A 142,402-nucleotide genomic window follows, 5' to 3' on the forward strand; every position below is an offset into this window, starting at 1 on the left:
TCATTTTGTTCTGCTTTAATACGTTTTATTTTTATCTTCCTTTTAACCGCCTGCAAATGTGATACAACTCATAAAACTGTTGTTGCATTTGTATGCAAGAGATCAGCACAATGTACCACAGGGTCAGACATTTCAACAATAAATAAAGAAACCTTGTTTCAGTTATAATAAAAGCAGTTATTCTGACAGGAGGAGTCTCAGTCTCAGTCTTCAACAGCAACACAACATACTTTGTCTTGTCTTCCTTCTCCCACCCCAACCGGTCGCAGCAGATGGCCTCGCCCCGAGTCTGGTTCTGCTGGAGGTTTCTTCCTGTTAAAAGGGAGTTTTTCCTTCCCACTGTCGCCAAAGTGCTTGCTCATAAGGGGTGATATGATTGTTGTGTTTTTCTCTGTATATATTCTTGAAGCACCTTTGAGGCGACTATTTGTTGTGATTTGGTGCTGTATAAATAAATTGAATTGAATTTCAGTGTTGATTGTTTACATTTTTTCTCATGTTTCCACACAAACGGACACTGGAGAGCAGGAATATTCAGCTCATGCTTTGAGATGTTTGAGAATGTTAGAAATAAACAAGTGTTGTTAAGAAAGAAACATTTCCATGAAACTAATGTTTTTTGATGAAAGAGTTTTCATAGTTGACAGTTTAGTTTTTACAATGGGTTTTAGTGTTTTTGCAATTCAGAAAACTGTAAAATAGTTTTGGATCAAGTGTTTGGTTTTGAAAGACAAGTCGAAGGTTTTGTGTGTGTTTATCACACTTGTGGCCAATGATGTGAGGGTACATATAAGCCAGAGCACTGGTTTGTGAGGCACTACAATGGATAGAAATCCAAGAAGAGGAGTACGTGTGAGAGGAGGCTGAGCAGGTCAAGGTGGTTGAGGTGGTCAGAGAGGAGAAAGAACAGTAAAATCAGATGAAATCAGAGCTACTGTGATTGACCATGTTCTTGTCCATGGTATGACAATGAAGGAGGCTGGACTAAGGGTACAACCAAACATCAGTAGATTCACCGTGTCCACCATAATCCGAAGATTTGGAGAAGAGAACAGGTAGTTACCTTTTTTGACATCATATTATGTAAATGTTGAAAACAATTACACATTTACAATGACTGTACTATATACTGTACCACAGTAAACATGTTTTAGTACATCACTATGCCAGTGTACTGAGGTACTGTAATAGAGGGTTAGTCTGACTGTTTGTAGGCCTATTCCATGTATGTATTTTTGTAAGTGCATTTTCTCTTTTGTAGAATTGAAAGACTGCCACATGGGGGTGGTAGGACATCTATGTTCTCCCCACACAATTACAGTTTTTTCTGATTGCTTAAGCACATTTTTTGTAACTATTGGCTATTTTTGCAAAACTCTACACACAAATAAGAAAACCTGTCACCCAATTATCAAAACATTGTAGTTCTCTTGCAAAAGCGAACACAGCTATATTAACTCTTCACACCTTCGTAAAAATGGTGTTTTCGTATCAAACAGTACACACAAGCCATCATCTACTAAGCACACAATACGCCAACTGCAAACTGATGGTATGAATACAAAACACATCTGGCTTTTGCTTTCTCTGTGTACAGATGTCAATTTGAGGTCACACTTTTGTCATAGTGTCATGTAAACATACAAGGATCCAAACTTCAAGTATTGGTGTTTATTCACACTCATCAAAACCAAGACGAAGTCAGAACACAAAATAGGAATTTCACAAAAAAAAGGGGAAAAAAAGACAATCAGCCTACATCATGTCGTCTTTCTGGGTCTGGCCACAAAATTTCGTCCACATCGCATGCGATATCCTCCAGTCCAAGGCACCGGCGAAAATATCTCCTTGAATGCCGTATCCAGGCCTAACATGATGCCTGGTCAATATCTCCACATGCCTCCTCCATTGCCTCCAGGGCTACCTGTTGATGAGGGTGACGGTCGTACACTTTCCAGCGCCAGGCAGAGAAGAACTCCTCAATGGGATTTAAGAATGGAGAGTATGGAGGGAGGTTGAGTGCCATGAAGGATGGGTGGTCTGTAAACCAGTTGCGGACCAAAGCAGCCCTATGGAAACTAACATTGTCCCATATGATGACATATTGGGTCTGCTCTGGTCTCTGAACAGTGAGCATGTCATGCAAGGTGTCCAGGAATGCAATAATGTGTGCAGTGTTGTATGGGCCTATGGTTGCATGATGGTGAACAACACCATTTTGGCTTATAGCTGCACACATGGTTATGTTACCACCACGTTGTCCTGGGACATTGATGATGGCACAGTGTCCAATAATGTTCCTGCCACATCTCCTGGTTTTACTGAGGTTAAAACCGGCCTCATCTACAAAAAGTAGCTCATGTCCCATTGCATCTGCTTCTAGTTCCATCACTCTCTGGACAAGACAAAACAAATGCAACACATCAGGCCCATGCACAGCACTACAGTATGCACTTCCAAATTCAGAACCAATGACACTAGCTTACCTGCACACAGTCATATCGCAGTTGCTTTACACGTTCTGTGTTTCTCTCGAAAGGAACTCTGTAAATTTGTTTCATTCTTATTCTGTGGCGCGTAAGTACACAACTTGGTGCAGAAATGCTTGCACTGTGTATATTTTGAAAGATGGTGTCATTATCAATTATGCGCTGCTGTATTTCGCGCATTCTTATTGCATTATTGGCAATCACCATGTTCACTATATGGGTCTCTTGCTCTGGAGTGAACATTCTGCCTCTGCCCCCAACATCTGGACGTCTAGCAATTCTGTAAAGTAACAATTTCAGTATTTTTGCATGTATGGTACTGTTGTGTTTCTCTGGCAGTGCTACAAAGTACTTACCGATTCTCATTTCGAAATGTCCTAATGATGCTTGCCACAGTGTAGTGGCTCAGTTTAGGCTGAACCCGTTGGCCAGCTTCCCTCAGGGTCATCCCATGGTTGATGACATGGTCCACTATTGTAGCTCTGATGTCATCAGTTATTCTGTTTCTTACTCTTCTTACCCTCTTTCCCCTCCTCGTCCTCTTCTTGCTCCTCCTTGTCCTCTTCCTCTTAACTTCCTCTAACCCTCTTGCTTCTTCACCTCCACGTCCTCTTCCTCCAACTTCTTCACCTCCATGTCCTCTCCCTCGGCCTCCTCTGATTCTCACTCTTCTAAAAATCTGATATTTTTGTTTACAAGGTTACAAGAACAAAATATTTATCACCACAAATTGAGGCCATATAAATGCTTTCATACAACATATTTTGCAACACAGAAATAACTGAAGAAAAAAACAGTCCCTCTGGTTGATTAGTGGTGTGGTTTTTTTTTTTTTTTGCTCTTTACTTCTTACTAGTTCAGTCTGAATGCATGTTGTGTTTTTTTTCTCAGCGCAGAAAGGGAAGTGAATTACCCATAGTTTAAAAAAAAGTCAGATTCTGAGGAAGTGAGGCAGTTTATAAGCCCTCCTCATTTTTCAGTGTTGTCTATTGTCAGTGATGCTGACAAAGCTGTAAAATGTCTGAATGTCTGCAGAACTTTGCTCTGGTGTGAACTTTACCAAAGGAGACAGAAAGGTAAATGGAGACTGTAATCTTTTCTGTTTGTGTGTCTATGAGAGAAAAGTTTTGTAAGAAAAATCTTATAAAATTCTTTTATTCTGTTTGCTGCATTTTAGTTTAATGTGAATATAGTGAAGTTATAAACACACATTTTACCAGCAGCCATGAGTATTCAAACCACACCAGTCTGCAATCTAGTTTTGTGTTTTTGTTGCAGACGCTGTTACTCTGAAGTTAAGACCTTAAGTGTGATTTGCCACAGTAGAGCTGCCTGGTAGGTAAAGAGCAGAAATAAACATGAGTATGACCTATGAGTCCAGTCAGCGTCCATTATGAGAATGCTATTATGTCTCTCACTGTTGTTGTTGTGTTTGTTAATTGCTGAGAGAAACAAACTGAAGACAAGATTTGCCTTTTTACTGAAGAGTCAAAGTGAGGAAGTGGCTCTGAAGTCCGTCATCTCCTTATTTGTATGTGTGTGTTTGTGCATTGTCTTTGTGTATCTACTTCATACTCCGCAGGCGTATTGCTGACGAGGAAGTGCAGTGTCTATTTTTAGCTTTCTTGTGAAGTTCTCAGTTAAATTTTACTAACTTTTAGCTGAGTTAGTGGTCTTTGAGCCATTAGGAAAAATCCAAGCAAAGCTTAAACAAAAGCAAAGCATAAAGAAAAACTTATTCATGGCTTCATCCTTTCTAGACCGGATTACTGCAATTCTGCACATCTTTTAACAGGTGCTAGAATATATGAACAAATCACTCCAGCTGTAGCAAATTTTTGAGATTTGATGAGATTTTAAGATTCTTGGTATGGCACTCAGTTATTTAAGCAAACTCCTCAACACGTATAACTCCAAATGAGCACTGAGATCGTCTCGCCAGATGCTCTTAGTACAACTGAGATTGAATCATAGAGGAGGTTGGGCCTTCGCAGTTGCAGCGCCTAGACTCTGGAATAACTTGCCAGATGATATTCGTACTTCAGAGTCTTTCAGTCTTTCAAATCGTGTCTTAAAACTCACTTTTTTACGTTGGCTTTTAATTCAAGTTCACTTTGAGTACCATCAGACTTTTTTTGTTACGTTTGTTTTGTTTTTATGTTGCACGTTGTCATTGCCTCATCTCAATTATCTGTATTTGTTTTTCTATTGCTTTCTCATGTTCTTAACTAATTGTGAAGAACTTTGGTCAATGCTGTTGCATTTAAATGTGCTATAGAAATAAAATTGATTTGATTTGATATTTTAGTATCAATGAACACTGAATGAGATAAAAAGTAGCAGAAAAAACATCCCCAACTGTTTAGCTGAGCTAGAAAGCCTGTGCCAGGCTATAAACATTTAAACAACACTCAAATACCTTAATGCTTAATGTTTCAGTAGGTAGCTGCTCATAGATATATACACATCTATGTATATTAACATTAAAATTGTTTGTGTGTGTAGCACTTGGCACCTTTTGTGATGGTAAAAAATTATGAGTTGGTTCATTACATTTTGAGTTAAATATACTTTCTATCCAACAAATTTAAAAAGCAAAGGAACTTTACACACGTTTTTTTAGGGTTAGTAATAATACTTTATCATATTAAATAATAATAATAATAATAATAATAATAATAATAATAATAATAATAATAATAATAATAATAATAATAATAATAATAATACTTAAGTAATGTTCTTGGCAAAGTATTTGATAAAGTTAAAAAAAATTACCACAGCTTTGTTCAAACAGATTTACAACCATGTAAGAAGTTTCTCCATTTTTTGGATTACCAGGTAACTAAAAGTAAATATGCACAGTGCCCTAAACCAACAAAGTTATTTACTAACACATTGTAGTAAATAATTGCACAACAAAGAATCCCTGTGTGCCCTGATTCCCCTTCTGTATCTCTGCTCCCGTGATACTTGTGCTCACTGCCTTCTCGTTCCCGCACTCCTGCTGGAAAATCCACAGAGGCAGCTGTTAGCACACACCTAATTATCAACAGACTAACACTCACTGATTATGCTGAAAACACTAACGGGTGGTCACACAACAACCCAGCGTCGAGGAGAACTCAGCCACACTGCTATGTACCTCTGTCGACAATCCTGGTCAGCTGCAGGTGTGTGTGATCATCCTCCTCAGGTGTGGCCAACCTCCCAACGGGACACACCCACCAGGCCTGACGGTGCCTGAAAACCAGACCTCTGGAACGTGCACACACAAATACCTATACACACAAACCTGAAAACCAGGGACACAAGCCACAAACCAGCAAATATATAAACAAGTCCAAACTGCTCATCGACCCTGGGTCACTCAGACCGAGGTCCTTGACAATTTGTATTCCAGACATTCAGACCTGTAGATACTGTACCCTGATATGGATGACTAGGAAGTATTTCAAGATTTATTAATAAATAAAATTAATTGAATAAAATACGTTTTAGAAAATTCATTTCCAAGTTTTCTTTTTTAGTTTATTATACATTTATTATACTTAATGACTTTAGATTGTGATAATTATAGATAATTATAATCTGCTAAACACATCTGCAATTCTAGACCTCGACCACAGAGCAGAGGTGTCAGAAAAAAAAGTCTTATTATCTAGTTATTTTAAGTTCCAGATGATCAGCATACCATTTCTGTTTATCCAGTTTATTAATCAGCATTTGAACAAATGAGGGTCAAAGAAACATTTAAAAAACAGTCTCAAGGGTCTCAAAAATAAAGCTGTAAATAAAAATCTGTAAAACTTGTCATGACTGACCCCCTAAATCAGGGGTGTCAAACTCAAATACACAGTGGGCCAAAATTCAAAACTGAAACAAAGTCGCGGGCTAACGTGAATATTTATTGAAATATATTTATTCCTCCAAATATAAGAATGAATCTTTTCTTATGGACTCAAACACGTTTTGCTGAAAAACTGAATATGGAACAAGCAAAGCTTAATACTAAACAATATATATATTAGCTGTATAATACCAGTAGGCCAGCTCTAATAGTAATTTGGTATGGCTTCACGGGCCAAATGTAATTAGGCTGCAGGCCAAATTTGGCCCGCGGGCCAGAGTTTGACACCTATGCCCTAAATGGTTGTTTTGACAGTATTCACATTTCTTTAGTGTTTTTGATCAACATTTTAATATAAGTTGGGGGATTTCTGGTACAGCATCAAATTTATTAGAAAATACAACTAATTAAGCCATTAATAAATTAAATAGAGTATTTTTAGAAATTAAAAATTTCCTAAACTTAAAAAACTCCAGTCGCTTCTACCACGACCTGTGTGACTCAGAACCTACACAGATATTTCCAGTGAGGTCATTTCCTCAACTGTTTCTGTTCAGACATTTCTGGAGAGAAGAATGAGAAACATCATGAATGAAGATGACAAGTTGTGGATCAGACTGACAGACTCAGCAGTAGAGGGAAGATATTTGTGGTTGGATGGTTCAGGACTGTGTAAAAGGCTTGATTGTTGAGAAACCTTTAGGTTGTGCCACATTTGTGAAACAACTATTTTAACAACGCCCTAAAATATCACCTCATCTCATGGGCAGTTCCTCATTTTGTTCTGTTTTAATACATTTTATTTTTATCTTCCTTTTAACCGCCTGCAAATGTGATACAACTCATAAAACTGTTGTTGCATTTGTATGCAAGAGATCAGCACAATGTACCACAGGGACAGATATTTCAACAATAAATAAAGAAACCTTCCTTCAGTTATAAAAACAGCAGTTATTCTGACAGGTGGAGCCAGACTGTAGATGAAGCCTCCTCCCTCCTCTTTAGGAACAGGCCAACAGGGATTTTTAAGCTGTAAAAGAGAAGCCACGGTGAGTAAGGAAGCAATTACAGTTTTTTCTGAATGCTTAAACTCTAACTGTGATTCCTGTAGCACAATTCCTAAAACTATTCAGACTTATAGCAAAACCACTCACTGAGTTTGCAAAACCAAAAGCACAAAAACTGCTTTGCACTCAGTTTGCAATTTCGTAACACACACTTTGCAAAACTGTAGGCACAATTCACTGCACAACACTCAATTTCCAAATTTCCAACACACTCCTAGCAAAAGTATACACATGTATGGCTATCATTAACACTAATTTGCCAACTGTCTGGCACACTTTCACATGTCAAAACTTTTTTAGATAATTCGTTCACTTTGCAATCAGCCTAAGCACTATAATACAGGTAAGCTGTGTGTGCGGAGTACAATGGAGGGAGCAGAAAGAGTGAGAAGTAGAGGAGGCCGAGGAAGAGGACGTGGAGGTGAAGAAGTAGGATGAAGAGGACGACAAGGACAAGGAGGAGCAAGAGGAAGATGAGGAGGGGGCAGAGGAAGCATGTTCACTGCAGACCACGTAACCCATATAGTCATTATGGCGATTGCAAATAATCCTATACTTGGAAATAAACACTTGTGTTTGTTTTGATGTGTTTGAATAAACACCAGTACTTGAAGTTTGGATCCCTCTATGCTTATGGATCTATGACAGAAGTATGAGCTCAAACTGACATAGCCTACCTTGTGCACAGGGAAGGCAAACGCCAGATGTGTTTTGTATTCATACCATCAGTGTGCAGTTGGCGCATTGTGTGCTTAGTAGATGATGGCTTGTGTGTACTGTTTGATACGGAAACACCATTTTTACGAAGGTGTGAAGAGTTAATCTAGCTGTGTTTGCTTTTGCAAGAGAACTACAATGCTTTGATTATTGGGTGACAGGTTTTCTTATTTGTGTGAAGAGTTTTGCAAAATTAGCCAATAGTTGCAAAAAAAGGGCTTAAGCAATCAGAAAAAACTGTAAATTGAGCATCAATGCTTAGCTACATCTAGTTTCTGTTAAATGTATAAAGAACTGAATCTATGATAAATAATAAAGGAAACATAATTTCAACATTTTGTTGTGTTTTGTGATTCAGAAACTGTTGGATTACGTCTGAAGTCAGGATCTTGAAGTTTCAGCATGATGAGTCGTCCGCAGAGCTTCATAGAAGGTAAGAACATTAATGTGGTGGTAAAACAACAGGAAGGTGACGGAGCTTCAGTCACATCTGAGTGATCATCATCAGACTTTTGATTAAAGTTATGATGTTTGTGCTGGAACAGAACAACATTATATGTATATGACTTAAAAATATGTAGAGCCCACATTCATTATTTAATCATATCAATTATTTTTCTTTATTTATTGCATAAATCAGAAATGTAACAGTCAAAAGTAATTGATGAAGAAAGAATGTTTAAAAGCAAAATGAAGATGTGAAGAGCAAAAACAAAAACAGGAACTGACCAAAAGGATGTGTGACATGTTAACATGTTTTAACTCAAGTGTTTCCTGTTCAAAGCATCTTAATCATCTTTAATGTTCTTGTATTGACACTCAGCTACAGTTCAGTGTACTTTAATAGTACTAAAATATTGTAGCATGACAAACTGTTTAAACTGTTGTAACTGATAAATACACACTTTTCTGAACTCTAACGTTGTGTCTCCTCTAAATGTTCATCAGGTGAAGCTCCTGACTCTTGGCATGAAAAATCAAACAGAGGGTCAAAGGTCACCACAGAGAGAGTGGCACTGGTGGTTCTCTGTATCCTGCTGGCAGCTGCTCTCATCATTATTTATCGTCTCTGTGAGTTTGTGTGTTTTCCTTCGTCTTACTTAACTTAAAAAAAATCAATAATCTGATGAGAAAAATATTTACAGTGAAGGTGTAAAACACTGCAGATTGGCACACTGGCTCCGTTTTAATCATGTTGCAGCAAATTAAAGATGTGTCCAACTTTTCAGTGTTTTTCTTGTTTTCTGAAAAATCTGTCTGTTTCTCTCATTTTTAAATCAGCAGTAACTAAAGAAACACTGAAAACACAAAGCTACAAAAATCCTTTCAGTGTAAACAAACCTCACTGACTGACTGGTTTATTTGTTCTTTTTTAATCAGCATTTGACAAAATTAGAACGAACAACGAGCTCGAAAACCTGAAACATCACAAAATGAAGTGTGAAAGTAATCTGACAGGTAAGCATATACAGCTGATTGTTTCTAACCTTCAGTCTAAATCAAACTCATGACACACAGCTGAGTCTGTCTTTTTTATTCCATGTGAATGATTATTTGTTTTTAATTCAAACTTTAGATAAAAATAGATGATGAATGACTGATGATTGTTTTATTCTTTATTCTAACAGAGACTCTCTCTAAGATAAAACCATGCAGCACGGTGCAGCCGACCTGTCCAGCACCTAAAGTAATAGGTAAGTTATGGATTTTGTCTCTGAGACACAAACTTCAAGCTAAGCTCACACAAACATGAACAGTGATTTCTTCCACCTGACTGAAGTCGTTGCTGTAATCTCTTCAAAGATGATCCTTGTTATAAATGTGAAGAAGGCTGGGAGCAACATGGAGGAAAGTGCTATTACTTCTCCATCAGTAAATCATCCTGGGAACAGAGCAGAGATGAATGTAGAGCTAAAGGAGGAGACCTGGTTAAGATAGACAGCAGAGAGGAGCAGGTATGAAACACTGCTGCAGGTTCATGTTCTCACATGTTATATCACATCTTTATGTTTCACCTTCTCAGCACAGAAAAGTCTAACAAAGTCATTTTCATCTTCTTTTCCTGATCAGAGGCTCCTGGAGAGAAGACTGAGAGATGTAATGACTGAGGCTGAGGACAAGTTCTGGATCGGACTGACAGACTCAGCAGTAGAGGGCAGATGGTTGTGGGTGGACAGATCACCACTGCATCAACGGTTTGTTTGTTGTGAAAATATATTTTTTTCATTTCCAGAATTAAAGTTATCAGTTTTTACTAAACCAATTATTTTTGTTCTTCAACTCTTAGTTTGACATTTTGGATCAAAGGTGAGCCAGACAATTGGAAAGGTGAACATCCTGATGGAGAGGACTGTGTGAGGATGGGACAAAAAGGCAGAGCTGATAATCTGAAGTGTTGGTTTGATGCATTTTGCTCAACACCTCACAGAAGTATTTGTGAGAAAGAAGAAGTAAAAGGACAGTTTAAAAAAGTATGTGACTGAAATTCACATATGAAACACCAGGATGAAGTGATGCAATTATTAAAATAATGGCACAAACAGAAACAAAATGAACACAGTAAAATAAAAATGAGTAATATTTTGCATCTGATACTTTTTAGTTTTGAAGCGATTAACACGAACAAGAAATGTGGGAGCACCTGTGAAATTCATTAATTTTTATAATAAAATAATAAATTATCCTGTTTTGTAAACTTAAAGCCATCTAGAAAGTTAAAAAGTATTTTGGATACTGAATCAATGAGTACATCATATAACAGAAGAACCTATGAATTATTTATTATCACTTTTACAGGAAAAAGAAAGGAACGAAGAAAGAAAGACATGTGAAGTGTTACAATGGAATAAGTAATTCACGTCAGTGTTATTAAAAATAGGAATGCAACATTTAACATCGATTCATCCAGTACAAGAAAAGGAGGCTGTGGTTCTCAGAGTTTTCAGTGTGAGAAGCTGTTTGTAAATGTGGTAAATGATACACATTTCTTAACTCTCACATCTGTGACTCCTGAAAAACCTCTGACAGTGTGGTACTGCTGTTGTTTTTTTTTTTCAAATGTGTGTTTGAATGACAAGAAATTAAACGAGCAACAGAACATTTGCTGTTGTTGTAAAATCCTGTCGGCTTCTTGTGTTAACCCACTTTTTTTTGCGGGGGGAGGGGGGCATCCAGGATCTGAAGCAAAACCGGCGACAAATTATAAATCATTAGATATCATTACATATTATTAATAGATATTAATCAATTGATCAATTGTTAAAGAAGGATCTTAATTTTAAGATTTCAAGTGTATTTTTAATTTTAAGTGGAGTGCGATCCTAAGTTACACCACAAGAGGGCGCTTCCAGGTCTGGCACAAAGTTCTGCCCATAGTATCCTAGACATTCAGACCTGTAGATACTGTACCTTTATACAGATGACTGGGAGATCATGCACATTAAAATAAAGCATTTTAAGATTTAATAATGAATAAAGATAAATGAATAAAATATGTTTCAGTAAATTCATTTCCAAATCACTTTAGTTTATTATACATTTATTATACTTATTTAGTTTCAAATTACTTTGATTGTCTTTTATTGATTTATACATTAATAAATTAATTATTACTAATAAATTATTTGATAATTCAAATAGTGGCAAAAACCCCACTGTCTAATCTGCTAAACACATCTGTAATTCTAAACCTCGACCATAGAGAAGAGAGGACAGAAAAAATGTCTCATTATTTATTTATTTTAAGTTCCAGCTGATCATCGTATCACTTTTTTCCAATGCTGTTCTAAGATCTTTTTGTTTTATTATGTTGTAATTAACAAAATCTTTGTTTATTAAATTTATTAATCAGCATTTGAACACATGAGACACAAAGAAACATTAAAACAATTGGAAGGTCTCAAAAATAAAGCTGTAAACAAAAAACTGTAAACTTGTACAGTATTCACATTTCTTTAGTGTTTTTGATCAACATTATAATATAAGTTGGGGAATTTCTGTTACAGCACCAAATTTATTAGAAAATACAACTTATTAAGTCATTGATAAATTAAATAGAGCATTTTTACATAATTTGAAAGAGTTTTGTTATTTTAATTTTGTTAAGTTTCTGTAACAAGAATCTTACTGAACTTCTAATAAAGCAGAGATTAATGTAGAGCTAAATGTTGAGCCGAACATGAACCAGCATGAGGGTTCATGTTCTTATGCATTAAATCACATTGTTATGTTTCATCATCTCAGCACAGAAAAATCCAACAAGGAGCTCGGGAAGAAAGAGACTGGAGTTTAAAAAATGTCCTAAATTTAACCTAAACTAAGCTTGCTTCTACCACGACCTGTGTGACTCAGAACCTACACAGATATTTCCAGTGAGGTCATTTCCTCAACTGTTTCTGTTCAGACATTTCTGGAGAGAAGAATGAGAAACATCATGAATGAAGATGACAAGTTGTGGATCAGACTGACAGACTCAGCAGTAGAGGGCAAAAAAATTCTTTGTACACATAGAAATCTTTTTTACACACACACACACACACACACACACACACACACACACACACACACACACACACACACACACACACGCACACAAATCTTTTTCACACATACAAATCCTGATTTACAAGTACAAAATATTTATGACCACATTTTGAGCCCATAGTTAGTGAGTCCTGAGTGATTCGCTACGATTGAGCACAGCAAGGGAGGGGGTGAGTAACTCAAATGTGCTGTTAGCATGTTAGCTGAGCGATGCTACTGTGAACTGAGGAGCTATTGTCTTGATGTGAGCTTCTACTCAGGGTTTTTTCTTCCAGTTCAGAGCAGAAATGCTTTTGTTAAGAATCTGTCTGTTGTTCCCCCCCCACAATTTTAATTATAAGCTAGATATAGTTCTACTAATGGAATTAGTTTGCTAACAGCAACAGGGATGAGTCAGTGAGTCAGTCAGTAAAGTGATTCTCAAGTATTCGAACATCACTAGTCAGGGCCTACCGGGGGCATTCTGTGAGATGTTACAGTGAGGGTAACATGCAGACTGGCTCAGCCGCTTGTTTTGTTTACATATATAGATGTTTGTTTTGTTTTGAATTAAGTCAGTTGTTTATTTTCTATGTAAATAATCTTTTGTGCACCTGCATTTGTTTGGGAGAAGTTTAGGAGAGGACCCCGCCACACCCAATCACTTCCCCATAATTTGAACAGTGAACCACAAGATGTTATACAATTATTGTTTCTAAAAGCTTAAGCGAAGGGGCAAGGAAACATTCTTCTGTTTGTCAAAGAATGAGTAAACTATTAATTTTTACAGAATACATGTTTCTTCGGTTGCCTTCAGCTGAAGAACCTCTCGCCATAACAACAATTTCGTCCCGCTGCTGTTGGACTCATGAACAATAACCATAAGTACTGTTCCCACAACAAACACATGACTCTGTGTGTGCATACATTTATATATCAATCTGCTTAGCACTTTTAATTTAAATTTTTATGTTTATGTAAGTGTTTGTCTTACAATATGTTTCGCAAGTACCGCAGCAGCCTGCTCAACATTTGGCAATAAAACCCCTTTCTGATTCTGATTATAATGCAGAGGCACATCCTCTGTGGCAATAACCCCACAAGACACAAGTGCCTACATAAGGGGTAAATCCAAAACAATACATGGCGTGCATACATCCATTCTGCACAGTCACCTTGACCAAAATGAACTATGTCGTAGTGAAGTTATTGTCCTACTGTCAGAGAATGACAGTTATCAAACAGTCAGGTGAATAAACAACACTGAGACACTTGGAAACTGTTAACGTGCTGCACGGGTGAGGGCCCAGGGAGAGACTCACACACACCGAGCTGCAGTGGTACGTCTTTATGAAGAGCATAGCAGTGTCCTTTAATTTTGCATACATGTGTGTGTGTGTGTTAACCTCTCACAGGGTGAGCTCCCTGTTCCCAGAGACAGAGCAAGTAGTACATTTCGTACTTTTCCCAATAAGAGTAACATATGAACATATACCTTAATGCAACATAAAGCTCATAAAAGCGTTTCCACCCTGACACCTACTGATTTTGCCTTCCCTCAGTGTCGGTTGTCTCTGAGAGCATACTGACAATGAGGTGTATGGTGATTGGTATGTCTGGTAATTGCCATTGGCGCCCACATAAGTCATGAGTGACCTGTATGAACCCCATATACTTCCAGTTGATGGTGATGGTGTACTGCATCTGGTGCAGCCCCCTGTTGAGCCAGACCGACATGCAGTCGTGAGTACTCGTAATACTCCACAGACTACATGTGTCAACAGTAGAACAGCAATGTTGTTAAATGTCTCCACCACAGGCATATGATGACGAAACAGTGACAGCTGCTACAGAGGAGGCCGCAACAGAGCCACACTATGAGGTATACAGCGTACAGTGGAAAATATAACAACTGACTACAATGTGGTACTATGATGACACCATGGACTTACTATGTCCCCGGCAGAGTGATGCTGGAAATGAAGAGGAAGAGGGTCCAGCCACTCCTACAACAAACCTTTCCACAGTAGGATGTTCAGCACTGATTTACAACCAACCTAAGTAGGCATGTACTATGGATGCCAATGCTATGTCCTTTGTTGCAATAGCTCCCTGTAAAGCAGCTGTATAAGACATATCTGGCCAGGAAGATACAGAAGTGCGACATGGAAATGGTGCACCTCCAGCTGCAGATCCAAAAGTCGAAGCTGGAGATTGTACTGCTGGAACAACAGTTAAGGGTGGGTGGAGTGATCATAGATGGACGAATCATGTCAGTGTTTGTACAACATACTAATATACGCATTTATACTTTGTGTACAGGACATACAGGGTGACCAATAAAGCCAGTTGACCACAGTATCTGTGTATTTGTCATGTAACATGTTGGGGTGATGGGTCACAGGAAATGGTTGTGGCATATGGTGTCTCTGACTGCTCTTCCATCCTGTACGTTCGTGGGTGGGTCAGGATGTTCATCGTGTGGATCACTGCTGATGTCTGGTTCAGCTGGACAGTGTTCACCTCTAATCGTGGCAATGTTGTGTAGGATCACACATGCCACAATGATGTCACATGCCCTTTCTGGGGTGACCCTGAGTCTACGAAGGCACTGGAACCGGGCCTTGAGCATTCCGATGGTCATTTCAACTCTGGCCCGTGTCCTGCAATGGGCCAGATTATAACGCTGCTGTGGGCCCGGTTCAGGGTCAGGGTAAGGGGTGAGCAAATAGGGTAGACATGGGTACCCCCTATCACCAAGCAGGTGGCCAGTGAACTCTCCTAGGACAGAAGAATACATGTCAGTGCAAACGTCCCTGTGGCAATTGGTCTCTGTATATTTCACAGTTACTTCGACTCACCATGTCCAAATTTGGTGCTCAGTGTACATTCCCGGAAGATTCGTGAGTCATGTACAGAGCCTGGCCACTTGGCTTCCACATTTGTGATGATGTTGGCAGCATCACATATGATCTACACAGTGCAGAGAACACATATTGGCATCCATTACCATGATGCCATCACTTGTTGGTGTGAAATGCTACAGGGAATTATGTACCTGTACATTGATGCTGTGGAAGGACTTCCTGTTCACATAGTCTCCTTCATTTGCTGAGGGTGCAATGATTGGGATGTGGGTGCCATCTATACAGCCAATCACGCCTGGGAACCCTGGAAATTTATGTACCATTTGAGTGGTAGTTCACGTATCACCACATCATGCATTGAGTTTTGTTCATCCTGATACCTGCAATTTTGTGGAATCCCTCTTTGATAAATCTTGTGGGTCTGTGACCGGGGAACACCACAAACGAGTGCAGGAGACGTTTCAGTGCTACTGTAACATTCCTGACTGCCCGACAGACGGTAGCCTTGGAAACGTGCTCAGCGTCACCAATATTGTACAGAAAGCTCCCGTTTGCAAAGAAACGGAGTGCGGTACAAAGAATATGTAATGGACTGAGCGCATGTCCGCGATGTGTCACATGCGCATTATATGGCCTGAGGATGTTATCCAAATAACTTATTGATTGTGCTGAGAAACGGTAACGTTCGCACAGGAAATCATCAGGTAATGATAAAATGTCCAAACGCGCTCTGATCACTCTCTCCTGGCGGAGAGCTCTGTGGAGAATTTGGGCTTCACGATCTACTGGCTCTTCAAGGAAGGGGCACGCCATGTCTGACACTTCCTACTGTCAGGTTTCCGACAAAGAGGCGGGGACAGTCAGGGTTAGTTGTAGTAAACCTGCTAGGGGGCAGGTTAGCTTCACGGAGTGTGTCGTCATAGTGACTCACTCAGGCTTCAGCTGAACTCGCTTTGTGAAACCGAAAACCCAGAGTTTTCGTTAACTCAGGGTATACTTACTCAGAGTTTGCACTAAACCGGCTTCCTGAAATAGGGCCCAGGACTCTGTGCTGGAACAACAAAGAACTATGAAACGTATACACGGAAGCAACATGGACATGACCAGCATAGAGTCCTGTAACATGCCGTAACATGGAGGGAGTTGAACAGACGACGCGGCGACGAACAAAGGAAGACTGAGGACTTAAATACACACATGAGGTGATCAGGGGAAGTGGAGACACATGAGAACACAGCTGACTAGAAGGAAACATAATGACAATACAGGGGAGAGTAACACTAACTACAATGAACAAAGAACAGCAGACTCTTTCAAAATAAAACAGGAAACACAGAGACATGGAGATAGAACATGAACTTAACCTAACCAGAGACATGAAACATGACAGGTAGACACACGGACCAAGGAGAGATGACAAAAGGGACTAAGAAACCAAGGACTAAACTGCAAACTAGAAAACAACTAGATGCGTTAAACTACACATGTGGATACAAAAATGTGCATTAGAACTTAAACCCTGGGCCTCATGGCCCAGTACTGTGACATTCTTGGACTAATTCTGAAGTCTGTGTATGACGAGTTGTCCACAGAAAGTAAGAACATTAATGTGATGGTAAATCAACAGGACGCTTCAGTCAGAGCTGAGTGGTCATCAAACAACCACCAGTTACTTATAGAAAAAACATTAATTATTAATTAATAAATAATTAATTGCTAATTTTAGAACATAATGTGTTTATGTTGAAATAAAACAAATTCCCATGGATATAACCAAAGCGTCATGGTGGTGTAGTGGTGAACACTGTCACCTCACTTTCCTGGTGTCTCTATGTGGCTTTCGTGTTTTTTCTTTGTGGCTATATGGGATTTGTTCTGCAATTTTGATTAACTGGTATTTCTAAATTGGTCCTAGTTGTAGATGCTAATTAGATACTGAATGGAGACCTAGATGAATATGTGAAAAAAAGTTGGATTTGGCTTGTAGTGTAAAGGACTTTGAGTGGTTACTGAGACAAGCTTTGTAAATTTCATTCCATTCTAAACAACTTAAAGAAAGTGGAAAATTTAATAATCAAGACAGAGACAAAAAATAATGTTTTTTAAAAAAGGCATCCAAAGTCCAGTATGGATAATAAGCATAAGGTAGGGCTGTGAGAGCTTTATTAATGTCTCCCTTGTCCGTGGCATAAAGATCATTTGTTACTTTTAATGACTACCTTTAATTAACTACTAATCTTTAAGAGTCTGACTCGATTCTCACATTAGAATCGATTCTCACATTAAAATATCGATATTTTAGTAATTTAGAGTAAATTTGTAGTTTATCATTAACAGGAACACAGTGGAAAGAAACTATAACATTCGGATTGTCTACATTCAAAGGAACAACTTTCTCTTCCGCCTTTCATAGTCATGTGCGAAATACGGCTGTATAAATGTCTCGCAGCCCCTTGGTGTGTGCACTCACAACAATGGCTGAGCGTAATTTTAGTCATGTGCAGACTTATTTTACCTCCACAAACAGCTGAGACGTGGTTTGCAATACATGTGGCAAAAAAGTGCTCCAAAGTAACCCTGACTCCCAAATTTGATTTCCCCTAACCCCTCCCTCATCCTAATTCTAATCTTAACCTGGGGGCCATAATACAAAACCCTCATCCTAATATTTACAGTTAATTACAATTGGACATGGACATTATTTACATCATAAAAATTGATTAAAAAAATTTTATTTGATAAAAAATGATGTTTAGAATAAAAAAAACGTGGAATCACGTAAAACATTAAAAACAGTGTTATTTCATGACATCATTTCACAAGAAACAAATACAGTTAAAAAGATTAAATATTAAAAACAGTGTATTGTAAAATGTTTAGAGTTCATATTTAAGGGTAATGGTAAAAAGGATTCACATGCAGAAGGTTAATACACGTTTTACAAAAGGAGAATTGGAAATGGATTGACAAAACATAAAAAACACACACAGTCAGTATAAAGGGAGGTGGAGTCAGCCAGGAGCTCATTCGGATTTGGAGCGTTGAAGAGTGAACATCTCTTACCAGCCACAGAACTGTGCATTACAGCCACATTTTTGTCAGCAGTTTCTTTGTGTGCCAAGCGCCTGAAGAAGAACCTTGAAGGGTCGAATCGTTGCGTGTACGGCACACCATTTTCTTGATCTTAATAATTAATTAAATAAAACTTTTTAAAAAATTTTTCTTTCTTTTTATTTTCTATATTTATTTCTCGCCTCATAAAAGCTCATATAAGAGTTATAATTACTTAGATAAAGGCGAACCCAAATCACAAAAACTACAACAATATACAAAACATAAAACACAACACAAACGCAAAAATTAACCAAAGACTGAGGACCCAATGGCGTCAGCAGGCTTTCCGGTAATCGTGACAACCAGCAGGGTGGGTTTCCTTCGGGAATAACAAACCCAACAGGGAACAAAAAAAAAACTACACAAAAAAATTTATAAAACCCCCCCCCCAAAAAACAAAAACACGGCTCATCGGAAGAAAATGAGCAGAATAGAACACAGTAGGAAGAACCTTTCCCAAAACTTTTTCCGGGGTCAAACAGGGCAACCCGTTTGGGGGATGGACTCCGCCTCTCCTGTCTCTGTCTGGACAAAGGCTCAGTCATCCATTCCTACCCCTAACCCCACTTTTTCCACTTCTCTAGTTTTTTCCCTGCATATACAATGACCCTACTCTGGTTCCTTCATCCACTCTCTTTCTCATTTCCTCCAGTTTCTGGACCTTCTCTGTGTTTTGTTCCTCCTTCATCTTCTCAATCAGGAAGTCCAAGTGGAAAAAAGTGGATGCTGAACCAGCTTTCAGAGCGATCTGCTCCAGTGTGACAAGTCGTTGGTAGCACTCACCAAGTAACTGTGACTTCTCTGCTGCCAGTTGGCTTATTTCCTCTTGAAGGTGTTCCAGAAGGCTCATCTGCTTTTGACTTTCAGACTTATTTTTTTCATACTTCTTTTTCATGTCTTCTGATGTCTTCCAGACTTTCCTTATTTTCTGCACATATCTCCAATTTCCTTTCACATGATGTGATACAGAACACTTGCAAGAAGTGCAGTAGCCTCCGCTCATGACATCACATTGTGCAGGAGACCAGGCCATTTCACAATACAAGTGACAGTTCTCCTGACAGTTTGTACAGGAGACAGTACCATTATAAAACACCCAACCCCACCACCCAGCTTTTTTATATTCTTTCTCTTTGTAAATCTCCAGAACTTCGACAGAGAAATTTTCATTGTTTTGCATCTCTTCTTTATGTTTCTCTGACACTTCTTGTCTCTGTCTGGCTTCGGTTTGCTTGAGTTCAACTTCATTTATTTTCTCTCTCAAGGTTTGTATGCTGACTTTCAGTCTGTTGCGTTCACGTAACACTTCAGTTGTTACCACCAACTTTTCAGGTGCAGTTTTTTCTAGAAAAGCTGCGAGCTCATCCATTCCTCTCTCTGTTGTTCTCCATGCTGTCTCCAAACAAGATTCATTTTTTTCTGTTCTCTCTTTTCTCTGTTGGTTATTAAACAGGAAGTGAACAGGCTCATTATTTCCATTTCTTGGACATTCAATTTTTGCAGTTTCGAGAGCTTCGAGAGCATTTTCAGGTGTTACTCCATCTGAGTGTGTGATGAGAGCAACAATGCTTTTCTCCAGATCTTTTCCAAACAAAGACACCACTGAATCAAAGATGTACATCTGTCGGTCACTCAGTCGATTCTCACTTGCCTTCATCACCAGACCCACTGCATGAATTTTGTTAACTCCATCCTCTGATTGAAACAAGTCTAATAGTCTTTCACTGATGCTATCATCCATTTCAGTACCTCTGGTGTCTCCATATCCAGGAGTATCAATGATGGTCAGAGAGTAGGTCAGAGAGTAGGGCAGAGATTTATCTTCAAAACCAAAGATGTCATACACGATCACATCTGATGTCTGACTTTCTGTCTGACTTCTCTTCTCCTCATCTATAATCTGAAACCAGACTCCATCCTCAAACTGTACCCCCATGGTGAAGTTGACTAGAGCGTTGATCAAAGTAGATTTTCCTGCTCCCGTTTCACCCACAAGTAAGATGGTTTTATTTGGCTTGTTTTGGTTTTTTTCTCCAACAGTAATTCTTGTCAGACTCCCAAACTTCTCTTTCTTTGGTCTCAGTTGGTAGACAGCAGGAGGTCCTTTAGATTTCAGATCACTGTTGGAGATGATATCTGAGTACTTGGAAGGAGTTCCATAAAACCTAAAAAGAAAAAGTTAATATTTGCACTGTAATTATTTGGAATTATGTTCCCACAATTGCTTGTTTTTGAGCAATCGATTTTGTTTTAGAAGTTACAAGAATTGTGTTTAATTCTGTGGTGACAGTTTTTAAAAAAAAAAGAAAAAAGAATACGCAATAGTTTTCTTACTTTTTAAAAAAAATGTGAAAACTTGTGTTACCCACCATGATATGAACCAGCCTAAAGAAGACTCTCCATTGGCAGTACCATCATCTGCATTGGTGACAGGGACCCACGAAATGAAGCGACCCCTGAGCCACATCAAACCCAACAAAGTCACTGGACCGGATAGAGTTTGTGGACGAGTTCTTAGACGCTGCATAGGGCTTCGGTAGGCAGTGTTCAGCAGCCTGGTAATCATTCTTCTGGAATGGCCAGTTGATCCCAGCTGTCTCCAGTCTGCAAAAAATAAGAAAGTTATTGTCACGGCTCGTGGGGCAAGCAGTGTGGAATTTAATGAAGGACCCAAAATGCAGGCAGCTTTCAGATGCAAGGGAGTTTTATTGGGGAGGTGAAATAAACAGACACGCAGTGGGCATGAAACAGAACCTGAGGATCCCTAAACTGGAGACAACTAAATACAACAGACTTGAAAGGGAGCTGCAGGGAGACTTGGGGAACCCACACAGGAGGACGCAGGGAAATGCAGACAAACCAGCAATGAGCAGATGATACACACTGGTCGTGTCCAAATTCATGGGCTGCATCCTCCTGAGGCCGCATTTGTAGACCGATTACGTCACAGTGACGCGCCGAAGGCTGTCCAAATTCGTAGACTCCTCCGAACGCAGCCGACAAATGCGTCCTCCTTTTCCCCGAATTTGAAGGATGGGTCGGGTGTGTCCTTCGTGGCCTACCATATCCCAGAATTCAGGGGCGGAGCGTGGGGGTGGCTTACTGGGCTTAAGCCCGGGTTGTTTTGTCAGAAGCCCGGGGTATTTTGGAGTGCAATTTTTTCATAGTTAGATGCCTGGCTGACAACTGTATAAAACAAAAAGTACACACAATATTCGAAGCACATAGTGCACACTGTGGGAATTTACGACTGTGCGTGAATCCCCCCCTGATATTGGTATGATCCAAGCTCAGGCACTAAGCGACTGAGCGAGGGGGCGGGGCAGCTGCTGCCCGTCAGTGCGCTGTTGGAGAGACGGAGCCAGCCATACTAAGGAGAGCTTAAGTTTGACCAGGTACCAAAGCAAATCATTCGTACCGTACAAATAATGTAAATATGACGGTGCATCACGAAAGATTGATATCAAACTGATCACTTGACCAATATTACGTTACTTGCTCTTCAAGTGAATCAACAAATGGCGAAATGAAAAGCCGAACAAATGCTATTTTTTTTTAGAGATTCTTAGCTTACGTGTGTTTATTTCATATTTTCAGTTCTTACCCTCCCCGACTAAATCGGTTTCAGTTATGTACTGAAATATAAGAATGGACATTAGAGGGTTCTTTCAAAGAAAAACTCAGGTAAATGTTATTTTATATATTATGCTTTGTATGTTGTTCAGTATATTTGTATGCAAAACAAGAGGAATTTCAGTACACAGCAGGATATTCACATTTGTAACCAGATATTTACACTTTAGGGAGAAAACATAAAACATTTTTACTGCACAACATCAATTTAGAGTAAACTTTTGTTTTAGATAAATATTGAAATATCTTTTGAATTAGTTAAATGTCACAATAAAGAGAGACAGAGCTTTCTGTTTTTTATCACTTTCATCAAATTTAGGAGTACATGTACACTAAGTTTATTGTTAATTAATAAGAAAACTCCAGACGATTCCATTCTGAGCTGAAGAAGCTTCTGATAGGTTAGTAGAGTCCATGTGAGTAAACAGGTGGCACAGCTGTGGATGCATATAAGGCAAAACACAGAGCCTGTTTCTGTGACATGGGAAAATCAAGAGATGTCAACCAAAACACCAGGAAAAGAACTGTGGAGCTCCATAAGTGTGGCTCAATTTTGAATACAATTTGGTGCCATTTGCAATTAAGAAATACAGACGATTTCTCTCTTTACTCTTAAAGTTAACAAATATGTTTTTTATATTTATCAATCTAAAAAAATAAACATTTAGTCTGATTTGATGTTACAATTAAAAAGTGTTTGTGTTTTTATCTGAAGAGTTTGTAAATATCTGTATATTTGATGATTGTCAGCACAAAGAGGGAGAGAGGAACAGAGAGGGAGATGGAGAATGAGGACAGAACAGAGATGAACAAGAGCAGGTGAGACACACATGTTAGTCAAATGGTTGTTTACCAAAAGTATCACCGTATCATAGGTCCTCATGTATCTCATACCTAGTGTTTCTTTTTAGGTTTGTTATTTTTCAAATTCTATATTTATTAAGTTATGAAGGCTTGTTTGCACAACAAGGCTAAATAATTATATAAACCTTTCTCAATCTAAATATTGTACTTTGGTAAAATTAAAAAATAAATGTAGTGCAGGTCTATGATGATTTTTAGTGCTACTATCATCTAGTTCTGATTCTGGTTCTGTCTTGGTTAAGTCCCAAGTAGTGCTGATTTTGAACTGTTGTAGTCCTGTTTTAATTCTGGATCAGTTCTTGGTCTGGTTGAATTGGGGTTTAGTCCTCGTGTCTTGATACAGCCCTGATTTTGTTCTGCCTTGCTGCTTAATTAAAAAACTAGTTTAAGGTGTTCTGCACATGTGATATATATTTTTCCCTATATGAAGTCATTCTTTTTTGAACAAAACTCAAAACAGAGCCAATTAATCTTTCAGTCATTTCTACCCCCCCCCAAGGGAAAAAAAATCCCACATGCATACTATCCTTTTGGGCTAAGCCCCGGGTGTTTCAAATGTCTGGCTCCGCCTCTGCCAGAATTCAGCCAAACTCCAGTTTCCAACAATGGCGGCCGCTATTAAGTTTTAAAATTACTCATGCAGCCCATGAATTTGGACACGACCACTATAAATACGCAGGCAGTCACAAGAGGGAACGAGGAACAGGTGGCAACATAGCTGGGACTGATTGGGGAAGACGAGACAAGGAAGCGAAACAGAATACACTCACATGAGACATGGACCTTCACAATAAAACCGGAAATGTATGGAGACATGGTACAGACAGTAAACAGAGGGAACACAAAAACCAAACTAAAAAAAACAACTCTGTTACTGACACTGGACCGTGACAGTTATCACCTTCACTGCCCTATTTATTAGCAGTTAAAGTACCTTAACTTTACCTCCAAATAATAATATTAATAATAATCCAAATAATTCTGTTTAAGTAAAACAAGAGAAGGCAAAACTCGGTTTGTGTATGCTTTTGAAGGGAGCACACTTCTTCATAATATAACTTTTTTCTGTAATTGTTGAATAAATCAAAGGTACAAATTAATTAAACATTTATTTGGAATTACTTATAATTGCACCCTAAATTGAACAGAAACACATGGCAGATGATGTAAAGCTATGATGTGTTGCCAACTGTATTATAAAATGTTATCACATCTTATATTTGACCAGTACTATGTTTAACTTTGTTTTACCCTTAATTAGGTATCGCCAAGCTTGCACCAAATAAATTCTCATTGTGTAGTGGAAACAGATGTCTTGTATCTTCTTAAGTGTCAGCAAACTTTGGTCTGTGGAACTGAAATGTAAGAAAAGCATTTAACCATAAGTAACAGATATGATAAGTGACAAATATGACAAACTTGCATTTTAAAAATAGTAACATAAACACACACTTGCAGTTTGTGATTGTAAGGGTATTCACTGATGTACAGTTATTCAAAATTGCAATACTGTGCAAAAATCTAGAGCCACCTCTCAATCATTTCTATCTTTTTAATTCCCTATATTCCAGACTTTGTCATCATTTTTCAAAGGTGGCCTCAAGTAATGAGGTGGCCTCACAATTTCTGCAGTTATTTTCAAGCACAACATGGCTGGTTTTTCACTTGCTTTTAACTTTAACCATTTTGACTTTGTTAGCTTCTTTTAAATGTCTGCATTCAGACTGCAGTGGTGTGACAAAGAACCAAAGTAAGGACTTATTTTAAACATTTGATAAATGATAATAACTTTTTTATATAAAGGGTAAAATCTAATTTCAGTTTTTAAAGTAAATAAAACGTAATTAGTGAAATATTTAATTTGGTGATTTATTTAGACTTGTTCTTATCCCTTTGCTACTAGAGTAGTCCGAGCGCTTTACACAATACACCTCATTCAACCATTGATACGAGTACTTTTTCCTATGCTTCAGTGAATTCTGTCTAACATTTACACCCTGGTGAAATGCAGGCCGAGCCAGCAGCAAAAGAAGCAGCAAACTATGCTTCACATTTGATCAATTTCGTCATGAATTCCCTCTGACTTTTGCTGTTTTGCTTCCACCACGATAAAAATCACACTTCATGCAAAGCTCTCTCTCTCTGTGTGTACTTCAAGAACAGTTTCCTGTCTCAAATCTGTTTTCTGCATTATTCATTGGCTTATTGCCCACCAGTCTACCGTTGTTTACAGCGCTGTCGGCCGCTGTCTTTTTCTTTTCTTTTTCTTTTTTTCATTTAAATGACCTCGGACAAGAAAGCCTAATTTCTGCTGTTCAATACTGAAGAAATTTAAACTTTTTAAAATTATGCAAAAGTACAGAATATTGCAGAGTATTTTTAAGGTTATCTGCTATAAAAAGCCAGACCAGAAAAATCTCCTTCATGTTTTTCTGTGTTTTATTCTCAGTTACTTTGACACAAAGGCATCTGCTGTGATGTTCACAATTCTGATGAAGTCTCACATGTATCAGTACTGATAAATGATCAGAATTATAATATTTCTGACTGTCTGAGGCTAAATTGAATCCAATCAGGACTTTGAGAACCGGAATCGAATGGATTATAGAAATCAGTGATGATACCCAGCCCTAGTGAGCAGCCTAGGCCTGAGAGAAGTGGATGTAGCTGTGGGTAACAAGAAAAGATGAAAAGAACTACTGATAACTTTTTTGTTAAGTTAAGGCCTGATCCCTCTGAAATTCATAGGTAGTGCTCTGACATGGTGCCACCAATCTTTGAATGCTAAAAAAGCACAGTGTATCCAGAAAACATTATATTCTGCAATAAATGCACTGCCCAAGTGTCCCCTCTCCCCACTGCCTTTCAGCAGCATGCAACAGCAAACAGATCGTCAGAAGCCAAGATGATGATTAAGTTTAACATTTTCTACAATATTGACAAAGCACTTTAAGAACAAGATTGTTAGTTAATAATTTAGAAATTAATATTGTCTGTATGGACTGCAATCCCCCCCCCCCAAAAAAGTACACATGTAAAACTGCGGTGTTAAGCGATGCGGTTGAAAAATTTGAGTGCGCCTAACTTTTGTGCCGGTGCGCCTAACTTTACCTAAGTCTAGCTTGCGTGTTCCCGTCATTTGATGTTATCTTACCTCCCGTGATTCTTTCAGGAACTTCTCTGATTCTGAAAAGGTGGAAAAAACAAGGAGCATTGAAAGTTAAAATCTCTTATACTACATCAGAGGAGGGACTAATGCTCTACAGTCACATGATTTCATTGAAACTAACCACAAGAACTCCTCCCTCCTGTCAGTATGTAAATTTTCCAGTTTTTCTTGTTCCACTTCTCCAACTGATTAAATGAACTCCACACAAATAAAGACTCCCACTAAGTTACACTCTATTAGTGTAACTCTGCTGGTTGTCTTCATTTTTTAATTGTTATTCATTCGTTTTTTGTTTTTTTTTGCTTGTCCGCTTCAGCTGTTTAATAATGTAGGAGTGTCACAAAGAACCAAAGTAAGGACTTACTTTAAACATTTAATAAATTATAATTTTTTTTATAAAAAGGGTAAAATCTAATTTCAGTTTTTAAAGTTAATAAAACGTAATTAGTGAAATATTTAATTTGGTGATTTATTTAGACTTGTTCTTAAATAACCCTTTGCTACTAGAGTAGTCCGAGCGCTTTACACAATACACCTCATTCAACCATTGATACGAGTACTTTTTCCTATGCTTCAGTGAATTCTGTCTAACATTTACACACTGGTGAAATGCAGGGTGGAGAATAACTTGGGCCAGCCAGGGAATGAACCACTAACCACCTAATTAGTAAATAACCTGCTATCCCCTGAGTTATAGCCATCCCCAGTAAGTAGCAATCAACTTCATCAAGTCATTCATTTATAGCTAAGTCTAGCTTGCGTGTTCCAGTCATTTGATGTTATCTTACCTCCCGTGATTATTTCAGGAATTTCTCTGATTCTGAAAAGGTGGAAAAAACAAGGAGCATTGAAAGTTAAGATCTCTTATGCTACATCAGAGGAGGGACTAATGCTCTACAGTCAAATGATTTCATTGAAACTCTAACCACAAGAACTCCTCCCTCCTGTCAGTATGTAAATTTTCCAGTTTTTCTTGTTCCACTCCTCCAACTGAACAAATGAACTCCACACAAATAAAGACTCCCACTAAGATACAGTCTAAAAGTGTAACACTCTATTAGTGTAACTCTAATCGTTGTCGTTATGTTTTAATGATTTTTTTTAAATTTGCCTGTTCTGTCCAGCTGTGCAGTAATCAGTGAAAACTGTGCCACTGAAAATGCCATTTACGTGTGGACGAAAAAGCTGCGTTTTCAAAAACGGTGTGGACGTAGCTTAAAAGAGTTAGTAGTTTAGTCAAAGGAGCTTGCAAAGAAAAGCATCTGGACTTCTTTAAGTTGCTTGAAGACGTTTCACCTCTCATCCGAGAAGCTTCTTCAGTTCTAAGGTCAAATGGTGGAGAGTCCCAGATTTAAACCTAGTGGGAGTATCCCCCCACAGAGGGACAAAAGGACCCCTGATGATCCTCTAATCGCCTGAGCCAAGGTGTGAAACTGGGTGTGGGTCCCAATCAGCCAGGGTTTCGGATGAGCTTGTTGTGAAACCTGGCCCCACCTTATCATGCGAATTCCTGAGGTCAGACGGCCCAGGATGTGAGTGGGCGTTAAGTCGTCTGGGGAGGGAACTCAAAACTGGATTATAGATGGCAGAGAGTTGGTGTCGTAAACCACCGCCTGTTCAAAGATGGTCGCTCACAGTGGACATAGATGCTTCTTTCACTCCTCTTTCAAGTAAATAAAACATAATTAGTGAAATATTTAATTTGGTGATTTATTTAGACTTGTTCTTATCCCTTTGCTACTAGAGTAGTCCGAGCGCTTTACACAATACACCTCATTCAACCATTGATACGAGTACTTTTTCCTATGCTTCAGTGAATTCTGTCTAACATTTACACCCTGGTGAAATGCAGGCCGAGCCAGCAGCAAAAGAAGCAGCAAACTATGCTTCACATTTGATCAATTTCGTCATGAATTCCCTCTGACTTTTGCTGTTTTGCTTCCACCACGATAAAAATCACACTTCATGCAAAGCTCTCTCTCTCTGTGTGTACTTCAAGAACAGTTTCCTGTCTCAAATCTGTTTTCTGCATTATTCATTGGCTTATTGCCCACCAGTCTACCGTTGTTTACAGCGCTGTCGGCCGCTGTCTTTTTCTTTTCTTTTTCTTTTTTTCATTTAAATGACCTCGGACAAGAAAGCCTAATTTCTGCTGTTCAATACTGAAGAAATTTAAACTTTTTAAAATTATGCAAAAGTACAGAATATTGCAGAGTATTTTTAAGGTTATCTGCTATAAAAAGCCAGACCAGAAAAATCTCCTTCATGTTTTTCTGTGTTTTATTCTCAGTTACTTTGACACAAAGGCATCTGCTGTGATGTTCACAATTCTGATGAAGTCTCACATGTATCAGTACTGATAAATGATCAGAATTATAATATTTCTGACTGTCTGAGGCTAAATTGAATCCAATCAGGACTTTGAGAACCGGAATCGAATGGATTATAGAAATCAGTGATGATACCCAGCCCTAGTGAGCAGCCTAGGCCTGAGAGAAGTGGATGTAGCTGTGGGTAACAAGAAAAGATGAAAAGAACTACTGATAACTTTTTTGTTAAGTTAAGGCCTGATCCCTCTGAAATTCATAGGTAGTGCTCTGACATGGTGCCACCAATCTTTGAATGCTAAAAAAGCACAGTGTATCCAGAAAACATTATATTCTGCAATAAATGCACTGCCCAAGTGTCCCCTCTCCCCACTGCCTTTCAGCAGCATGCAACAGCAAACAGATCGTCAGAAGCCAAGATGATGATTAAGTTTAACATTTTCTACAATATTGACAAAGCACTTTAAGAACAAGATTGTTAGTTAATAATTTAGAAATTAATATTGTCTGTATGGACTGCAATCCCCCCCCCCCAAAAAAGTACACATGTAAAACTGCGGTGTTAAGCGATGCGGTTGAAAAATTTGAGTGCGCCTAACTTTACCTAAGTCTAGCTTGCGTGTTCCCGTCATTTGATGTTATCTTACCTCCCGTGATTCTTTCAGGAACTTCTCTGATTCTGAAAAGGTGGAAAAAACAAGGAGCATTGAAAGTTAAAATCTCTTATACTACATCAGAGGAGGGACTAATGCTCTACAGTCACATGATTTCATTGAAACTAACCACAAGAACTCCTCCCTCCTGTCAGTATGTAAATTTTCCAGTTTTTCTTGTTCCACTTCTCCAACTGATTAAATGAACTCCACACAAATAAAGACTCCCACTAAGTTACACTCTATTAGTGTAACTCTGCTGGTTGTCTTCATTTTTTAATTGTTATTCATTCGTTTTTTGTTTTTTTTTGCTTGTCCGCTTCAGCTGTTTAATAATGTAGGAGTGTCACAAAGAACCAAAGTAAGGACTTACTTTAAACATTTAATAAATTATAATTTTTTTTATAAAAAGGGTAAAATCTAATTTCAGTTTTTAAAGTTAATAAAACATAATTAGTGAAATATTTAATTTGGTGATTTATTTAGACTTGTTCTTAAATAACCCTTTGCTACTAGAGTAGTCCAAGCGCTTTACACAATACACCTCATTCAACCATTGATACGAGTACTTTTTCCTATGCTTCAGTGAATTCTGTCTAACATTTACACACTGGTGAAATGCAGGGTGGAGAATAACTTGGGCCAGCCAGGGAATGAACCACTAACCACCTAATTAGTAAATAACCTGCTATCCCCTGAGTTATAGCCATCCCCAGTAAGTAGCAATCAACTTCATCAAGTCATTCATTTATAGCTAAGTCTAGCTTGCGTGTTCCAGTCATTTGATGTTATCTTACCTCCCGTAATTATTTCAGGAATTTCTCTGATTCTGAAAAGGTGGAAAAAACAAGGAGCATTGAAAGTTAAGATCTCTTATGCTACATCAGAGGAGGGACTAATGCTCTACAGTCAAATGATTTCATTGAAACTAACCACAAGAACTCCTCCCTCCTGTCAGTATGTAAATTTTCCAGTTTTTCTTGTTCCACTCCTCCAACTGAACAAATGAACTCCACACAAATAAAGACTCCCACTAAGATACAGTCTAAAAGTGTAACACTCTATTAGTGTAACTCTAATCGTTGTCGTTATGTTTTAATGATTTTTTTTTTTAATTTGCCTGTTCTGTCCAGCTGTGCAGTAATCAGTGAAAACTGTGCCACTGAAAATGCCATTTACGTGTGGACGAAAAAGCTGCGTTTTCAAAAATGGTGTGGACGTAGCTTAAAAGAGTTAGTAGTTTAGTCAAAGGAGCTTGCAAAGAAAAGCATCTGGACTTCTTTAAGTTGCTTGAAGACGTTTCACCTCTCATCCGAGAAGCTTCTTCAGTTCTAAGGTCAAATGGTGGAGAGTCCCAGATTTAAACCTAGTGGGAGTATCCCCCCACAGAGGGACAAAAGGACCCCTGATGATCCTCTAATCGCCTGAGCCAAGGTGTGAAACTGGGTGTGGGTCCCAATCAGCCAGGGTTTCGGATGAGCTTGTTGTGAAACCTGGCCCCACCTTATCATGCGAATTCCTGAGGTCAGACGGCCCAGGATGTGAGTGGGCGTTAAGGCGTCTGGGGAGGGAACTCAAAACTGGATTATAGATGGCAGAGAGTTGGTGTCGTAAACCACCGCCTGTTCAAAGATGGTCGCTCACAGTGGACATAGATGCTTCTTTCACTCCTCTTTCAAACCATCTGTCCTCTCTGTCCAAAATGTGAACATTGGCATCCTCGAAAGAGTGTCCTTTATCCTTAAGATGCAGATGGACTGCTGAGTCTTGTCCCGTGGAGGTGGCTCTTCTATGTTGTGCCATGCGCTTGTGAAGTGGCTGTTTGGTCTCTCCAATGTAGAGGTCTGGGCATTCCTCGCTGCACTGTACAGCATACACCACATTGTTAAGTCTGTGTTTTGGGGTTTAGTAGTTTGTTTTCTTACTACCTGTCATTTATTGCAGACTACTTGTATTTGCTTAATTGTTTACTAAATGTGTGAGATGTGAAATAAATCACAATGGAGCAAAATATGGGTGTGTGTGGTTGGAGGATGTGTTAGTGCGTGCGTGTGTGTGTGTGTGTGTGTGGGGGGGGGGGGGGGCGCAAACATTTTTCCTGTAAAAACAAAGGGGGGCCTAGCAAAAAAGTTTGGGAACCACTGCTCTAAACCATCAACGTGTCTTTTAGACCCCATTCCTACAAACCTGCTCAAAGAAGTCCTGCCATTAATTAATGCTTCAACCTTAAATATGATCAACTTATCTCTAATAATCAGCTATGTAACACAGGCCTTCAAGATGGCTCTAGTTAAACCGTTACATAAAAAGCCATCCCCAGACCCAGCTGTCTTAGCTAATTATAGGCAGATCTCAAACCTTAGAACCATAGAACCAAGTCCGCCAGAGCTTATATTATATTTTTATATGCTGTAGTGCCATTTTTGGGTGTATTTCAAGTTGATATACATCAATACAACCATTATAGCCAAAGTTTTAATAATTACATAAATTGCAATAAATACAATAAACTACAAAAAAATTTAAAATTGTTTTTTTTTTTTTTTAACATATATTTCTAGTTAGAAAATTTTAAGAGGCTTATCCCTCAGAACTGTTAGATTTATGTTAGTATTTTTGCTGAGGTACAGCTGAGTGTTACTTTCGATTTTATTGCTAGCAATATTTTTTTTTTTTTTTTTGGGTGAGCAACTTCTCACTTAACGAGCAACTTCTCGCAAAACAACAGGCAACTTCCTGTGTCTCTCTGCTTTTAATTTACTTTATTCGGGGACTAAGGAAGATTCATCAGTGTATCCCATTTATCTGGGCCACTAAGGAAAACTTCGTCAGCATATCCCGTTTCTTTATGGGTCACTGAGAACGGTATAATACAGTCCCATATAAATATAAAAGACACGTATTTACCTTCGTCAGCGAATCCCACTTCTGACACCAAATTGAAAGAAATCTCCGTCCCGGGTCATCCGTGGATCGGGTTTCCTCCGAGGCGTGGGCACCTATCAGCAGAGTTTTGTTTAAGATTCAAAATTGTTCTCAAGTAACACTCAGGTATGCCGTTCAGCGGGTTAGTTACGACGTCGGGAGTAGCTTGAGAGAACAAAGCGACACAGAGACTGTTCAGGTTGCTTTCCCAAACCAACTCAAAGGTTTATTCATCATACAACAATATATAGAGGAAAAAGGTTCGTGTGTCAGCAGATTCTCAGTTCAAACCGGTACAGACCAAATAAGGAAATGTCTTCCTGCCTTGTGAGCAAAGAAGTATCCTTTGTGTAGTTTATCAGTTCAGCTACAATTTATGATCATCCCAGCAAAATACACTCCTAGACATAGAATACAGAGTTCTTTCATTAGTGAATTCTGAAACGAACCACCTGGCCTTTAACAAGCCCTTTCCTAAGAGATAAGGAAGGGAGGATGGGAGTAAGGAAGTGATCTCTGTGGTATTTTCGACCTTGAGGTACCAGCCTGTGATTCTTACACATTAATTCATTAGTCACAAAGAAAGAGAAAAACAACTAGTAAATGGGCCTTATTGAGTAACAGTTTTCCTGTATAATATCACTACAAAACAATATCCTGTAAATGCTAACCGTAGTGCTAAAATTCACAACAGTTCCACTCTTTTATTATATTTAAAATAATAACTAAAAAAAAATCACAAATGCAATAACATAATATAAAGACAAATCATAAATGTGACTGGTCTCTTCTTGAATAATCGAGTAATTCCCAATCTAATGCTCAATACATACATCAGGATCATCATTCATGACATCTGGCACATAATCTGGGTCAATTTGTGCCAATTGCAAATACATTGAAGTAGCTGTACTACTAGCTATACGGGTTATCATTGAGCGTACACAGGGTATCACACAACAGACAATAATCATCAAAAACAAAATGATACATGCTACAATGGTTACAAAAGCTACAATTAGTTCCTTCCATTTTCCAAACGTATCCTGCAGCCACTTGTCTAGCCACTGACCGTGACCTGCATTGGCTCTTAGTTCTATCTGCAATGCTTCAAGTCTATTCATAGCTTGTGTGAATGAACCGTTAGGGGCGGTATTATTGGGAATGAAAGTACAGCAAACATCTCCAAACATCGCGCAAACACCTCCTTTCTCAGCTAACAGCATGTCTAAGGCCATCCTATTTTGCATGGTCATTAAAGAGGTAGCAGACATCTGTTCTCCTAGGGCCTTAAGGGCCGTATTGGTCAGATTGGTATGTCTTTGCTGATGGTAATAAACATAATTGATCCAGGCTACATTTTTGTTTATCTGTATCCACGGTAGTATTGAGGCAAACCCTGCGGATATTTCTCCTTGTGCCTGTAATTCCTTTGGTATCCCGCGTGGAACTCCTATAGCATCTATGTAAACGTTATGTGAGTAAGCGGAGCGTTTTGTACGTCTGCTGGATACAGGCAGGTCCGAGGTTTGTTGTATTAGTAGTTCTTGAGCTAAAGTTACTAGACCACAGGTACCAGTCCAATTAACAGGTAAAGCTAATCTAAGGGTATTATTGCACATCCAATAAGCATGTGGGATTGGTCTGGTCAGGCGCGAAGCTGTATAGCCTTTTAATATGCCTCCCCAGTACGAGTCGTTCAGTGTGTTGGGGGCATACAAGATTTTTACTGAATACTTACTAACATATGCCTGTATATAAGAAAACATATCTCTATCTTCTGTCCTGTCAATACTCGCTGATAACCATGTTTCGGTACAGCGTGCTCCTGGAAAGTCAGAAAAAAATGTATAGTTTTGTGCGTCATAAGTTATGTTCTTAAGCTTTGGTCGGTGTATGCATGTCATCGAGATATTTGGGTGATGGCGCATCTGTTTTCGGGGCGAAAGAGGTTCAGTCCAGTCTTTGGGGCGCTTCATGCAAGGGTAGGAAGTGTTGTCAATCATGCTGACATCTGTACCAGAGACTTGTCCTGCGTATATGAGTAAACAATCTAAAGGACTTAGTTCTGCTCGCGCTTCCATCATGATTGCTGTTAAGGGCCCCTTTTTATCATTATTGAATAGCATCTTTGTCAGGGGAAAACCTGAGATTGGGTATCCCACTATAACCTGTTCTGGATTACCCTTTGAACAGACATAACAATTACTGTTTCCTAGATCACGAGCAGCTGTTCTAGCATTTTCATACCAGGAGTTAACTCCTGCTCTAGAGGGCGCATAAAATGGTTTATTAGTGGCGTCTATGTTGCCATTTACTGATTTTAGGGAACGTGTTTATAACAATTATGAGTTTTTATTGAAGGTACAAGCATCAGCAACCCCCCAACTGTAGCTTCCTGTCTCTTTTTATGACAGCAGACCCCCAGTGTCAATAAATTAATTTCCCTCTAAACAATTACACACTCTCAGGCCTACAGCTAAGCCAAACTGAAACACAGACAAATCCTTCCTTATTCCTGTGATCTAAACAAATTTAACACATCATATTATAATAACTATTTTCTTGTACTCACATATCTTACAATATGAAGCGCCTTGGGGCAACTGATTGGTGGTCTATAAATAAAACTGAATTGATTTGATTTATTTTGTTGTTTTATTATTAAATTATTTTTTTCACAGCAAAATCATAACAAAGAAACTTATAAAATACATACCTTATTTAATTCCCATTATTATTACATAGAATAACAAACCCAACAGGGAACAAAAAAAACTACACAAAAAAAATTACAACCCCCCGCCAAAAAAACAAAAACACGGCTCATCGGCAGAAAATGAGCAGAATAGAACACAGTAGGAAGAACCTTTCACAAAACTTTTTCCGGGGTCAAACAGGGCAACCCGTTTGGGGGTTGGACTCCGCCTCTCCTGTCTCTGTCTGGACAAAGGCTCAGTCATCCATTCCTACCCCTAACCCCACTTTTCCACTTCTCTAGTTTTTTTCCCTGCATATACAATGACCCTACTCTGGTTCCTTCATCCACTCTCTTTCTCATTTCCTCCAGTTTCTGGACCTTCTCTGTGTTTTGTTCCTCCTTCATCTTCTCAATCAGGAAGTCCAAGTGGACAAAAGTGGATGCTGAATCAGCTTTCAGAGCGATCTCCTCCAGTGTGACAAGTCGTTGGTAGCACTCACCAAGTAACTGTGACTTCTCTGCTGCCAGTTGACTTATTTCCTCTTGAAGGTGTTCCAGAAGGCTCATCTGCTTTTGACTTTCAGACTTATTTTTTTCATACTTCTTTTTCATGTCTTCTGATGTCTGCCAGACTTTCCTTATTTTCTGCACATATCTCCAATTTCCTTTCACATGATGTGATACAGGACACTTGCAAGAAGTGCAGTAGCCTCCGCTCATGACATCACATTGTGCAGGAGACCAGGCCATTTCACAATACAAGTGACAGTTCTCCTGACAGTTTGTACAGGAGACAGTACCATTATAAAACACCCCACCCCACCACCCAGCTTTTTTATATTCTTTCTCTTTGTAAATCTCCGGAACTTCGACAGAGAAATTTTCATTGTTTTGCATCTCTTCTTTATGTTTCTCTAACACTTCTTTTATCTGTCTGGCTTTGGTTTGCTTGAGTTCAACTTCATTTATTTTCTCTCTCAAGGTTTGTATGCTGACTTTCAGTCTTTTGCGTTCACGTAACACTTCAGTTGTTACCACCAACTTTTCAGGTGCAGTTTTTTCTAGAAAAGCTGCGAGCTCATCCATTCCTCTCTCTGTTATTCTCCATGCTGTCTCCAAACAAGATTCATTTTTTTCTGTTCTCTCTTCGCTCTGTTTGTTATTAAACAGGAAGTGAACAGGCTCATTATTTCCATTTCTTGGACATTCAATTTTTGCAATTTCGAGAGCTTTGAGAGCATTTTCAGGTGTTACTCCATCTGAGTGTGTGATGAGAGCAACAATGCTTTTCTCCAGATCTTTTCCAAACAAAGACACCACTGAATCAAAGATGTACATCTGTCGGTCACTCAGTCGATTCTCACTTGCCTTCATCACCAGACCCACTGCATGAATTTTGTTAACTCCATCCTCTGATTGAAACAAGTCTAATAGTCTTTCACTGATGCTATCATCCATTTCAGTACCTCTGGTGTCTCCATATCCAGGAGTATCAATGATGGTCAGAGAGTAGGTCAGAGAGTAGGGCAGAGTTTTATCTTCAAAACCAAAGATGTCATACACGATCACATCTGATGTCTGACTTTCTGTCTGACTTCTCTTCTCCTCCTCTATAATCTGAAACCAGACTCCATCCTCAAACTGTACCCCCATGGTGAAGTTGACTAGAGCGTTGATCAAAGTAGATTTTCCTGCTCCCGTTTCACCCACAAGTAAGATGGTTTTATTTGGCTTTTTTGGGTTTTTTCCCCCAACAGTAATTCTTGTCAGACTCCCAAACTTCTCTTTCTTTGTTCTCAGTTGGTAGACATCAGGAGGTCCTTTAGATTTCAGATCACTGTTGGAGATGATATCTGAGTACTTGGAAGGAGTAATAAAAAACCTAAAAAGAAAAAGTTAATATTTGCACTGTAATTATTTGGAATTATGTTCCCACAATTGCTTGTTTTTGAGCAATCGATTTTGTTTTAGAAGTTACAAGAATTGTGTTTAATTCTGTGGTGACAGTTTAAAAAAAAAAAAAAAATAAGAATACAGCAATAGTTTTCTTACTTTTTAAAAAAAATGTGAAAACTTGTGTTACCCACCATGATATGAACCAGCCTAAAGAAGACTCTCCATTGGCGACAGGGACCCACGAAATGAAGCGACCCCTGAGCCACATCAAACCCAACAAAGTCACTGGACCGGATAGAGTTTGTGGACGAGTTCTTAGACGCTGCATAGGGCTTCGGTAGGCAGCGTTCAGCAGCCTGGTAATCATTCTTCTGGAATGGCCAGTTGATCCCAGCTGTCTCCAGTCTGCAAAAAATAAGAAAGTTATTGTCACGGCTCGTGTGGCAAACAGTGAGGAATTTAACGAAGGACCCAAAATGCAGGCTGCTTTCAGATGCAAGGGAGTTTTATTGGGGAGGTGAAATAAACAGACACGCAGTGGGCATGAAACAGAACCTGAGGATCCCTAAACTGGAGACAACTAAATACAATAGATTTGAAAGGGAGCTGCAGGGAGACTCGGGGAACCCACACAGGAAAATGCACAGACAAACCAGCGATGAGCAGATGATACACACTATAAATACGCAGGCAGTCACAAGAGGGAACGAGGAACAGGTGGCAACACAGCTGGGACTGATTGGGGAAGACGAGACAAGGAAGTGAAACAGAATACACTCACATGAGACACGCACCTTCACAATAAAACCGGAAATGTATGGAGACATGGTACAGACAGTAAACAGAGGGAACACAAAAACCAAACTAAAAAAACAAACTCTGTTACCGACACTGGACCGTGGCAGTTATCACCTTCACTGCCCTATTTATTAGCAGTTAAAGTACCTTAACTTTACCTCCAAATAATAATATTAATAATAATCCAAATAATTCTGTTTAAGTAAAACAAGAGAAGGCAAAACTCGGTTTGTGTATGCTTTTGAAGGGAGCACACTTCTTCATAATATAACTTTTTTCTGTAATTGTTGAATAAATCAAAGGTACAAATTAATTAAACATTTATTTGGAATTACTTATAATTGCACCCTAAATTGAACAGAAACACATGGCAGATGATGTAAAGCTATGATGTGTTGCCAACTGTATTATAAAATGTTATCACATCTTATATTTGACCAGTACTATGTTTAACTTTGTTTTACCCTTAATTAGGTATCGCCAAGCTTGCACCAAATAAATTCTCATTGTGTAGTGGAAACAGATGTCTTGTATCTTCTTAAGTATCAGCAAACTTTGGTCTGTGGAACTGAAATGTAAGAAAAGCATTTAACCATAAGTAACAGATATGATAAGTGACAAATATGACAAACTTGCATTTTAAAAATAGTAACATAAACACACACTTGCAGCTTGTGATTGTAAGGGTATTCACTGATGTACAGTTATTCAAAATTGCAATACTGTGCAAAAATCTAGAGCCACCTCTCAATCATTTCTATCTTTTTAATTCCGTATATTCCAGACTTTGTCATCATTTTTCAAAGGTGGCCTCAAGTAAAGAGGTGGCCTCACATTTTCTGCAGTTATTTTCAAGCAGAACATGGCTGGTTTTTCACTTGCTTTTAACTTTAACCATTTTGACTTTGTTAGCTTCTTTTAAATGTCTGCATTCAGACTGCAGTGGTGTGACAAAGAACCAAAGTAAGGACTTACTTTAAACATTTAATAAATGATAATAACTTTTTTATATAAAGGGTAAAATCTAATTTCAGTTTTTAAAGTAAATAAAACGTAATTAGTGAAATATTTAATTTGGTGATTTATTTAGACTTGTTCTTAAATAACCCTTTGCTACTAGAGTAGTCCGAGCGCTTTACACAATACACCTCATTCAACCATTGATACGAGCACTTTTTCCTATGCTTCAGTGAATTCTGTCTAACATTTACACCCTGGTGAAATGTAGGGTGGAGAATAACTTGGGCCAGCCAGGGAATGAACCACTAACCACCCAATTAGTAAATAACCTGCTATCCCCTGAGTTATAGCCATCCCCAGTAAGTAGCAATCAGGTTCATCAAGTCATTCATTTATAGCTAAGTCTAGCTTGCGTGTTCCCGTCATTTGATGTTATCTTACCTCCCGTGATTATTTCAGGAACTTCTCTGATTCTGAAAAGGTGGAAAAAACAAGGAGCATTGAAAGTTAGGATCTCTTATACTACATCAGAGGAGGGACTAATGCTCTACATTCAAATGATTTCATTGAAACTCTAACCACAAGAACTCCTCCCTCCTGTCAGTATGTAAATTTTTCCAGTTTTTCTTGTTCTACTCCTCCAACTGAACAAATGAACTCCACACAAATAAAGACTCCCACAAAGTTACACTCTATTAGTGTAACTCTGCTCGTTGTCGTTATGTTTTAATGATTTTTTTTTTAAATTTGCCTTTTCTGTCCAGCTGTGCAGTAATCAGTGAAAATGCTAAAACCACTGAAAACGCTGTTTACGTGTGGACGAAAAAGCTGCGTTTTCAAAAATACCCGTGTAGGTGTGGACGTAGCGGAAAAGAGTTAGTAGTTTATTTTCTTACTACCTGTCATTTATTGCAGATTACTTGTATTTGCTTAATTGTTTACTAAATGTGTGAGGTGTGAAATAAACCGCAATGGAGCAAAAATAATGGGTGTGTGTGGTTGGAGGATGTGCGGGGGGGGGGGCGCAAACATTTTTCCTGTAAAACAAAGGGGGGCCTAGCAAAAAAAGTTTGGGAACCACTGCTCTAAACCATCAACGTGCCTTGTAGACACCATTCCTACAAACCTGCTCAAAGAAGTCCTGCCATTAATAAATGCTTCAATCTTAAATATGATCAACTTATCTCTAATAATCAGCTATGTAACACAGGCCTTGAAGCTGGCTCTAGTTAAACCTTTACATAAAAAGCCATCCCCAGACCCAGCTGTCTTAGCTAATTATAGGCCGATCTCCAACCTTCCTTTCATATCAAACATCCTTTAACCCTTTAAGACCTAGCATAGAACCAAGTCCGCCAGAGCTTATATTATATTTTTACATCTTGTAGTGCCATTTTTGGGAGCATTTCAAGTTGATATACATCAATACAACCATTATAGCCAAAGTTTTAATAATATGTATGCATTAAGTGCATAGTAATTACATAAATTGCAATAAATGCAATAAACTACAAAAAAAATTGAAAATTGTTTTATAAATTTTTATATACTGCAGAAAAAACGAAAATAAATATTATAATGCAAATTTGCAAAAAAAACAGCATATGCATCGAAATAAACTATTTCCAGCAGTGCAATATGAGTCCTAAGCATCCCAGAAACGACACAGAAAGTCATAAAGTCAAACATAACTTTTAAAAACAGCAGTATAGGCTCATAAGGTCCTGATGGTAAAAAACTACATTTCCGCAAAATGACGCCACTTCCGGTTTCGGGCAGGTCATGGTGGACATGCGATAGTTCGCGCTGATGGAGTAGGAAGTGTTACAAACAGCTGATCGGATGGCAAAGCGTGTTTCTGGAATATTGTGTTTTTGTTGCTGCAAGTGGTTTTTATGCAGTTTTTGCAAAGCTATATGTGGAAGGAAACCGTAACCTAGGACAAGCTGATGGCATAAGATGTAAGTACAACTCCTCCGGTTTTATAGGCAAAAAAAATGATTGCGCTAGCTTACGTGGTTGCAGTGCTACCGGGATTTAAAAATAGTTACGCAAAATGGAGCATGCCCGCTCCGACCGGCAGAGTAGTTGTCAAACAGCTAACAGATCATCTGCAGAGGAATGGCTTATTTGAAGAGTTTCAGTCAGGTTTCAGAGTTCATCACAGCACAGAAACAGCTTTAGTGAAGGTTACAAATGATCTTCTTATGGCCTCTGACAGTGGACTCATCTCTGTGCTTGTCCTGCTAGACCTCAGTGCAGCGTCTGATACAGTTGACCATAATATCCTATTAGGGTGATTAGAGCATGCTGTAGGTATTACAGGTACTGCGCTGCAGTGGTTTGTATCATATCTATCTAATAGACTCCAATTTGTTCATGTAAATGGAGAGTCCTCTTCACACATTAAGTTTCCCTTTCCCGGTTTCATGCTACGTGTCTTATGTTGTCAAGTTTATATTGTCTAGTCTGCATCTCATTTCCTCTTTTATTTTGAAGGTCTGTGTCCTATGTCAGTGTAGTCAGCTTTGCTTCCTTTGTCTCGTTATGTCAGATTAGTGTCAGCTGTTTCCCCATGTGTTTCCACTTCCCCCTAATCACCCTTGTGTGTATTTGGTCTGTGTGTTTCTGTTCATTCTTTGTCAGGTTGTCTGTTGTTCACATCATGTTCTCTACGCCTTGTTTCGGAGGTTCATGTCCAGGGCCCTATTTCAGGAAGCCGGTTTAGTGCAAACTCTGACTAAGTATACCCTGAGTTAACGAAAACTCTGGGTTTTCGGTTTCACAAAGCGAGTTTAGATTAATTCTGAGTGAGTTACTATGACGACAGACTCCGTGAAGCTAACCTGCCCCCTAGCAGGTTTACTTCAACTAACCCTGACCTTCTCCGCCTCTTTGTCGGAAACCTGACTGTAGGAAGTGTCAGACATGGCGTGTCCCTTCCTTGAAGAGCCAGTAGATGTTGAAGCACAAATTCTCCGCAGAGCTCTCTGCCGGGAGAGAGTGATCAGAGCGCGTTTGGACATTTTATCATTACCTGATGATTTCCTGTGTGAACGTTACCGTTTTTCAGCACAATCTATAATTTATTTGGATAACATCCTCAGGCCATATATTACGCATGTGACACATCGCGGACATTCTCTCAGTTCTGTACATATTATTTGTATTGCACTTCGGTTTTTTGCAAATGGGAGCTTTCTGTATAATATTGGTGAAGCTCAGCACGTTTCCAAGGCTACCGTCTGTCGGGCAGTCAGGAATGTTACAGTTGCACTGAAACGTCTCGTGTACTCGTTTGTGGTGTTCCCCGGTCATAGACCCACAAGATTTATCAAAGAGGGATGCCACAAAATTGCAGGTATCAGGATGAACGAAACTTAATACATGATGTGGTGATATTTGAACTACTACTTAAATTTTACATTTATTCTCACGGTTCCCAGGCGTGATTGGCTGTACAGATGGCACTCACATTCCAATCATTGCTGCTTCAGTAAATGAAGGAGACTATGTGAACAGGAAGTCTTTCCACAGCATTAATGTACAGGTACATAGTTCCCTGTAGCATTTCAAACTAACAAATTATTTCATTATAGTAATGGATGCTAATTTGTGTTGTCTGCACTGTGAAGATCATATGTGATGCTGCCAACATTATCACAAATGTGGAAGCCAACTGCTCAGCCTCTGTGAGTGGTGGTGGTGGTGGAGGACCCCACCTGTTTTTCGGGCCTCCGCTTTTTTTCTGTTGGCTATAACGGGTCACATTTGAGCATACAGAGTAAGCAAATATGTACTTGTAATGTGCTCAGATAATTTCAATAAGTGCTTACAGAGGGGAAATTAATGTAGCCTCTAACTGCAATTGATTTACATCGGACAAACAGACCAAGCACTATGGCTCATAATACAATTACACCTTACCTGTTTGGACTATATTTTTATATTTCATTTTTACTTGCTGCCAGGAACGTCTGCTCTCACATCACATCACAAAATAAAATGTATAAAATAAAATATAATAAAATAACGTGTTAAATGGATGGAAATCCCTAGATCAATGTTTAAATTAACACTCACGCATTGAGTCTGTCGGCTATGTTTTGCCATGCATGCTCCCTTTGTTTTGCAGCTGAGGCTGTGTTACTTTTTTTCCGCGGAATTTGCATGTTATCGGCATATGCTGCCATCAGAATTTCGGCCTCAACCGCTGTAAAATACATTGACCGCGCCTTCTTTCCCTCAGTCTCCATGGTGACTCGCTTAATCTGTGCTCCACTAATCAGGGCTTTATGTATCCTCGTGCGCGCGCTTAACTTGGGGTTAAAGCAACTCCGCGTTGATTGAACTAATTGTTATCAGCCTTTCTGAAACCGAATATTCCGAGTTGGACAGTTCGGGGTTACTCAACCCTGAGTATCGTTTTTCACTCTGAGTTTTCTAAACTGGCTTCCTGAAATAGGGCCTTGGGCCCTATTTCAGGAAGCCGTCATGGTGACTCAGGAAGCGAGTCACCATGGAGACGGAGGGAAAGAAGGCACGGTCAATGTATTTTACAGCGGTTGAGGCCGAAATTCTGATGGCAGCATATGCCGATAACATGCAAATTCCGCGGAAAAAAAGTAACACAGCCTCAGCTGCAAAACAAAGGGAGATTGTGCTGAAAAACTGTAACGTTCACACAGAAAATCATCAGGAAATGATAAAATGTCCAAACGTGCTCTAATCACTCTCTCCCGGCGGAGAGCTCTGCGGAGAATTTGTGCTTCAACATCTACTGGCTCTTCAAGGAAGGAGCACGCCATGTCTGACACTTCCTACTGTCAGGTTTCTGACAAAGAGGCGGAGAAGGTCAGGGTTAGTTGAAGTAAACCTGCTAGGGGGCAGGTTAGCTTCACGGAGTGTGTTGTCATAGTAACTCACTCAGAATTAATCTAATCTCGCTTTGTGAAACCGAAAACCCAGAGTTTTCGTTAACTCAGGGTATACTTAGTCAGAGTTTGCACTAAACCGGCTTCCTGAAATAGGGCCCAGAGGATTCTTTAACGAATATATCTTTTAAAACTCTGAGTCAATTACATTTAAATGGGTAATATTACATTCACAATACTTTCATTTTAATTTTCACTTAATGTCATTCACAATATATTTTAAAGATGTCTAAAATATTTGCAATGTAAAATATATAAAATTATTCCATGGAAAGTACAATACCTTATAGTGTATACAAGTATGATTAGGTCATTGAATCAGTGTCTGTTGTGAGTCTCAAGTAAGTTGCCTGCAATGATATTTAAGGTCCAGCAGGTGTCAGTATGGAGTAAAACAGCAACACTGTGTCGACACTGTATCGATACAGTTTGGGGAATGTGCTGAAACGCTTCACGAGGCCTCATCTACCCATCACTAGTAATGATCCTGACTAAATGTTCTCTGACCACTGCATATCCTATTGGGTTGTCTGGGATGCGTGATGCCGAACTATCCACAAACACCACCGGAGTAGAGCTTGCCAGTGGTATGTCCTGTAGGTCAGGTCTGGAGGAGCAGATTTCAGAAAGCAGCTATAAAATCTTGTGGTTCACCATCTGCTTCTGTGTGGAGAAGTGAAACTGGGTTTAGCATATCACATCTTTTACTGTGAAATGTAATCTTTCTAGTAATACAATGAGATAACATATGTTACGTCCCCATGAAGGAGGTCTAGGGGTGTGTGTGGGGACTGGTAACAAATGGGTCCAGAACAGAATGAAAGGAAACCAGACTGAAGTTTTTAGCAAATATTATAGTTTTTATTATAGATAATCTTAACTGAAAGAGCCAGCAATGCCGTTTTACCAATAACTCTAGAAAAAGAAAAAGGTCGCAACAACAAAGAACAAAACTCCACACCATGAGGCACTTCCGGGGGCCCACAGGCCCACCCTGTCACTAGCAGCAAGCTCCACTGCTACTGAGGCCCACAAGCCCGCGATACTCACATGAAGCAGCTACTCTCCCCACTGCTCCTACAACTCCACACCACAGGCAGGACAATCTCATAACAGGACCTCTTTCGACACCTAGAACACAATGTGGAGACACCAGAGAAAACCACCCTCCCACATCCAGTTCATCCCCAGCTTATACAACCTCAGAGAGGTGATTTCTGACTGGGCCCAGGTGGTAAACGAGGCCAATGAACAGCATCTGTGTCCTGGGGAGAGAGGAGAGTGAGAAAGAGACAGAAGGGTGGAGCAAGCAAAGAGGAGGAGGCGGAGAGAGAACACCACACCCACACAAAGGCAGTTTCAGGAGGCCCTGATATGGCTGTGACACATAACATAGGAGCAGCTAATAAATGCTTCCTTTTCAGCTGTTTCTGCTGCATGCAGGTAGAGGACGGCCTGCTGGTCCTTGTCACTCCCCGTGCTGCTGTATCGAAACAGAGCTTAAGTATCCACCTTTTTCATCCACTGTCTGGGTGAAACGTTTATTAGGATATGATAATCCTAAAGTTAGTGCAGTCTGTAGTGCAAATTTTAAGTCATGGAAAGCTTTCTCTGCATAATGAGTCTGCTGTAATCTATACAAATAGTTGTAATTCTGCCAAACCTCTTAAATTAACACAGAAACATCTGCACTTCAATCACATATAGATTGGTGGATTTATTATCTGTCATCATATCATCATTTTTCAAATACTCATGGACCTAAATGAACAGCTATGATTAAAAGCAGGCATGGTGATATAGTAGTTAGCACAGTGACATTTCTTTTCTTGATATCTGTTTTCCTGTGTGCCAAAGCACCTACTGTAAGATATATTAAATCATTTTAAACTTCTTTTTTTATTAGTAGATTAGACCTGCAGATTGACCAAAATTTTGGACAAACATCATCTAATACCGGCCCTGGTGACTTATAGTGTCACCAGGTATGGCATTTATACAAGATTAGTGGGAGAGAGACCCTGGCAACCCTTTACCTCTGTAACAAAGCACACACACACACACACACACACACACACACACACACACACACACACACACACACACACACACACACACACACACACACACACACACACGATAGAAAGTGACAGCAAAAGGAGGAAGAGAGAGAAAGAAAGAAGGGTGAGTCTTCGTATTTTATTTAGCTTATTATCATTCCTCAGTTTGATCAAAAATCAAGTTACGACTCCTTAATAAAACTCACAGTGCATCTAATCAAGAACTTCCTCTGAAAACATTAAAAAGAATACAAACATCATCTCTTCAACGTCATCTTTGTTATGGAAAATTTGTAATTTATTTTATTCACATAAAAAAGGAAGTAGAGCATTTTTTTTTAATAACCACGAGTTTAAAAAACAGTCTGATATTGTGGAACAGTTCTTCGTAAAGCCCTCCCCATTTGTCGATTTGACAGGAAGGTTTTTTTTTAGTTTTCCATTTTGTCTGTGCCTGTGAAACGTCTCTTTCAGACTCACCGATGGTCACACAGCAGTAAAATGCCTGAAGCTGAAATAGTTTATTCTGATGTCAAATTTAAAAGAGGGACGATGGAAACCAAAGGTGAGTTGATTTATTTGTGTACTTATGAGTTATATTTAATATGCATACAGCTTAATATTATTGGCTTTTTGTTAGTTGGAATATTAATGGGTTACACTTTATAATGTGGCTTAATCACAATGTACATCAATGCAATTTCAATGTATTTTTTAAATTACAATTTTATATATATATCATATTTATGTCCAAATACTTAAATGTAGGTACACTAGAACAAGGGGGTAACAAGTTAGGTTATTACAGGAAACAAAGAAAGGATTACTTACAGTGTAATCCTAAGTACAAAGTAAGTAACTTAAGTAGTGTATAATTGGTACCCATGGTATGTTTTTGTTGAAAAATACAATATTTCCCCATCTTACATTGAAAATATGTTGTACTGTACGGGGGTGGAGCCCACATTGCTGCTGCCTTTTTATATCTTTATATTTTTGCATCTTTATTTAATGTTCATTATGTCGATGTGGATGATGGATGCTCAGTTATTTAGTTGTGCTTTTATTATATCAATATAAATGTGAGAACGACTGTTCTTTGTAACGTACAAGAAAAAAATAAATGCCATCAAAATGTGTAGGCCTATGTGGTCTTTTAATGATGGAGCCAAGTCTAACTTTTTTCCTTTCACATTCACTGTTCAAAGATAACATTAACAATAAAATGTTTTAAATCACTGTTGTATGCCTGCCTGTACTATAAAGTGGGCTAAAATGAAAAGAACATGCACATCAGCTCGAGTATAAAAGGACATGTCCTCAAATGAGCACTGTATACATGATGTATGTGGAAATGTTATTTTGTCTGCAAAAATTGTTACACTGTATTGTAAATGCACTAACACCATACTTAATTTATTTATTTTTTTACAGAAAATTTATTTCTTTGTTTTTTCATTTTTGGGGAATTATGTCCTTAGGATCTAATTATAGTGGACCTTTGAATTTAGTGTGAATATCATTCTTTTTAAACTTATATGTTATCACAAGTTAACAGAAATTCACGTGATACTGAGTAGCAATCACATTTTACGTTGTAGGCCCAGAGCCTGTTTCCTCTTTGGCTGATTTGACTTACTGAGATGTCAGGATCTCACAGACAACTTCAGAAGAGCTGCCTGGTAGGTAAAGAGCATGAACAGTTTTTCTCTCCTGGTTACATTTTTCTCCCTGTGCTCAATTTTTTCTGCCTAAGTCAGCCCAGGATTTTATTTACAAGCTTCAGTTTAATTCGGGTTTATTTACATAGCACCAAAACAGTAGCCTCAAGGAACGTTAATCTATAAGGAAGGGATGTCGATCTCACATCTTGGTGATATATGTGTTTAGAGGCCTCTCAACAAACTGTGAAGAGCACAAGGTCAAAGGTCACCCCAGAGAGAGTAGCCCTGCTGGTTCTCAGTGCTCTTCTGGCTGCTGCTGTTGTTGCCCTCTGTGTTACCAGTGAGTGTGCACAATTTTCTGATTTTAAAAAAAGATTTTTCCCAGTAATGTTTGCAGCATAACTAAAACTAATTTAAGAACAATTCATTAATGATTTGACTTCAGTTAGAGTTTTGTTATGTTCTGCAAAAAAGCCATAAAGACTAAATAACTAATAAAAATCGAATCTACATTTTCTTTATGGTACAAGAAAGAGACTCTGAAGCAAAACCATGTAGCACGGTGCAGCCTACATGTCCACAACCTCCTGAAGTTACAGGTACATAAGTTGTGGATTTATTCTTTTAAACATTTGTATCCTCTGATGATGATTAAAGAAACACTGATGGACTCACAGAAACAGTAACTTAGTTTGTACCTGCAGGACAGAAGGAGCTTCCTGCTGCCTTCAAATCACACAAATATGAACAGTTTCTTCCACCTGACTGAAAGTTTTTCTTTAATATCTTCAAAGGTGATCCATGTTCTAAATGTGAAGAAGGCTGGGAGCATCATGGAGGAAAGTGTTATTACTTCTCTACCAATAAATCATCCTGGACGAAGAGCAGAGATGAATGTAGAGCTAAAGGAGGAGACCTGGTTAAGATAGACAGCAGAGAGGAGCAGGTATAAAAAACTGCTGCAAGTTTTGGTTCTCACATATTTAACCACATCTTTACATTTCTTTAGCAAAGAGAAGTGTCACAAAATATTTTTGATCAACTTTTCCTGTTTAGGAATTCCTGTGGAAAAAAGTGAGACGCATAATGACGGATCATGAAGACAAGTTCTGGATCGGACTGACAGACTCAGCAGAGCAGGGCAGATGGTTGTGGGTGGACGGATCACCACTGAACGAAAGGTTTGATTGATGTGGGGGAAAAAAATCCCATTTTCAAAATCAAAGTTAGCAGCGTTTACTGAGACAATTCTTTTTGATCTTCATCTCCTAGTTTATCTTATTGGAACTACAAGGAGCCGGACAACTGGAGAGAGGACGACTGTGTAATGATGGGTGAAAAAAGTCATGGTTACCAGAAGAGTTGGTCTGATACATCCTGCAAAGTGTCTCGCAGAAGTATTTGTGAGAAACCAGCAGCGAAAGGACAGAATAAAACTGTATGTGTTATATTTTTATGAGATGTGTTTATTGAGGTAATGTTTTGCTGCAGCAGTGTTTACATCTGTGAAATAATAAAAGATTGTTCCTTATTTTTCCTTGTTTTTTCTTTTAAGAATTAAAAAAAATGTAAAATTTAAATTTTTGAATTTATTCACCGCAAAATGACAAAATGTATATGTTATGATCCAGACGGTCTTGGGGTTTAAGGGGTAAGATTTAACGAAAACAATGTAGAAAACCATCGGGGTAAAAGAATGAGTTGGAGGCCGAGGTTAACAGGTTATCTCTGAAAGGAAATTTAAAAAGTCCTGCAGAGGAGGAGGGAGAGACAGAGAGAGAGAGAGAGACAGAGAGAGACAGAGAGAGAGACACACACACACAGCTGTAACAAAAATAAATGTATGATTAGTTTTACTTCTTCAAGCACGGATAAATCCACCCAATCATAAAGTCCTCGTGTTTATCTAAAGAGTAAAATACATCATTTATAGTTTATTTATTTGTTTATTCAGAAACAACTGGACTAACTCTGGTCATGTTGAAGCCTCAGCATGGCAAACTATCCACAGAGGAACATAAAAGGTAAGTACATGCATGTAAATATACAAAGAAACAAGAAAATAACTTAAATGTAGAATTAAAAGGAAGTAGAAAAAGTTCAAGCTTCAAAAAGATCTGTGTGATCAGACAACCATCAGTTTGAACAAAAGAAAGAAAGACAACCATTTAAACAGATGACTGAGGTATCAAGCCAGAAATAAATGAGGAAGTGACCATGACCATGTGTGAAATGTTACCACTGATACCAAAATGTCGGATGTTTCCTGTTGATTTAAAGTGTTTGTGCCTCTTACATATGGCAGCATGAGAAACTTTTATCCTCTTCTATCTGATCTAAATACACTACAGTGTGTTAGAAAAGTCAAAGTTGAGCATCTGATTCAAATCAGATGTTCAGAATTATCCTAATGTAACCCAACACTGACTTAGTTGTAAGGTAAGAAAAAGAAAACACGAGCCAGTTGTAGTCATTAGAAAGCTAACACTTATTTATAACCTGGGATCTTCATAGTCCTTGAGTTTGACCTGTTTGCTGTGCAAAGTTCCTAGTTTGAGTTCATAGTTAGGTTTTCTGTTGTAAGTATTTTACGTTTTGGAGTGTTTCGAGTTTTCTGTGAATACTCAGTATTTCATTTTTCACCTTGCCTGTTCATCCTTCTCATGTTTGTTCTTTGTGGTATTCTTAGTTCAGATGGATATAAAAATGAGATACAGGAAACAGACGAACCATAAACTCTAACAAAGACTAAGCTCATCATGGTGACGATAGCTGCCCGTAGGTACAACAGGACAAAATTCTAGTATTTTTTAAATGTTCACATATGTAAAGTGTGTGAAATGTGTGAAATCATACATTCTTCTGTTTGACAGGAAGGCATTTTTATATTGCTTTACACTTTACTTTGTGATTTGCTGATAGTCACACAGAAGTAAAATATCTGAAAATGAAGTCTTGTACTCCTGTACAATGAAACTGAAAAGATTTAAAAAGACAAGTGAGGGAAACTAATGGTGAGTCTATCCATCATTATGAATTACATATCATTAAGAAACACTTTGCAGGTTTATTCTATAAGACAGGGTATTGAAATAGGAGGAGATTAAACAATTAGTTACAATAAATTCAGAAGAGATCAAAAGAATTCAAATCACAAGCCTTTTGTTCTTATCAGCCACAGTGCATATAACCAGTAACACTTGTTATTTGTGGAGCAGTGGTTTATGAAACCCTCCCCATTCGTCTGTTTAACAGGAAGTTTGTTTATGTCTACATCTCGTTGAACTCTCTTTGACTAACTGAAGGTCACAAAGCAGTAAAATGTCTGAAGATGAAGTACTGAACTCTATCGTAACCTTTAGATGGAAGAGGGAGGCCAACAGTGAGTCGTGTCTACTTACTGTGATACATATGAGATATATAAGAAAATTCTCCTTCTACACTTCTTTTTGTTGAAGCTAGTCTGCTTGTGAATTGAAGGCGTTATTAGCAGCAAACAGTAACTCACTTCAAAGTAAGCAGTCATTTCTGGCTTCATGTTTTTGCTGCAGAGGGTTACACCACTCATGCAGACTTAAGGATCTCAAAGTCTCAGCCGCCCACAAAGGAGCTGCCTGGTAGGTAAAGAGCAGTAATGAGCAATTATTGTCTCTGTTTACTTTTTCTGTGCTTGGTTTCATTTACCTATCTCAGCCAAAGAAGTTATTTCAAAAGCTTTAATTGAGTTGAATTCAATTCTATTTATGTTTATTTACATAGTCACAAAAGACAAGAACTGTTACCTCAAACCACTTTATAACATTTCAGTATTTATTCTGTTCAATCGTACAATATTAAAAGACAAAATAACAAAGGAGATTCATAATATCAGGACTTTCACTGCCCTGTTAAGTAATTAGTTTGCATGATGTTTGGTGAAGATGTGATAGAAATATCACCACAGAATACAAACGCCAAAAACAAAAATAAGTTATCATATTATTATCTGCACAAAGTAACAAAGAATTCAATCATGCGTTCATATTGTTGTATCAAAAACCTGTACATATTTATGCTCATATGTCACATCTTGGTGATATATGTGTTACATTTGAATGTTTAGAGGCCTCTCAACAAACTGTGAAGAGCACAAGGTCAAAGGTCACCCCAGAGAGACTGGCCCTGCTGGTTCTCAGTGCTCTTCTGGCTGCTGCTGTTGTTGCCCTCTGTGTTACCAGTGAGTGTGCACAATTTTCTGATTAAAAAAAGATTTTTCCCAGTAATGTTTGCAGCATAACTAAAACTAATTTAAGAACAATTCATTGATGATTTGACTTCAGTTAGAGTTTTGTTATGTTCTGCAAAAAAGCCATAAAGACTAAATAACTAATAAAAATCGAATCTACATTTTCTTTATGCTACAAGAAAGAGACTCTGAAGCAAAACCATGCAGCACGGTGCAGCCTGTATGTCCACAACCTCCTGAAGTTACAGGTACATAAGTTGTGGATTTATTCTTTTAAACATTTGTATCCTCTGATGATTGTAAGAAACTCCATTCCGGGTTTCTCTGAGGCGTGGGCTTTCATCATCAGCTCGCCCACGCTGGGGCCGACCTTCTTGGGCTTGGAAGTCGTCGTCGTCTTCTTCTTCTTGGCCTGAACCTCTGCGCAGGGCGTGTTTATGATGGAGCCTTTCCCACCACAGCGCCGGCACGTTGAGCGCATCATGAAGGGTCCATTTCTTTCATGTAGCTGTGGTCGCTAGCCAGCATGCTAGCCGCATGTGGCTTGCCCGAGTCACTCAGTCCTTTCTGAGCATTTTGTCATGCTGCCGCCGCAGAACCTGGCCTCAGATCCAGCAAGCTTAGCGCGCTGATCTCCAAAAAAGTCCCGAAAGCCAGAAAGACGTCAAATAAGTGTCTCGTGCTAAGAGCTCGAACAAAAACTCCTCTTCACGCCGCCATCTTGCTCGCCCCTCCGTGGAATTCATCCAATCAGATAGGAAGATGGGTTTGCTTTCTTCTTCTGCTGTTTTTTTTTTTTTTTTTAGATTGCTTCTGCAGCCTCTGCTCCGATACTGCCGCTGCTGATCAGGTTTTTTTAGGGAAGAGTGAGAGTTTTGAGACAGATCGTGCTGTAAATAAGTCAGCCAGAAACTTGGCTTGAACGTTTCCAATTGTTAAACTATAACTTTTCGTCCGACCGCTGCATGTGGAAAATTGATTCGGGTCTGCTTTTTACCTGAAAGTGACAAACTAAGACATGTTCATTATTATCATCATACTAATCAACACACATCTCTCTCTCTCTCTTTACTGAGTTTTTGTGAACAATCCTTTCTTAAAAGCATAAAATGAGATTATAGTTGTTTTTTGGCTGATCAACACAAAACCTTTTTCATATGACTTTTTTTTTTTTTACAATATAAATTCTGTCTCTTTTTCACTCTTTTTTGTTTGTATTTTTTTTTTAAATAGCTGGTGATCTGCAGAATCACCGCTCTCACAATCAAAAACAATTATTTTTACACAGCGCACAAAAACACTGTGACGTCAGACACATTCACACTCACTTTTTCATCTACGTAGAGTTTACACACTTGAAGGATGGCACATCTGAGGTTAATTTAATTATTTGCTAGCTCTCTGAGTGAGCAACTTCTCACTTTTTAACGTACGTTTCAAGACAACAGGTAACTTCCTGTGTCTTTTTGGTGAGTAACTTCTCACTTAACGAGCAACTTCTCGCTTTTTTAGCATGCGTTTCAAAACAACAGGCAACTTCCTGTGTCACTTTCTATTTTAATTTACTTAGTAAGTGGATCACTGAGGAAGGTATAACACAGTCTTATGAATAAAAAAGACACGTATTTACCTTCGTCAGCGGATCCCACTTCTGACACCAAATTGTAAGAAACTCCATTCTGGGTTTCTCTGAGGCGTGGGCTTTCATCATCAGAGTTCATCCTTTAACCTATAACAATAAGAATATTCTCAAGTATGATCAACGGTTAATTACGGTACCGGCCGGAGTACCGGGAGCAGTTTGGAAGAACAAAAAGACGCGGAGACTGTTCTAAATTGTCATCCCAAACTAACTCAAAGTTTATTCTTTTGTGCAGCAGTTTTTATAGGCAGACAACAAGTTTCAGTTTCAGACCCTGCCCACTGGGTGGGGTGGTGTCCTTCGACAGTTGGAATCCTTTGTTCTACAGATGCACTCTCAAGGCCTATAAATCTTATACAGAGGTCTCCTACATCCTGAGTTCTGACACAACCAGATGGTCTTCACATAAACATCTTCTGCAAGGGAGTGATAAGTAAAAAGAGTGCTTTGTTGGTGTTGTCCTTCCAACCTTAGCATCTACTTTCACACCATAAATCTCGAGTTGACAAGGAAAGAGAAAATGAGGGTTAACATAAAGAGCCTTGTTAAGTCACAGAATCTTCAGTCTAATATCATCATAAAAGAAGTACCCAGTACATGCTCCCATAATACTAAAATATCTAACAATGATGATTAAAGAAACACTGATGGACTCACAGAAACAGTAACTTAGTTTGTACCTGCAGGACAGAAGGAGCTTCCTGCTGCCTTCAAATCACACAAATATGAACAGTTTCTTCCACCTGACTGAAATCTTTGCTTTAATATCTTCAAAGGTGATCCGTGTTCTAAATGTGAAGAAGGCTGGGAGCATCATGGAGGAAAGTGTTATTACTTTTCTACCAATAAATCATCCTGGACGAAGAGCAGAGATGAATGTAGAGCTAAAGGAGGAGACCTGGTTAAGATAGACAGCAGAGAGGAGCAGGTATAAAAAACTGCTGCAAGTTTTGGTTCTCACATATTTAACCACATCTTTACATTACTTAAGCAAAGAGAAGTGTCACAAAATATTTTTGATCAACTTTTCCTGTTTAGGAATTCCTGTGGAAAAAAGTGAGACGCATAATGACGGATCATGAAGACAAGTTCTGGATCGGACTGACAGACTCAGCAGAGCAGGGCAGATGGTTGTGGGTGGACGGATCACCACTGAACGAAAGGTTTGATTGATGTGGGGGAAAAAAAATCCCATTTTCAAAATTAAAGTTAGCAGCGTTTACTGAGACAATTCTTTTTGATCTTCATCTCCTAGTTTATCTTATTGGAAAGACACTGAGCCGGACAACTGGGGAGAGGACGACTGTGTACTGATGGGTGATAAAGGTGATCGTTACCAGAAGAGTTGGTCTGATACATCCTGCAAAGTGTCTCGCAGAAGTATTTGTGAGAAACCAGCAGCGAAAGGACAGAATAAAACTGTATGTGTTATATTTTTATGAGATGTGTTTATTGAGGTAATGTTTTGCTGCAGCAGTGTTTACATCTGTGAAATAATAAAAGATTGTTCCTTATTTTTCCTTGTTTTTTCTTTTAAGAATAAAAAAAAAAAAAACCCAGCTCACGCCAATGTGTGTGGTGCAGAGAATCAGACAATGTGTTAGTGTCACGCCGAGTGAGATGAGCCGTGTGGAAAGTAAAGGAGGATCCAAACGCAGGCACTTGTACAGGTGTGAGGGTGGTTTATTAAACACAAAATAAATATAGACAAGCAGCAAATGGAGCACGAACTAAACTAGACTGGAAACAACTAAACTACAGAGCACAAACCTGGACAAGAATGAGAACGAGCAGAGGAGAATGACGATGGACAGCAGGGAGAACACACGGGTGAGACATGGTGGACAGACAGACCAGCAACTACAATGACGGAGGACACGACTTAAATACACACAGAGAAACACAGGGGAATTACACACAGGTGGTGGACACAGCTGGGAATAATCAACAAGACGAGACAGAGGTAAAATTGAACACACTCACATGAGACGCAGACCTTCACAATAAAACAGGAACAAGAAACCATCACACTAAGACGCAGACTCGACATAGAGAGACAATAAAATTCAATTTTATTTATTGAATTTTATTGTTTTATTTATATTTTGATATTGCTAGGGATGATGCAATGATCGGGGACCATTCTTCACTTCGTTGTTCTCGTGACAATGACAATAAAGTTTCTGATTCTGATTCTGATTCAGACAGAAAATGACACATGGAACTAGACAAATACTAAGCAGACACAACCGAAGAACAAATCCTAAACAAACAGAAACATGAAACTCTAATAATAAACATCATAATCATCATCATTAACACAACAAGAGAACAAGAAAACAATCCCTGATGCAAACTTAAACCAAAACATAATAAACTCAAAATACTGGGTAGAAACTGACCCAGAACCGTGACAGTTAGTCCATTTATTCACCACAAAATGACAAAATGTATATGTTATGATCCAGACGGTCTTGGGGTGAAGGGGTAAGATTTAATGAAAACAATGTAGAAAACCATCGGGGTAAAAGAATGAGTTGGAGGCCGAGGTTAACAGGTTATCTCTGAAAGGAAATTTAAAAAGTAAGAGTCTAACAACAAGTCCGGTGCACATCTGCTGCAAAAACACACTTTCTGGATTCCCTCCCAAGCAGGAGCATCATGACGACTAGCGGTCCTCCTCCTGCATCCACAGACACCCTTGAATGGTGTAACTGCCGCCTTTGCCCATCTCCCCTTCTTCTCTAAAAGGTGCACCTGTAATCCTGCAGGGGAGGAGAGAGAGAGAGACAGAGAGTGACTGACGCACACACACACACACACACACACACACACACACACACACACACACACACACTGCTGTAATATAAATAAATCTATGATTAGTTTTATTTGTTCAAGCACGGATAAATCCACCCAATCCTATAGTTGAGCATGCATGAGCAACTATCCACAGAGGAACATAAAAGGTAAGTACATGCATGTAAATATATAAAGAAACAAGAAAATAACTTAAATGTAAATCATGAGGAAGTAGAAAAAGTTCTGTGTGATCGGACAAGCATCAGTTTGAACAAAAGAAAGAAAGACAACCATTTAAACAGATGCCTGAGGTATCAAGCCAGAACTAAATGAGGAAGTGACCATGACCATGTGTGAAATTTTAACATGTGGTTAGCTGATACCAAATGTCTGATGTTTCCTGTTGATTTAAAGTGTTTGTGCCTGTCACATATGGCAACGTGAGAAACTTCTATCCTTTTCTATCTGATATAAATACACTACAGTGTGTTAGAAACATGTATTTTATAAACATTCATTTAAAGCATTGGCTCTTAAGCAATCAGAATATGATATTCCCAGTGTTTAGAGACACGATAAGGATGGTGGGGACAATTTCTGGATTGTATTCTCAGACTCATCGTAAGAGGGCAGATGGTTGTCCAATTTGAATTCTGAAACACATTTTTCCTCAATAGCTGTGTCAGCATTAGTTCATAGTTTTATTTTGTGGAGCGGTAGCTACATGGACAGTTGAGATGGATTAATCATGATGGTTGGGACTGTGAAAGTACCTCGATCAAAGAGGGAGATCAAGGCCTCAAATGCTCGTTTCATATATGTCATGGTCCTAGGTCATTGATTTAATGCTTTAAATTTATGAACTTCGTGATTAATTATTATGGTGTTTCTGGAGCAACTCATATTTCCTAGTTTAGTTTTGCTTATATTTATTAGTTTTTCCTTCTACCTGTAGTTCTGGTTTAGTTCCCTTAGTGTTTTCCTTCCCTGTGTGTTGTTTGCAGTGTTTCCTGTGTTTATCAGTCTTGTTGTCATGTCCCATCTGTTATAGTCTTCTTCTCTGCATTTAGCACACTCTATAGTCTCCCTCGCCCTCTTGGTGGTGTCTCTGTATTTCATCTCCCTTGCCTTTTCCGGTGTTGCTCTCCTTGTGTTTCATCTCATCTCCACAGTCTGTCGTGTATTTCACGTCTTGTTTCTTATTCCCTCTCCTATTGTTAAGCTCAAAGTGTTTTATTTTGAAGCTACCTTGTCTCATGTGTGTTATGTTCAGTTTTGTCGTGCAAATTTCCTAACAGACATATTTCGAAGTAACCAGCAGCAACTAGACATTGCACAAGCTTCAAACACTTCCTTTGTGGTCATGTGTCTGCATGCTGTTTGTTGTTTGTTCTTTTTTCAGTGCATGATTATTTTCTTTTGTTTGTTGGCTCCTCTCATGGGTACCAAGGCTATTTGAAGATAAGAACTGAGACTGAAGAAGAAATACTTAAAGCATCATGGGATGCAGTCCGTCAGTCGCCACTCAGTGGTTATTGTCCGGCATGTTCGTACCTTCACCTGCCTGTCCTCCTGACCGCCTAGATTTCAGAGAAACCGCCTATCATCCTCTTCGTCTCCCTGAAATCCTCTCCTGCGGGCACTCATTCCTCCAGGTTTAAACGGTCCCGATCACGGCGTCCCCGTGTCGTTTATTTCCCGGTCTCTTCTATTTAGCGCCAAAGGAGCGTGTTCTCTTTGGTTATTCCGGGTCACCTTTGGTTGAAAACTAAAGTTTGTTTTGTGTGCATTTCTGCGCATTGTGTTTGCTTTTGGGTCCAGCTTGTGTGCTAGAACTACGGTTCATGACACTTTTAGGACATCCTGATAATAATGAATTACAGTGTCCAGCCTGCAAGTAAAAAAAATGCATGAACTAGTTTTTCAGCATCGCTTTGAGACAGGATAATGAGACATACACAAGAGATATTGTGCAAATGGAAGAAAGCAGTCCTACATATTTGTTTAATATGCGCCTTAAAGGAAATGACTCAAATATTCCTCACAGTGTTATTAGAGGGTAATGCCATCCATAGTGAGTATCTGGTGAGACACCATGTTTATAAGATTTTCAGGGCTGAATACGGTGACATGAGTTTTATCTGAATTTAGAAGCAGAAAATTAAAGGTCATCCAGGTCTTTATACCTTTAAGACATTCCTTCATTTTAAGTAACTGGTGTGTGTTGTCTGGTTTCATGGATAGATAAAGTTGGGTTTCATCTGCTCAGCAGCGAAAATGTTATGCTATGCATGTATTGTTTTCTATACACACAGTGTAGAAATTTAGTCACTGTGTGGTTTCAGTGGATGATTGCGACAAAAAAAACAGACAATTTTTTCTCTTGTGGTACTGGTTTAGTTCTCTTAGTATTTACCTTCCCTCTGTGTTGTCCGCAGTGTTTCCTGTGTTTGTCAGTCTTAGTCTCTGCGTTCAGTTATTCAAAGATAAGCTGTAGGGCTGTCTTCTCTCCATTCTTTAACTTGAACAGGAAGTTTGTATTCTCCATCATAAAGGTTTGAACAACTTTTTAAAGCCACAAAAGTGTAAAAGAAAATATTCATGAGTATAGATGCTGACCAAAGATATACAAATTGGACAAGAAAGGGGAACCAACATGACCCCCCCCACCCCAAAACTATAGTCATTAAAAAAACTGACATTCAAGGAAATACTAAACACAGCACAGAATTCGAACATAAATACTTCTTAGATAAAAATAAAATTGAAAAATATTGACTGAAAAGTTGTTGGCTTTATATCGTACAGCCTTTTCAGTATTTGGCTTAAGAGAAAGTTGAAAACAGATGACAAAACAGTTTAAAAAAAAAAAAAAGTTCAGACAAAATAGTATTCAAAGCTTATTAAAACCACACTGAGTAAAACAAAATTGCTTCCTTGCTGAATTTTGTGACTCATGTCTTGGACTGACAGATGAGGTGGTTCTTGTCCATCACCTGCTTTCTTCTGGTCCTGAATAAGGCCTATGGGATACGAGGAGTAACAAAGTTATAACCAGGAAAAGAAGAAGCCAAACAGAGCAAACTGTGAAAAATGATAGTGTTATGGCGGCGTAGGTCAGAGTGTGAGAGTGGAACCAAAAGCACATTTAGATGGAGGTACTGTACCAGACTGAATATCAATCGGAGATAAAGTATCTGAATTTCAGGCGGAGTTATCCAGCGATTCTATATAACGAAGGCAGAGAGGCAGGCAGGTGAAGTTTGGAAACAGACGTAGTATGAGTTGTGGCTGAGATTGCACAGAGAAAACATGGAAATGTATTTCATTTTATCTATTGGTCACATGTTATGGTAATATTGCTTTTTTGTCACTTAATTGTACATGTGTGAGACAGCATTTAGCTACAACTTGCACACAGTTAGGCGTTGTGAGACAATTGAAGACACACAGTGGGGGGATTCAGCTGGTTGTGAAGCCTTTTTTTTTATATCTCTCAGGAGGGGGGAAAAGGCAGGGAGCGATCTTTAGGTGACACTGTAAGAGGAGAAGAGGAATGAAAGGCCAAGCACTAACGTAGGTTAGCAGACCCCCAAAGTTTGATTCTGTTCATCTGGATGCAGTGTTTTCAGTGGGGGAAACATTTTGTCACTCATCCAAGTTACTTCTTCAGTCGGACTTGGATGAGTGAGTGAGTCTGACACTTAGATGTGTGACGAAACGTTTCTTCCTCTAAAAACGCTACGTCCAGTTGAACAGAATCAGACTTTGGGGATTTACTTTACTGAATGATTGAGCATGCATCAAGACGTAGGTGGGTTAGCAGACTATCTGGCGAAGGCTAGATGTGTGCGCTGGTCTTAAATAAAGCTGGCTCAATCATCACCAGGTGTGGATACTGGGTGAGATGATGATGATGACTCCAGAGGTGGAGACCACAGCACTGTAGAAAAATACTGCCACTCACCCGAACAATGACAAATAGTTTAATTTAGAAGGACTCAAGTCAACCCCCAGATATTTCGGAGGCGGGAACAACAAAAGTAAAAACCCAAAGAAGGTGTTGTGTTGTTGTGGGCTGTGTCCCAGTTCAGGGTCTGCACGCTTGAAGTACGCATTCTGAGTGCGATTACGTCACCGCTACGCGACAACGGCTGTCCCAATTTGAAGTGTACTTCAAATGCATACTCCAAATGCGCCGTCGATGTCCCCAAATATCAATCGTGGTCCGGTGCACGCTTCGTGGTCCCATATATCCACACACACAATCCACAATCCATAGCGTGGCGGTGGGTGTGGATAATTTTGCCGCAAAATACGTCAGAAGGGAGCGGCCGAAGAGTGAACTGTCAAAAGTAAGTACTGAATATAATATCACTTATTTATGTGCGAATGTTTAATAATGAAGAACATTAAAACATTACTGTTGGCCACATGCCGGCAAAGTTATGTGACATTAGTGATGTTTGTACTTTCAGCGTTAACTTGGTTTTAAAGCCTCTACTTATATATATATATATATATATATATATATATATATATATATATATATATATATATATATATATATATATATATATATATATATATATATATATATATATATATATATATATATAAAGTCGACCTTAATCTTACAGAGAATGTGATGATTTTGTGGATAATTAAAGTCAGTCATATATCCACTGTGATATTATTCTGTTATCATATGTTACCTTATATATGTAATCAAAATAGTTGAATTATGTTAACTGCTGTAGGTCATATATTATCCTTTAGTTTAGATGGTGTGCTGTGTATGTAGTTTAGTCCTCATTATACTTTTGGGTTAAAAGAACATAATCATTTTCGTAGGTCATTAGATAAGTGTGCATCACTCTGTATCCTTGATCTGCTGTGAATGTGTTACACTGTTTGTGGACATGTCATACTGCTGAATCATGAAGAGAATGTTGTGTGCAGAGGACCTTGTGCAGATAATAGAAGAAACAGACCACATTCCAGACCCCCACCTTTCAGAAGAGCAGAAAGACAGGGAGCCGAGGTCATAACTTAGGCGCAGTAAGAGAGAAAGAATGTGAAGGTTTAGGCTTTTACGACCAGGTGGGGGCCACTAGAGAGTATAAAAAGCTGGGTAACCCGTCACCATTTTGAGACTTGCTGTGACCCTCTGCAGGCAGGTCTCCCCATCATGATGGTTCTAATGCTCATAAGTGTTGAATTGTATGGAAATAAATGATTGTTGATTGAGCATTTATACACCGAGTATTGTCCTTCCTTCAGCCCAAAGATTAAAAGAATTGGGAGATTACAACACCACAAACACAACAAGCTGAAAGTCAGTGATGCTGCTCAGTTTGCAGTCCTGAATATCACGGCACAAGCAGGATTCACTGCACTGTTAATGTTAGCTATGTTATATTGCTGCCTCTGTTTGGTGGTGTCGAGCCAAACGGACTTTAATGTGTGTTTGAACGAGCTGGCGGTTCACTCGTTAAGCTGAAAGAAAGATGCTTTAATCACAGGAGTCACACATGTGTCCACTGTACCATCTGGGAACTCTGTTTGTTTAGCACTCATAATAACACAAACACTAAATCCTCCTTCTCTGGTGCTGTTGTGTAGCAGTGTGTACACCTGAGACTGTCACCTGTCTGTCTGTCCTGCACTTTCTCTCCTTTTCTTTCTCTCTGATTGTAGAATAAATGTATGAAAATGTATTTATAAGTTACACTTGTGTTTGAATCTTGCAGCTTATCACACATTTGATTTCCATGTGTGACGACTGTGAAGCCCAACTATCATGTTTTACAGTCCTGTGGTCTCAGCCTCAGATACTCAACTAATCAAAGTGATGTCATGACAAAAATCAATGACCAAAAAACATTTTTCTCCTTCATTTCAGTCAAACAACGCTGTATGAAACATTTCTCGCGGTTAGTATCATGGTTGCTAGGTAACCTGAACAGCGCGACGAAGGCTAGACCGTCCCATTTCACAAGCCTCTCACTTCTGCACTTCTCATACTTATAGTACGCATCGTACGTAGTACGCATAGTGCGCGTACTTCAAGCGTGCAGACCCTGAATTTGGACAGCCTTGACACGATCTGTTTTGTTTGGATCCCAGCACAAAAAAGTCTAACAGTGTCATCTTCCTAAAGCTTTTCTGTTCAGACATTCCTGGAGACAAAATTGAGAAACCTAATGAATCTGATAACAAGTTCTGAATTGGACTGAAAGATGGTAGAGCAGGATTCTTGAACTTCAGGCCGCGAGGGCCGGTGTCCTACAGGTTTTAATAGATCAGTGCTTCCATGCATTTTAGATTATTCAGTACATTTTCTCAATTAAATAGAGCCACTAATCTGCTCTTTAAGAAATGCTAAATGGCCTGTATTTGTATAGCGCTTTTACTAGTCCCTAAGGACCCCAAAGTGCTTTACACGGTCAGTCATCCACCCATTCACACACTGGTGACAGCAAGCTACATTGTAGCCACAGCCACACTGACAGAGGCGAGGCTGCCGGACACTGGCGCCACCTGGCCCTCTGACCACCACCAGTAGGCAACGGGTGAAGTGTCTTGCCCAAGGACACAACAACCGAGACTGTCAGAGCCTGGGCTCGAACCGGCAACCTTCCAATTACAAGACGAACTGCCAACTCTTGAGCCACGATCGCCTGTTTTAGATATCACCCTGGGTCAACACACCTGAATCAAATGATTAGTTCATTACCAGGTTTCTGGAGAACTTCAAGACTTATTGAGGAGGTAATTTAGCCGTTTAAATCAGCTGTGATGGATCAAGGACACATCTAAAACCTGCAGGACATCGGCCCTCGAGGCCTGGAGTTCGAGACCTCTGCCATAGAGGGCAGATGGTTGTGTGTGGATGGCGGAGCAGCAACTGGACACCAACAATTTAAATGGAACAAATAGTGAATATACTGGACTATGAACAGCTCATGGCCAGAAGTGTTGGTTTAAATCATCCTTCACAGAACTATTTGTGAAAAACCAGCAGTAACTGGACAACTTAAATCTATGTGCCTGAAACTGAGTTCAGCCTGTAAAATATGAACAACATTTGCTTAACAAAGTACATATGGCTGCTGTGTGTGCTAAACGCAAACGCACACACATTACATTATCACAGCAACATCTCTTTGCGAAATATGTTCGCATGGCTATGTTTAGATATGTTTTCTCAAATTTAAGATCAATGTTTGTGTTGTTTTTCATCTAACAGCTCATCCAATCAACAGTTCTTTTTTTTCTGCCTCGACCTGCTCACTTCTTATTTGAAACACTTGTGTTGTTTTTTAATAGCAATCTGAGAGAACTCAGATGTTTTGTATGTGAGAAGGCAGCACACTAGACCACCGGGCACACATCTCAACAACAAATCAACAACTTTGCCTTAGTTAATAACAGCAGTTACAAGACGATCGATGATGCTTCCTCCAACCGCTTTAGTTTAGGGAAGTTGTTGTTTTTAAAAGCTGTGAAACATGAAGTTGTCATCTAGTACTTATTACAAGCCTACGGTAAGGTGTAAGGAAAGAATTAGAATGAGGACCAGTGATTATCTACATCTATATTAAATGCATAGTAATAGAATAAATAACAAAAAGAGTTTATCTGAGTAATTTATCAATATTTTGTTCTGTTTTTGTGATTCAGAGACATTTGGACGAACACTGCAGTCAGGATTTTGAAACCTCAGCATGATGAGCCATCCACAGAGCTACATAGAAGGTAAGACCAGTAACCCCTTAAAATCGTATGAAATCATTGCCAGAAAGTTTATTTAACCATCTGACAAATTTGTTTAAAAAAATTCCATGTATGATTTTTAATTTGCATCATATTTGCTACACCTCGCTAGCCGTGACAGAATAAGGTTTGTATACTGAAATAGAACAACATTAACTGTACATAACCTAAAAATATTCCAAGCCCACGTTAATTCTTTACTCATCCACTCATTCTCTTATAAGGTGAGGGACAAGGGGCGCCAGTCATTCTTTAATCATATCAATTTATTTTAGTCCTTGCAGTTATCAAAAATGTAAAGATTCGAAGTAATTGTTCTCAGAGAGGATGAATCAAAATTTACAAATATGCAAGAAAGAAAAAGACGATAAACTGTTAAGTGTTTAAAAGGTGTGAAAAAGGAAGTAACCAAGACCAAATACAAAGAGGAACTGACCATAAGGACGTGTGACATGTAAACATGTTTTAACATGGATGATATTCACGTATGAGATGTTTCCTGTTGGAGGAAAGCATCTTAATCAACTTAACTGTTCTTGCATTGACAATCTACTATAATACAGTGTACTATTATAGTAGTACTATAGTATTATATTTTGAGAAAATTTTAAAAACTGTTATAACAGATGAATACACATTTTTCTGAAGGCTCACATCTGTTTCTCCTCTAAATGTTCATCAGGTGAAACGGACTCTTGGCATGCAAAATCAAGCACAGGGTCAAAGGTCAAGGCAGAGAGAGTGGCACTGCTGGTTCTCTGTCTTCTGCTCACAGCTGCTGTTCTCATTATTTATCGTCTCAGTGAGTTTGCGAGTGAGTTTTTTCTTTTTTAATTTTTTTTATTTTTACATTTTCTATGAATCAGGTGAGGTGCATATTGTACACTGGCCAAGCCATCATGTCACTTCAGTGTTTTAATAGACTTGCAGCAAATTAAAGATTATGTGTTTCTCTTTTTCAGGGCTTTTGTTCTTTTGTTTTTTGTAATCCTTGTTAATTTACAAAATCTTTGTTTCTCTTATTTTTTAACTCAGCGTTTGAAAACACGAAAACCAGAGAATCACTGAAAGAACTGGAAGAGCTCAGAATGAACTGTCAAAATGTTCTTACAGGTAAGTGTAACCCGTTCATGTGTTACGCCTGTTGTTCTTGCGTTGTGTTCTGGCGTGAAAGTAAGAGGCAGGAGACAGTACTGGGTCTTTGGCTCTTTACTGCACATCTGCAACACAGAAATGTGTTTGATCTGTGTGTGTCACGCGACTGCCAGTACACCTCTCCTCCGGCCATGCTGAAAGGAGCTGTGCCTGCAGCTTCATTAATACTACATTAATATAACGAATCAAATACAACAAATTGTTTTAAAACATTAACTTAAGCTCTCAAAAACAAAAAGCACAAAATAAATAATATGTCACTGAAAAAACATCAAAACAACTTATAAGAACAATAAATGAAAGACTGCATCTCCAAAACATAAGAACATCTCCATACCTGCAACACAGAAATATGTGTTTGATCTGTGTGTGTCACGCGACTGCCAGTACACCTCTCCTGACGAAGGAAAAAAGAGTGCATGCTGTTAAAAAAAAAAAGAGAGACTGCCGCGAGTACGCTCTCAAGCCGCTAGCGATCAGGCTAACTTAGCATGCTAGCATTTTAGCTGCGTTCTTGGCTAAAACTCATTATAAGTGTATATTAGTGAACTCCGCCCTCCACAAAACTTATCCCGAATGAGTCTCTTAATGACAAACAAAAACGCGGCGGTTCGGCTGTATTCACACTGCAGCTTGGGATCCGAACAAACTTTAATTAGCTGAGAGCAACGTGGCAGTGACTTACCTCCGGCCATGCTGAAAGGAGCTGTGACCGGGGCACACATGCACGCGCCTACGTCACCACGCAGCGCACACACGCACATGAACGCACACAGACTCAGATCACACAGGTAGGAGAGTGAGATGCAAAAATGACATGTTTAATCCAAAAAAAAGAAAGTGTTTTGGGTGAAATTCACAAGTATTTAACACATATGTTACATTCACCCCCCCTGAATTTCACCAAAATCACTACACATCTGAATGGTACTGCAGTACCAAGAGGCACAACGATGCTGAACTACCATCACCTCCGGAACAGGCAACCCAAGGATCTTATCCCATAGTTCAGTTAAAAAACTATCCGTAAATGGATTAAAAGAAGTTGGATAGGTTGATCAGGCCTCCAACCCTTTCAGAACACAAAGGTGCAGCCTACACCTCATCAAACGTGGTCCCATAAAGACGCCCAGGGTGGGTGTCATGATGCCTCAAGCAAGTACAACACATTCATAATATGCAATGGGATGACCAAAAAAAAACAGTCTATGTCAGAGGCCGAGCCTCCCGTGGCGGTAACAGGCCCCATGTAATAGGCTTCTGGACCATGTTTTCTATCAGCCTGTTGACTGACTTTACCACCCGACCTGCTCTGGTAACCACTCTGCCTCGAACATTGGCATGGCCAGGGTCATGTCTTGGCAAGTTGGATGGCTGCCCAGTATACGGCTGACCAGAGGTCTGATTGATGTCTGAGCCAGAAACAGGAACAGTCTGCGGAACAACAGCGTCCCCATGACAGGCACCTGGAACAGAATCTGTGTCAAATCAGAGGTAGCGGAACAGTCTACCGGAGTAGGAAGAGCAAAGTGCTGGGCCTGACCAGAAGGGCTTGCTGAAGTGTGCGTTGTGCAAGTCTGAGAGTCAGGTAGGGCATTGTCCACATCCGCACCATCACATGAACCATGCTGACGATCCGTGGACTGTGAGGCATGCTCTCCTGCCACAGAATCCACATCCACTCCATGGCTCAAATCCGAAAGGACCCACAAGGAAGTCCTTGCTGCGGTAGACTCTGTCTCTAGACTGCCAGGGTCCTCCAGATCCCCACAAGCACTGAGATCCCCCTCACTGGAGAAAACATCTAGGGACTGACTTCCCAACGAATCCTGGACAGGAAGGAAACTCACGTCCAACAGAAGGTTTCTGTGTACAATCTTACTCTGGCCTGAAGAGTCACTGATCCTGTAAATGTGGGTCCTGGGATGCCTCTCCACAACAGTGTAAACCTGAGGCTCCCATTTGTCTGCAAGTTTCTTCTTGCCCCGCTCGCCTTTATTGGCAAGCAGGACGCGATCCCCAACGTTCAGAGACACACCTTTGATTTTCTTATTGTATTGACGAGCCTGATGCTCCTGCTCATTGCTGGTGTGCTCCCGGGCGATCTTGGCAGCCTCAGACAAGTATGACAGAAGAAGCTTGGAGTAGCCGTTAAAGTCCACCACAATGGGATCATGCGAAACAGACTTGAACATAACGTCGACCGGTAGTCGTGGGACACGGCCGAACATCAAGTAGAATGGGGCATATCCAGTAGTCTCGTGAACAGTTGCATTATAAGCAAAGGTCAATGTCTGAATCTGCTGCGGCCATTCCTGTTTGGCTCTGAGAGGGAGAGCTCGCAGCATGTTGCCAAGTGTGCGGTTGAACCGCTCCGTGCCCCCATTGCCCATAGGGTGATAAGCCGTAGTGTGAGACTTGGCAACGCCCGAAATCTGCAGAAGCTCAGAAAATAATTCACTTTCAAAGCTGGGACCTTGGTCTGAGTGAATACGCTCAGGGAAACCATATACACAAAAAACACAGTCCCATAACTTTCTGGCAACCTGCTTGGCAGTCTGATTCTTGCACGGGAAAGCAAAGGCCATTTTCGTGAAGTGGTCAGTCGCCACAAGCACATCAACAGAGCGCTTCTTTTTGTCCTCTGCTGACCAAAAGTCAATGCAGATGAGCTCCATGGGAGCAGAGGTCTTAATGCTCTCTAATGGGGCTCGTGCTGCAGGCTCTGGAGTCTTGGCAAGTATGCACCTTCCACAGCACCGAACATGCTCCTTCACATCCCTCTCCATATTGGGCCAGAAAAAACGTTGCCTTGCTAGGTGGAGGGTGCGAACTTGACCCTGGTGCCCTGCCAAATCGTGGACACCTTTCAAGGCCTGCACCCATAAATTCAATGGCAACACCAACTGGAGTCTCTTTGTTTTGCTCACAGGGTCTCTCGTCTCCCTGTAGAGAATGCCATCCCGAACCTTGAGCCTCTCCCAGTGCTTCAATAGGGCCAGTGCCCTGGAATCCATATCATGTCTCTCACGCCTGGAAGGGCGCCTCCTGCGGGCTACGAGTGGCAGGACAGCGGAGATGATGGGATCTTGAAGTTGGTGGTCCTCCAGCTCATGTAAGGTAAGTGATGGCAGTACATCATTGCCAACTGGTTGCAACTGCTGAACAAGGTAGAGAAGGGAGGCAGCTCTATTCTCCGCAGCGGTTTCCCAGTAATCATGGTGAACCAAGGTAGCCGTGACTTCCGACGAACTGTAGGAATCTTCTGAGGTCAGAGCTGGAACAGGTTGTTGGGCAACCTGAAGATTTTGGACACCAAACCTGAAAGCGTCCTGCACCTCATGAGCCGCCGCACCATCTGCATTCCGCACCAAGTGCTCGTAGGGCTCCTGAAGCAAGCGCCCACCAATAGAATAGGTGAAGGGGTCACGACTGAGTGCATCTGCTACAACATTCTTTCGACCTGGGATGTACCTCAAATCAAAGTTGTAGGATGACAGCTTGGCCACCCACCTTTGTTCATAAGCGTCCAGCTTGGGCTTGGTCAATATATGAACGAGCGGGTTGTTGTCAGTCCACACTGTGAACTTGTGCCCCTTCAACCAGTGGCTGAACTTTTCAGAGATGCTCCACTTCAGGGCCATGAACTCAAGGTGATGGGCTGGGTATCTCTGCTGTGACCTGCTTAGCGCTTTGCTCGCGAAAGCAATAGGGCGTGCCTTATCCCCGTCGATAGGCAATTGTGATAAAACCGCTCCCAGTCCATCCAGAGAAGCATCCACAGACAAAATGAACGGTCGTGAAAAGTCAGGATGAGCCAACACGGCACAGTTAAGGAGGTCGTCCTTCAGCTTATGAAAGGCCTTGTCACATGCAGGGCTCCAATCTGCAGCAGTCAACTTCCTGAACATGCCAGCACCCCTCCCAGCGTGACTAGTCCGTCCCTTCCTCTTCTGGCCAGCCGTCAGAGCAAACAGAGGCTTGGCAATGGCTGAGCAACCAGGAATGAAGCACTGATAGAAAAAGACCATTCCTAAAAAAGACTTAATCCTTTTCACAGAAGGAGTGCAACCATCCTTCTCCATTAGAGCCTCCTTTGGCATCTTGGAAATCACTTCCACCGTAGCTGGGTCCACAGCCACTCCGGTCTGGTCGATGACATGACCAAGAAACCTGACTGACTTCCGCAGCAGATGACACTTCTTTGGACTCAACTTGAGATTGTTGTCTCTCAACCTTTGAAAAACAGCTCGGAGCCGGCACAGGGCTTCCTCTTCAGTGGGAGCAAAGACCAGGAGGTCATCCAAGTAGCAGAGCAGACTGGTGAAGTTGAGGTCACCAAAGATGTTCAGCATCATGCGCATAAATGAAGCTGGGCTATTGCAGAGCCCTTGTGGCATCCGGTTGTATTCGTACAGGCCAACAGGCGTTGTGAAAGCGGTGTACTTCTTATCCTCCTCACACATTGGAATGTTGTAAAACCCAGAGGTTAAGTCCATCGTGCTGAAGAAGGCATTGCCCCCAAGCGCGGCAAGGCAATCCGCTTGGTGAGGGAGTGGGTGCGCATCCTTAAGAGTCAGCGCATTCAACCACCTGAAGTCCGTACAAATCCGCAATCCACCATCCTTTTTCCAGACCATGACGAGGGGGGATGCATACTCGCTGATGGATTTGCGAATAATCCCTTTCTCCTCCATGTCAGTGAGTACCTGCCTTAGTTGTTGGTAATGAGCAGGGGGTACTCTTCTGTAAGGCATACGGAATGGGCGTTCATCAGTCAGGTGGATCCAATGTACAAAGCGTTTAGCTTCGCCACAGTCAAGCGGGTGTCTAGAGAAGATGTCCTCATACTGCTCAATTAGCTCAACAAGCTCTCTCTTTGAATGTAAGCTGGCATGGCATGAGTCAATGTCAAGATCACCCAAACCTAGGGAGCACAACCTGTCATTCAAGTCGGCCTCAGTAGCAGCTGGCCCACTGACTGGTACCTGGGCCATACTCGCCATCTTGCAGGAGTCCTGCTGGAAATCAAGGTCCTCCACCGCAAGGCAAGATGAAACGACAGCAACCCTCGAGTTGCGTTTCAAGGTTAGTGGTTTTGAGGAGAGATTGGTCATCTTCAATGGCACCCACCGATCACCCCACATGGATGTGATCACCCGGCCAACAAGAACGTCTCTCGGCCCAGACCCAGAGGTGCAAGGTTCCACGATGATCGTGCTGCCTGGAGAGACTGGCACATTGCTGGGCAGCCTGCCCCATACCAGATGCTCACACCGTGGGAGTAGTGTCACAGCACGAGGCAGTTTCACAGTGCCAATTTTGTCAGGAACCTCCTCACCCCTCCATCTGGTGGTGCACGACATCATGTCCAAGAAGTGCTCATAGTCAAGAAGCGAGTGCTTGCTTCCCACAGACACAAGCTTCCAATAGTCATCAGAATGTTTCATAACTCGCATCAGGTACTTGAGAACATTGGAGCCAATGATGAGCTCATCACGCTGGCCCGACACTACCAAAACTGGTACAATGCATTTCACACCGTGGACAGTAAGTGTCAAGTCATAAACGCACTTTGGGTGGGTCTGCTTCCCACCACAGCCAACCAGCACAATACGTTCGGCCGACTGCGGTCCACTCACAAGAGCCCCAGCCTCTCTAAGTGACTTCTCGGCCTCTTCACTCATAGTGCAAGCCATAGACCCGGAATCCATCATGCCCCTCAAGTTAACCTTGTCATTCACTGCAACTTGGGTGTAGAACAATTCACTAAATGTAGGCACTACTTCTGGTCCCTGAACCACGACACGGTATCCCTCTGGCATTGTTGAACAGGTGTTGACATAAAGAAATTCGAGATCCGATTCATCATGATTGAGGGTATTAGGTTCATCCCCCACACTGCCCCTCTCCAAATGTGGGTGATTCAGTTTTCCGAAGGCCAACCCTGCCTCGCGACAGCCCCGGCCTCCCGTCCCTCACGACGACTGTGACAGTCCTTTTTCCAATGACCAGGAGCAAAGCATGCAAGACAGAGATTCTCTCTCCTGCAGTGCATGTGAGTGGAATGACCAGTGTTGCCACAGACCTGACAACTCTTCTTAAGAAAGGGCCCGCGGGTAAAACGCTGCGAAGGTGCAGATGCAGGGGCTGCAGTCTGCACATTCTGACATGCAATCACGCGATCCAAGAGGCTGATCAGAGTGCGCATGCCAGTCACATCAAAAGCTTGGGTGTTAGTCGAACCAAGCTCGCAACCAACTGACTGCTGACTAGATTGAGTGGTCACAGTGTATGTTGGTGACTGTTGGAACTGAGGAGTAGGCGTAGGCACCGGACAAGAAGACACTGATGTCCCAGAAGGACAGGTTGTCGAAACATCAGCTAGAACAGGAGTGAAGCAAGCTGCTGTGGGTGAAAGCTGACAAGCGAGGTTTGAGGCTGGTGCTGTAGGCTGAGACTGCAAGGCGACACTGGTCTGCACAGGCTGTGATGCCATCGCTTCTTGAGGCACAATAGAGCAGTTGTGGCTAACCTCTCTCCTCTGTGAGGTGTGGAAACTGCCCTGACTGCGTGCCCTGAGTTCACGCTGGAAGCTATCAATGCGTTCTTGAACCTCAGTGGTTGTCCACTCCTCAGCTGCTTTGATGCTGAGCCTGTTCAAGAGGATGGGGTCAGGGCAATACTTGATGAACATCATTGAGACCTCACGCCCTGGATCCTCAACATTACGCCCCTGCCTACGCAAGCACTCATCAGCAACGTCAATAGCATTGTTTAGCCTTATCCAATATTCCATCACTCCCTCATGTTGTAATGGTTTGGTGTTATAGAAGTCAGCCATAGGCATAGAAGAGTAAGTCAATACACTAAAGTGCTGTTTCAGAATGTCAAATATCAATTCAGGAACCTGGACATGGTCAAGTGAGGGGTTGTGACGTAGGGTGACCCTCACTACATCCTTAGCCTTCCCCATCAACCTAGCCAATATGTCACGTGATCGCTGATCTGTTGGTGTGTTGCGTTTTACAAAGTACATTTCCATCATTTCAACCCATTCATGAATGGAAAATTTATCACTGCCATCACCCCTGAAAACTGGTGGCTCCTTGACGTCTGATTGCAAGACAAGTTTCACCCCAGACAAATTTAGCTCAGGGGGTCCCTGCTCAGCCTTAGAGCTTTCAGTAGGCATACTGGTCCCCTTATCACCTTGCAGCTGGGCTACAATGGACTGACCAATCTGATTGGCCAAATCTGAGATGAGTGTACTCAACTCAGCACTGCCAGCTGTCTGCGGGGTCTGAATGTCACAGGGGGGAACCTGGAGACGAGTGGAACAAAACTTGGGAGCAAATGACACACCAACTTTAGGTGTCTGAACCCCATCCCCAAGAAACCACCCTCGCCCCAAACCAACATTAGAGGAAACCTCCCCATCAGGAACACCAGTAGCCTCTGAACCAGATGCTGACTCCATAATGATGAATAAAGCACAATCACAAGAAACAAGATTCCAAATAGTGCAACTGTACAAAAGCAAACACAGTATTCTTAACTAACACTTAATGTTATTCAGGATGAGAATTGAGCAGATTGTCCAAGCTCATTCAAAAAGTCCCACACAAGTTAGGAAAAGCAACCAACTTGGAACGAGGGCAATTGCGAAGAGCTCCCCACGGTGATCGAGATGACGTCGATGCTTGATGAATCCAAAGGGTCACGGCACCAATGTAACCCGTTCATGTGTTACGCCTGTTGTTCTTGCGTTGTGTTCTGGCGTGAAAGTAAGAGGCAGGAGACAGTACTGGGTCTTTGGCTCTTTACTGCACATCTGCAACACAGAAATGTGTTTGATCTGTGTGTCACGCGACTGCCAGTACACCTCTCCTCCGGCCATGCTGAAAGGAGCTGTGCCTGCAGCTTCATTAATACAGGGCTCTAGACTAACTTTTTGCCATGGTTGCACTGGTGCGCCTAAAAATAAAATTTAGGCGCACCAGCACAAAATTTAGGCGTACAAGCACAAAAGTTAGGCGTACCCAAATCTTTTAACTGCATTACTTAACACCGAAGTAAATGCAGTGCATCATATTGTCAGCTTGGCTGTATCTTAGCCAGGGAAACTGGTCAAGCCACTCGATTCGAAATTTATACATTTTCTCACTTTTACTTTCAGTAAAAGTGAGAAAATGGGAGTCGATCGTATGTGGCTCATTTTCTGATGCCGTCTCCGGATCAGTGTTTGACAAAAACAGAGAGGTTGATGGCTCTGTGTAGGGCTGAACGATTATGGAAAATAATCTAATTGCGATTTTTTGCCCCAATATTGCGATTGCGATGCGATTATTTTTTAAGGTCTTTGTCTTCTGTATTATTAAACAAAGACAAGCAATACATCATATAGTATGGCCAATACTATATTACATTAATTTTAAACTGTTCTTTCCTGGAAGACAGACCTCTGTTATGATGACATGAGGTGATGCATGAATTGATGACTGACATTTTTATTTAACTTCTTCAATCACAACAGTATATTTGAACATACACAATAGTTTATTTTTAGCTTACAAACATCTGAGCATAAAGTGCTGACAAGGAACCCTGGTGTAAACATTAAAATGAAAGTCAGTACAATGTGCAGATTGCAGAAATATACATAAAAAAAATCAGTGGCTTTACCACACTCAGTTTTTCGACATCTGTGAACTACTAGACAGTCATTCAATTAAAAAATAATATTAAATAAATAAAACTAATAAATAAAAAATACACACATCTTACTGATCTCTGCAGTCAGTAACATTACACATAAAGTGCAAACATAATAGCAATTGTATAAACACACACACAAACACGCCTTTAAAGTTTAAAGGCGTGAAATTGGACGGTCTAGTTCTGATTAGCGTCACCGCTGTCTCGGTGGAGTTTAATAAACTCGGCCGTCTGCTTCTTGCTATCTAAAATATAACCAGACACTGGTGTAAATTCTCGACTGTCTCATACTTCTGTTTAATAAGTTTTCTGTTTGACGTTTAGTCAGCTGTGTGAAAACCAAGGAGGAACCCACCCGGGGGATTAATAAAGTTTTATTTTATCTAATCTAATAACTTTAATCTCAGCCAAACCGATTTACTCACGAACAAACAAAACACTGAAAAAAGCCCAACAATAACATTTTTAGGTTGTCTAAGTGACTTATATATTACGTTTAACCCGAGCAGCGAAACTCCGCGGTGATCTGAAAATGATGTGCCGGGAGTTGTGCCGTTCTCGGCCGCATCAGTAATCCTCGAGCTCCCGGCTAGCTGTCGAGCTGGTGGGTAGCAGACGCCTCTGAAAACGTCGAAGCACTTTTGCAAATATGGGATATCTTGATAAACCGAGCAGATATTTGATGTTTACACAACTACTTTCTCGCCTGAAAATATGTTAAAAGTTTATTTTGTGACCCAGAAAGATTAGTATGAGTAATTTTAAAACTTAGTAGCGGCCGCCATTGCTGGAAACTGGAGTTTGGCTGGGCCGCGCTATGAATTCTGGGATATGGTAGTAATTTGGACAGCCTTATAATCGCAGTATAATCGCAGCCTTTGCGGTTAGAAAATTGCACTTGATCATGTCGCGATATTATCGCAAATGCGATATATCGTTCAGCCCTAGCTCCGTGTCAGAGCGCTGGCTGAGAATTTTGGACTGATCAGGCCTTAACTTAACGAAAAAGTTATCAATTGTTCTTTTCATATTTTCTCAATACCAACTTCATACACTTCTGACCTGGGCTACTCACCCTTCTCTATCTGCCCGCACTTTCAAACGTAAACACAAGTAGGTCTGCAGGAATATCTGGACCACGGCCAATCACAGAGGTCCCCGCCTCTGAGTATCTCTGATTGGTTTAGAACACGACATGGGCATAATGTGTGTCTGTTGTTGAACACACGGAGACTTTCAGGGTTGCTGAAACTTTTTTTCCGAGAAAATACTTGGTTACATCGGTGCAACCAAGTATTTTTTATTAGTCGCACCATGGAGAAATTTGGTCGCATTTGCAACCAAATTGGTCGCACTCTAGAGCCCTGTAATACTACATTAATATAACGAATCAAATACAACAAATTGTTTTAAAACATTAACTTAAGCTCTCAAAAACAAAAAGCACAAAATAAATAATGTGTCACTGAAAAAACATCAAAACAACTTATAAGAACAATAAATGAAAGACTGCATCTCCAAAACATAAGAACATCTCCATACCTGCAACACAGAAATATGTGTTTGATCTGTGTGTGTCACGCGACTGCCAGTACACCTCTCCTGACGAAGGAAAAAAGAGTGCATGCTGTTAAAAAAAAAAAAAGAGAGACTGCCGCGAGTACGCTCTCAAGCCGCTAGCGATCAGGCTAACTTAGCATGCTAGCATTTTAGCTGCGTTCTCGGCTAAAACTCATTATAAGTGTATATTAGTGAACTCCGCCCTCCACAAAACTTATCCCGAATGAGTCTCTTAATGACAAACAAAAACGCGGCGGTTCGGCTGTATTCACACTGCAGCTTGGGATCCGAACAAACTTTAATTAGCTGAGAGCAACGTGACAGTGACTTACCTCCGGCCATGCTGAAAGGAGCTGTGACCGGGGCACACATGCACGCGCCTACGTCACCACGCAGCGCACACACGCACATGAACGCACACAGACTCAGATCACACAGGTAGGAGAGTGAGATGCAAAAATGACATATTTAATCCAAAAAAAAGAAAGTGTTTTGGGTGAAATTCACAAGTATTTAACACATATGTTACATAAGCAAATAAAGATGATATGCTGTGATATTTGGCTATGCTTGGATTGTTCTGCTGGCACATAGCTGAGTATGAGCCAAGCTTGCCTAGTTTTTTTTTTTTTTTACCTGATACAAAGAATGTATATTTTTTTTACATTCAAGCATCAGAAAAAAACTAGTCCTGATTAAATTAAAGTTAATTATTAGTTATCCTTTAGAGAGAGTCTCTGTTAGATCTCTGTATAATCATGCAGGACGGTGCACCCTACCTTTCCGAAATCCCAAATGATAAATACATTTGGATGAATTTGGTCTTTGACCCATTTGCATCCTTATAGATATATATGAACAGTGATTTTTTTTTGCCATGTGACTGAAATTGTTGCTGTAATCTCTTCGAAGATGGCTCATTTTATAAATGTGAAGAAGGCTGGGAGAAACATGGAGGAAAGTGCTATTACTTCTGCAACAGTCAATCATCCTGGAAACAGAGCAGAGATAAGTGTAGAGCTAAAGGAGGAGACCTGGTTAAGATAGACAGCAGGGAGGAGCAGGTATGAAACACTAGTCATGTTTCCACATGTTTCAGCACAGAACTGTCAGATAAGGTAATTTTCTTCATCTTTTTGTGATCAGGCATTCCTGGAGAGAAGAGTGAGAGAACTAATGAAAGAAGCTGAGGACAAGTTCTGGATCGGACTGACAGACTCAGCAGTAGAGGGCAGATGGTTGTGGGTGGACGGATCACTGCTGGATGAAAGGTTTGATTGTTGTGAAGAAAAAAAATTCCATTTCCAGAATTAATATTCCCAGTTTTTACTTCTTTCTGTTCTTCATCTTTTAGTTTGAAGTTTTGGGCTGGCAAAGAGCCAAACAACGTGACAGAGGGAGATCCTGATGGAGAGGACTGTGTGAGAATGGGAGAAGAATTTGAAAATAAAGATCTGAAGTGTTGGTTTGATCAGTCCTGCTCAAAGCCTCAAAGAAGTATTTGTGAGAAAGCAGGAGTAACTGCAACTTAAATGCATATCTTTCTGAAATACAGTTCACCATGTTGAACACCAGAGTGGAGTGATGCAATTTTTTAAAAGAATTGTTGCAAACAGACAAACAGACAAAAAAAGAGTATGATTAAATAAATGAAAGTAAAAAAATTTGTATCTGGTATCTTCCTTACTGCTCTCATTATTTTTGTACAACGAATGTGTGAGCTCCTGTGAAATTTTCAATATTTTTTTCAATTATAAATTGTCCCAATTTTTACAACTTTTAAGCAATAAAAAAAAAATCCACCACATTTTGGATTTCACTGAATATATAAATATGCAAAATAGCTATTGAAGGAATTATTAATTATTATAACATTTAAAGCAGAATGGAAGAAATGTTAAGTGTTAAAATGGAGTAAGTAACAGATATCATTGAAAAAGAAGTGGAATTGACCATTACAGTGTACATTACAGTTTTTTTAACCATTTCAAACTATTTACAGAACAATCAGCTGTTCTGCATTCAATAAGATGCCACACAAATTATTTGTGCCACTCCAAAAAAATTATTTCTGTCCACTATAAAGGAGAACATCACAGCCTGATACCTGCAGGTCTGACAGCAGCAGGTGTATCATTCCTTTTTCTACCTGGAGACAGCAGTCGTCTCATTGTGCTGACACACAACACAAAACTATCCACAACACTACACAAGACAAAACATTAACTACACACTCCAAACACGCTAAACGTCTCAAATCTCTCACATCTCAATACTCGCTCTCTCTCTTTTTCTGCTCTCTCTCTCTCTCTCTCGCCGTCACTCCTAAAAGTTCCCCCTCTACCTAAACAACCAAATGTTATGTTGCCATATCATTTTTCAATTTGTCGATATTGTACATTTTTCCACCAACACGAAAGGTTTTTTTTGTTTTTTGTTCATAAGCAGAGGGTGCTTGCGAGCACTGTCGTTAGACAGTAAACATGAAGAAAGTATTCAGGAAAAAACACAGCATATATATTGTTTATCATGACTCTGGTTTTATTCCACTTGTTGACCGAGCGAATGAGCCCTATTGTAAACTGAACCTGTGTCATTACAAATCGTGTTTGTGTATGAGTGTTAAATTTGATTTAGTGATAGTCGAGTGTGTTTATGCTTGTTTGTGTGGAGAGTATTGATTGGAGTTGTGATGATGATGTCTGCTATCACTGTCAATTGTAAGTAAACACTTAATCTGGCTGATGAATCTTCACGTGACTTCCCCAACACTCTGTGAATGGTACTTATGGCCATTGATCAGTGGTTGTTGATCAATGGTCATGAGAATTTGCATAATCATGATGAAGGATGATGACCTCCCAGCCCATTGTTCCTTCAGTGGGCTGGTTTCAGTCATTATGCAAATGTACTGTTTATAAGATTGGAGAAGCCTGCAGTCAGCTGAGACTGAAGAAGTCACTTGGCTGAGTGATGAAACGTTTCTCCCACTGAAAGTGCTACGTCCAGATGAACAGAATCAACTTTTGGAGATTTACTTACCTGGATGATTAAGAATGCATCAAGGCAATGATTATTAAAAAGATCTGTTAATAAATCAACATCATTAGAGACAGGCAAGACCAAATTAAAAACATCAGGAAAACATTAAGCAGCAGTAGAGGAGTTTAAAATATAAGAATTAACAAGATATTGAACAGGAGAGAGGGACAGATGGAAAAGTTAAATATAATAGAATGATGGCCCAAAATGAAAATGTCCTCAGAACTAATAAAGAACTGAGAATGGTGTGAGATAATTAGAACAGTATTGGAGGTGAGAGTGAGCTCATGAGGAGGGGCAGAACCCACAAACTGAGTGGAAATGCAGCTAAAGTAAGCATTCCAGGTGAGGCTGGAGGCCACTGTCAAGAACAAAAACAACATAAGAAATCTATAAACAGGAATGCAGGTTAATAGTAAGGTGAGCCTGATTACCACCACAGAGATCTGTTGGTCATTCAGCCAAATACTTCAGGGGTTGATTGCAATAGTTCAGAGCAGGTGTGAGAATGACAGACCAGAGCGCTCCACCTTGATTTGCACCTTGAACTCAGAACCACCACAGGAAAAATTTAAAAAAGGCATAAAGTAACCCAATCTGCCCGAGCCATGACAATAAGCAGTATTTTTGTATTTGTATTTTTGTTTTTTACAAAGATTAAGTGAAACCTTAACTGTTACTGGCATGTATGTGTTTCTTATTTTTAATTTTCCTAGTATTTGCACTCATAAGAACCATGGGAACCCTCAGAAACCTTGAATTGAAGCTGGAAACTGTAAAAAAAAAAACCCTCTCCTATAGGTAAGAATATGGAGCTCATACACTGCAGCATTATATTAACCTTGAACTGTGTGACCATCAGTGAAATTTAATCTTCTGAGACACAGCTATTATTATTATTATTATTATTATTATTATTATTATTATTATTATTATTAAATGCACATTTTCACTCCTGCTGTCTCCAACTCCTAAAATATGAACAGTAAATTCTTATTTGCTGCAACCCCTCAAAGTTGAGCCCTTTCTAAGATGTGAAGAAGGCTGGGAGCAACACAGAGAAACCTGCTATTATTTATCGACCAGGAAGTTGTCCTGGAGCAAGAGCAGAGACGATTGCAGAGCTGAAAGGGGAGACCTGGTTAAGATAGACAGCACGGAGGAGCAGGTATAAAACGTTGCCGCAGGTTCATGTTTTCTGATTCTTACATTTTTGTCATCTTGGCACAGAAAACACAGAGTAATTTTAATCAAAATTTCCCTTTAGGAATTCCTGGTTGAAAAAATAAGATACAAAATGCTGGATTTGGAGGACAAGTTCTGGATCGGACTAACAGACTCAGCATCTTAGGGCACATGGTTGTGGACGGATGGCTCACTATGAATTCTGGGATAGGTTGGACCACGAAGGATATTTACCTCGCCTTGTTTCTTGTGTTTTGGTATCAGCCGCAATAAAGGCTCGTTTTTGGTTTATTCAAGTTACTTGCCACGTTCCATTTTGTCAGCATTTAAATCCATTATTCACTCTTCACAAAATCAGCTTCAGCCTGGCTGTTCAAATATTTTGTTTTTTTACTTCCTCACATGCATACCTAGACTGTAAAAACAAACAAACTGTACTGCCCTGCACACTGAAAACTAACAGTTAAGGAGGATCAAGTGACAGCAAGTGATCCTTACAGTGGCCTATGCAACAAGTTGGATGTGACACGGTTTCACAGCACTCTGAGAGTTTGGAGAAGGTGGCCAAACAAGACACCATAAGCAGATGTTCCAATTCGGACATATTATATAATCATGGGAGTTGAGCAGGTTGTGTGGCCAGTGTATTGTTGACATAAAGCTGATAAGTCAGCCTCTAAAACATCCTGAACAGCAGGTAACGTGGCGAGAGACAAGATCAAGCTACAGGTAAGAGTTTAGAACTGCCTTCTTGCTTTCTGCTCAAATTAAAAGTCTACAGTGTAACGCTTTCCTTGTTCTAATCCAATCAGAATAACATGTGCTCTAAAATCCATTTGTGACCCTCTGATTTACTAAGATGGATCCAAACTCATAATTCCCAGATGAGTTAGATCATGTCGTTACTGTTTTTAGTTGTGCTAAATGTTTTATAATGTGAAGACAACAGAAAACATTTTGCTTTGAAAAATTGTAATGATGGTCAGTGTAATCAGGTAAAGACCCAAAAACTGGATAAAAAATGAATTCATGAAGAATATTTTCAATAGTCTTCAATTTATCACTTAGATCTATTTAAACAGTTAAATTGTTTCCCATATTTTTTGCTCCCACTGTATGTTTTTAATAATAATCTGATCACATTGTGTGGTGAATTAACCCTTTTCATTTGTAGTATTTCACATGACTGAGTTCATTTTATTACCACATCGCGTTAAACATTTTCCTTAAATTAATCTGCTGCCTTTTTATTTTCCTACATAAAATATTAATTACAAATACTATTTTAGACCCTGAACTGGTTAACGTTTTTTTTTTTTTTGTTGTTGTTGTTGTAATTTTTACATAGAGATTCTTGAGCTTTTCATCCTTTCATCAGTGTCGGTCACATTTATGGAAAAGATCCCATTCATGAAGCATGCAATAACACCAAAGTGAACAGAAACACAGTCCAAACAACACCAGCTGTTAGCACACGAATCTTTTCGCACACATTACCTTGAAACCTGAGGGCTCAGTCAGTGAATGATACTGTGAGCTTTTTGGCACCGACAGTAAGGACATGTATGTGCACAAAGTATTGCAGCTTTTGCCTGATGTTTGATCTGATGTTAGGTATTTGTGATTTTATATACTTTTTTGTTATGTTGACTGTAAAGGTTGTAAAGGTTGTAAAGGTGGCTTACTTTGCTGTTTCCAAACTACTGGCTAGTGGAAGTGGATCACTCAGTTTTACTTTTACCAATAGATGCATTTAATTTTAAGAGTGGAGTCTACTGTGAAGTAGTTATGAGAGAAGTAAAGGAGAAGAGAGTTGATATGGAGCACTGCATTAAAAACATACAGTTGTTTAGTGAAAATGTCTGTACAGACTCAGGAACACCGTTCACTGCAATGTCCACAGAGAATATATATGTAGACAATGCTGAGGATTGCATAAATGTGTTCCAATATAAAATAGACCCTCACAAGGCTGACTGTGTCGATCCAGGTATCCTGGCTAAAATGTAAATCTACTTTTCCTTCTCCACAGCCTCCAGCAAAGCCATGGACTCTAGTGTGCCTCTCGTCCTTTTGCTGCTCATGTGCAGTTCAATCATGGTCGAAGCCCAACTCAAGGTGTATGATCTGCGAGCCAGCAATCTTCCCACCGTTGTCCTGTTAACCACAGATGCCTATGTCAAGGTGTCCTCTGGTTTTACTTCTCTGGGTAAAACATCTGTTCGCTACAATGACGCGAACCCCTGGTGGGAAGAGGAATTCTCGTATTTCAACATTAAGGAAAATGACACGCTGACCCTTAAGGTTTATGACTTGGACTTGGTCTTTGATGATTTGCTGGGAGTCTGCAAAAGGAAGCTGAAGGTGGGAACCTATCAGCATGACTGCTTCCTGACCAAAGGCGGGACTCTCCATTACACTTATACTCTTGGTTGAAACAGTCAGTAGGCATGCAGAGATTTGTATGACATCTGATGTCCACAGGCAGCCTTCATTTACCACAGCTTAACAATGTAGACTGTTATAGTAGAGCTGAAATCCATTTTCAGGGTTTTGATCATCCTCACATTAACCCAAAATACTAAACCTCTTAAAACCTGTAAAGTTTTTCTACTACACTTCAGTCCTTGCTGCCTTGTTTCACCAATTGAAATAAAGTTTCTTGCAATGAAAACATGAAAAAATAAAAGAATGACTAAGCAAATATTCAGAGAATGTCTGACATGTATGATTTAATAAAAGAAACATATTGAGAATATTGTGACTGACAAACAGATTTTTGAAGAGAAAAAATATTTCTATCCATTTGAATTAAAAAGAAGTTATGTTGAAATTGTCCAGTGCCTACTGGGGTAGGCATAAAATATGGCTTTGCGGGCCATATTTTACGCCTACCCCCTCATCGCCCAGCTAAGATTGCCATGACATGGCGTCCACGCACTGGCAAGCGAAAGCAAGGCCGACCAAAGACCACATGGCGTCGAACATTCATGGATGATCTGAGAACTGTTGACATTGCCTGGGACGAAGCTGTAGCAGTCGCTGCTGACAGACATCGATGGAGACCACTAGCTGCCCGATGCGCCGCCCGGCATAGGAGGAACTAAGTCTAAGTCTAATGTTGAAATTAATGTTTATATGAGAATAAGCCTATGGTTACTAGGATAAATTGAATGAAACACGAAGTGACTGTATGTTCATATACATACATGGAATTAATAATAAGTCACTTGAAGAATGCCTGACCATTGGTTTGTGCCTTGAAGCTCAAGCAAAAATGGGCAACAGGGCAATGATCAAAAACACAGCAACAAATCCACCTCTGAATGGTTAAAAAAACAAATTCTGGAGTGAAACATCAAAGCCCCCAGTCCCCTCCTGGTTCACATTCCCCCTCTGAGGTTCCAGAAACTGGGACAATCCTTTTTGTCCTTTTTATGGCTTTATAGTGGGAGTAAGGGCGCCCTCCGTTTTCGAGGTGCGCCTGCTGCTTGCGGCACAGGGAGGAGAGGGCGGGGCAGTCCAGAGGGAGTCTTCGCCCAGGGCGCCAAACAGGCTAGGACCGCCACTGCGTGACATTTCTTCTCATTGTGTTTGTTATTTTTCATATTCCAATGAAGGCTTTAAGTGTTTCAGAGTGATCACATACAAGAAAATAAACCTTCACAATAAAACAGGAAATGATAAGACACACATACTAAACATATACGGAAAGATGCACACTAAATCTATCTGTGATATCAGGATTCACCATGGTAACAGGTAAAAATAGAGCAGCACCATCGTTTTAATCCAGTGAATATGTTTCATTGTTGACTGTGATGTTTATCTTCAACAGAGAGATGAAAATAGTCATTGTCCTGTTGCATGACTTAAATTGGGCCAAGCTTTTATGTTGTAATAAAAAACAAAATGTCATGAATCGCAAAATGAAAAGCCAGCCAAGAAACAACAGAAACCATTAAATAGTAAAGACTGGCCCTGGATATGCAAGCTGTCCAGGCTGCCCAAGTTGCAAATGATACTCGTGATACCGAGGTTACAGTGAGGCTGGGGCTGCACGAGGCCCACATTCAACTCTGGAGGCTGGGGTTTAGGTTCTTGCCTGAGCGATGGGTGCAGGATGATCAGCATGCTCATGATGTTCTCCATTTTGAGAATACACAGGATTTCCAAGGAACTCAAAATTCTCTCAAAATGATGATCTTGATTCTCAGCCAGCTGTGGAATGGGTTTCACTGACTGCTTCTGAACCAAATATCACAACCAAACAACTCTGAAACCCAGCAAGTCAAAGGGAAATTATTAAAAATACATATGTGTGGCAGTTTGGTCTGCAGCTCGGCTACAAGGGAGGGGCAGTCCAGTGTGTTCAGGGGCAGTGATAGGGGAGGCTGGCCGAGACAGCCGGGATCCATCATTCTAATCATGCCTGCCCTATTTCAGTATTTCAGTAGCTGCTGGGGCCCAGAGAAGGAGTTGGATTTTGAGCAGCTGACTGTGAGGGTGAAAAGTGACATCAGCAGCCAGTAAGAGGAAGAGTGAATGAGCAACAGAGACAGTGACAGCGATAGCAAGACACAGACTACCAGTCAAAGGTTTGGACACGCACTCATTTGATGGTTTTTCTTTATTTTCATGAATATTTACATTTTAGATTCTCACTGAAGGCATCAAAACTATGAATGATCACATATGTATTGAACAAAAAAGTGTGAAATAACTCAAAATGTTTCATATTTTAGATTCTTCAAAATAGTCACCCTTTGCTTTGATTCCTGCGTTGCACACTCTTGGCATTCTCTCAGTGGTCACCTGAAATTGTTTCACAGAGATGCTGAGCACCTGTTGGCCCTTTTCCTTCACTCTGCCGTCCATCTCATCCCAAAACATCTTGATTGGGTTTAGGTCAGGTGACTGTGGAGGCCAGGCCATCGGGTGCAGCACTCCATTACTTCTTGGTCAAATGCACAGCCTGGGGGTGTGTTTGGGGTCATTGTCCTGTTGAAAAATAAATGATGGTCCAACTAAACGCAAACCAGCTGGGCAGCTATTTGACCATGATTCACAAAGTCCCCTCTGAACAGTTGATGTAGAGCTATGTCTGCTACTGTAACGCCGTGTGGCATTTATCTGGGCTCTAATCTGAGGTTCTGTTAACTTGGGATTTCTGAGGCTGGTGACTCAGATGAATTTATCCTCAGCAGCAGAGGTGATTCTTGGTCTTCCTTTCCTCATGTGAACCAGTTTCGTCCTAACACTTGATGATTTTTGCAACTGTACTTGGGGACACATTCAAAGTTTTAGCAATTTTCTGGACTAACTGACCTTCAGTTCATAAAGTAATGAAGGACTGTTGTTTCTCTTTACATAGCTGATTGGTTCTTGCCATAATATGAATTCTAACAGTTGTCAAATAGGGCTGTCACCTCTGCTGCCCTAGTTCACAAACTGCAGCTTGTTCAAAATGCTGCTGCGCGTCTCTTAACTGGGACTGGTAGGTTTGAGTCTACTACTCCAGTTCTTTCTGACATGCACTGGCTATTAAATATTGTATTGATTTTAAAATCTTATTGATCACTTTTAAAATCATAAATAATACCGTGCCCAGCTATCTTACTGATCTCCTCAGCCTTTATACCCCTAGGAGAGCGCTTAGATCAGTAGGCCAAATGCTCCTGGTGGGACCTAGATCTCGGCTTAAGACCAGAAGTGACCGCACATTTGCCTCTGTTGCACCCTACCTCTCGAATAATCTCCCTCAAGCTATTCGAGTGTCTGATCCAATTCAATCTTTTAAATCTCAATTAAAAACGTGTTTATTTAGCCTAGCCTTCCCGGCTGCCTAGAGCCCGCATTTGTAAGTGTACTGCATTTTATCGTTTTGCTCTGATTAATGTTTATAATGATTTAACCTTCAGCCTTTTGGCTTGTGCCTACTGTGTCTGTTGTATTATTGGTTAGTTATGTCTCCCACCTGTCAGTGTATTTGTACCTGTTATTGCTCTTAATTGGTTCTATGAAGCACTTTGGCATACCTCTTGTTTTAAATGTGATATACAAATAAAATTGTATTGTATTGTGTACTAGCTTGACTTTTTCCACAAGACAAGTGATGGTCCCAACCCCATTAAGAAGGCAAGAAATTCCACAAATGAACCCTGACAAGGCACACCTGTGAAGTGAAAACCATTTCAGGTGACTACATCATGAAGCTCACTGAGAGAAGGCAAAGGGTGTCTACATTCACGAATCTAAAATATAAAACACATTTAGAGTTATTTATCATTTTTTTCTTTGTTACATAATTCCATATATCTTGCTTCATATATCTGATGTCTTCCGTTTGTTTCTACTATGTAGAAAGTAGTAAAAATATAGAAAAAACATTAAATGAGAAGCTGTGTTCAAACTTTTGACTGTTAGTGTATATCTATATAAGGTAAGTTGTGGATTTTAAATCATTTAATATGCATCTGTTAATCCTACAACTTCAGCTGCTTGAGTTGAATAGTAAGTAAGTAAGTAAAATTTATTTATGTAGCACTTTTTAAGACAAGAAACTATAACAAAGTGCTTCACATGAAAATGTAAAAGCATATCAAACAAACAATTTAACAATATAAAGGTGGCACATGGTTGTGGACGGATGGCTCACTATGAATTCTGGGATAGGTTGGACCACGAAGGATATTTACCTCGCCTTGTTTCTTGTGTTTCGGTATCAGCCACAATAAAGGCTCGTTTTTGGTTTACTCAAGTTATTTTCCACGTCCCATTTTGTCAGCATTTAAATCCATTATTCACTCTTCACAAAATCAGCTTCAGCCTGGCTGTTACAAATTTTTGTCTTTTTTACTTCCTCACATGCATACCTAGACTGTAAAAACAAACAAACTGTACTGCCCTGCACACTGAAAACTAACAGCTAAGGAGGATCAAGTGACAGCAAGTGATCCTTACAGTGGCCTATGCAACAAGTTGGATGTGACACGGTTTCACAGCACTCTGAGAGTTTGGAGAAGGTGGCCAAACAAGACACCATAAGCAGATGTTCCAATTCGGACATATTATATAATCATGGGAGTTGAGCAGGTTGTGTGGCCAGTGTATTGTTGACATAAAGCTGATAAGTCAGCCTCTAAAACATCCTGAACAGCAGGTAACGTGGCGAGAGACAAGACCAAGCTACAGGTAAGAGTTTAGAACTGCTTCTTGCTTTCTGCTCAAATTAAAAGTCTACAGTGTAACGTTTTCCTTGTTCTAATCCAATCAGAATAACATGTGCTCTAAAAGCCATTTGTGACCCTCTGATTTACTAAGATGGATCCAAACTCATAATTCCCAGATGAGTTAGATCAGCAGTTCCCAACCCCCGGGCCGGTACCGGTCCGTGAGTAGTTTGGTACCGGGCCGCGAGAGTTGAGGCTCAGATGTGAAATGTATAGTTTTCAGGGTTTTTATCGGTTTTCAGCGTTATTTTGTTATCATTTTTATCGTTTACTTGGTTTTCCTGGGTCTTTTCACGTGTGTTATGAATAAATCTTCTTTTTTTCAGTACCGGTACTAGTTTTATTTTGTTGTATTTATCCGCGACACCTTAAAGGCCGGTCCGTGAAAATATTGTCGGGCATAAACCGGTCCGTGACGCAAAAAAGGTTGGAGACCGCTGAGTTGGATCATGTTGTTACTGTTTTTAGTTATGCTAAATGTTTTATAATGTGAAGACAACAGAAAACATTTTGCTTTGAAAAAGCTTTTTTCCTATAACACACAGAATTGACTGTGAATAGGCAAGAAGACATGTTACACATAGCATGAAAAATCCTAAAGAACTTTCCTGAAACCCAAAGAATACCTGAACTGTGCCCATGGAAAATTCACTCAATATTCAAAATATTGTTTAATATTAAATAACAAAGGAATAAGCTTCTTTCTTTTGGGGGATCAGGACTATACATAGCATTTCTACAGGTCTCTGATTTGTCAAACCTTTTTTTCCTGTTTAATGTTAGGTATTTGTGATTTTATATACTTTTTTGTTATGTTGACTGTAAAGGTTGTAAAGGTTGTAATGGTGGCTTACTTTGCTGTTTCCAAACTACTGGCTAGTGGAAGTGGATCACTCAGTTTTACTGTTACCAATAGATGTGTGACGTATGCTATGCACAGATACACCCACACACAGGTTGTTATCATCAGATTCCACATTTATTGAGAGTGTCCACGGAATTATAACAGAACACCGTCTGACAGCGGTCGGTTCCCGCAGCGTCTTCCTCCTCCGCTCCTCTCCACCTCACTATATAAAAGGAAGGAAAACCACCATCAGTCCAAATCGCCATCAGCTGTTCTCACCAGCACCGCCCCGTTGAGCTCACTGCACCACTTCTCCCCTGCAGCCGCGCCCCGGACCACACCTCCGCCACAAGATGCATTTAATTTTAAGAGTGGAGTCTACTGTGAAGTAGTTATGAGAGAAGTAAAGGAGAAGAGAGTTGATATGGAGCACTGCATTAAAAACATACACAGTTGTTTAGTGAAAATGTCTGTACAGACTCAGGAACACTGTTCACTGCAATGTCCACAGAGAATATATATGTAGACAATGCTGAGGATTGCATAAATGTGTTCCAATATAAAATAGACCCTCACAAGGCTGACTGTGTCGATCCAGGTATCCTGGCTAAAATGTAAATCTACTTTTCCTTCTCCACAGCCTCCAGCAAAGCCATGGACTCTAGTGTGCCCCTCGTCCTTTTGCTGCTCATGTGCAGTTCAATCATGGTCGAAGCCCAACTCAAGGTGTATGATCTGCGAGCGACTGATCTTCCCACCGTTGTCCTGTTAACCACAGATGCCTATGTCAAGGTGTCCTCTGGTTTTACTTCTCTGGGTAAAACATCTGTACGCTACAATGACGCAAACCCCTGGTGGGAAGAGGAATTCTCCTATTTCAACATTAAGGAAAATGACACGCTGACCCTCAAGGTTTATGACTTGGACTTGGTCTTTGATGATTTGCTGGGAGTCTGCAAAAGGAAGCTGAAGGTGGGAACCTATCAGCATGACTGCTTCCTGACCAAAGGCGGGACTCTCCATTACACTTATACGCTTGGTTGAAACAGTCAGTAGGCATGCAGAGATTTGTATGACATCTGATGTCCATAGGCAGCCTTCATTTACCACAGCTTAACAATGTAGACTGTTATAGTAGAGCTGAAATCCATTTTCAGGGTTTTGATCATCCTCACATTAACCCAAAATATTAAACCTCTTAAAACCTGTAAAGTTTTTCTACTACACTTCAGTCCTTGCTGCCTTGTTTCACCAATTGAAATAAAGTTTCTTGCAATGAAAACATGAAAAAATAAAAGAATGACTAAGCAAATATTCAGAGAATGTCTGACATGTATGATTTAATAAAAGAAACATATTGAGAATATTGTGACTGACAAACAGATTTTTGAAGAGATTAAATATTTCTATCCATTTGAATTAAAAAGAAGTTGTGTTGAAATTAATGTTTATATGAGAATAAGCCTATGGTTACTAGGATAAATTGAATGAAACATGAAGTGACTGTATGTTCATATACATACATGGAATTAATAATAAGTCACTTTAAGAATGCCTGACCATCGGTTTGTGCCTTGAAGCTCAAGCAAACTTGTGCAACAGGGAAATGATCAAAAACACAGCAACAAATCCACCTCTGAATGGTTAAAAAAACAAATTCTGGAGTGAAACATCAAAGCCCCCAGTCCCCTCTGAGGTTCCAGAAACTGGGACAATCCTTTTTGTCCTTTTTATGGCTTTATAGTGGGAGTAAGGGCGCCCTCCGTTTGCGAGGTGCGCCTGCTGCTTGCGGCACAGGGAGGAGAGGGCGGGGCGGTCCAGAGGGAGTCTTCGCCCAGGGCGCCAAACAGGTTAGGACCGCCACTGCGTGACATTTCTTCTCATTGTGTTTGTTATTTTTCATATTCCAATGAAGGCTTTAAGTGTTTCAGAGTGATCACATACAAGAAAATAAACCTTCACATTAAAACAGGAAATGATAAGACACGCATACTAAACATATACGGAAAGATGCACACTAAATCTATCTGTGATATCAGGATTCACCATGGTAACAGGTAAAAATAGAGCAGCACCATCGTTTTAATCCAGTGAATATGTTTCATTGTTGACTGTGATGTTTATCTTCAACAGAGAGATGAAAATAGTCATTGTCCTGTTGCATGACTTAAATTGGGCCAAGCTTTTATGTTGTAATAAAAAACAAAACGTCATGAATCGCAAAATGAAAAGCCAGCCAAGAAACAACAGAAACCATTAAATAGTAAAGACTGGCCCTGGATATGCAAGCTGTCCAGGCTGCCCAAGTTGCAAATGATACTCGTGATACCGAGGTTACAGTGAGGCTGGGGCTGCACGAGGCCCACATTCAACTCTGGAGGCTGGGGTTTAGGTTCTTGCCTGAGTGATGGGTGCAGGATGATCAGCATGCTCATGATGTTCTCCATTTTGAGAATACACAGGATTTCCAAGGAACTCAAAATTCTATCAAAATGATGATCTTGATTCTCAGCCAGCTGTGGAATGGGTTTCACTGACTGCTTCTGAACCAAATATCACAACCAAGCAACTATAAAACCCAGCAAGTCAAAGGGAAATTATTAAAAATACATATGTGTGGCAGTTTGGTCTGCAGCTCGGCTACAAGGGAGGGGCAGTCCAGTGTGTTCAGGGGCAGTGATAGGGGAGGCTGGCCGAGACAGCCGGGATCCATCATTTTAATCATGCCTGCCCTATTTCAGTATTTCAGTAGCTGCTGGGGCCCAGAGAAGGAGTTGGATTTTGAGCAGCTGACTGTGAGGGTGAAAAGTGACATCAGCAGCCAGTAAGAGGAAGAGTGAATGAGCAACAGAGACAGTGACAGTGATAGCAAGACACAGACTACCAGTCAAAGGTTTGGACACGCACTCATTTGATGGTTTTTCTTTATTTTCATGAATATTTACATTTTAGATTCTCACTGAAGGCATCAAAACTATGAATGATCACATATGTATTGAACAAAAAAGTGTGAAATAACTCAAAATGTTTCATATTTTAGATTCTTCAAAATAGCCACCCTTTGCTTTGATTCCTGCGTTGCACACTCTTGGCATTCTCTCAGTGGTCACCTGAAATGGTCCAACTAAACGCAAACCAGCTGGGCAGCTATTTGACCATGATTCACACAGTCCCCTCTGAACAGTTGATGTAGAGCTATGTCTGCTACTGTAACGCCGTGTGGCATTTATCTGGGCTCTAATCTGAGGTTCTGTTAACTTGGGATTTCTGAGGCTGGTGACTCAGATGAATTTATCCTCAGCAGCAGAGGTGATTCTTGGTCTTCCTTTCCTCATGTGAACCAGTTTCGTCCTAACACTTGATGATTTTTGCAACTGTACTTGGGGACACATTCAAAGTTTTAGCAATTTTCTGGACTAACTGACCTTCAGTTCATAAAGTAATGAAGGACTGTTGTTTCTCTTTACATAGCTGATTGGTTCTTGTCATAATATGAATTCTAACAGTTGTCAAATAGGGCTGTCACCTCTGCTGCCCTAGTTCACAAACTGCAGCTTGTTCAAAATGCTGCTGCGCGTCTCTTAACTGGGACTGGTAGGTTTGAGTCTACTACTCCAGTTCTTTCTGACATGCACTGGCTATTAAATATTGTATTGATTTTAAAATCTTATTGATCACTTTTAAAATCATAAATAATACCGTGCCCAGCTATCTTACTGATCTCCTCAGCCTTTATACCCCTAGGAGAGCGCTTAGATCAGTAGGCCAAATGCTCCTGGTGGGACCTAGATCTCGGCTTAAGACCAGAAGTGACCGCACATTTGCCTCTGTTGCACCCTACCTCTCGAATAATCTCCCTCAAGCTATTCGAGTGTCTGATCCAATTCAATCTTTTAAATCTCAATTAAAAACGTGTTTATTTAGCCTAGCCTTCCCGGCTGCCTAGAGCCCGCATTTGTAAGTGTACTGCATTTTATCGTTTTGCTCTGATTAATGTTTATAATGATTTAACCTTCAGCCTTTTGGCTTGTGCCTACTGTGTCTGTTGTATTATTGGTTAGTTATGTCTCCCACCTGTCAGTGTATTTGTACCTGTTATTGCTCTTAATTGGTTCTATGAAGCACTTTGGCATACCTCTTGTTTTTAAATGTGATATACAAATAAAATTGTATTGTATTGTGTACTAGCTTGACTTTTTCCACAAGACAAGTGATGGTCCCAACCCCATTAAGAAGGCAAGAAATTCCACAAATGAACCCTGACAAGGCACACCTGTGAAGTGAAACCATTTCAGGTGACTACATCATGAAGCTCACTGAGAGAAGGCAAAGGGTGTCTACATTCACGAATCTAAAATATAAAACACATTTAGAGTTATTTATCATTTTTTTCTTTGTTACATAATTCCATATATCTTGCTTCATATATCTGATGTCTTCCGTTTGTTTCTACTATGTAGAAAGTAGTAAAAATATAGAAAAAACATTAAATGAGAAGCTGTGTTCAAACTTTTGACTGTTAGTGTATATCTATATAAGGTAAGTTGTGGATTTTAAATCATTTAATATGCATCTGTTAATCCTACAACTTCAGCTGCTTGAGTTGAATAGTAAGTAAGTAAGTAAAATTTATTTATATAGCACTTTTTAAGACAAGAAACTATAACAAAGTGCTTCACATGAAAATGTAAAAGCATATCAAACAAACAATTTAACAATATAAAGGTGGCACATGGTTGTGGACGGATGGCTCACTATGAATTCTGGGATAGGTTGGACCACGAAGGATATTTACCTCGCCTTGTTTCTTGTGTTTTGGTATCAGCCACAATAAAGGCTCGTTTTTGGTTTACTCAAGTTATTTTCCACGTCCCATTTTGTCAGCATTTAAATCCATTATTCACTCTTCACAAAATCAGCTTCTGCCTGGCTGTTACAAATTTTTGTCTTTTTTACTTCCTCACATGCATACCTAGACTGTAAAAACAAACAAACTGTACTGCCCTGCACACTGAAAACTAACAGCTAAGGAGGATCAAGTGACAACAGTGGCCTATGCAACAAGTTGGATGTGACACGGTTTCACAGCACTCTGAGAGTTTGGAGAAGGTGGCCAAACAAGACACCATAAGCAGATGTTCCAATTCGGACATATTATATAATCATGGGAGTTGAGCAGGTTGTGTGGCCAGTGTATTGTTGACATAAAGCTGATAAGTCAGCCTCTAAAACATCCTGAACAGCAGGTAACGTGGCGAGAGACAAGACCTAGCTACAGGTAAGAGTTTAGAACTGCTTCTTGCTTTCTGCTCAAATTAAAAGTCTACAGTGTAACGTTTTCCTTGTTCTAATCCAATCAGAATAACATGTGCTCTAAAAGCCATTTGTGACCCTCTGATTTACTAAGATGGATCCAAACTCATAATTCCCAGATGAGTTAGATCAGCAGTTCCCAACCCCCGGGCTGGTACCGGTCCGTGAGTAGTTTGGTACCGGGCCGCGAGAGTTGAGGCTCAGATGTGAAATGTATAGTTTTCAGAGTTTTTATCGGTTTTCAGCGTTATTTTGTTATCATTTTTATCGTTTACTTGGTTTTCCTGGGTCTTTTCACGTGTGTTATGAATAAATCTTCTTTTTTTTGGTACCAGTACTAGTTTTATTTTGTTGTATTTATCCGCGACACCTTAAAGGCCGGTCCGTGAAAATATTGTCGGGCATAAACCGGTCCGTGACGCAAAAAAGGTTGGAGACCGCTGAGTTGGATCATGTTGTTACTGTTTTTAGTTATGCTAAATGTTTTATAATGTGAAGACAACAGAAAACATTTTGCTTTGAAAAAGCTTTTTTCCTATAACACACAGAATTGACTGTGAATAGGCAATAAGACATGTTACACATAGCATGAAAAATCCTAAAGCACTTTCCTGAAACCCAAAGAATACCTGAACTGTGCCCATGGAAAATTCACTCAATATTCAAAATATTGTTTAATATTAAATAACAAAGGAATAAGCTTCTTTCTTTTGGGGGATCAGGACTATACATAGCATTTCTACAGGTCTCTGATTTGTCAAACCTTTTTTTCCTGTTTAATGTTAGGTATTTGTGATTTTATATACTTTTTTGTTATGTTGACTGTAAAGGTTGTAAAGGTTGTAATGGTGGCTTACTTTGCTGTTTCCAAACTACTGGCTAGTGGAAGTGGATCACTCAGTTTTACTGTTACCAATAGATGTGTGACGTATGCTATGCACAGATACACCCACACACAGGTTGTTATCATCAGATTCCACATTTATTGAGAGTGTCCACGGAATTATAACAGAACACCGTCTGACAGCGGTCGGTTCCCGCAGCGTCTTCCTCCTCCGCTCCTCTCCACCTCACTATATAAAAGGAAGGAAAACCACCATCAGTCCAAATCGCCATCAGCTGTTCTCACCAGCACCGCCCCGTTGAGCTCACTGCACCACTTCTCCCCTGCAGCCGCGCCCCGGACCACACCTCCGCCACAAGATGCATTTAATTTTAAGAGTGGAGTCTACTGTGAAGTAGTTATGAGAGAAGTAAAGGAGAAGAGAGTTGATATGGAGCACTGCATTAAAAACATACACAGTTGTTTAGTGAAAATGTCTGTACAGACTCAGGAACACCGTTCACTGCAATGTCCACAGAGAATATATATGTAGACAATGCTGAGGATTGCATAAATGTGTTCCAATATAAAATAGACCCTCACAAGGCTGACTGTGTCGATCCAGGTATCCTGGCTAAAATTTTAAAGCTCTATTGTTCCTTCTCCACAGCCTCCAGCAAAGCCATGGACTCTAGTGTGCCCCTCGTCCTTTTGCTGCTCATGTGCAGTTCAATCATGGTCGAAGCCCAACTCAAGGTGTATGATCTGCGAGCGACTGATCTTCCCACCGTTGTCCTGTTAACCACAGATGCCTATGTCACAGTGTCCTCTGGTTCTACTTCTCTGGGTAAAACATCTGTTCGCTACAATGACCCGAACCCCTGGTGGGAAGAGGAATTCTCCTATTTCTACACTGAGGAAAATGACACGCTGACCCTCGAGGTTTATGACGTAGACTTGGTCTTTGATGATCAGCTGGGAGTCTGCCAAAGGCAGCTCAAGGTGGGAACCTATCAGCATGACTGCTTCCTGACCAAAGGCGGGACTCTCCATTATACTTATACTCTTGGTTGAAACAGTCAGTAGGCATGCAGAGATTTGTATGACATCTGATGTCCATAGGCAGCCTTCATTTACCACAGCTTAACAATGTAGACTGTTATAGTAGAGCTGAAATCCATTTTCAGGGTTTTGATCATGCTCACATTAACCAAAAATATTAAACCTCTTAAAACCTGTAAAGTTTCTTTTACTACACTTCAGTCCTTGCTGCCTTGTTTCACCAATTGAAATAAAGTTTCTTGCAATGAAAACATAAAAACAATAAAAGAATGACTAAGCAAATATTCAGAGAATGTCTGACATGTCTCACCTGCTCTTGTTCCCTCTCTGCTCCTCTCTTACCCTCTTTGTGCTGACAATCAAGCCAAACACCAACATCATCAAATATACAGTTGAAACCAGATATTTACACACTCTTCAGATAAAAACACAAACACTTTTTTAATTGTAACATCACATCAGACTGTTTATTTTTTTTACATTAATAAATATTTTAAGAAATTGTTAAAATTAAGAGTAAAGAGAGAAATAGTCTGTATTACCCAAATTGTATTCACAATTGAGCCACACTTATGGAGCTCCACAATTCTTTTCCTGGTGTTTTGGTTGACATCTCTTGATTTTCCCATGTCAAAGAAACAGGCTCTGTGTTTTGCCTTATATGCATCCACAGGTGTGCCACCAATTTACTCACATGGACTCTACTAACCTATCAGAAGCTTCTTAAGCTCAGAATGGAATCGTCTGGAGTTTCTTATTAATTAACAATAAACTTATTGTAGATGTACTCCTAAATTTGATGAAAGTGATTAAAATAGACAGCTCTTTCTCTCGTTATTCTGACATTTAACTAATTCAAATGATATTTCAATATTTATTTATCTTAAAACAAAACAAGTTTACTCTAAATTGATGTTTAACAGTAACAGTAAAAAAAAAAGTGTATGTAAATATCTGGTTTCAACTGTGAATATACTGCTGTGTGCTGAAAATGCTCTTGTTTTGCATAGAAATATACTAAACAACATACAAAGCATAATATATAAAATAACATCTACCTGAGTTTTTTCTTGAAAGAAGCCCCTTATGTCCATTGTTGTGTTCATCAGTACATACCTGAAACCGATTTAGAGAGCTTTATTTAGCCATGGAGGGTAATAACTGAAAATATGAAATAAACACACATGTAGGCCTAAGCTAAGACTCTCTAAAAAACAGTATTGTTGTTGTTCGGCTTTTCATTTCGCCATTTGTTGATTCACTCAAAGAGCAAGTAACGTAATATGGGTCAAGTGATCAGTTTGATATCAATCTTTTGTGATAAACCGTCGTATTTACATTATTTGTCCAGTACGGATGATTTGCTTCCTGGTCAAACTGAAGCTCTCCTCTGTCTCCCTGGCTGCACATTTCCAACAGCACACTCGCAGGCAGTAGCTCCCCCCGCCCCCTCGCTTAGTCGCCTAGTGCCCAAGCTCGGATCATACCAAAATTAGGGGGAATTTACGCACAGTCGTAAATTCCCATAGTGTGCGCAATGTGCTTCGAATATTGTGTGTAGTTTTCGTTTTATACAGTTGTCAGTCAGGCATCTAACTATGAAACAAATTACACTCCAAAACAGTCAGAGCTGAAGAGAAACTGAGGGTTGTTCTTATTTTCTTCAATCAGTGACGAATAGTGAGATGTTCTGGCTTTGTGGAGGGCTTTCTTATAAAGCAGCAAACTATTTCTCCAGGCTAAATGATGATCCTCTAAATTTGTGACACGCCATTTCCTCTCCAGCTTACGAGTCATCTGCTTTAGGGTACGTGTTTGAGAATTATACCACGGAGTCAGGTACTTCTGATTAGAGACCTTAGTTTTCACAGGAGCTACAGTATCCAGAGTCATACGTAGTGAGGAGGTGAAATTATTAACAAGATAATTGACCTCTGTTGGGGTAGCGTTCAGATAGCTGCTCTGCTCTATGTTGGTACAGGGCATTGAAGATGATAACAGTGGGTGGATTATATTCTTAAACTTAGTTACAGCGCTTTCAGAAAGACATCTACTTTGATAAAGTCTACTCTCCACTGCTGTGTAATCAATTATTGTAAATGTTATCAGGAAATGATCAGACAGGAGAGGGTTTTCAGGAAACACTGTTAAATGTTCAGTTTCTATGCCATATGTTAAAACAAGATCTAGAGTGTGATTAAAGTGGTGGGTGGGTTCTTTTACATTTTGAGAGAAACCAGTTGAGTCTAATAACAGATTAAATGCCATGTTGAGGCTGTCATTTTTAGAATCTACATGGATGTTAAAATCACCCACAATAATCATCCTGCTGCAACCAGGTTTCTGTAAGGCAGAGTGAATCGATTTGTTGATCAATTGATCACCTAATATTTAATAATCCACATTTCACTGTTTTACTCTTTGGTTCAGATGTGGATACTTTATTGTTCTTTCTTTGTAATTGTTTATGTTTAAGTTGTTTGTTGCTGGTTTTTAGTTTGTTTTTGTCTGTTTGGGAGCTGGCACAGTCTCTATGGAGATGGGTTTTTGGGGGGGTAGCAGGAAGAGAGAAGCTGCAGAGAGGCGTGTAAGACTGCAACTCTGCTTCATAGTATCTCTATGAACAATATTTTTCTGTCGCGGTCTCTAAGTACACATCCCTGTCTTATGGTGTGCCACAAGGTTCTGTGCTGGGGCCCTTATTGTTTTTAATATATCTACTTCCTCTCCAGCATGTTTTGAGCCCTTTGAGGACATTTGCTACTACTGCTACGCAGATGACATCCAGTTATATATTTCTTTTGAACCTGAAGATGTTTCTAAGCTGCAGATTCTAAATGTGTGCTTAGAATCCATCAAAGGCTGGATCGCTGACAACTTCCTCCAACTTAATGAAGAAAAGACTGAAGTCCTTGTATGTGCTCCGGACAGACATGTACCTAACATAATAAATGCTCTTGGTGTCATGGTCCTGGGTCGTGCGACCCGGTGTTTTGTGTTTAGTCTATTTTGATGTTTATTGATTGTTTAGGTTCATTAAGGTAGTCCAGCCATTTGTATATATCACCCTTGCATTACGTCTCCCTTGCCCTTCGTGTGTTTATGTCTGTGCGTCTTGTACTGTCAAGTTCATGCTGTCAGTATTGTCACCTCCCCCTGTACTACGTCTCCCCGGTTCGTGTCTCATGTTTCCTGTTTTACTTTGAAGGCCTGCATTCACTGTCTGTGTATTCAGTTTCACTCCTCCTGTCCTGTCGTTAAGTTCATGTGTGTCAGCTGCGTTCCCATGTGTGGCCACTTCCCCTGATCATCCCTCATGTGTATTTAGTCTCTGTGTTTCTTACAGTCTGTGTTGCGTCGTCTGTGTTCCCACCCTCCGTGTTTCCATGCCTGGTCTGTTGTCTTCCAAGCCATAGCCTCACCATCGTTTGTTCCCAGTTTAGGTTTCTGTTTAGCCACGTTATCCCTGCTGTATTTGTACACCTTGTTTTCAGCCATATTAAAGGCTCGCCTTCTGTTAAAGCTCACTCCCGTCTGCTCACTTGTGTACGCACCTGGGTCCATTACACGCATTCTCCACTCGGTCCGTCACAGCGGACCGTGACACTTGGTCCTCTTTCAACATTTGTGAAATCGTCTATCGGGAACCTCGGGGTAACCTTTGATTCTGCTCTTACTCTGGATGTTCACATCAAATCTCTGGTTCTTTCCTGCTTCTATCATTTAAGAAACATCTCTAAATTGAGCCCTATAGTATCTCATACTGAACTGGAGATTGTTATTCATGCATTCATTTCATCACGATTGGACTACTGTAATTCACTGTTTACATGTCTAAACAAAAACTCCCTGGAGCGTCTGCAGGTTGTCCAAAATGCTGCTGCAAGGCTTCTGACAAAAACATCTAAGTAGTCCAATGTGACACTGTTGCTTATACAGCTGCACTGGCTCCCCGTTGAATTTAGAGTCCATTTTAAGGTACTCGTTCTGACATTTAAAGCTCTTCAAGGACAAGCACAAGTGTACATCATTGAACTTTTACAGCCCTATGTCCCTAGTAGGTCCCTGAGGCCTTGTGAACAGGGCCTACTTGTTATTCAGCATACAAGGCTGAAAACCAAGGGTGGTAGAGCTTTTGCCACTGTGGCCGCCAGACTGTGGAACTCTCTTCCTCGGAATTCAAGATCTGCAGACTCAGTGGTCACTTTTAAAAAAACAACTAAAAACACATCTTTTTAGAATTGCATTTTATTAACTTCTGTTTTTGTTTTATACTTTGGGAAGCAGTTTGAGATCTTTTATCTAGAAATGTGCTATATAAATAAAATTGTACTTACACCAGAAGAGGGCAGCATGCCCATCTGTTTTAAAGAAATATCTTACTATGAAACTTGACACATACCTCATCAAAACTCAAGACACTGTAGTAGAAGATTTAGACATGACAATCTCTGACGAAACATGTGCCTCCATATTCAAACACGTAAACACAACATCATTATGTGCCCGCCCTGGTTTAATCCAGTTTGCAGTGGTGCAAAGAACCCATTTCTCAAAATCCAGATTAACTTGTATCTATCCCACATTCTCTCCATATTGTTTGTGACAGATGCAAAACTGCTGAAGCCTCACTGATCCACATGTGCTGGTCTTGTCTCTTGTCCCAGTCTCTTTCAGTTTAGAGAAAGTGTGTGAATGTGGCATGTTGTACAGAGCACTTTGAGTAATCTGGGAGACTAGAAAAGTGCTATATAAGAGTCAGTCCATTCATTGAGTTTCATCATGTTACTTTTGCATGTTCTGGCACATATTGTTATGACATGGCTTGATTAAAGTACACAATAGGCTGACATCTGGGCAGCACAGAACAGTGTGTCTACAACTGGTCCGTGGCTGCACACAACTTACACATGGCCCACATACCGGAAAGAATGACGGCCCTTTGGTGGCCAAGATTAGGTTTGCCAGAGGTAGTCCACACATGGGCCAACACAGAACCACCAGTGTGTCTGCAAGTGGCCTTGTGCTGGCCCATGTGTGGGGCCACATCTGGCAAACCAGATCTGGGCCACCAAAGGGCTGTCAATCTTTGCGGTATGTGGGCCTTGTGTAAGCACATTGTGTGGGCCAGATCTAGGCCATACCAATTTTGCTAAGTGGGAAGTGTTGGGCTAACTACCCCAAATGTACAGATCATATGTAACCCTTTTCTTCTCTTTCTGTTTATATGTATGAAGAAAAAACTCTTAATAAAAATACATTGTTTAAAGAAATATCTCACTATGGCTCTAAATACTACAAAAACTTTCTGCTGGTTGTCAAATGATTTATAAAAAGTTAATGTTTACAGGACTGCAGTTCTTACAATGGAGAGACAGTTTTAACATGGCGTCACGAACGGTCCACAGATCTGCATTTTAGGTTATTCTATTACTCTAAACTGCCTGCATTCTTATTTGTAGTGTAAGTAGACTGAGTGGTTTGTAAGATTAGAAAAGCTCTGTGTACATGCCAGTGTTATAACTTAAAATAACGTAAAACTAAAACCAATGATATCATTTGACTATAGAAAAAAAGAGAGAACTCAATTAGCTTTGAAAGTTTCAAGCATTTAAGGCAAAGGTCAACAGCAGAACAAACTGAGGAACTGTTGCTAACTGTGTGTGTGTGTGTGTGTGTGTGTGTGTGTGTGTGTGTGTGTGTGTGTGTGTGTGTGTGTGTGTGTGTGTGTGTGTGTGTGTGTGTGTGTGTGTTTTTTTTAATTTGTTATCGGATGCAACAAGTCTTGTGCTTCCTGTCTGGTTGGTTTTAATTTCTGTGTCTGGCAGCTTCATGTTGTAGAGTTATTTATGTTGTTGTGTCCACTTTCTGCACTTGAATATTGTAGAACATCTGACCAATGTTGTTCATTAATGCTGCTTTAATATACCTGTTCCGTATTAGTATGCTGCGCATGCACGCAGTGAGACGGGGCAAGAGAAAAGGGACCCGCCCCCTGGAATGTGATGACTAACGTGTAATGGTTGCTTTGTTTCGAAGTAAATGATGCTCGATGATATTCACGAACCCTGAGTCATTATTAAACGACAAACATGGTGTCAGAAGTTGTGGTTCGGTCATCTACTCCAGCACTGCTGACGGAGTGGTAAGACTAAAGTTTTCCCAACACTTTACGGACGAAGCAAGCAAGTAACCAGCTAGCGTTGCTAGGCTATCGTAGCAAGAGACTATTAAACGTCAACGACCATGTCGGACGGATTCCGTAGACCAGACCCATTGGTGTTTTGTGGAAACATCGCCGAGAAGTGGCGTATTTTGAGCAGGAATATGACATATTTATAGCCGCTGCTCATTCCGATAAGGATGCTCGGACCAGAGCGTTCATCCTGCTAAACCTAGCCGGCTCTGAAGCCATCGAGCGGGAGCGCGCATTCGTTTATACACCCGCTGCGCACGCGGGGGAAGGAGAACACAGACGACTGGTGACCGAAGCAGAATCGAGAGAAGACCCGGAATGTCTAAAGCGCAAATTTCGTGAACTCTGTAATCCCCAAACAAACATAACAATGGAAAGGCACAAGTTTAACACCAGAAACCAACGGCCAGATGAAACAATTGAGTCTTATGTGAGTGACTTAAAAAGTAAGGCAGGCAGTTGTAAATTTGGCCAGCTTAAAGACGAGCTCATCAGAGAGACTCGTTTGTGGCATAAACAGCGACAGCATGAGAAAGCAATTGCTGCGCGACAGCGACTTAACTTTGAGCAAAGCAATTGAAATGTGCCAGATATTCGAGCAGACAGATCGACATACGAAAGCTCTAGCGGCTCCAAAGCAAATGGCAGCAAAGGTCGACACTTTGCATCACACAATAAAGAAAAAACATCCACACAAAGTCAAGACAAAGACAGGCAATGTACGGCGTGCAACGCATCCAGAACATAGGCTCGCTCACGCAATCACAAACTGTAACAACTGCGGGGGCAGCCACGAGGCAAAAAGGGACAAATGCCCAGCATATGGCCAGCAATGCCATAAGTGCCAAAAATGGAATCATTTCCAGAAATGCTGCAAGTCATCACAAACACGGCAATTCAAAAAGAGACCCGTAAACCACATTGAAATGCAGGCGCACGGCAGCGATGAAGAAATGTTCTATGTGAATGGAATTGACATAGACACTATAAATCCCTGCTTTCCATACAAAAATGACATTTTCACCACGGTGCATATTAATGGAAAACCCTTAGAGCTCAAAGTGGACACTGGCGCCAAATGTAATGTCATGCCAGCTAACCTTTTTGAACAACTGAGACATGATGAAAAACTCATGCCATCACGAAACACTAAACTGGTGGCATATGGGGGAGAGGAAATCCAAACAGCTGGCACAGCAACACTCTCATGCCACTCTGCAGGCAAGGACTACCCTCTGCAGTTCTTCATAGTGAAACGAGACGTACAACCCCTACTTGGCTTACCAGACTCACTTCACTTACAATTAATCACACTAAACAAAGAAGTCCACCACGTGACTAAGGAAGTGGAAAGCACCTTTTCAGAACAGATCTTCTCAGAGTATTCAGACCTCTTCGAAGGTAAACTTCCGGTTACCTATTCCATGAAAATAGACCCAGAAGTCACACCAGTAATAAAGCCAGCACGCAAAATACCGGTTCCAATGCTAGGTTAGAGCAGAATTAACCCGTATGGTCGAGTTGGGTGTGATCACCCCTGTCACAGAGCCAACAGAATGGGTGTCGTCCATGGTGGCGACCCACAAGAAAAATTCAGATGAGATCAGACTCTGCATCGATCCAAGAGACTTGAATAAAGCACTAAAACGCCCACATCATCCTATGCGTACTATAGAGGAGATAGCCGCCCAAATGCCTAACTCCAAAGTCTTTTCCGTCTTGGATGCGAAATGCTCCTTTTGGCAGATAACACTTGACCACCAATCATCCATGCTCACAACTTTCACCTCACCGTTTGGCAGATTCCGCTTTCTAAGAATGCCATATGGAATAAACTCAGCCAGTGAGGTGTTCCAGCGTGCAATGGAGCAGATCTTTGCTGGATACCCCTGTGCTATCATTGTCGACGACATACTCATCGGTGGAAGAGATATGAAAGAGCATGAACACAATCTCAGAAAAGTACTCGATCGTGCAAGGGAAGTCAAGCTGAGACTTAACCCCCTGAAGTGCAAATTCAGTCTCAAAGAAGCCTGCTACGTTGGCCACGTCTTCACAAGCGAGGGCTTGAAGCCGGACCCAGCAAAGACCAAAGCAATTGAAGAGATGCCCACACCTGAAAACGTCACAGCTCTCCAACGCTTCTTAGGGATGATTAATTACCTAGGAAAGTTCATTCCTAATTTCAGCGAGCTTTCAGCCCCACTTCGGGAGCTAACGTGCAAAGACGTACAGTGGTGTTGGCTCAAGCAGCATCAAGATGCATTCGATGCTTTAAAACGAAGCCTGACCAGTCCTCCTACCCTCAGATACTACGACGTAAAGAAACCCGTCACGCTAACGTGTGACGCATCGCAGTATGGACTCGGGGCTGCATGCCTCCAAGAAGGCGCCCCGATTGCCTACTCATCTCGTACTCTGACACAGACAGAAACGCGCTATGCACAGATTGAGAAGGAGCTTCTTGCAGTCGTATTTGGTTGTTCCAAGTTTAATGATTACATCTATGGGAAACAAATCCAAATTGAAACTGATCATCAGCCATTAGTCACTATCTTGAACAAGCCAATACATTCAGCTCCAGCCAGACTGCAACGCATGATGCTTAGGCTACAAAAGTACAACTTTCAGATAGTGTACAAAAAAGGCTCGCAGATGTACCTCGCCGACACTTTATCCCGTGCTCCCACACCCTCGACGGATCAGAACAGTGATGAAACAGCTGACTACGAGATCATGTCGATCCAGCAAATCTCTTCTTACAGGCTGATGCAGCTAAAGGAACACACTGCCTCAGATCCAGAGCTACAGAAACTGAGCACTGTCATAATGAGAGGATGGCCTTGCAGACAAACTCAGCTGCCCACAGAACTTCGTCAATACCACCCATATCGAGACGAACTCAATCTGGAAGATGGCATTGTCATGAAAGGGCTGAAAACAGTGATTCCCAAATCTTTGCAAAAAGATTATATCGTCATCCTCCACAGAGGGCACCCAGGCATGGAAGCTACCAAACGCAGGGCCCGTGGCATTGTGTTTTGGCCCACAATGACAGCAGATATTGAGCAAGAAACAGCTGCGTGTCCAGTGTGCAACAGCACAAGGCCACATCAACAGAAAGAGCCATTAAAGCTACATCCAGTGCCGGACCTACCCTGGTCAACCGTCGCCACCGACATCTTCGAGTGGAACGGTCAACATCACCTGGTTGTAGTCGACTCTTACTCAGGTTGGGTCGAAGTAGACCTGCTTCCAGACCTAACCGCCAACACTGTCATCACAAAGCTCAAAAGACACTTTTCTGTCCATGGCAGCCCGCACAAAGTAATATCAGACAACGGCACTCAGTTCACCAGCCAACGCTTTGCAGACTTTGCTTCAGCATGGGACTTTGTTCATGTGACAAGTAGCCCAGAATACCTGCAGGCCAATGGATTGGCTGAACGTGCGGTTCGCAGTGCAAAGCAATTGATGGAAAGATCAAAGAGAGATGGAACGGATGTCTTCCTTAACCTACTCAATCTCCGCAACGTGCCACGTGACAACACACTAGGTTCCCCAGCTGAAAGGCTGATGTCAAGACAGACGCGCACGACCCTACCCATGTGTAGACGTCTGCTCGTTCCCAGCCCCAAAAGCAACAAAACAGTTAAAACAAACCTACTTCACAAGCGCCAGGCACAAAAGAGATACTATGACAAGTCCAGCAGACCCCTCTGCCCCCTCATGCCAGGTGAGGTTGTGCGGATGCAAACGCGTCAAGGACATGACTCCTTAGGAACCATCAAGGAAGCCTGCAAAGAGCCCAGATCGTACATCGTCCAGTCAGGAGCTGGAGAGTACAGGCGAAACCGCAGACATATCCTCCCAGTCTCTGAACCGCCACCACCACACGGAGATTCCCGTGATGATTACACCGCAGCCCAACCACCAACCACTGACTCCCCACAGCACATCCAAGAACCCGTGACACACACCGACGAACAAACACATAGCCACACGCAACACTTCACACAAGCCCCAGTCCAGTCCCCCTGTCGCCCGGCACGTGATGCTTACATCACACGATATGGGAGAGTCTGCAAACCAAACCCCAAGTATGAACACTAAGGCATAAGAGATGGACTGTAACACGAAAGAAAAAAAAAAGTGGACAGTACACGTGATGTGATGTCAGCAAAGTTAAATGCTCACCGTGTCCTTACCAATGACACAGTTCAAGGTGTGAAGTAATTCGTTAATGTTTAGGCTAGAATGTTATGATATGGACATGTTGTTAATGTGTTATTGCTAAAGGTGTTGTTAGCAGTTTATACAGCCATAAGCTAAAGAGAGGGGATGTAGAACATCTGACCAATGTTGTTCATTAATGCTGCTTTAATATACCTGTTCCGTATTAGTATGCTGCGCATGCACGCAGTGAGACGGGGCAAGAGAAAAGGGACCCGCCCCCTGGAATGTGATGACTAACGTGTAATGGTTGCTTTGTTTCGAAGTAAATGATGCTCGATGATATTCACGAACCCTGAGTCATTATTAAACGACAAACAAATATGCTGGATTTTTGTGGCTGAATGGATCAGTGGGAGATTGTGTCAAGATACCAGTGTGTGTCAGACCATTTTGTTAGTAATGAAAGCTGAGCCCAAGATCAAGGTGGTGGACAGGACTCTTTCTGTTTCCATTAGACAGAGTCAGCCTGAAACGTCTGTGACACAAGACCAACACTGGACAATGTGAAAATTTCTTGTCATAGGAATTCATTTTGGATTATGTCTGTTTGTGAATTTAAGAGACCGGAAATCATTTTGTGGCAGGAGGTTTTTAAAGCCCTCCTCTTCTTTCTGTTTGACAGGAAATGCTTTCTATTTTGAATCTTGTGAAAAGTTTCTTTCAGACTCACTGAAAGTCACACAACAGTAAAATGTCTGAAGCTGGAGTGCTATACTCTGATGTGAAGTTTACAAGAGAGAAGAAAGCTAATGGTGAGTTTATCTCATCATTGGAGAAAATCTCCTAAAAATTGTTATTTTTCTTTTTTTTTTGCCTGCATTTAATCACCAGGCTTCATCACTTTGAGCAGAAATCTGGTTTCATATTTTTGTTACAGTTGTCATTTCCTCGTTGCCTGACACCACTTACTCTGAAGTAACAATCTCAAAGACTCAGCGGTCCACAACAGAGTCACTTGGTAAGTATGGAGCAGTAATGATAGATTTTCTTGATTGCATAGTTATATCTTGTGTTATATAATACGCATATGCAGATTGCAGACTGTGTGTGTGTGTGTGTGTGTGTGTGTGTGTGTGTGTGTGTGTGTGTGTGTGTGTGTGTGTGTGTGTGTGTGTGTTTTGCAGTATTGCACAGCAAATCCAGCATGTCCAAATTAACACTGTCGGATTTGATTTCAACACTATTAAAGTCTCTATATGGGTCCAGACCAGAGAGTGTTAATTTAACTCTTTTTGGAGAGTTGGTACGTTAACTCTGATTTAGTGTTAAACACCAAATCTGTCTGGAGTTGATAATTTAACACTTGGTGTTAAGAGTTTATATATTAACTCTCAAAGAGTATTTTAGTTTAACTATGTAAGAGTTATCTTCTAATTAATTCTAAAAAGCGGGAATTTTACTGTTCTGAACTTCTAGAAATTTCTTTTGGAAATAAACATTTACTAAAAAGACGCAATGTTTTTTGAAAAACATTTATTCTGAACTGTGCACCACAATTTCAAAACATTTTCTGAAAGATGTAACAGTATACATGTTCTCACTTTCATTAGAATTGTGTTTATCAAAAGGTCTGACATAGGTGAGCTGGTAAATGCAAATAACAGCATTCTCAACATTTATTTCTTCAATACAATATGCATGTCCTTCATTCATCCCTTTGTGAAACTTCAACGTACTTCTGCTGTCCCCCATATTCCATCTTCACAAGCATATCCTGTGCGGAGATTGAATAAAAATTAGTTGACACTAATTAATGGCACAAATAATCCAGTAATCAATTGCAGCACAGTAAAAAAAAAAAGAAAAAGGAATCCTCTTTGAGCCATTACTTGTGTAAAGTATTTTCCCAAAAGACAAAGACACAGGCAACAGTTAATACTGAACTAAATGTAAAACCTCAACCTTTTTAATTTTTACCTAAACCGTGTGCACAAAACTCTGGAGGGATCTATGCTAACGTAGAACCCAGTCAGGACGCCTGCTACTGCTGTTTGCTCGTTTTGGTTTTTTTTTATGGGCGATCGTTTTCAGGCTTCAAGTAGCACCATTATACCAACATTTCACATTCTACACATTGTTTTAAGTGTATTTGACCAAAAGTTTGACTGAAAATTCACATGCAAGCTTTTTTCAAGGCTGTGGTATTTGCCCGCAAACAATACCTTTCAGCTAGCTAAAACAGAATATTATGCTATCAGCGAGCAACATGGCTAATGCCTTTCACACAGCTTTGTCTCAACTCCAAAGAGCCACAGAAGTAAAAGCTAATAGAAATAATTGAAACAATCTTTGAAAAAATGACTTACCAAGCATGGCAAACAACTCAAATATGTAGAGCAAAAGGTTCTGAAACGGCTTCACTTCAGCTTCGATTGGAGCCTATGGTGCTGTGGGCGGAGTCTGTGAATTTACTCTGTTGGTGTCATAGCTCCTGTAGGAGTTCAGAGTTAAGAAGTCAAGAGTTAATGTTTCCATTGTAACACCTCCAGATTTGACAGAGAAACACTCATTTTTAACGCTCGATTTTAACTACCATCATTTTACACCTCAGAGTTACATTAAAAGAATGTGACTCTACTTAGAGTAAAATTAACTCTATTTTACTATTTTAACTCTATTGGGCGAATGCCCAACTCTTGAGCGATCGTGGCTCAAGAGTTGGGCGTTTGCCTTGTAATCGGAAGGTTGCCGGTTCGAGCCCCGGCTTGGACAGTCTCGGTCGTTGTGTCCTTTGGGCAAGACACTTCACCCGTTGCCTACTGGTGGTGGTCAGAGGGCCCGGTGGCGCCAGTGTCCGGCAGCCTCGCCTCTGTCAGTGCTCCCCAGGGTGGCTGTGGCTACAATGTAGCTGCCATCACCAGTGTGTGAATGTGTGTGTGAATGGGTGGATGACTGGATATGTAAAGCGCTTTGGGGTCCTAGGGACTAGAAAAGCGCTATATAAATACAGGCCATTTACCAGGCCATTTTGCAAGAAGACTATTAACACAAAAACATTTAACACTTTTGAATTTGCTGTGTGCTTTCAATCAGAGTTAATTAATAGAGTGAAGTAGTGTGACTTTACCGAAAAAAGAAACCCAGTCAAAATGTTTTTCACCTGTCAAAATACAATATCTCAGAAAAATATTGGTCAATCACTCTTTGAAAAATAAATAAAAATCTTTTTCACCACTAACACTAAGACATCAAATTCTTTCTACTTTCATCAAAACCTTGAGGACGGACTGTGTTCAGACACAATCATGAAATGTGGCTCTAAATAAATAAATAACTAGAATTGAAATTAAGAAAAGTAAAATGTGAGATATGATAAATGGTGATAAATGTTAAACTACATGCATCAGACAACTGAACAAAGATAATACAGTACAGTAAAGTCATACAACATATGTAGTGGTGAATTTCTATTCATATAGTTCATACTTGTTTCTAATTAGCAAGTTTGAAAGAGAAGTCGACATTTAAAAAAAGAAAAGAAGAGGAAATTGCTCTGAGGAGTGAGATCTGGCTTAACGTGTGGGTGGGTGTCTCTGTGTGCCCATGTCTGCAATTTATTTTGCATTTTAAAAAATGTTGATCATATCTGCTTCACACTTGCTTACATTTTTTTACTGAACCTAGAGACTTTCTTTAATAATCAGATTTCACAGTTTAATCTATTTTGCACTGACATTTGAACAAGGCTGTAAACATGGGGAATGGCTTTCTTTTGAAACAAGCCTCAAACAGTCATTTGAGGAACATTTTTGCTGTTCACTAATGTGTCAGCGGGTGACTTCTTTTTAAAGTGCCAAACCACTGTGGTCACTGTTCTTTTTCTCCTTGTAGTAGCTGATGTTTACTTATAATTTTTCAAACATGCTGAAAGGTCATTGTTGTCTTAAATCAATATGATTATTTTATATGTGTGGTTTGTATAAACTATACATTTATTAACTTTTTCCACATCTCTATAACATTTCTTTCTCTGCTAACTTTTCAGAGGGGTACCAACAAGATGTGTTGAGCAAAAGGTCAAAGGTCACCACAGAGAGATTGGCCTTGCTGGTTGTCAGTGGTCTACTGGCTGCTGCCGTCATTGGTCTTGTTGTTACTGGTGAGTGGATGCGATGCTAGTTCTTCTTACTAGTAAATACACATGGTGTATAATTTATAACTAGCCTTTATAATGTGGGTTTTTTTCCAACTTTTCTTTTTACTTTTTAAGAGCTGTTTTTGTAAAATTGTGAACATTTTGAAAGAATTCAAAAAGAGAATCTGTCTTATTTAAGTAAAAAAACAAAAAAAACAAAAATGACACAGAATAATTTGTATTTTTCTTTTTTAATCAGTGTTTGACAACATAAGATTGAAGCAAATGTTCAAAAAACAAGATGATCTCCAAAACAGAAATGAAAGTGGAAACACAAATGTCTCAGGTAAACGTATGTGAATGTTCTCAGTGATCTAGGCCATTGTAGTTGAAGGAGCTTGGATGTAAGCATTAGAGACTCCAACGTTGCAACGCTGGATTAAACTTTTGGACTGCTGATTGACTCGCCCTCTATAGTGTACACATTGTTTAAAAAGGTTGGCCTCCTGCTGCCTCCAAATCACACAAACATGAACAGTGATTTCATCCACCTGACTTAAGTCGTTGCTGTAATCTCTTCAAAGATCAAGCATGTTATAAATGTGAAGAAGGCTGGGAGCAACATGGAGGAAAGTGCTATTACTTCTCCATCAGTCAATCATCCTGGAACAAGAGCAGAGATGAGTGTAGAGCTAAAAGAGGAGACCTGGTTAAGATAGACAGCAGGGAGGAGCAGGTATGAAACACTTTTCACGTTCTCAAATGTTTTAGCACATCTTTATATTTCACCTTCTCATCACAGAAATTATAAGGTAATTTTAATCTTCTTTTACTGATCAGACTTTCCTGAACAGAAGACTGAGAGATGTAATGACTGAAGCTGAGGACAAGTTCTGGATCGGACTGACAGACTCAGCAGTAGAGGGCAGATGGTTGTGGGTGGATGGGTCACAACTAAATCAAAGGTTTGATTGTTGTGAAAATATATTTGTTAATTTCCTGTATTAAACTTTCACTGAACCAGTTCTGTCTGTTCTTCATATCTTAGTTTGACGTTTTGGAGGATGAAGGAGCCAGACAATTGGAACGGGACACATGGAGAACATCCTGATGGAGAGGACTGTGTGAGGATGGGAGAAAAAAGTGAAGCTGGTAGTCTGGAGTGGTGGTTTGATGCATTTTGCTCAAAGCCTCACAGAAGTATTTGTAAGAAAGCAGGAGTAAGGGGAAAGTTTAAAAAGGTATGTGACTGAAATTCAGTTCAGTCTAATAAACACCAGAGTGGAATGATGCGGTTTATTTTTAAGTTGTCTCACAAACAGAATAAAATCAACATATTAAAATAAAATTTGAGTAATATTTTGCATCTGATATTTTTCCTTTTTGAATTGTTTAATATATACAAGAAATGTGGGAGCACCTGCACAACTTGAAGGAATTATAACATCCCAAAACTTTTTTGATACCCCTGAAATATATGTTATAAGGAAATATATTTGTTGCAAGGAAATAATATTTAGATATTAACTATATACGTATTTTTATTTTGTTACTTTCTTTCTTGGAGTCCTTTTTACAGTTAATCTATAGTAAGGGCTATAATTTTGGACAACTACACTGTTTTTCTGTTTGTTTGTTTGTTTTTTGCCTCCATACACCGCCACAATGAACTATTAAGATGTGAGCAAAGAAAAAGTCAAAAATCATAAATCCAAGTAGCGGGTCTACAATGTGATTATTTTCCTGGTAATTGTTGTGGAAAATTTAACAATAACCTGCAACACATCCAGTGAGCTTGATTTGAAGTGAGCTTAATAAACACATTGCAATGTGTTTATTAAACCACACCAGGACCATCTCTGAATTGTGGCCACCGCCCTTACATCTTATATACGCAGACACAGACACTCTTAAACAAAGAACATTCCACAGCAGATCAACTATTAGCAGATCCTTAACTGTTCAGTCTAAGAAAAGCTCCGACCAACCATCACCTCATCTGCAACAGGATGTCCAGAGCCCTGAGTCTGATGTGGAGGTGCAATAAAACTTGAGCCCCACTTACGATCACATTCCACATGCATACAAACTGGTGACAGGAGTGCTCTTACTATACTAAAGTGATATGGTTGAAATATGTGATTAATACATGAGAAAAGAAATCTGCCACGACATTACTTTCTTGGTTGCCAGAACTGAATCTTCAGATGATTTCTTCTGCACATTGAAAAAACCAGAGGAAGAAATAAACTGAATATTCCTATGCACCCGTCTCTCCTCCTCTCTGGACATCCAATAACCATTGCTGACCTGATGTCCAGCCACATCTTATCATACCTCACTTTTTCTCGTCAAAACTGTGTTTGTCAGCCACTGTATACTCAATGTAATTTCTCTTATTAAGTCACACATTTGCTTAGTCATGCTCTTTTGTTGCAAGAAACTTTATTTCAATTGGTGAAACAGGCAGCAAGTACTGAAGTCTAGTAGAAAGAGTTTACAGACTTTAAGACGTTTGATTTTTTGGTTAATGTGAGCATGATCAAAACCCTGAAAATGGATTTCAGCTCTACTATAACAGTCTACATTGTTAAGCTGTGGTAAATGAAGGCTGCCTATGGACATCAGCTGTCATACAAATCTCTGCATGCCTACTGATTGTTTTAACCAAGAGTATAAGTGTAATGGAGAGTCCCGCCTTTGGTCAGGAAGCAGTCATGCTGATAGGTTCCCACCTTGAGCTGCCTTTGGCAGACTCCCAGCTGATCATCAAAGAGCAAGTCCAAGTCATAAACCTCGAGAGTCAGCATGTCATTTTCCTCAGCATAGAAGTAGGAGAATTCCTCATTCCACCAGGGGTTCGGGTCATTGTAGCGAACAGATGTTTTACCCAGAGAAGTAGAACCACAGGACACCGTGACATAGGCATCTGTGGTTAATAGGATAACGGTGGGAAGATTGCTGGCTCGCAGATCATACACCTTGAGTTGGGCTTCGACCATGATTGAACTGCACATCAGCAGCAAAAGGACGAGGGGCACACTAGAGTCCATGGCTTTGCTGGAGGCTGTGGAGAAGGAAAAGTAGATTTACATTTTAGCCAGGATACCTGGATCGACACAGTCAGCCTTGTGAGGATCTATTTTATATTGGATGGAACACATTTATGCAATCCTCAGCATTGTCTACATATCCTCTGTGGATATTGCAGTGAACGGTGTTCCTGAGTCTGTACAGATTTTTTCACTACACAACTTAAATTGCTAAGCTCATCTGCTTAGCAATTTAATTAAAAACTTTTAAATACATTATTTTTTCATAGTATAATCTTCACGTGCTTTATCCGAAGCACACTTTCTGTGTACTCACTACCTAATTTATAGCCAAAGTATTCACTCACTGTGTTTAGCTTAGCTTAGCTTGTAGCCGACTCGTTAACACCATGGCTACTTCACCTGTCCCTCCTGCACATTGTGTCAGATGTTTAGTTACTCCTCAACCTCCTTTAACAGTAATGATACTTGTAACAAATGTAGCATATTTGCAGCTCTGGAGGCCAGGATTACTGAATTGGAGACTCGGCTTCGCACCCTTCATTCACCCGTAGCTAGCCAGGCCCCTGTAGCTGGTGCAGCCGAAGATAGCATAGGCCCCGCTAGCTGTTCCCCGGCAGACCTCAAGCAGCTGGGGAAAGAGGGTGGCTGGGTGACAGTGAGGAGGAAGCATAGTCTTAAACAGAAGCCCCAGGTACACCACCAACTTGTTCATGTGTCTAACTGTTTTTCCCCACTCGGCAACACACCCGCCGGGGGTCAAACTCTGGTAATTGGGGATTCTGTTCTCAGACATGTGAAGCTAGAGACACTGGCAACCATAGTCAATTGTCTTCCAGGGGCCAGAGCAGGCGACATTGAAGGAAATGTAAAACTGCTGGCTAAGGGTAAACGTAAATTCGGTAAAATCATAATTCACGTCGGCAGTAATGACACCCGGTTACGCCAATCGGAGGTCACTAAAATCAATATTGAATCGGTGTGCAACTTTGCCAAAACAATGTCGGACTCTGTAGTTTTCTCTGGTCCCCTCCCCAATCAGACCAGGAGTGACATGTTTAGCCGCATGTTCTCCTTAAATTGCTGGCTGTCTGAGTGGTGTCCCAGAAACGATGTGGGCTTCATAGATAATTGGCAAACCTTCTAGAGGAAACCTGGTCTTGTTAGGAGAGACGACATCCATCCCACTTTGGATGGAGCAGCTCTCATTTCTAGAAATATGGACAAATTTATTAAACCCCCCAAAATATGACTATCCAGAGTTGGGACCAGGAAGCAGAGTTGCAGTCTTACACGCCTCTCTGCAGCTTCTCTCCTCCTGCTACCCCCCCAAAAACCCATCTCCATAGAGACTGTGTCAGCTCCCAAACAGACAGAAAACAAACTAAAAACCAGCAACAAACAACTTAAACATAAACAATTACAAAGAAAGAACAATAAAGTATCCACATCTGAACCAAAGAGTAAAACAGTGAAATGTGGATTATTAAATATTAGGTCTCTCTCCTCCAAGTCTCTGTTAGTACATGACTTAATAATTGATCAACAAATCGGTTTACTCTGCCTTACAGAAACCTGGTTGCAGCAGGATGATTATGTTAGTTTAAATGAATCAACACCCCCGAGTCATTCTAACTACCAGAAACCTCGAAGCACAGGTGTGGCGGTGTGGCAGCAATTTTTCACACCAGCCTATTAATTAACGAAAGACCAAGACAGGCTTTTAATTCATTTGAAAGCCTGATGCTTAACCTTGTCCACCCCAGCTGTAAAACTCATTGTCAAAATTGACTGAATTTTCCATGTGCATATGTGTAACATGTCATCGGCTTTGCGTGCTATATGGAAAAAACAACAACAACAGTATTGGACAAAGTATTCCAGGACAAAAGCTGGAATACTTTGTGCATCTACATGTCATCATTGTTAGTGCCAAAAAGTTCACAGTATCATTTGCTGAGCCCTCAGGTTTCAAGGAAATGTGTGTGAAAAGATTAGTCTGCTAACAGCTGGTGTTGTTTGGACGGTGTTTCTGTTCACCTTGGTGTTATCACATGCTTTATTAATGGGGTCTTTTCCATAAATGTGACCAACACTGATGACAAGCATCTCTATGCTCTAAAACAAACAAAAAAAAAAACAAAAACAGTTAACCAGTTCAGGGTTGCAAGGGTCTCAAACATAATATTTTCTATTAGAATGCTGAGTTTAAAAAGAACAAGGCAGCAGATTATCTTTTATATTTTCCTCAAATTAATGTGGTAACAAAATGAACTCAGGCATATGAAATAGTACAAATGAAAAGAGTTGATTCACCACACAATGTGATCAGATTATTATTAAAACACAGGAAGTGTGAGCAAAATTATGGGAAACAAATTTAAAGGTTTAAATAGATCTAGATGATAAATTGAAGACAAAAAGATCTTCATTTTATAATATTCTACTATCATTACAATTTAATAAAATTAAAAAACATTTTTCAAAGCGACATTTTTTGTTGTCTTCACATTATAAAACATCTAGCTTAGGCAACAACAGTAACAGCATGATCTTTTTTTTCTTTTTTATTCTCTTTTATCTTTTCTTTTAAAAGAGAGCTGTTTAAAGGTTTAAAGTTTTTCTCCTAAATAGAAATCATTACAGAACGCCTAGTCCTACTTAAAATCCCATTCATTTTTCTTTTCTTTTATCATCTACTCGAACTAAGGAAAACGTTTGACTAACTCAAAGACAATTTCCACGCCTCCCCTGCCTGTCTGCAGAGGCAGTTTTGAATTTAGGAGCGGCAAGATGGCAGCGGTAAACCCTGGCGATTCTCCGGTAAGTATATTGTTTTTTTATCTTCAAGTTTGTCTTTTGAAACGTTAATTTTATTTAAATCCGTTGCTCACGTATAAAGTACACAGACGGGGTCTTTGCTCAACTCGTCTGAGGCGTGTCTCACTAAGCGCTACATGCTAGCATCTCGCTAACCGAGCTACCCTTTACATGCTGTGCTTTAGAAAATAGGATACTCGGTACAAAACCATACTCCGCAGATATTGATAGATAGACGAACACTGCAAATATAATGTTGTAAACGAGAACGGCCAGACCATCTTGATTGAATGTAACTTCGCTCCACACAAGTTTTGTGGTGGACATATTCATATTAGTATCTAATAAATGATTAATTCTTAGATTTTATTGAATGTTAATTTATAAATTGTTTCTGTCTTTATGTGTTTGTTTCAGATTATGCAAGATGAAATTATTCAGTCAGCAAGACACTTGCTGCAGTTACTGACATCATCCAACTGAACTGCTGCTGTGATGAATCAGAATACAAGGTACTTTAGCAAGACTTATGAGTTAATGCTACATTTAACTAAAATGCTATATTTTTTGTGTCCAATATTGTCTCCATATGATTTTGTTTTTTTGCAACATCTTGCAGAGAACAGAGTCAAGGTGGCCAGGGTACCAGCTTGGTCAACCCTGAAAGACCATCCGTTCATCAAGAAATGACCAGGTGAAAAAGTCATAAACTAAACGCATGAGCATGGAATTTAGGATGCAACTTTATATCTTACCTGCTCTACACTCAGGGCTTGAATTACAACAACAGTCAATCACATTAAAAAAAAAATACTTTTGGTAGTTCTGTGTCTCTGTCTCTCTCCTCCAAACCCAGATGGCTGCTGGTACTGAACCGGGTTCTGGTTCTGCTGGAGGTTTCTTCTTGTTAAAGGGGAGTTTTTCCTCTGCACTGTCACTTCATGCTGCTCAGTGTGAGGGATTGTTGAGGTTGAGTCCATATGTCCTGGGAACAACTGCTGGGCAATGACACCATGCAGTCTTCTGGGATTCCTTAGATACAAAACCTGTGAACTGCACTTGTCCTTGGTCTCCACAGCTCACCTTTATACAGTTTTTTTTTTTTTTTTTTGCAGAGGGAAGAAATTTTCCTTTTTGACTGAAGTGTGTGGCTTGTGTATTGTGTTTTTGTGATGTTAAAGACTTGTTGCTGTCTACAACATAGAAAGTGGAGTTACAATCTCACCAGCGATTAGAGCATTGTCTGTATGAGATGGTTGTGTGCTAAAATCGTAGTAGATCATCAGTGTGTGAAATAGTTATTCCCCGTTCTGGTGCTCAGTGTCAACGTCAGCGGGTTGTTTTGAGTTGCTGCTGTGTGACTGGCTAATTAGATTTTTGCTTTAACATACAGCTATACCTAATAAAGTGGCTACTAAGTCAATCAGTCAATGGCCACAAAGTCATCAGATCTGACAGATGTGTAGTAGAAAAACAAGCAGTTGACATTTTAGAAGAATAAATACATTTACATATTACAGAAGTATAAAAAAAAGAAAACTATTAATGCTCCCGAACCTTGTCAGTAAATGCAACATTTGTTTTAAACATTACTGCACTGTAAGTGTGTCCTATGGCACGTGTGTACTCATGTACTTATGTCCTTGTAGCCGTCTGCAGATGGACCTTTGTTGTACACGATTTTTCTTATTATTTTTTTCTATTTTTAGTTTTCTAATATATAATATCTCAATTTCACATTTGTGCTGCTGTAATAAGTGAATTTCCCCAATGTGGGATTAAATAAAGTCCATGTCTATGTAACAGCATGATCTAACTCATCTGATTATTATTAGTTTGGATCCATCTTATCTTTGATGCACAAATTTCTTTTACAGCGCAGGCTACTCTGATTGGATTAGAACAATGAAAACCTTGTAATGTACACTTTTAATTTGAGAAAAAAGCAATAAGGCAGTTCTAAACTCTTACCTGTAGCTCGATCTTGTCTCTCACCACATTACCTGCTGTTAGGGACGTTTTAGAGGCTGACTTATCAGCTTTATGTCAACAATACAATGGCCACACAACCTGCTCCACTCTCACCATTATATAATATGAATCTTACAGGAATAAAAAAAAATTATATTCTCATATTTTTGAGCACTTCTTTGTATTTTTTTCCAGTACAGAAGTGTCATAATTCTGCTTCCTTTTGACCCAGCATTTTGAGTTTGTTATATCCTAGTGATGTTTTGGTTTATGTTCACGTGTATTTATAGTCTTATTCTATTTTTGCATTTCTTTTAGTCCCTGTTCAGTTCTTGGATTATTAGGTTTTATTATTATCATGTTCTCCTGTTTACATGTTTGCTGTGTCTAGTTGTGTTTCCCCTGTGGCGTCATGATAATTTGCTTCAGCTGTGTTCTTATAATTTCCCAGTCTAGTTTTGATATTCCTGGAGAGAAGACTAAGAGACATAATATATTGTGTGGAAGTGTAGAAGCAACACACATCCATCCAAGGTACAGTCTGAAAAAAAGAGCAATGAAGATTATGAATAAAACCACTTCAAGAGAACCATCAAATCTGCTTTTTTAGTAAAATTAATATTTTCAAATTTAAGGATTTGGTCAACCTCAAAACTGCACAATGTACAAAACAGCAAACATCTTTTCAGTAAATGACACTTCCATTTTTTTGTTGTTGCTCCCTCTCATATATACGAGGGGCAGTTGAAGATATTGACATTGATGTGGTGGTAATTCAACTGCAAGGTGAAGAGAAGAGAGCTTTAAATAGATCTGAGTGGTCATTATCAAACAATAACAAGACTGCAAAATGAACCTGCATGTGTTTTTACACACACAGTGTGGAGGAGGTTTAGTCACTTTGTGGTTTCAGTAGAAGTTGTGACGAAGGAAACCACAGATAGAAAAAAAAAATGACAACAGCTCCCTAAGGTTGAAGTGTGGCAAATTTGCTTCTCTTTTGTGAAACGTTTCCCTTTATTAAAAAAAAGAAAAAAGAAATTGCCACCACAAAGGTTTAAGCAACGACACAGTATGTACTTTTAAAGCTGAAAAAAGTGGAAAAGGAAATACTTATGAGTGTAGACATTAAATAAATAGCTCTCAATACTACAAAGATATATTTTTTATGTTTATCCGAACTGTTATGGGAAGCAGGGCACTGATTACTGTTAATCTCCACAGACTCAAGAAGTCAATTTTCACAGCTATAGGCCAATTATGAGTTGATACTGTTGATATTTTTATTCATTGATTTAGCACACAACTAGGCTAGGTTATGTAGATCCTTTTCTCTTTACTTATGTTGGTAAAATGATCATTGAAGCTACTGCAATTTTGCCTGACAACATTTTTATGACAGCTATATTTGCCTGTACTTTCATATATATCATAATACATTGACACTCAATTCTCTGTCTAGAGAACACTGGTTAGCTAATGCTGTTGTCAAGTACCCTATCACTAGCAAACAAACAGCAAGCCAAACGATTAATTCATATATGAAATTCCAATGTTACATGAAAATATGTATAATGCTTACCGGCTATTAAAGAAAAGTATCTTGAAATCCAAAGAATTCAAATTGCTGGATCAGCGGATAGAGGCGGTTTCTCACAAGTGCAGTAGTTTTTTAGTTTTTTTTTTTTTTCTTTTAAGGCGTTTTTTTCCCGAAGTTGCAAAAGTTTGACGTCACAACAATGAGCTCCATCACTTGCAATGTTGAATCTGGAACAACATTAATTATGACGATGTGGGAACAACACCAACATGAGGATATCAGATCATGTGGTAACTTCAGGTTTAACCCTTTTTTCTGTGTGAAGGTAGTTAACTTCTTCCTGGAATAGATTTAATTGTAATTGCGGTTTTCTTTTGTTCTGCTTTTTAGCTTAAAAGAGGAATGTTTGAATACTCAAAAGATTTTTTAATCAAGTTCTGAATACAGCCAAGAAGAATATGCTACTAATGCAAATTCAGCTACAACCTTTGTGAGGCATCTGCTCACAGCAGTCTTCCCTGTGGAAATACTGCTAGTGAGCAATCTTCGAGGGGGAAAACGAGGCAGAGGAGATGCACGTTTACCGCTCGACAAAAATAAATTGGATGCCATCTACAGTAAGTTTTTAGCTTTTTATGGCATGTTTTCGCAGTTGTCCACACTTCTGGCATTTAAAGATAACAAAGGACCAATGAAAAACAAGGGCCACACATATGAAGAATATCTTCTTAACATTTATGCATATATTATTGTTGATGAAGAAAGGCCTCCACCAAATAGAGGATTCTAGTTGATCTTTTTTGAGTTATATCCAGATGAATGAATGGTCTTTTCGTGACATACTATTGTAGGCCTTAGATTTCTCTGGTGTTTCATTTCCTTTATGGTGCATTTTGTTTGTCCAACTTCAAAGTAACAAATGATGGTAGATAAGTATTTTACATTCTGAATGTTCTTGCATTGGATGTATTTCAGTGACTGCGTTTACATGCAGCCGATAACCCATTCAAAACTGGAATGTTAGCAATAACCCGGTCACACATGGCTTTAAAATACTGGCAAAAATCCAAATATAAGTTTTGGAGTTACCAAATATTTTGGTGAGAAAAGGGTCATGTAAAACCTCTATCGGCATATCGCCATCAAAATGAAAATGGATTTGTGTTTTGCACATGTTCTATTCCCACGGAATCCTGGTCTTTTGAGTAGAGGAACTTTGCGTATGTGCCGTCTGGCTCTCTGTGACTCTCTCATCTCATGCATGTGAATGAGTTATTCCGAATGTTTCAGAAACCTGAATAGTGAGCCTCACTCAACCATAACCTGAATATTGGCTGTATGTAAATGTAGTCAATGTAGTGAACCTCTCCATGCATCGTCTGCAAATTTCAAAGCTGGCACCATTAGATATTAAGACTGATTAATGCAGGATCATTGCACTATTGTTTAAGATCATTGGGTTCTTTTACACTACTAATTCAGTTCTTGTCATCACCCCCCCCCCCCCCCCCCCCTGCATTTTTGTACATATACAGTGGGGCAAAAAAGTATTTAGTCAGCCACCGGTTGTGCAAGTTCCCCCACTTAAAATGATGACAGAGGTCAGTAATTTGCACCAAAGGTACACTTCAACTGTGAGAGACAGAATGTGAAAAAAAAAATCCATGAATCCACATGGTAGGATTTGTAAAGAATTTATTCGTAAATTAGGGTGGAAAATAAGTATTTGGTCACCTCAAACAAGGAAAATCTCTGGCTCTCACAGACCTGTAACGTCTTCTGTAAGAAGCTTTTCTGTCCCCCACTTGTTACCTGTATGAATGGCACCTGTTTGAACCCATCATCTGTATAAAAGACACCTGTCCACAGCCTCAAACAGTCAGACTCCAAACTCCGCCATGGCCAAGACCAAAGAGCTTTCGAAGGACACCAGGAAAAGTATTGTAGACCTGCACCAGACTGGGAAGAGTGAATCTACAATAGGCAAGCAGCTTGGTGTGAAAAAATCAACTGTGGGAGCAATCATCAGAAAATGGCAGACATACAAGACCACTGATAATCTCCCTCGATCTGGGGCTCCACGCAAGATCTCATCCCGTGGGGTCAGAATGATCATGAGAACGGTGAGCAAAGATCCCAGAACCACACGGGGGGACCTGGTGAATGACCTGCAGAGAGCTGGGACCAAAGTAACAAAGGTCACCATCAGTAACACACTACAACGGCAGGGAATCAAATCCCGCAGTGCCAGACGTGTTCCGCTGCTGAAGCCAGTGCATGTCCAGGCCCGTCTGAAGTTTGCCAGAGAGCACATGGATGATACAGCAGAGGATTGGGAGAATGTCATGTGGTCAGATGAAACCAAAGTAGAACTTTTTGGTATAAACTCAACTCGTCGTGTTTGGAGGAAGAAGAATACTGAGTTGCATCCCAAGAACACCATACCTACTGTGAAGCATGGGGGTGGAAACATCATGCTATGGGGCTGTTTTTCTGCCAAGGGGACAGGACGACTGATCCGTGTTAAGGACAGAATGAATGGGGCCATGTATCGTGAGATTTTGAGCCAAAACCTCCTTCCATCAGTGAGAACTTTGAAGATGAAACGAGGCTGGGTCTTCCAACATGACAATGATCCAAAACACACCACCCGGGCAACAAAGGAGTGGCTCCGTAAGAAGCATTTGAAAGTCCTGGAGTGGCCTAGCAAGTCTCCAGACCTCAACCCCATAGAAAATCTGTGGCGGGAGTTGAAAGTCCGTGTTGCTCGGCGACAGCCCCAAAACATCACTGCTCTCGAGAAGATCTGCATGGAGGAATGGGCCAAAATACCAGCTACTGTGTGTGCAAACCTGGTAAAGACCTATAGTAAACGTTTGACCTCTGTTATTGCCAACAAAGGTTATGTTACAAAGTATTGAGTTGTTTTTTTGTTATTGACCAAATACTTATTTTCCACCCTGATTTACGAATAAATTCTTTACAAATCCTACCATGTGGATTCATGGATTTTTTTTTCACATTCTGTCTCTCACAGTTGAAGTGTACCTCTGGTGCAAATTACTGACCTCTGTCATCATTTTAGGTGGGGGAACTTGCACAACCGGTGGCTGACTAAATACTTTTTTGCCCCACTGCATATAGGTGCAACCCTTGAGAAGTGGCCTGGGACCCATCCTTCCAGCATTGGTACTACAATCAATGCCAAGATCACAGAACTCCGGGCCAGAAATAAAAATGTCTCTGTCACAGCATCCCCATAACTTGACTTTCAATGTCTCGTTTGGCATGTTATTATAATGCCAATTCATGTTTTATCTATTAAAGATAGATTGTTTGTTTTGTTTTTTAAGTGGGCAGGTTTTTTACTTATGTTAGCAGGTAAAAGTTCCACAAATTTGCAGCAAAAAGGTATGCAGCTTAGCATGCTCTTTAAACAATAGAGCTTAGATTTGGTTAAATATTTCTGTGAAATATCAGTATGTGACTGTTATATCAGAATAATAAAAGTTAATTGAATTTAAAGATTGCCCAGTATTCATGTTTTTTGTTTTTGTTTTCTTCAGTATTACAATACATTGACTGCCGACCTGTCAAAGAAAGTTATGTTGGCTTACGAGTTTGTCTTTGCATTGCTAGTTTTTAACTGATGTTGGTCAAGCAGGGGCAAATGATACTGTTGTCTTTTTCATATGTGAGATTTTTTTTTCTAGTAATGTTAATTTGTATAAAATTAATAATTAAGTTTATAGGTTTTTTATGAGATGAGATTTAAGAATTCTTAGAAGAAAAATGTAAAAAAAAAAAAAAAAAAAAAAGTTTACCATAAAAATGTATTGCCTAAACATAAAGAGAAAACATATGTAATCTAACATATTCTTAGAATATATGTATTAAAAGCATTTAAAAAAAAGAGATTGCCCTGCAAACTACATTTACTTTACATATAAAAAAAATGTATCTAACAGATTTTGTTCATATATGTAAAGCATATGTCTTTATGACAAATGTACTAAAAAAACTATGCAAAAAATTATATGGAACATCTATGGAATACATACTTTGACATGTACTTTCCTTATATAACTTATGTGATCCTCTTTATTATCATGTATGAAAGTAATCCGAAAGTGGCCACTTTCAGGAGTAAATCATACAAACCTTATATGATTCACTATATATGGAGCAAATTAAAGCTGATGCAAATCTTTTCTAAGTTTTTTCTATTTCTTTAACATATGGGTATGTTCCGACAGTGACAGTTCAGCAGAAAGTACAAGTATGAGAAAAAGTAAGAGGAAATTACACAACTAAAAATATAAACCCATCTCTCAGGAACATACAAAGAGAAGCTGTCTTAAAAGGCACTCTCAGAGAACGGATGCAAGTTCTATAACAGCAACTACTACTAGAGATAGTTTTGAATCACGTGATTTTGAAGAGCCCTTGTCTGGGTTAAATAAACCTGGAGAAACCATCTCAGCTGTAGATCTGTTATGGTCATGACACTTCAACAAAAAAAACCCAAACAAAAAACATGGTGGTGGACTGTACAAGAAAAACATTTTATTGTTGTTTTTGCTTTAAACCATAGATCAAAATGGCACGCCATTTGGGATCCAAACAAAGATAAACCCAAAGTGTTGAGAGCAATCAAATTCCCCAAGGAATCCAAAGAGCCAAGATTGCAGTTTACTTTACTGACTAACAAAGGTAACCGGGCCCATAATAATCGTGTGCTTGAAAAAGGAAAAGGTCTAGTGATACCACCTCAACAATGTTGTGCATTAGTGAAGGCCAGTGACTACCTAACTGAGAATTACCTGAAGAGAAAATCCCTTTGGAGGTATATGTAAAGATGTCATCTGAACGAAATAATCAAAGCCATGAAGCCTGGAACATCCAGGGTACAGTCTATTTGTTAATATGCTGAACCACTCCCAAGTGGTGTAAATGAACGGTTTTGGAAACTGGTCCTGGATAAGACTGGCGATGAGATCACCAATGTTGTCCACAGTGAGAAAAACATACTGAAACTTGGGGAACACCTCTTCAGTAAGCTTTGACACGATGTTGCAAAACATGAATCACAGGGCGACCGTGGCTCAGGGGATAGTAAAGGTATAGTAATCATTCCCAACTATTTTCAGTTGAAGATGATAAAGGATTCAGAAAGTTTATTCATGCAGGCCTATATGACAGAGAATGTGCATCTTCTTTTTGTTTTCATATTTTAATTTATATTTAAAATATTTTTTGTGTTCACTGTAAATTTGTTTAAAAGGAAAAAGCTGAAAATTTAAAAAGTTATAATGTGAAATGTAAATAGTTGGTTTTTGTATTGTATGATTTACTTATTACATTTTATGTGGAGTGAATAAATAAAAGTATATTTACGGTGGCCCCTAGAGACAAAGCACATACAAACTCCAAAGCACGTGAAAACTCTATAGCACGTACAAACCACAACATTAGTGCTCCAGGATGCTAGGCGCAGTGTTGAGCATTCGTTACCTAGAGGCTACACAAGCTAAGAAGTACCAACGATTGGATTTGGTGTGTGGTAGTAACAGGTAAATGAACTTTTTTTTTTTTTAATTATTTGAATATATAGGACTGCTTGTGTATAAGTACACAAACAATACACATATGCTTTCAATTGTGTAATTTAAGTGATCTAGGTAGCGCTGTTTTGGAAGTTCAGTTAACTCTAGAAATATATTTTGGACTTTGTACGTGCTTTGTCTCTAGGTGCCACCGTAAATATTTATATATAAACATATATAAATAAAACTCCTTTTTTACATTAGTAATTCCTGTTGTGCATAATTTTATATTGTTGTTAATAATAAATTAATTAAAGTAACAAAACAACCCGAAGAGCTGGTTGGGAGCCGAAAGAGCCGGTCTTCTAAAAAGAGCCGGAAATCCCATCACTAATGTGGACGGAGATATTTTTTTCAAAACTCCACTTGTGGACAGAATGTTTTTTTTTTTTTTTTTTTTTTTTTTTTTTTTTTTAACTAAAACGGACAATCTCTGTTTTCAAAAATACCCGTGTACGTGTGGACGTAGCCTTAAATAACAGAAAAACAAACTATCTTTATGGCGTGATTATTTTACACGGTTTTTTCCCCCCTGTGTAATAATATTCAACATTGCTATCAATACATTTTTCAAAAAATGCCTCTTTGTGCAAAATGGGTTTAAAAACGTAACTGTGGGATACTGTTTGTCCGTGATTTGGACAGCCCATGGACTAATGCCAAGAGTGTGCAAAGCAGTAATCAGAGCAAAAGGTATTTTGAAGAATCTAAAGTATTAAACGTGTTTTGAGTCATTTCAGACTTGTTTACTACAGAATTCCATATTTCATCCATTCATCTACAATGAACATAGGCATGAAAATAAAGAAAAACAATTAAATGTGAAGGTGTGTCCAAACCTTTGACTGGTAGTGTATGTGTATGATTCCTGATACATCAGAGATAAGAATGAACTGTTTTAGTTTGCTTTTAAAAACACAAATAGCAAATATTAGTTTTAAAGTCATCTGAAAAATTGGTTTACAGGTGAATCTCTGGATTACAGAAGAAATGCACTAATGTTGGAGAGCAAAAGGACCCACATCCAGTTGATGGTAATCTGTTAAATTAGGGGAAATATGTCTGGGGACATTCTGCAGGTTTTAGATCTCACCCTGGGTCAACACACCTGAATCAAATCATTAGTTCGTTACCAGGCCTCTGGAGAACTTCAAGACATTTTGAGAAGGTAATTTAGTCATTTAAATCAGCTGTGTTGGTCAAGGACAAATCTAAAACCTGCTGCTTAGTTTTCTGTCTTCATTTATGTTGGAAGTGATAGCAGAGCTGTACGTTTTAATTTTTTCAGATTGGACCTAGATTACTCCACGAGGCTCCTGACTACGGTAGCCATAATGCTCCGACAATCCATCAAGTGCAGCTTTGTAGCTTACCAAAGTCCTACTAAAAGATTTGACAGATTTGAGCGCCATATACCTCATAAAATCGGTTCGAGGTCAGTAAGCACAACTAATTCATACATAAAGCGTACAAGATTATAAGGCACACTGTAGATTTTTTTTAGAAAATTAAAAGGATTTTAAGTGCGCCTTGTAATGGGAAAAATACGGTACTTAAATTTACAACACAGCAGAATCAAATGGTTGAATCACCTCTTAAGCATGCCATCAAGTTTGGCAAAGGCCCAGCAACAGGCCATTTATTTGATCAGGTGTGTCAGAACAAGGATGCATCTAAAAGCTGTAGGACATTAGAGCAGGGTTTTCCAGCTCCAGTACTCTAGAGGTTGTGGTCTTCCAAACAAAAGGATTCTCATTCAAACATCAAGGTTGCGATGTGTCTTAAAGGTCTAAGTGCTTGCTAGTGATGTGTGGATCGATACTGAAATATCGATTCCTCCGATACCAGTCATTTATGTTCTAGAATCAATTCTCACATTAAAATATCAATATTTTAATAATTTAGGGTAAATTTGTAGTTTATCATTAACAGGAACACAGTGGAAAGAAGGGTTAGGATCAACCCTAAGTAAAGTCTCTGTGGTCTCAAATTGTAAAAATTCCAAAAAATAATTTAGAATTCTTAAAGACTGCAAAGCTTTTCTTCATTCAGTGATGTAGTTTTGTGCTGTTAGGGTTGAAGTTTTAGTTGGCTACACAAGTGAAAAAGTCTCACTCAGGTACATGGTTATAATAAAAATAATAATAAAAAGTAGGCCTTTCAACATAGTTTTTTATCCTGTTTTCCCCATTAGGTATGCTGGATTAAAAGACACCACTGATGGCAGAGGGTGAGGTGAATCACAGAGACTCACGGGTAAACTCCTCAATGATTTTTACATATTTCCTATAAATCATAAAACAGTCTCTCTGAGATGAACTACACTGCCAAAAGTATTCAGTCACACATCTAAATAATTGAATTCAGGTGTTTCAGTCACTTCCATGGCCAAAGGTTTTATAAAATCAAGCACAGGTATGCAAACTGCTTCTACAAACAGTGGTGAAAGAATGGATTGCTCTCAGGAGCTCGGTGAAGTCCAGTTTGGTTCTGTGATAACTCCTTACGCTTTCCATATGCCCCTGTCACGTGGCGTGTGCTAACCATTTCAAAGCAAGAGCCATAAAAAGCATGTAGCAAATTTGTTGTGGAAGAACTTGGGAAGCCTGTACAGGATTGTAATATGATCTGATACAACACTTTTCAGGTGAATTGGGGGACAGACTGCAAGCCAGGCCTTTTTGTCCAACGTTAGTGTGTGATCTCACAAATGTGAGAAAAGTGAATGCGTTTGGCATATAGTGTACGTAGTCCTAGCAGAACATGAAATGAAATGCTTTTAATTTGTTCTCTAAGAACAAACAGACCCCAGGGTGAATTTTGAAAATAATCTATTTATTCACTGCTATCTGGCATTTACGTGACATGAACACCAGGGCCTTGTTTAAGAAAAACTTCAAAATCAGAGTAACTATCCGAACATGTAAATCAAAACCAGCACCTCCATTTTGGCGCTGATCTATTCGTCCTGGGCTAAAGAATATGAATGTATATATGTTAGTACTGACCAAGAAGGTCATTTTAAGGAAGAGCAAATAAAGAGCGATTTTAATGTCATTGCTCCACATGTGCATCTGCTAAAAACCTAAAAGTTCAAATCTGTGAATTTGTTCACAGATTTGTTTTTTGTTTAAAATAGCAACATTAAGCTAAACAGGAAACTCACAGAAACATACAACCAGACACACAGACGACCCAATACTGAATAGAGGAAGACAAAGGACTTAAATAAACAAAAGGATAATGAGAGGCTGAGGAACAGATGGGAACACAGCTGGGACAAATCAGACCTAAGGAGACAAGGGGAAGCAAAATTAGACATACTGCACACAGGACAGGGACTTTCACAATAAAACAGGAAACAATGTGGAACATAGACATGACAACACAAGCTTGACAATTAGAACATGGAACACGCAGACATGAAATACCTGAGGAGACAAAGAACACAGGAAGAGACTGAAGCATGGGCATAATAGAAAGTAAAATACAGAGGAAAAGACAGACTATATAGGCGACAGGAAAAGACTCGTAAATCGTGGAGACATGGATGAAACAAAATCCTAATTAAATAATACTGCAAGAACTATATATTATGTTAAACTAACGTAAGAAAAATTTAAAAAAACTAAATAAACTCAAAACACTGGGTCACAGACCCAGGATTATGACAATTCCAGCATTAGATGACTACAATGACTCTATCTACTGTTTTAAGCTAAACATAATGGTTTAAATTGACTCAGAGTTTCTTTCCTCATCTCTGAATTAACAGGTAGGCATAATTTGTTAAGTGAAAGTGCCAGGTTCATGTGAATCATCTTTAGATTCATCCTGTGTGGGTCTGCTATCATGTGTCCCATCCTCTCCAGATGCTGCCGCCATCTGTTTTAAGAGAAGACAACAATATGTCTATCAATTTTTGATAGATTGTGGAAGCACTGAAACTGAGGATGAATTTCACTTCTCTTTGTGGCACAGGACGCCCAGATTTGTTTTTCATGGCTACCTTAGGAATCCTTTCACATTCTTGTTCTTCCTCCTCTTCTGAATAGCCTTCAGATTCATCCTGTGTGGGTTTCCAGTCATCTGCCCCATCATCTTCAGATGAGCTCACAGACTGCTTTTAGAGCAGAAAAATATATATTTTGCTCATTTTCCATGGATTTGTGAAAACAACATATTTACATCGTTAACTACAGGAGAAGAAACTTAGCTGGATTTTTCTTGCCCCCTTAGGAACCCATTCTCTTGCTTCATTCTCCTCCACACCTGTCCTATCGCTTTTAGAAAAGATCACCATCTGTTTTTAGAAAAGTAACAAAACAAAACATAAAAAATAAAATAATTTCCAACAGTGCATTTTGAGGTCTAAGCATCCCAGAAACTGCACAGACATATGTCAGACATAACTTAAAACCACCAGTATAGGTTTATAAAGGCCCTGAGGGGAAAAACTACGTTTCCCACGGAATATTACGTTACTTCCGGTTTTGGCAGGCAATGGCAGACATGCATCCTTTTTGTTTTTCTTTTGTTTTGTTTTTTTAACTTTGGTCGCCAACGGAGAGTGTTTGGTAGTGCTGTCCTCAGAAAACACCGTTTGTACTGTTTCTTTTGTTTTGAATCATAACTCTGGCCTATTAACACAATTAAGAAAATATCATTTGAAGTCCGCACTTTCAACACAAGTTGAAATGGAGACTGGGGCTGTCTCCCAATTCAGAGACCACACGCTTGAAGTATGCATTTTGAGTGCAATTACGTCACCGCCACGTGACGACTGTCCCAACTCGAAGTGTACTTCAAATGCGTACTCCAAATGCGCTGTCGAATTCCCCAAATATCAAGCGTGGTCCGGTGCACGCTTCGTGGTCCCATATATCCCACAATTCATAGCGCGGCGGTGGGTGTGGATAATTTTGCCGCAAAATACGGCAGAAGGGAGCGCCGAAGAGTGAACTGTCAAAAGTAAGTACTGAATACTATGTCACTTATTTATGTGCGAATGTTTAATAATGAAGAACATTAAAACATTACTGTTGGCCACATGTTGGCAAAGTTACGTAACATTAGTGATGTTTGTACTTTCAGCGTTAACTTGGTTTTAAAGCCTCTACTTCTAATTTTATATATATATATATATATATATATATATATATATATATATATATATATATATATATATATAGTCGACCTTAATCTTACAGAGAATGTGAGGATTTGATACACGATTTTGCATAAAATGAGAATCACGATTTTTTTGGCTTAGAATTGAGATCACGATTCTCTCACGATTTTCTTTTCCAGTATAAATATTTATTGCGCTTATTAACTGCACATCAACTTCGTAACAGTTGAGACTGAACATAAAAACAATAAATAAACATAAAAACAACAAATGTCTCACATTTTGTTGTTGCCGCAAAATGTTGTACTGCTTGAAATTCCGTCTCCACCGTTGCTCGACGCTGCGTGTATAGAGCAGGTAGTGCAACAATAGAAAAATAGTTGCGGGACGGCACTGTGTAGCGTTTGTCTAGGGTGTTGATCATTTTCCTAAATCCCTCGTTTTGCACAGTGTTGATGGGAGCCATATCTTTGGTCAGGTGATAAGTGATAGCCTCCGTAATTTCTTTGTGCCTGCGGGAGTTCGACGGGTATAGGGAAGCGCTGTATAAGGTTCCCGTTATTGATGTTTGGGTGGTTGACCGGGACGGATTTTGTCCAGTCACTTTCTCATCATCCCTGACGTGCTCTCCGTTGTTTTTTCCCTGCCAATTTTAGCAGCCAGCCTCTGTATCACGTGGTATAAGGCTCTGCCCTTGTCATTTGTTGAGCAGGAAGAGTGAGCGATTGTTTTCATGCAGATTTAGTCCTGGAGCAAAATGCGGTACAATCGTCGTCTTTTTTTTTTTTTTTTTTTTTTTTTAGCAGTGTACATCAGTCTTTCTCACTGACTGACACTGGGACTTTGATTTTATGGACGTTTGAATTCTTGTTTGTGTTTTCATCGGTGTTTGATATTTAGGTTTTGGTTTTGTTTGCGTCATTAACTCTTGTTGTATTTTAGTGCAAGTTGGTATTTATAGTCCGGTCAGTGTTTTCTGTCTCATCTTCCATTGTCTTTTCCTTTTTCTATTTTTACTTCCTTCTTGTCTTCCACGATCTCCTTTTGTTTATAAATCGTCCTGTCCTTGCTCTCAGTAACTGTCTCAGCGTCTTTTCACCTTCTCTTGTGTGCTACTTGTTGCTCCCTTGAAGTCTACAGATTTGCTAATCTTTGCTGTTTGGTGCCATTTTGGATTTGCATGAACTGAAATAATTATTATTACATTCTGTTTGTTTCTTGGAATCCTTTTTTACAGTAAATATACAGTTCAGGCCATAATTGTTTGGACAACACAGTTTATGTATTTTGGCTCCATATACCGCCACACTGAAATATTAAGATGTGAGCAGAGAAAGCATTGGTTGCTATAATTTCAAAGCTCAATCTTCAGATGATTTCTTCTGCACATTACAAGCACTAGAGGAATTGACAACCCAAATAAGCACCCCTCTCTCCTCCTCTTCTCCTTCTCTCTGGACATCCAATCACCATTGTTGACACACAATAAGCTGATGTCCAGCCACACTTTATCATACCTCACTTTTACTCTTCAAAACTCTGTGTTTGTCAATCACTGTAATCTCAATATAATTAATTTTATTAAATCATACATGTCAAACATTGTCTGAATATTTACTTAGTCATTGTTTTTTTGTTGCAAGAAACTTTATTTTGATTGGTGAAACAGAGCAGCAGTACTGAAGTGTAGTAGAAAGAGTTTACAGACTTTAAGAGGTTTAATATTTTTGGTTAATGTGAGCATGATGAAAACCCTGAAAATGGATTTCAGATCTCATATAACAGTCTACATTACTGTGGAGAAGGAACAATAGAGCTTTACATTTTAGCCAGGATACCTGGATTCAGCCCTAGTGAAGGTCTTAATATTATGTTATTATTATATATTATATTGGATGAAGCACATTTATGCAATCCTCAGTGATGTCTGTATATCCTCTGTGTATATAGCAATGGACTGTGTTCCTGAGTCTGTTCAGGCTTTTTCACTACACAACTGTGTCTGTTTTTAAGTGCTCCAAGTGCTCCAGGGTCATTAAGTGGCTTATCGGTTGTATTTTTATCCTACCTGTTTACTCAAAACCTCCTCCCTGTACAGACTTTATAACCATGTCAACTTTCTTCTCCTTTACTTTTCTCATAACTACTACACAATAGACTCCACTCTCAAAATTAAATGCATCTGTGGGTTGCAATAACCTGCAAGTTTTAAGATCTTGAGCTCATCAAAATGAGAATATTTAATTTCTTTTAATTTTCTTTTTTGCTTTTCCTAACAGTAAAACTGAGTGATCCACTTCCACTATTCAGTAGTTTGGAAACTGAGCAGTAGGCCATTATAACATGAACCTTTAGAGTAAAAATAGCAAAGAAGTATGTAAAATCATAAATATCTAAAATTTAGAACAGGAAACTTAGTAAACCGGTTTTACAAATAGGAGACCTGTAGAAATGCTACATATTAGCCTCCTGATCCCAGAAAGAAAGCTTTTTTGTTCTGTTAATTGATATTACAATTATATTTTGAATATTGACTGAATTTTCCATGTGCATATTCTGAATTAGCTTTTTTTTTTTTAAATTAAAGAAGGCCTAAGATTTTATAGTTCAGGTATTCTTTGGGTTTCAGGAAGGTTCGTGGGTTAGGGTTTTTAATGCTGTGTGTAACATGTCTTCACAGTCAGCTCTGTGACCTATACCCAAAAAACAAGAAGGTATCCCAGGACAAAAGCTGGAATACTTTGTGCACATACATGTCGTCACTGTTGGTGCTAAAAAGCTCACAGTATGATTCGCTGAGCCCTCAGGTGTCAAGGTAATGTGTGTGAAAAGATTAGTGTGCTAACAGCTGGTGTTTGGACTGTGTTTCTGTTCACTTTGGTGTTATCACATGCTTTATTAATGGGGTCTTTTCCATAAATGTTACCAACACTGATGAAAGGATGAAAAGCTCAAGCATCTATACATCAAATTTTCAACCACTTAACCAGTTCAGGGATGTGAGGGGCTCAAAAAAGGCAGCAGATTATTTTAATTAATTTTAAAATATAAAAGAAAGTGTTGTAATAAAATGAACTCAGACATGTGAGATAGTACAAATGAACGTGGGTTTACTCACCACACATAAATCAGTTCTGTGATCAGATTATTATTAAAACATAGGGAGCAGGAGCAAAAATACAGGAAACAAATGTAACTGTTTAAATAGATATAAATGATAAATTGAAGACAAAAAGATTTAAATTTTGTAACATTCTTCATTAATTTTCAAGTTTTTCAAAGCAAATGTTTTCTGCTGTGTGCAACATGTCTTCATATATCTAACATAACCAACAACAGTAACAACATGATCTAACTCATGTGATTGTTATGAGTTTGGATCAATCTTAGTAAATCAGAGGGACACAAATGGCTTTTACAGCACAGGCTATTCTGACTGGATTAGAACAAGGAAAACTTCCTTGTACACTTTTAATTTGAGCAGAAAGCAAGAAGGCAGTTCTAAACTCTTACCTGTAGCTTGGTCTTGTCTCTAATTAAAAAAATAAATAAATAAATAATAATAATAATAATAATAATAATAATGGATTGCATGAACTAGAAACACTTGTGGAAAAAAAAATATTAATTAGGTTTAAAAGAATAACACATAGCATATAAGGTAAGAACTGTCACGGTTCTGGGTCCGTTGGACCCAGTGTTTTGAGTTTATTATGTTTTGGTTTAATTTTGCATCATGGATTGTTTTCTTGTTCTCTTGTTGTGCTGGTGTTGATGATGATGATTATGATGATGTTTATTATTAGAGTTTCATGTTTCTGTTTATCCATGTTTTAGGAATTGTGGTCTCATGTATTGTTTGAGTTTCATGTATTATTTTCTGTGTCGAGTCTGTGTCTTTGAGTAGTGATTCATGTTTCCTGTTTTATTGTGAAAGTCTTAGTCTTATGTTAGTGTGTGCAGCTTTGTTCCCCCTGTCTCGTTAGCCCTGATCTCTCCCAGCTGTGTCTCCCTCCTGTTGCCCTTTCCCTCATTACTACCCTGTGTATATAAGCCCTGTGTTTTCCCATGCTCTGTGTCATGTCGTACCCTCAGATTTTGCCTGTGTGTTTTTGTGTCAGTGGTTCACGTTCATTGCCATTGCTCAGTTTATGTTTTGTTTTATGCCAGCAATAAAGCTGAGGTTTTGAGTTACAGTTCAGTGTCTGAGTCCTGCGCTTGGATCCTCCTCTCCGCCTGCCCGCACACAGAGCCCTGACAAGAACATCAATGTGATGATAAAGGAGCAGGAAAGTGAAGAAGAAGATAGAGATTTAGTCCGATCTGAGCGGTCATCAGACAAACTACCACCCGTCACTTACTGAACAAACACTTATAGAACATAACATTTGATATAAAACAAAATGATCTGAATATGACTAAAGCATCATGGTGGTGGTTAGCACTGTCACCTCACAGAATGACGGCTCTGTTTAATCTTATCTGGAGTCTGGACAGATTGCATCTTCTCTTTGTGCCTGTATGGGATTCCTCCCACAGATTGTTTTAGTTTCTGAAAGTTTCCAGCGTGTGAACCTTTTTCAGTACTCATACTGCTAACTGTGATGACTGTCAGACCAACAGAAAGCATGAAAGCATGTTATTTTAGGTAACCACATGTTAAAATATCACACACCTTTGGGGACTGGCTGACTCCAAAGCTCCTTTTTCTGTAACGTTTAGATGGTGGAGAGGCATGCTGGAAAATATATTACTTATATTTCCTGATTAAATGTTGACTACACTACTAATAAGCAGTGCTGGCAAAACTTTGTTGAGCAGATGTTTTGATGAGTAAGTAGTTTATGTTTTTGTGAAGCTCTGAAATATTGTTATACTTTGAAAATGTGCACTCCTACTGTAATATGTGTGTGCAATTCATCCAGCAGCTCGTCCTTTGGAAATGATTGTTTAATGTGGAATTCTATAAATGACTGTGCTTGTTTGCTACAGTGACCCATCCAGTGTGTGAAGGCCTGTGGTTAATAGACTTCTCTCTTTTGTTGCATGCTTATACACATTACAGTTGTCTTTATTTCACTTTAGTAAGGTTAAATCTGAAAATCTGGTGATTTAGCATGAACTTAATTAAATATAAGCTGTCTTCCTCTGACGTCTGACTGTGGTTGCTGTCCATGGTGCTGATCAAAAGCTGTGTGTGTGTGTGTGTGTGTGTGTGTGTGTGTGTGTGTGTGTGTGTGTGTGTGTGAGAGAGAGAGAGACTTTGGGCACTCATATTGAAGTACAAAGATGTTATATAACATATCCAGTGAAAAAGATTCATAAGTGTGAATTGTCTGATGAAAAATATGTTGTTGAATTTCCAGAGAATTCCAAAGACATATGGAAAATCTACCAGAGGAGAGCAAAACATCCAAAAAGGTTTAAATTTCAGGTCAAATTTATTAAAATAAATCAAATTATTACTTAAAATAATGAATTGATCGAATCTTCTAGAAATGAAAACTATTATTTGCTAGCGTTGTTGTCTCACAGCAACAAGGTTCTATGTCCAGTCTTTAATACAGCTGTGGTCCTCAACAGCTGTAAATGTTCATCTACCTGTATAAAACTACACTGTTGTGTTACTGAAAGCTTACATGTCCACTTTATGTCTTCTCTTAACGTTTATCGAGTGAAACTGACTCTCAACATGCAGAGTGAGTTTGCATAAGTTTTCTTAAAGATATGCTGGATGTGGTGTGATAAAGATGAAAATAATACTACTTAAAACTACCATGTTTCTCTTGTGCCTTTGTCAGGTTCATGTGTCATACCCTGTGTTTCCTGTTTTATTGTGATAGTCTCTTGTCCTAAGTGCATCATGTTCAGTTTTGCTTCCCCTTGTGTCATTAAGTGCATTCAGTTCAGCTGTTTCTCCACAGGTATCTCCACTTTGCCCATTTCCCTCCCTGGGGCCAGCTCCCCCGCTGACCCCAGTAGGCACCCCCATACTCCGCGACCCGCCAGGGAAAGGGGGCCCAGGCCCATCCAGACCGGGCCCAGTGCAGCAGCGCCGCCCGGCCCCACAGAGCCCGGGACAGTCCACCCAACCCCACCACAGAGAAAACTGCACCCACCCCACCATCCACTCATCTTCCAGACTACATAAGACAATAAACACCCAGGCTGAGATCTTCCTCCACCTCTCCTGTATCCCCCCCTCCTGCAGAGGGAGCTCCTGAGGAGAGGAAAGCTCCTGCAAGATGTGACAATCTCCCCCACCAGTTGAAGAGCCCCCCAGGTGGCTCGACGCACCGGCGGCACCCTGCTCCAGGGCTGGGCCCCCATGCACCCACCCGCCCACAACCCCGGCAACACACCAACCAGGACCCAAGCCCCCGAGGCCCGGTCCGGGTCCCAGCCCAGAGACGGAGCGCCCCCAGAACCTCACGCCCATCCCGGACCCACCCAGGGCCAGCCAGGCTACCAGGTCAGTAACCCACGTCCGTCAGCACAGACCCTCCCCTAGCCCCGCTGCACGCAGCCGCGAGGAAACAGTCACCGGAGAGCCAACAGAGCCCCTAACCGGACATGACCGCTACCCCGGGTTGAGCCCCCCAAGGAAGATGCCTCCGGGGAACCCCCCGAAAAGACTAATATTGATGCAGTCCAGAACCGCAATATTTCATCCCTGCTTTACTGGCCATTTTCTCTGTCTGGAACTCAAAGTCCTACTTAATACTTTTTTTTGAGGCAGTAACCCCCCTTGCCGTTCCAACAGAGGGCAGCATGTCCACATCTATGAAAATAAAACCAATCTTTAAATCAAATAAATGAAAACACAGGAAACCATCATCTGTGACCTCAGTTCAAGTCAAAAGAAATTATTTGTTAATCTGAATAAAATGAGAAATCAAAATGCAGGACCCAGGCTGTAGTAAAAAGCCTGCTCATCTCCACATTTCCACAGGAAGTGTTGTAAGTGTTGCAATTCTCTTTTCTTCTTCTTCTTTTTTTTCCTGAAAGCCCAAACCAGTGAGGTGCAGAGGACATTCAGTATGTGTCTTGATGCTCACAAGGTTATTTGATGTTCTGACTATGCAAACTGAATCAGTAAAGATACAGGAGAAATAACACCAGGCTGTTGTATTTTTGTGATTCAGACTTAGTCACTAAGTCTGAAGTCAGGATCTCAGCATGACGAGCCGTCCACAGAGCTACATAGAAGGTAAGAACATTAAATCTGGTGGTAAATCAGTTAATCAGATCCGAGTGGTCCTTTCATATAAATTGAAGCCAAACTGGAGACTACGTATGTTTTAATACATTAACTTTAACATTAACTGAGTAAGAGATGCAAAGAAAGCTTCATGAAGGTTTATGAAAGAACAAAAAAAGAGTCATATTTCCTGTTGGTCTAATGTAGTTGTGGTTCTCTGCACTAGAGTTGTGGTATATGCACCTAACTGTATTACAATGTATGTCAACCATGAATTAAATATCTATAAATACTAATAGGATCTGGCCATTCATACTAATAATACATTTACAAAATATAAATTCATACCTTGTGTAAATATTACTACAGGCTGGAGGAAAAAATATGTAGCCTGTACTTATTTTCAGGGTAAACTGACACTTTAAGGTGAAGTATTGCCAGAAATAATAGATAAACACACAGTTAAAGACATCAAATGATTTCTAGGTGCTTAAGGAGGGGGACAGGATGTGTGATGTGACTGCTATGAGCACATTGTCATTTACTGAACTGTGGTTTTCCTTTCCTTGTAAGAAAGATTATTTAAGCAACTTTTAAACCACATTAGAAACTTTGTGTAAAACTGAAATCCAAATATATTACAGAATACAGACAGATATATTGATGTGACGTCAGTGGAGCTGTTTGGAGTCTGGCGGGATCATGTGTCACAGTTGTGTTTTTATATAATTATTCTTTTGTACAGCACTTTGGTTCATTGTGGTTGTTTAGTACTTTACAAAAAAGCTGGTATAATAGTTGGTTATTATTTTGTCTAACTTCTGCACATCTATTTCCTCTAAATCTTCATCAGGTGAAGATCCTGACTCTCAACATGCAAAATCAAAAAGAGGGTCAAAGGTCACAACAGAGAAAGTTGCCCTGCTGGTTCTCGGTTCCCTCCTGGCAGTTGCTTTCATTGTGATTTATCGTCTCTGTGAGTGTCGTTTCACTTCAACAGAATGACCTGATTTACTGTAGATTTAATGATGATGAAAGTTTCAGTTGGTTGAGCTGTTTTAGTCCAGCTGATGTGTTTTACTCTTTCTTAGCAGAGTTGTCGACTAACATGAACTTTTGATTTCCTTTAATCAGCTTTTGAACACATTAGAACAAAGGAAATGCTAAAAAATCTGCAAGGTCTCAAAAAGGAGTGTGAACGTGTCATCAAAAATCAAAATCTCACAGGTAAGCAGAGAGACTGGGACTCTCTTAACTCTGTTAAGAGTTCTCTCAGCTGGATGTTAATCCAGCCTTGCTTAAAGAAGTCCAGACGCTGTTCTTTCCAAGCTCCTTGGACAACTGATACAGTTGTTACTGTTATGCAAGGCTGGAACTTGGTACTTACAATAGGCAGCATCCGAGGAGTGTTAGAAAACAGTGATAAAGGTCTCCAGGAAGGGAAGAGGAAAGGAATGTACCGCCCATTCATTTTTACTGTGACTTATGAGCACATAACTTTCTTCCTTAAGTCTGAACTACCAAACATTCAGTATTGTTGCCTCTAAATCTGGACTACCTATAATCATACACAAATAAATTTATATACATAAATAAATGTGTCTAAGTGACTTTACTCCAATAGAGGTATTTTTCAGCCAAGCGGTCAGAGTATACAAAGGAACTCACGGTGACTGCAAAGCGATTTAATGTTCTAACTAAGGCCTGTATAGTCTAACATATAGCATAAAGCTTCTGCTTTTACACAGGTGATCCCACGTGTTGATGATCAAATATTCAGGTGCATTTGATTAGCACCTCCTGCCTCTCACACTCTTGATTCTTAAACGAATAATAACGACTTGTTAATCTTTCTTTTATTATTGAAGATTATTTTTATATGTGCTGTGTATGTCAGGGGGAGATTTCTACAGCACTCTGCACTTGTTCACATTATGTTCTGTAAAGTCAATTTAAAATGAACTGTGGGTGGAAATATAAATGGGAACCCCCTTAGGAGACAGGCTTGACCTGCTTCTTTCAGGCTCCCTGACCGGTGACTTGCTACACTTTGACTTTCACAATTTGCAAGATTAAGAAAAGAGAGACGGTGTGTCATTGTAAAACAGGCCAGACTGCCAATATTGTTCTTCTGCAACAGAAAAACAAACCAGCCCATCCCCTCTCTGACCACCTTTGGACTTTGTGTTTGAACATTTTCATCATGACATTTGACCATTTTTTTTCATCTGGTTTCCTCCTCAGTTACTTTTCTGTGCATCCACCAAGTGTCCAGCTGCGGTAAGGATTGATCTCGCTTTTATTTCAGGTGTCAGTGTCTGGTGAACGAAATAAGCAGTTAAATTGCAAAGTGCACATTATTTTTTTTTATCTACAAGAAAATCTGTAATAAATTACGAAAAAATAACAACATGGTGAGTGTTGGCAGCATTTCGGTTTGATATTAATTGTGCCGTCTCATACATTTAATGTGTTTCTTACAGATTCTAGCTGCACAAACAATCCTGTGTTTACTCCACCTGCACTGATAGTGAAGTATGGTGACCCAGCCAATGCTACATGTGTTGTATGTGAGGTGGGATGCCATGGAAATCTTTCTGGTTTGGAGCACGCTGTGGGAAAAGTCACAGAATATATAACCACCTTGTTCTGGACAGTTGACAAACTGACTGAATGGGAAACATATGTCATGTGCTATTATAACACTGATGCTGGTGATCAGTGTTATAATAGCACTCTCAGTATAAATGTGTATCGTAAGTATGTTCATGTGACACTTGCTGGTGAGTTTTATATTTATAATCGGAATTTGATTTCTGTTGTATGTGTAAATATAAAGTCATTCTGCTGATGTTTTCAAGCCTCTAGCTTACATGTTGTTCTTTACATTTTTGTTTCTTTCCCTGTCGTCTCAGAGTCTCCAGAAAGTGCCTCCATCAGCTTTGTAAACCACACTGAGATGATGTTTGAGAATCAGCAGTACACCCTGCAGTGTAGCGTACAGAACGTAGCTCCTGTTCAAAGCCTCACTGTGACCTTCTACAGAGGAAACACAGCACTGGGTCACCTACAGTCCAACAGTGAACAGAAGAAACCCGTGAATGAGACCTTCACTCTGAACATCACCTCCAATAGAGAAGATGATGGAGCCCAGTACTGGTGCAAAACCAAGCTGGAGCTGAGACCAGCTGGACCACAGCCCCCTCCAGTGGTGACATCAGAAAGTGTCAATGTTACAGCCTACTATGAGCATAAAAGAATGAACATTTCTTTTAGATTATATTTGTGTTATTTTTGTTTTTTGCTTTTATTTAAAAAAGACATTTCCATCATAAAGCCTTGTCCTGTGTTTTTGTTTTGCTTCAGGACACTTGCTTCAGTTCCCTCGCCTCACCGTCATTCAGTTCAGTTGGTTTTATGTCTATATTCAGTTCCTCTGGAAATATTGCTGTTAATAATTCATGTGTTTTATATTATATACAGTCAGACTTCATTGAAACAGTAAGATTGATCTTATTCACTCTTTGGGGATCCTGTTCTAACTCCTGTCCCTGCTAGGATCTCCTTCCTCTATGATGGGTCATCAGATACTTTTTCTTACTGTGGACCCATTGTCATTTTTTATAGTATAGTATTTTATAGTAGTAAATAAAAAGAACTTTTCTGTCATTTAGTTGTTTTTCTTTCACTTAATTACTTTGCGAAAGCATGAACAGCCATAAGAGAAGTTCATGCTGTAACACTTAAGAAACAGTTAAAAGTCCAAAATGTTTCTCTCCTTGCATTCAACAGCTGTCAAACCTTTTTGTAAACCTCAAAGTCTTTTTCATGTTTATTCGCATTTCTGCTCTTATTCACAAACACTTTGTTATTTGACCTCCATCAGTTTGCACTTCCAGTACATATATTCTACACAAATGTTTATCAGTTGAAGAATCAGACTCCCTTTAAACATTATATTTGTACTAAATGTGTATGTAAATATGGTGTCTGTATATTTAATGCCTATATTTGTGACTGTGTTTCTGTTGTAGTTTATTCCTGTATGAATATTAAATACTTGACTGAAAGTATTAAAAATGTATTTGCATTGCTTTACAGAAAAAGGGAAAAATCGTAGGACTGTGGGGGAAAGAGTGATTACCTCAGTTAAACAACTCGTGTAATTATATTAGGTTCATCTTTAAGGAACTCTGCATGTCTCCAAATAGCTTTGAATGTCTTTGAAATGAGAATAATACAAATAGAAAAAGAAAAAAAGTGGACACATGCAGACAAAGTAAAGAGATGAATATTCAGTAAGCTATAAAGATTCAAAGGTCTCTCAGTTTTTCTCAAATGTGTGTGAGGACTGCTTGTTTGTATTCTTGGATGCACTTAGTAAATCCAACAGCTCAGCTATTTGTTGTTTGTGGTTTGTAAAAGTTGCAGGAAGAACAAACTTCTTAAATAGTAAATGAAACAAAGCACAAATTCAAAGTTTTTATTTTTATTTTTATTAATTTTTTTTGTTTTGTTTGTTTTTTAACTCAAAATGTCCTGTTGTAACTGGACTTTTTGAGTTAAGAAACAGACCAAATCCCAACAACACTTCCCTCATGGTGCTTTATAATGTAAAGTCAAGACCCTACAATAATGCACAAAGACTCCAATCCCCTAGAGCAAGCACTTTGGCGACAGTGGGAAGGAAAAACTCACTTTTAAAAGAGAGAAACCTCCGGCAGACCCAGGCTCTAGGATGGGGTGGCCATCTGCCTCGGCCAGTTGGTGATGAGGGAAGGAAGTTGGGAGAAGAAGAGTAGTGATTTTTAACCACTCTGGTTTCAAAATTAAATTTAGAAAGCCCAATTGAAATGAATATTCACATGCACGTGTTGGTTCGATTTTAGCGTGCACATGAGAAAGCCCTAAAGATGATGTTTTGGCTCCTCAATTTTGCATGTTTTTTGAAGCTGCTGACGATTGCTTCATCCATTACTGGGTTTCTTGACCACATTAAGAGTATTGGAGAATCCCACCTGTCATGGAGTTCATTGTATATTGTCAGGGCGAGTTCTCCAATGTTCTCCAAGGACATTTTGTACTTTTTTGACAAAATTTTGTCCCAGATCTTCTGGAAAAGCCTCTCTACAATAAACTCAGATGCTACTGGATTCAGTGTCATCGTCTCATTTCCTTCGCTCATGGCGTGCATTACCAGATCTTTGGTCACATTTTTTACAACTTCCTTGTACTCTTGCCTGTCTTTAGAGACGCTGAGTACTCTTGCTGGTAATGCCAAGAGGTGTTTGGTGAAGATTGAGACGGTAATATTGTCAAGCTGTTCCCTCAGATTAAAAATCAAAAGGTTTTCTTTGCAGTTGTGTGTTTTGCAAAGATCCTTGAGAATGGCCTTGCCCACTTTGAAAATGCTGTCGTGGGATAAATTCAAGTGTTTCTCCTCAACTTCAGGCCAGATTTTCTCAATCAGACGATGGCTGATGCAGTTAGGAGTGAGGCGCTCTGTGAAGATCTTGTATTTGGAGGAGACTTTTTCTTTGGCCAGTAAAACCACCAACTGAATAACCCAGTTGACGCGCACCTTTTTCTGCAGCTTCAGTGTCTTTTCCAAAGCTGAAGCTGAAGCCCGATTGGTCTCATCTTTGAATACAAACTGCACTTCTTCTAACACTTGTTTTTCCTGTTCAGTTTGTCTCTTTGCGTCCTCTACCATTGTCTTCTCCTCTGACAGTGCTGCCTGTGCTTCATTCACTGCTTTTTTGGCCTCTTCACACTCTTTCTTTGCCAGTTTGGTCATTTCTTCGAGTGCATTTTTCACTTGGTTCAGTTCAGCTTTTTCTGTGGCGTTTGAAACCATCAACTGAACAGCTTTGTTGACACACAACTTTGAGGAGGAATCTGGGGTTGCCGTGTCTTTTTTCTCTGTCTCAGCCTCGGCTAATGGTTCTGTCTGCTCGTCCACTTTGTTCTGCATTTCTT

At 39.7% G+C, this 142,402-nt stretch overlaps 12 protein-coding genes and 1 long non-coding RNA gene across 16 annotated transcripts; 10 read left to right on the forward strand and 3 right to left on the reverse strand.

Moving 5' to 3' along the window:
• Nucleotides 1-1,867: 1,867 nt before the first annotated feature.
• On the reverse strand, nt 1,868-2,855 carry LOC147303442 (uncharacterized). Its single transcript, XM_086281265.1, has 2 exons — nt 2,487-2,855; nt 1,868-2,395 (listed from the first exon to the last, which is right to left on the reverse strand). The coding sequence occupies exons 1-2, from the start codon at nt 2,853-2,855 to the stop codon at nt 1,868-1,870; spliced, it is 897 nt and encodes a 298-aa protein (XP_086137391.1).
• A 633-nt stretch (nt 2,856-3,488) lies between these two features.
• On the forward strand, nt 3,489-11,229 carry LOC147303443 (C-type lectin domain family 4 member E-like). Of its 2 annotated transcripts, XM_086279273.1 has the most exons (10): nt 3,489-3,565; nt 3,768-3,824; nt 6,897-7,388; nt 8,482-8,556; nt 9,072-9,194; nt 9,504-9,581; nt 9,752-9,817; nt 9,927-10,078; nt 10,194-10,318; nt 10,411-11,229. In XM_086279273.1, exons 4-10 carry the CDS (start codon nt 8,526-8,528, stop codon nt 10,604-10,606), a joined length of 771 nt encoding a protein of 256 aa, XP_086135399.1. In that variant the 5' UTR covers nt 3,489-3,565; nt 3,768-3,824; nt 6,897-7,388; nt 8,482-8,525; the 3' UTR covers nt 10,607-11,229. The 2 variants fall into 2 exon arrangements, with proteins under 2 accessions (XP_086135399.1, XP_086135400.1); XM_086279274.1 differs by lacking the exons at nt 3,489-3,565; nt 3,768-3,824; nt 6,897-7,388 and having other exon boundaries at nt 7,769-8,556.
• Nucleotides 11,230-18,395: 7,166 nt separating this feature from the next.
• LOC147303444 (uncharacterized) lies at nt 18,396-38,144 on the reverse strand. Its single transcript, XM_086279276.1, has 5 exons — nt 38,056-38,144; nt 36,985-37,198; nt 35,228-36,779; nt 29,841-29,863; nt 18,396-20,790 (listed from the first exon to the last, which is right to left on the reverse strand). The coding sequence occupies exons 1-5, from the start codon at nt 38,096-38,098 to the stop codon at nt 19,206-19,208; spliced, it is 3,417 nt and encodes a 1,138-aa protein (XP_086135402.1). The 5' UTR covers nt 38,099-38,144; the 3' UTR covers nt 18,396-19,205.
• On the forward strand, nt 21,736-23,611 carry LOC147303445 (uncharacterized). Its single transcript, XR_015126790.1, has 3 exons — nt 21,736-22,020; nt 22,223-22,309; nt 23,009-23,611. It is a non-coding gene; the product is annotated as an uncharacterized LOC147303445 (long non-coding RNA).
• A 9,281-nt stretch (nt 38,145-47,425) lies between the features above and the next one.
• Nucleotides 47,426-48,740, forward strand: LOC147303446 (C-type lectin domain family 4 member E-like). Its single transcript, XM_086281266.1, has 5 exons — nt 47,426-47,549; nt 47,740-47,808; nt 48,004-48,155; nt 48,266-48,390; nt 48,482-48,740. The coding sequence occupies exons 1-5, from the start codon at nt 47,426-47,428 to the stop codon at nt 48,666-48,668; spliced, it is 657 nt and encodes a 218-aa protein (XP_086137392.1). The 3' UTR covers nt 48,669-48,740.
• A 2,415-nt stretch (nt 48,741-51,155) lies between these two features.
• LOC147303447 (hepatic lectin-like) lies at nt 51,156-54,590 on the forward strand. Its single transcript, XM_086281267.1, has 4 exons — nt 51,156-51,437; nt 53,844-54,004; nt 54,115-54,239; nt 54,332-54,590. Exons 1-4 carry the CDS (start codon nt 51,269-51,271, stop codon nt 54,516-54,518), a joined length of 642 nt encoding a protein of 213 aa, XP_086137393.1. The 5' UTR covers nt 51,156-51,268; the 3' UTR covers nt 54,519-54,590.
• Nucleotides 54,591-63,391: 8,801 nt separating this feature from the next.
• On the forward strand, nt 63,392-76,754 carry LOC147303448 (CD209 antigen-like protein C). The gene is made up of 7 exons (XM_086279275.1): nt 63,392-63,428; nt 63,565-63,639; nt 64,340-64,471; nt 64,693-64,770; nt 76,003-76,154; nt 76,237-76,361; nt 76,445-76,754. The coding sequence occupies exons 2-7, from the start codon at nt 63,609-63,611 to the stop codon at nt 76,620-76,622; spliced, it is 696 nt and encodes a 231-aa protein (XP_086135401.1). The 5' UTR covers nt 63,392-63,428; nt 63,565-63,608; the 3' UTR covers nt 76,623-76,754.
• Nucleotides 76,755-79,910: 3,156 nt separating this feature from the next.
• On the forward strand, nt 79,911-82,023 carry LOC147303449 (uncharacterized). The gene is made up of 2 exons (XM_086280097.1): nt 79,911-80,046; nt 81,350-82,023. Exon 2 carries the CDS (start codon nt 81,364-81,366, stop codon nt 81,751-81,753), a length of 390 nt encoding a protein of 129 aa, XP_086136223.1. The 5' UTR covers nt 79,911-80,046; nt 81,350-81,363; the 3' UTR covers nt 81,754-82,023.
• Nucleotides 82,024-86,430: 4,407 nt separating this feature from the next.
• LOC147303450 (uncharacterized) lies at nt 86,431-88,710 on the forward strand. Its single transcript, XM_086280053.1, has 2 exons — nt 86,431-86,511; nt 88,037-88,710. The coding sequence occupies exon 2, from the start codon at nt 88,051-88,053 to the stop codon at nt 88,438-88,440; it is 390 nt and encodes a 129-aa protein (XP_086136179.1). The 5' UTR covers nt 86,431-86,511; nt 88,037-88,050; the 3' UTR covers nt 88,441-88,710.
• A 3,858-nt stretch (nt 88,711-92,568) lies between these two features.
• On the forward strand, nt 92,569-94,887 carry LOC147303451 (uncharacterized). Its single transcript, XM_086280139.1, has 2 exons — nt 92,569-92,674; nt 94,203-94,887. The coding sequence occupies exon 2, from the start codon at nt 94,217-94,219 to the stop codon at nt 94,604-94,606; it is 390 nt and encodes a 129-aa protein (XP_086136265.1). The 5' UTR covers nt 92,569-92,674; nt 94,203-94,216; the 3' UTR covers nt 94,607-94,887.
• A 10,830-nt stretch (nt 94,888-105,717) lies between these two features.
• LOC147303452 (hepatic lectin-like) lies at nt 105,718-110,354 on the forward strand. 3 transcript variants are annotated; one of them, XM_086280323.1, is made up of 7 exons: nt 105,718-105,778; nt 105,904-105,984; nt 109,012-109,125; nt 109,361-109,457; nt 109,663-109,837; nt 109,942-110,066; nt 110,150-110,354. In XM_086280323.1, the coding sequence occupies exons 1-7, from the start codon at nt 105,718-105,720 to the stop codon at nt 110,352-110,354; spliced, it is 858 nt and encodes a 285-aa protein (XP_086136449.1). The 3 variants fall into 3 exon arrangements, with proteins under 3 accessions (XP_086136449.1, XP_086136450.1, XP_086136451.1); XM_086280324.1 differs by having other exon boundaries at nt 109,361-109,426; nt 109,692-109,837; XM_086280325.1 differs by lacking the exons at nt 105,718-105,778; nt 105,904-105,984; nt 109,012-109,125 and having other exon boundaries at nt 109,387-109,447; nt 109,686-109,837.
• A 1,181-nt stretch (nt 110,355-111,535) lies between these two features.
• Nucleotides 111,536-117,007, reverse strand: LOC147303453 (uncharacterized). Its single transcript, XM_086280234.1, has 2 exons — nt 116,946-117,007; nt 111,536-112,168 (listed from the first exon to the last, which is right to left on the reverse strand). The coding sequence occupies exon 2, from the start codon at nt 112,152-112,154 to the stop codon at nt 111,765-111,767; it is 390 nt and encodes a 129-aa protein (XP_086136360.1). The 5' UTR covers nt 112,155-112,168; nt 116,946-117,007; the 3' UTR covers nt 111,536-111,764.
• A 20,556-nt stretch (nt 117,008-137,563) lies between these two features.
• On the forward strand, nt 137,564-140,479 carry LOC147303454 (intercellular adhesion molecule 2-like). Its single transcript, XM_086281268.1, has 5 exons — nt 137,564-137,650; nt 138,668-138,703; nt 138,907-139,179; nt 139,339-139,672; nt 140,458-140,479. The coding sequence occupies exons 1-5, from the start codon at nt 137,584-137,586 to the stop codon at nt 140,477-140,479; spliced, it is 732 nt and encodes a 243-aa protein (XP_086137394.1). The 5' UTR covers nt 137,564-137,583.
• The last annotated feature ends 1,923 nt before the right edge of the window (nt 140,480-142,402 follow it).

Source organism: Aulonocara sp. 'chitande type north' Nkhata Bay, linkage group LG22 (genome assembly GCF_057382095.1).
Source record: "Aulonocara sp. 'chitande type north' Nkhata Bay isolate Kocher_YH1m ecotype deep benthic linkage group LG22, A_spYH_male_GT1.1, whole genome shotgun sequence".
Classification (NCBI taxonomy): Eukaryota; Metazoa; Chordata; class Actinopteri; order Cichliformes; family Cichlidae; genus Aulonocara; species Aulonocara sp. 'chitande type north' Nkhata Bay.

Excerpts from the sequence above, each read along its gene's own strand:
- LOC147303444 (XM_086279276.1), bottom strand. The coding sequence starts at position 38,098 with ATGAGAATTTATTTGGTGCAAGCTTGGCGATACCTAATTAAGG. Across the intron at positions 37,199-38,055 it reads TTGGCGATACCTAATTAAGG|ACTGGAGACAGCTGGGATCA; the intron begins GTAAAACAAAGT and ends TATTTTTTGCAG. Across the intron at positions 29,864-35,227 it reads GAGTGGATGAAGGAACCAGA|AATTCACTGAAGCATAGGAA; the intron begins GTAGGGTCATTG and ends AATGTTAGACAG.
- LOC147303449 (XM_086280097.1), top strand. The coding sequence starts at position 81,364 with ATGGACTCTAGTGTGCCTCTCGTCCTTTTGCTGCTCATGTGCAGTTCA.
- LOC147303454 (XM_086281268.1), top strand. The coding sequence starts at position 137,584 with ATGCTAAAAAATCTGCAAGGTCTCAAAAAGGAGTGTGAACGTGTCATC. Across the intron at positions 137,651-138,667 it reads CAAAAATCAAAATCTCACAG|TTACTTTTCTGTGCATCCAC; the intron begins GTAAGCAGAGAG and ends TTTCCTCCTCAG. Across the intron at positions 139,180-139,338 it reads TCTCAGTATAAATGTGTATC|AGTCTCCAGAAAGTGCCTCC; the intron begins GTAAGTATGTTC and ends CTGTCGTCTCAG.
- LOC147303451 (XM_086280139.1), top strand. The coding sequence starts at position 94,217 with ATGGACTCTAGTGTGCCCCTCGTCCTTTTGCTGCTCATGTGCAGTTCA.
- LOC147303448 (XM_086279275.1), top strand. The coding sequence starts at position 63,609 with ATGATGAGCCATCCACAGAGCTACATAGAAG. Across the intron at positions 64,472-64,692 it reads TCGTCTCAGTGAGTTTGCGA|CGTTTGAAAACACGAAAACC; the intron begins GTGAGTTTTTTC and ends TTTTTAACTCAG. Across the intron at positions 76,155-76,236 it reads TAGACAGCAGGGAGGAGCAG|GCATTCCTGGAGAGAAGAGT; the intron begins GTATGAAACACT and ends TTTTGTGATCAG.
- LOC147303452 (XM_086280323.1), top strand. The coding sequence starts at position 105,718 with ATGTCTGAAGCTGGAGTGCTATACTCTGATGTGAAGTTTACAAGAGAG. Across the intron at positions 105,779-105,903 it reads AAGAGAGAAGAAAGCTAATG|TTGTCATTTCCTCGTTGCCT; the intron begins GTGAGTTTATCT and ends TTTTTGTTACAG. Across the intron at positions 109,458-109,662 it reads AATGTCTCAGGTAAACGTAT|TCGTTGCTGTAATCTCTTCA; the intron begins GTGAATGTTCTC and ends ACCTGACTTAAG.
- LOC147303442 (XM_086281265.1), bottom strand. The coding sequence starts at position 2,855 with ATGAGAATCGGTAAGTACTTTGTAGCACTGCCAGAGAAACACAACAGT. Across the intron at positions 2,396-2,486 it reads TGCGATATGACTGTGTGCAG|AGAGTGATGGAACTAGAAGC; the intron begins GTAAGCTAGTGT and ends TGTCTTGTCCAG.
- LOC147303450 (XM_086280053.1), top strand. The coding sequence starts at position 88,051 with ATGGACTCTAGTGTGCCCCTCGTCCTTTTGCTGCTCATGTGCAGTTCA.
- LOC147303446 (XM_086281266.1), top strand. The coding sequence starts at position 47,426 with ATGTGTTTAGAGGCCTCTCAACAAACTGTGAAGAGCACAAGGTCAAAG. Across the intron at positions 47,550-47,739 it reads TGTTGCCCTCTGTGTTACCA|AAAGAGACTCTGAAGCAAAA; the intron begins GTGAGTGTGCAC and ends TTATGGTACAAG. Across the intron at positions 48,156-48,265 it reads TAGACAGCAGAGAGGAGCAG|GAATTCCTGTGGAAAAAAGT; the intron begins GTATAAAAAACT and ends TTTCCTGTTTAG.
- LOC147303453 (XM_086280234.1), bottom strand. The coding sequence starts at position 112,154 with ATGGACTCTAGTGTGCCCCTCGTCCTTTTGCTGCTGATGTGCAGTTCA.
- LOC147303447 (XM_086281267.1), top strand. The coding sequence starts at position 51,269 with ATGTCACATCTTGGTGATATATGTGTTACATTTGAATGTTTAGAGGCC. Across the intron at positions 54,005-54,114 it reads TAGACAGCAGAGAGGAGCAG|GAATTCCTGTGGAAAAAAGT; the intron begins GTATAAAAAACT and ends TTTCCTGTTTAG. Across the intron at positions 54,240-54,331 it reads GGATCACCACTGAACGAAAG|TTTATCTTATTGGAAAGACA; the intron begins GTTTGATTGATG and ends TTCATCTCCTAG.
- LOC147303443 (XM_086279273.1), top strand. The coding sequence starts at position 8,526 with ATGATGAGTCGTCCGCAGAGCTTCATAGAAG. Across the intron at positions 9,195-9,503 it reads CATCATTATTTATCGTCTCT|CATTTGACAAAATTAGAACG; the intron begins GTGAGTTTGTGT and ends TTTTTTAATCAG. Across the intron at positions 9,582-9,751 it reads GTGTGAAAGTAATCTGACAG|AGACTCTCTCTAAGATAAAA; the intron begins GTAAGCATATAC and ends TTATTCTAACAG.